Here is a 144,179-nt window from a genome sequence, read left to right as displayed (position 1 = left end):
TACAATATCATAGTTTATGCTTAAATACCCACCTAAGAATCCCTTTTTCAACTTTTCTCTAGTTTTCAACCAGTCATATTCTGTATGTAAAACATAGAGAAAGAACTAAGTCTCCCATTTTGGAGAAATGGGTCTGAACTGTTGAATGGGTTCATAATCTTCAAAACTTGAAATTAGAATGATCAGTTATATCTATTATCTAAAGATATTTGCATTTTTCTTTTCTCTTTAAGAAGCTGAATTAGGGGGCGGCTAGGTGGCGCAGTGGATAAAGCACCAGCTCTAGAGTCAGGAGTACCTGGGTTCAAATCTGGTCGCAGACATTTAATAATTACCTAGCTGTGTGGCCTTGGGCAAGCCACTTGACCCCATTTGCCTTGCAAAAACCTAAAAAAAAGAAGCTGAAGTATCAGTTCACATCTATTTGAGGATATTCCTCCAACTGCAATTCTAACATTAATAGCATTGAATAACTTTTGGGAGAGAAATGAATGGTAAAATAGTTATGCACAAAACCAGCACTTGCCTCTGTATGTTTCACACTGAATAAACACAAAACACACTTTTTGACCTACTGCTGGAATATGAATGGAATGGAATTGGTTCCCTTTTCCTTCTCCATTTGTATGGAGTATAATGGGAGTTTACAGAATTTAGAGTAAAGTTCAATAAGTGGTCACACTTATTTTCTGACCATGATATTTCAAGATGTAAATGGGTCTTAAAGAGGATATTGGGGAAATATATATAATCAAAACCTAAAAGTGGCAAAATTTTCATGATAAGAAAAATACTCATGCTAATTTTAGTGATATTAAACACACTTTGCTCTTTAAAAATTACATTTGAAAATTCATCTATGGATTTTTTTCTGTGCACATAGCCTAAAATTCTGTGATTAGTTATTTTCAAGAAAAAAATATTTAATTGCCATCCTCCCCAACAAGCAAGTATCCTATTTCAACTAGAGTATGAGGGAAACTGTTGTTCAGTTTCTACCACTCCTGCTAACACCCTGAGTTAGTGTAAGAAATATTGACACTCGGGTTTATTGTTTTCTTACAAAAATAATTCAACAAACCCTAACCCTAACCCCAACCCCAACCCTAACCCTAACCCTGACTAGAAAAGGCAGAGGAAGAAATTTCAAGTCCACTATTATGGAAACATAATTTCTCTACCTTGGTCAAAACAAATAACTATGAAGGCAAAATCATAATTACTTTAACTGCCTTGACAAATGGTATTGATTTCTGTGACAATATTGATCATGTATGGATCTCTATCAACCAATATAATCATTGAGTAAGCTAAAGTTACATACTTCAATGAACATAAACTTTATTTTAAAAAAGCAAACATAAGTCAGAAATGGCAAGTACAATACTTTTAGGATCTTACTTTAAAATACTTGACTGATAAAATGCATTTTTAGGGTTAATCAGTGTTATATGCAATCACTTTTATCAACATGCTTTCATGCTTTCAATGTGAACTGCCTCTGTATAGGATTGGAACCAATTGTTCTTTAAATGTTTGGTAGAATTCACTTGTGAATCCATCAGGCCCTGGAGATTTTTTTTAGGGAGTTCAATAATGGCTTGCTAAAATTATTTTGCTGAGATAGGGTTGTTTAGGTATTTAATCTAATCTTCATTTAACCTAGGCAACTTATATTTTTGAAAATATTCATCCATTTCACTTAGATTACCAAATTTATTGGCATAGAGTTGTGCAAAATAACTTAGAATTATTACTTTAATTTCCTCCTCATTGGTGGTGAGTTCACCTTTTTCATTTATGATACTAGCAATTTAGTTTTCTTCTTTCTTTTTTTTAATCAAATTAAACAGGGGTTTATCAATTTTATTGGTTTTTTCATAATACCAAATTTTGGTTTTATTTATTAATTCAATAGTTTTTTTGCTTTCTATTTTATTAATTTCTCCTTTAATTTTTAGAATTTCTAATTGGTATTTAATTGGGGATTTTTGACTTGTTCTTTCTCTAATTTTTTTAGTTGCCTATTTAGTTCATTGATTTCCTCTTTCTCCAATTTATTCATGTAAGCATTTAGAGCTATTATATATCCCCCGAGAGTTGCTTTGAATGAATCCCATAGGTTTTGGTATGTTGTTTCATTATTATCATTATCTAGGATAAAATGGTTAATACTTTCTATAATTTGATTTTTGGACCACTCATTTTTTAAAATGAGGTTATTCAGTTTCCAATTTGTTCTGGGTCTATATCTCCTTGGCCCAGTATTACATATGACTTTTATTCCATTGTGATCTGAGAAAGATGTATTCACTATTTCTGCCTTTCTGCAGTTGATCATTAGGTTTTTATGTCCTAGTACATGGTCAATTTTTGTATAAGTTCCATGTACTGCAGAGAAAAAGGTATATTACTTTCTATCCCTATTAAGTTTCCTCCATAAGTCTATCACATCTAATTTTTCTAACAATATATTTACCTCCTTAACTTCTTTCTTGTTTATTTTATGATTTGATTTATCTAGATCTGATAGCGGGAGGTTGAGGTCTCCCACTAGTAGAGTTTTGCTGTTTATGTCTTCCTGTAATTCTTTCAGCTTCTCCTCTAAGAATCTGGGTGCTGTCCCACTAGGTGCATGTATATTCAATATTGAAATGACTTTATTGACTATAGTACCTTTTAGGAGGATAAAGTTTCCTTCCTTATCTCTTTTAATGCCATCTATTTTTGCTGGTGCTTTGTCTGAGATAAGGATTGCTACCCCTGCTTTTTTTACTTCAGGTGAAGCAAAATATATTTTGCTCCAACCTTTTACCTTTACTGCATATGTATCTCTCTGCTTCAAATGAGTTTCTTGTAAGCAGCATATTGTAGGATTCTGGTTTTTAATCCACTCTGCTGTTTGCTTACATTTTAAGGGAGAGTTCATCCCATTCACATTCAAGGTTATGATTACTAATTCTTTATTGCCTTCCATGCTATCTTCCCCTCTGTTTGTATTTTCCCCCTTTATCCATATTCCCAAGTATTTTGTTTCTTAATACCACCCCCTTCAGTGTTTGCCCTCCTATATCACACCCTCCCCTTTCTTTTCCCTTTCCCTTTTCCCTTCCCTTCCTTTTGTTATTTCCCCTTTTTCCTCCACTCCCCTTCCCTTTCTCTGGACCCCTTACCCTTTTCCCCTTTTAATTCTTGAAAAGTTAGATGTTTTATAAGTTAACTGAGTATGTGCAGATTGACCTTGATCCAAGTTTGATGAGAAGAAGATTCAGGTGTTTCTCCTCTGCTCACTTCTTCCCCTCTATTACCATAGGTTTTTTTGTACCTCTTAATGTAATGAGATTTACCCCATTCAATGTCCTCCCTCCTCCAGTTTCATTCCTGTCCCCCTTTTTAAGGAGGTAATGTTTTTTTAGATCATTCTAAGTCATAGAAACTTCTGAGTGTCTTTCCCTTCTAGTTCAGTATATTCTATCAAATAGAGTCAAAATTCCTGAGAGTTATTACAGTCTTTCTCCCAAGTGGGGTTAAAGCCAGGTGAACTGCCTCTGTGATGAAGGCAAAGGCAATAAAAGCTTAGAGAAATCATCTTCCAGTTATATACATATATATGCATATATATGCATATATATTAGTATATTTATTTAAATAGAAATGCTATAACACAGTCAATTCAGAAAGGCGTACTCTAAACTCCCAAGATTGAAGACCTGAGGAAAGACAGTGCACTTTCTAATTCTCTATCAAAGGAACATGCTAAATTGGAGCTTATATGAAGAGGTATCAAGCAACTAATTTATTATATACATATTATAGACAGGCATTAAGGAAGTTACACATTAAATCATGCAATTCCCTGCCCTCCTAAGAGCTAACAATCCAGTAGGGGAAGTATGAAGCATATTTCTAAAAAAAACTATTCTATTATGTACAATATAGCTATTTTATTCAGAAAATATTTATTAAGCATATACCAAAGCAAAAAAGAAAATCTGAGATAACAGAGTGCTTACCTCTTAAGAGGCTAAAGAAAACTTGTGTCCAAATCCTTCCTCTAACATTTAGTAGCTATGAGACTCCAGTCAAGTCTCTGAATTTCTAAAAGTTCCTCAGTCAACTCCCTAGGATTTATTTACTAAGTTATTGATGGAGAATAATCTTTTTTTGCAGAAGATGATTTCATTCCAGGAGTTCCTTCTGATGATGAAAATAGATTTTTGGTTTATTCAAACATAGGCAATTCTAAGCACTAGGATGCAAGTAAGCAGTTCTTACCTTCAAGAAGTTTACAATCTGGTAAATAAATAAATATGATGCAAATTAACAGATTATAAATCTATAGAAGTGATCCATCCAGAATGGTATAAGGATTTAAGGAAATATCCTTCTACTTAATAATATTTGGGATTGTTTCTTAAAAGTTTTTACATATTCCCACAGATGAAGTTTCCTTATAAAGAAGGAAGTGGCATGAATAAAAACATGCATAGAACATTAAAACCATGATTGAAAGATATAAAGTTAGAAAGAAACCAAAGATCCTCATATTCTATCCCCTTGTTTTCTATTTGAGAAAATCAAAATCTAAAGAGATGAAGATCCATGCTCAAGGTGACATAGTTAGTGAAGAAAAATCCTTATGCCTACTTGATCTGAAATGCAGAAATCTTTTTCACTGTGAAAAAAATACTCTTGGTATTCTTAAAGATGATGGAGTAATAAAGGTGGTCTGGAATATCAAGTATTGTGAAGGGAAATACAGTGAGATTTAGCATAAATTAACAAAAATAAAGTAACTCCTAAAAATTTATTGTAGAGAAAAGGAGAAAGATTATCTGAAAAATTGAATGGGAAAGGGAAATGGTGATATTAATTGCTTAAAGCCCCAATTTAGTGCCATGGAAAGAGCACTAGTTTTGGAATCAGAGGATCTGGTTTCAAGTCCTACATCTTACTACTTTCATAAACTTGGGCAAGTCATAACTTTTTTGAACCTCAGTTTCCTTTTTAAAAAAACAAATAATAATTCATTTTACCTATAAAGCTGAATTTCATTCACCAATCTGTTTTTTTCTCTTCAGAATGTTCTCTAGCTCTCTGTTCTATGGTGCCTGGAGTGAATAATCCAGAAAATATCTGAGGAATGCAGAGTACAAAGACATTATTTTCTTTCTGTTTCTGGAAGTTACATTAAAAAAATGCAAGAATACATTGATTCTTTTTGGTTTTCAAATCATAATAGTGATTGCTATGGAACTTGCGGTCCATTAAAACATTGACAAACACAAAACAAATCTTTATCTGAAAAAAAAAAAGCTTTCTAGCCTTGTCTCCCACATGTTGTACTTGTGAAGTTGATTTTGCTTTGTAAGACAATAAGTTTGGAGGACAATATTTATGCTGATTAAATTTTATCTTATTAGATTGTGCTCAGTATTGTAGCCTGTCAAGACTTTTTGGAGCAAGTTTTAATTATCCAGTATTGGTCATCTACAAATTTGTTGGTTTCTATGTTTTTAAATAAATCATAACAAAAATGTTAAATAGCATGTGGTTGGACAGAAATTCCTGAGATAATCTGATAGGAAGCTCCTGTCACATTGACTTTGACAATGTTTGCCCTTGTTTCTTTTTTTTTAGGTTTTTGCAAGGCAAATGGGGTTAAGTTGCTTGCCCAAGGACACACATCTAGGTAATTATTAAATGCCTGAGACCAGATTTGAACCCAGGTACTACTGACTCCAGTGTTTGTGCTTTATCCACTAGGCCACCTAGCCACCCCTTGCCCTTGTTTCTTGAAGAAGACCATGACATCAAATGGGTGATGCTATGACAAGTATGGATTTAAGTGAGGGGGTGCTGTGCTAAGTCACCAGTGACCAGATATTAATCAGGATGACTGGAGATGCTCCTAAATGTGATACAGTCAGGGTTACATGACTTGCATAAGGACATATAGTTAATTAGTGTCAGAGAGCGGATTGGATCTCCCATTCTCTTGACTCCAAGATCAGTGCTCTATCATTAGACTTTAAATCATTAATGACTATTCTTTTGAATGTGACATTCCAAGCAGATCCTAATTCTTCTAATACTGATAAAGTCTAGGTCACAAGTCTCCATAAGAAAACTATACAATATTTTAGGGAAAAATCTTTAGCAAAATCTAGGTAAACTTTATTCATAAGATTTCTTTAATTCTTAAAAAATTTACTAATCATATCAGAAAAGATAGTTTGCCAAATCTGTTTATCATAAGGTCATACTGCCTTCTTATAATTATTGCTTTCCTTTTTAGATACTGACAAATCATATCTGCATAGATTTATTATAGAATTTTTCAGGAATAAAAGTAGCTTTCACTGGGCTAAAAAACCTTGCAGATTCTATTCTCTTCTTCAAAAAAGGATATCTGATTTTCTGAAATACTGGAGGTAGCACTTTATGATGTTTCCAATATTAATGATGATGACTCAGCAATAACTTCTGCCAGTTATTTCCATTCTCTTTTTTAGGTTTGTGCAAGGCAAATGGGGTTAAGTGGCTTGCCCAAGGCCACACAGCTAGGTAATTATTAAGTGTCTGAGGTCAGATATGAACTCAGGTACTCCTGACTCCAGAGCTGGTCCTCTATCCACTTCACAACCTAACTTCCCCTATTTCTATTCTTGAGGAGAGTTCATCTAAGCAGAGTTTTTCTGTCTTATTTTGTCTCTCTTCTCAACCAAAGAGAATGACTTTTGTAATGAAAATGACAGAATCAAAGTGACTAACAAGGAATTAATAAGTTTCCGAGATAATTGAGGAATTAATCAAAAGAAATAAACATCATGAAAGTGAAGAGTAATTAAGGCTTATTTCATTTTTCATTTCATACCATATCTTCCCCACCTAAGACAAAACATGCTTTCATGCTTTCTTGTCCTCCTTGTTTTAAAATCAAACTTAGATACCATTTATTTTTTCTTTAAAAAAAGGGACTGGAAAGGCAAAAAAATATGGCTGGTCACTCAGAGTCTTTGAGATGATTGGTACTCAGGACTGGACCTGATCAGGTTTGAAGGGTCTTTCTCTGGGTGGGTCCAGATAACTGGGACTTTTTTTCCATCAGCTTTGTTAGTTTCACATTCAGTTAGCTAGTTTCATCCAGTTTCTGGGAGAGGAAGTGTACTCCCAGAGGGTACTTACCTGTGTGGGGGAGGTCCACAGCTCAATCTGGGACAGCCCCTGGTTGTTGAAGGAATTGCTCATGACAAAGCTGGGATGAACCATAACACAGACCAGGCTGACATGATGGCCCTCTGACAGCATGATTATCTGTTACCCATTCTTCAGTTTGTGCAGTCTACCTCACCTTCACATTCACCTTCTCCACAGAAATTTGATCCAGCCACTTTACATGTCTTTCCACAAAGTGGCCAATATTACATACTATGGCATTGTCCTTCAGTTGCTCAAAATGCCTGCCCTAGTGACAAAGATGTTGCTCTTTTTACAGGTCTCATTCATGATGGTCACCTTAAATCCCTCCAAAGAGGCTTGCATTGCATTGATGGGGGTCTATCTCTGTGATGATGACACAGACATCAAAGCCCCAAAGGGTGTGAGAATAGTCCTTGTTCACATCACCATAGCCACCTTGCCTGCAATCACCACATCTGTGGTTCATTTGATTACATTGATGAGAGTCTCAGGGCAGCCATATAGGTTGTCAAATTGGCTCTTGTTAACAGGATCATTTACACTGATGGTTGGCACTTTTAGAACCTCATTGACCTGCATATTGAAGAGATTGGGGGCATCTCTGGTGGTTTCCTTTGAGTTGCCTCTAATACCTTTCAGAAGATGAGGGTATTTGGTGTGAACGATATTGGTGGTCCCCACCATCATCCAGGATCATGCTGAGGAACGGTTTGATACATCAGAGATTTTCTTCATTGGTCTCTTCCTCCCAAGCATACATGAGAATGCCAGTTTTGGCAATAATAGCTACTGCTTGGTCCTGGGTAGACAAAAATGTAAGTGGACCACCAAACTTCAGCTCCCAGGGGCACCAGTGTCTTAATAAGTATAGCTGTCTCCATACAGCAACCTGGGCATCCTTCAATGGCTTGGTGGCCAGCCATCTTGAAGGTCAGATATCTCATTCTCTGCTTATGTCCAGCTCCTGGCATTCCCAGGCAGTCAGGTTGATGTCAATGATCTCATAGGGCAGTTTGTCAGAAGTTGCAACTTCTTCCATAATTACTTAATGTAATAACTTTGCAAAGACCACCACAAAGAGATTTTGGGGGATGGGGTGATAAGGCCACAGGAAGGTCAAGGCAGGTGGAAGGAAACAATGCTGAGACAGGACACCTTTTCTTTCCTCCTCGTTCATTACACTATCCTACTCTTCTCTTGGAGAAGGATGGGAAAAAACAAAATGAATAATGCAGATAACTGGGGCAGAACGAGGAAATAGAAGAAGTTATGAAAAGGAACACCAGCCTGGTACAGAAATATAAGAATGAGAGGCCTTTCTTTTATAAAGGCACTGATGATAACTCTATCAGCCAATAATTTCTATACTTGACTTGGTTAGAAAAATTGAAATCTTAGTGAGGTCTCCCTCCAAGGGTTTGTAATAGAAGAAATAAAATATGAATCTGATGTGCATATAAATTTATGAAAGATTTCAAAAGTTTAGAGAAAAAATTAATGGGACAGGACTTTTTTGATCTTAACTCTTTATTTGGAGGGATTTTGAGAGAGAAAAAGGAAGTGTTCTGGATCATGAAATGACCAACAGGATGCAAGATGGTTTCTCTGCTCCCCATTAATTCTGAAAAATTATGTGCTACAGGTAGAGGTGTCATGATTGAATGCTTGTGAATAAAACTCAACTATGTAAAGAACTTATCAATAAAGATTGAAGAATGCTATTTCATAATGCACTCACTCAGCCCCCTGATCTTACCAGCCCTCCTGCTCTTCTTGTCTAAGAATTCAGTTATTCCTGTGAAAAATCTCATAATTGGACCTGGGAGTACAGGTGTAAAAAGAAAACAGAAATGTATTAAGAAGCCATTACAACAGAGAGAGAGAGAGAGAGAGAGAGAGAGAGAGAGAGAGAGATACTTAGAAGGTCTTTAGAGGCCATATGGTCATTGGATACACCAGTTTAACCAGGCAAGCCAGCTGAGACGCCAGCAGGCATCAAATTCTTCTTAAATGCCCCTCAGGGTCCACGGGAGGGGCCATGATTTGAGAGTAGTCCAGGTACTGTATTGGAAGGTTTGCTTTTTGAGAGTGGTCAGGGGTCTTATATTGGAGAGATTACTTCTGGAGGTATGGCTATAAGATGAACCCCCCCACCTGGTTTAATGTCAAATGTCTAATTTAGCATCTAGCTTGACCCACTGGTGAAAGCATGACCAGAGTCAAAGTTAAAGGTTAAGAGGAAACATTTTAACTGTACAGAAAAAATTACAGGCATCAGTTTCCTCTGTGTGTATTCATAGATATATTATGTATATACATACATACACACATATACATACATATACACACACAAATAAAAAATAATAGAATTTAAACATTTTAACAGTATGGCAAAAAACACTACATAATTTGTTTCCAATTACAGTATTTATCTGTGCCCATAATTCCCTGTGTCACTCTGACAAGTAATACAAACTAATCCAACAAATTGTGCTTTGGGATTCAGACAGCTACCTACTGCAATCTTTGCCAGCCAACCTCACCTCTTTTTTCCCCATTATTCAGTTTCACCAAGTAGCAGCCATTGCTATCTCCTAGCCACATAAAATAGAGAGGAGAGAGAAAAGTATAGGAGAGAGAGAGAGAGAGAATAAGATTCCTTCTTTTCTGACATGACTCTTAAAGCAGGGAACCCTAAGCCTGCAAAGACTCCTGAGTATATGACAACAACATGGCAAACAACACTACCAAAAGGTAGGGAGCTCAATGAACTAAAACTGGAGAGAAGGGGACAGAGGTCTAATTTGCATGACTGAAGAAAAGGAGACTGGACTCTAGCTTAGTCTCTTCCTTTTTTTCCTGAATCTACTTAGAACAATGATGTGGAAAAGTGAAAAATATACACTACAAGGTGAGAGGTGACTGAGAATATTTTGCAGTTCAGTCCTAGAAATAGACCAACAGCAGGTTCCAGATCAATTCAAAAGAAAAATGAAAATCTGAGAGAAAAACATTAAAAATAAACAAATAGTAGAATTTATGAATTATACAGCAGAAATACTTAGCAGAATAGAAAAATTTCAGTCTATAGTGATGAGTCTCTCTAAAGCAGCAAAAAAGAGAACAAACAATTCATTGGTAACAAAAATATTGAAGTGAAAAATAATTTGGAAGAGAAATAAAAGAAGTAATATTAAAAGAACACATAATCTTCATATATGAAAAAGTTATTGATCTTAAAAAACAGAGAAAATTGAAGGATCATTTGTTTCCCAGAAAAACCTGAAAAATTGGAAAGCATAAACAAAATAGTGCAGGAAATAATGCAAGAATACTCCCATCATTCTCTGCAAAAACCTATAGCAAAATTGACCATGTACTAGGGCAGAAAGGAAGAAATAATACATGCATATTTTTCAGACTATGATGCAATAAAAATTACATGTAATAAAATATCATGTAAAATGTAAAGAGAATTGTATCATATTTATAAATAATTCCCCCATTTATAAATGATCAAAGGATATGAATAGACAGTTTTCAAATGAAGAAATTAAAACTATATACACTCCTATGAAAAAATGTTCCAAACCATTATTGATTAGAAAAATGAAAATTAAAACAACAGTGAGGTATTGCCTCGTACCTCTCATGTTGGCCAAAATGAGAAAAGGAAAATGATCAATGTTGAAGACGTTGTGGGAGGATTGGAACACTGATGCATTGTCAGTGGAGTTGTGAACAGATCCAAACATACTGGAGAGCAATATGGAACCATGCCCAAAGAGCAATAAAATTGTTCATACCCTTTGACCCAGCAATTCCAATTCTAGTTCTATATCTAGAAGAAATTAGATAAAAATGGAAAAGTCCTACATGTTCCAAAATATTCATAACAGCTCTTTTTATAGTGGAAAAGAATTGGAAATTGAGGGGATGCCCATCAATTGAGCAATGGCTAAATAGGTTACGGTACATGAATACTATGGAATATTATTGTTTTATAAGAAACAATAAGTGGTCAGACTCTAGAGAAACATGGAATTACTTACAGGACAAGATGCTGAGCAAATAGAGCAGAACTAAGAGAACAATGTACACATTAACAACAACATTGTGAGATGATCAACCTTGATGGAAGCAGCAACTCTCAGCAATTCAGAGAGCTAGGACAACTGTATTAGACTGGCTATGGACAATGTTATCCCCATCCAGAGGAAAAAAAAGAAAGAAAAACCAACCCTTCAGAATCTGATGAACACTTTATAAAAATTATTTCTTATGTATTTATTTCCCTTAATACTAATTTCTCATACCAAAAATGACTAATGTGTGTACATGTTTGTCCAAAAGATATATGTACAATGCTAACCTGTTTGCTGCTAACAGAGGGAGGTGAGAATGGAGTGTGGAAGGAAATTTTGTACCTCAAAAATATATAGTTGCGTATTGATGAAATAAATAAATATTTTTAAATGCCCTATCTCTAATACTTAATGTTTGACAAACCTGAAAACGGAAATATCTTTTTAGTTTTTTTAGTTTTTTAGTTTTTTTTTTTTTACAAGGCAAATGGGGTTAAGTGGCTTGCCCAAGGCCACACAGCTAGGTAATTATTAAGTGTCTGGTACGGGATTTGAACCCAGGTACTCCTGACTCCAAGGCTGGTGCTTTATCTACTGCGCCACATAGCCGCCCCAAGAAATATCTTTTTAAAAAGACCTCCTTGTTTAATAAAAACAACTGGCAAAACTGGCAACAGTCAAATAGAAATTAGGTAAGATAAATACCTTTTACCATATTCCACAAATAAACTTCAATTTAAATGTAATCTTAATATTCATATAATAATTAAAAACTATAAGAGAATCAATTCATATATCACTAACCAATAGGAAGATTATGAATTCTTAAAAGAAAAAAACAAGTATATAAATCATAAAACAAATATCTTTTGAGTGGAATATTCCTCTTAAGAATTAACATTCTTAGTGAAGTCCTCTCAGGGTTAAAAATCTTTAAAACAAAGACAGAAAATTTACTCTTAGACTATTAGTAGAAGAGAGAGTAAGGCCTTGCTTTCTCAATCAGACATCCTCCTGATTCTGCTGGGGAGTGAAACAGTAGACTATTTCCAAAAAGACCTTGCATTGATTCTGTTAGGGAGGGAAATAGTGGAATACTTCCAGAGAAGTGACCTTGCAGTCTTCGTTAGCCACCAATCTGATAATAGATTGTAAGAACAGTAACCTGCCTATTCTTGTTTGATCAGTACTAAACCAAGAAGATAGTAGAGTTCCTTAGAAAACCTTGCATTCTCAGTCATTAATTCATTTAACAGAAGGTCATTAGAAATCTTCTTCTAATACCCTCACCATCTGGATGGTGAAGTAATATTTTATAAAAACTTTTTATTCTTCTCTCTTTTTGGGTAGATTTTTCACATAAAGATTGTAACTGAAAACCTTAACCAATCAGGTTAGAAGAGAGAGGACTAGGGACAGGAAATGTGCTAGGCCCTATAATCTTGCTTGACTGTCACCTTGAGGCAGCTCCTTGATCTTAACTACCTCTGTGAGACTTGGAGTATACCCGTTTCTTGAGAAAAGCTAAAATAACATTCTTTTTTGCTCAGAGCAGTTTCTATATTTTTAAGTGAATTTTTATCCCACATGCTTTAGTTACATTAAATTAAAAAAATGCACAAAGAAAATCAACGACTCTACTGTAATAAAGAAAACAATCAAATAGAACAGAAAAGAAATCTCTTAAAAGAGTCTGCTGTATAAAATATATCAACAAGTAATATATAAGATCAAAAGCTACTCTGCAGTAGATGAGAGATTAAAGGATATGAACAAATACCTCTCAAAAAATTACAACTTCTGCATTTCTTCAATTGAAGCCAAGCTGAAGTCAAGTATATTATCACTATCACTGATGGAATAAGATGATGCTGAACATTGAAGGTTGAGAAAACTTTAAGAAGGGTAGGGGCTGCTTTTGCTCAACTGATGAAGTTCAATGTTTTTTCTTGGAATGAAAGTTGGACATCAGGCATCCATTCATCTATACCCAAGAAAGTAGACCAAGTGGAAGATGAAGTCAAATTGGCACTTAAAAAAAGTTAGAGAAATTATGAGACGCAGATAGGTTAAAGTATTCAGGTCTAACAGTGTGGAAAAGGATTAGGTATTGAGGCACACTGATTAAATTAATCCTAACACTGACAATAATGTCTTTGTGGGCCTTAGATGATTTCTCTTTGGCTAGAGCAAGGAGGAAAATATTCAGTTTTTTTTTCAGCATTGAAATTTTGCCACATGTGATAGCAATGTCAGGAGAGTTTCAAGGGAGGAACACAGAGGAATCCTTCATGAATTTTGCTTCATATAGTAAATTGCTAAAAAGGTTCTAAATAAGCACAAGAAAGAATAGGGCACAAGTACAATGACATCCTCAAGAGGAGCCAGGCAAAAGTTCATACTCATTTTGATCTTTCCTAAAAACTAAAAGCTATTAGAGTTCCAGTCACAATGGGAGAGAGAATTCAAGCACTGTTTTAAGTTCTCCTGGCTTTCCCTCAGAACCAACATGAATCAAGGATCCTAAAAGATTTTGGATCCACAGAACCCACAAAAGAACATCTCCCAACAAGGTCTTTAACAGTGGAGTAGAAAACAGAGACCTAGGGCACTGGCAGCACAGTGAGTTGGGGAACTAATCTGAAAACCTCAGTGATGGGAGAAGCCACTGGGGAGTGTGCAGAGGGCAGATTGGGAGAGCTCCAGTGCAGCTGCTCAGGTAAACCATTGGACCAACATGGTGGACATAACACAAAGAACAAACATATGATAGTTTTTCATCCTATTGTTGTTTGGTACTATTTCTCTTTATGTTATATGTTTGAAGTAACAAAAATGAAGGGATTAAAATGTAGTATTTCATCAAAGGTGTAATGAATTTTGAATGAATAAATTAATATTGTAAGGATAGTTTTTTTTTCACTTATGGACAGGATGAACATTACTATGTCCTTGGAAAATGCTGTAGTGCAGATCAACATTAACCAAGAGAAAGTTAAAAAATAAATTTGTTATTTCCACATTGAGTGGCTTTCTAGGTGTCCATCTTAGAGAGACCCCTGATTATAAATACCATTTTAACAACTGGTTTTCTAAACTAGACATAAAATTAGGTATTAGCTCTGCTGAACTGGGTATAAACTGGCTGAAGTTGTTCTCACCTTTCCCAAAGGCCCAGGTATGGACATGGGACTTCTCTAGTGCAGACTATCCAGAGAGAACCTCCGGCATTTCCAGTCCTGTTGGCCTAACCCAGTGATTAGGTTGTGCAGGGAAAGCCCAGATCCAGCCTCAGACACAGGGAGGCGTATTCTCCAACACAGACAATCTAGAGAAAGCTTCTGGCATTTCTAATTAGTTGATCCACTGAGTAACCCACTTGGAGTTCCTAAATCCAGGAAGCAAGGCCCCTAGGATTCTCAAGACTGGAGGTCTCTACACAAAACCGTAGGGAAAGGTAACAAATCCTAAAATGAAGAAAGAACAGGAAAAGCAGTGTCTATAGAATGCTACCTTGAAGATAGGATACTACCTAAGAGAAGGAGGGCAGAAGGGCAGTTTAAGCGTCAGGAGGGAATATGAATTGCTCTCTAGTACAGAAAGACTGCTTATAAGAGATCAGAAAGGAGGGTAAAAATCAAATGGAGAAATTGGGAAAAGAAAAGCAAGAGAAGGGGGCAGAGCCAAGATGGAGACATGAAGGGATCCAGTCTTAGGAGCTCTCTAATAAAAACTCATAAACTAAGGACTCTAACTAAACTTTCAAGAGACAGAACCCACAAAAGGACCCAGTGAGGGAGTTCTCCTACTCAAGGTAACCTAGAAAAGAGCAGGAAAGGCTCTGCTCCCCGGGGACGGAGGGGTGGCCAACTGGAGGGTTGGCCCGCCAGAGCAAAAGAACTCCAGCCTCCCAGAGGCAGTCCCAGGGCACTGGGAGCTGCGGCTCACAGCAGCAGGGGAGTCTCCTGAGCTGCACCCCAGGGAGCACCAGGTACAAAGTGGGGGAACAGCAGGGGACCTCTGCCAGAACGAGCATGTGGAGCCCAGCCTCCAGAGCACACAGCGAACAGCTTGTTCTTTCAGCAGCCTAGACCCAGAAACAGAAGCAGGTGGAGCCCATAAGCAGGAGCCCCCAGGGCATGAGCCCATTGAGCTGAGGGAGGGGAGTGAAGAGAGAGAGACTGCCCAGCTTTGTCCTCTGCCCCTGGAACAGGACTCTGGGGCTCTGACCACATTCAGATCCTGATCCCAATCTAGGCCCCCCATAGAACAACAGGGCCCCCCACCTTGGCCCCATGGCAGAGGGGGTCACTTATGGTCATTCACAGACCAGAAGGGAGGACAGAACCTCACACACTGAGACCCTTGTGGGAGTGTCCCAAAAGCTCAGGAAGCACCCGAAAAAACAGGCTTAGGCTGGGAAAATTAACAAGCAAAGAAACAAGAGGAAGACGATTGAGAAATATTTTGAAAATGAGCCCAAGGAGGATCAAAACACTCAGTCTGAAGATGAGGAAGCACAAGCTCCTGCATCTAAAGACTCCAAGAAAAATAGAAATTGGGCTCAGGCTATGATAGAGCTCAAAAAAGACTTTGAAAATTAAATGAGGGAGTTAGAAGAAAAACTGGGAAAAGAAAGGAGAGAGATGCAGGAAAAACATGAAAATGAAGTCAGCAGCTCAGTCAATGAAATCCAAAAAAATGCTGAAGAAAATAGCATGCGAAAAAACAGCTTAGGTCAAATGGATAAAACAGTTCAAAAAGTTATTGAGGAGAAGAATGCTTTAAAAAGCAAAATTGGCCAGATGGAAAAAGAGATAAGAAAACTCTCTGAGGAGAACAAATTCTTCACACAAAGAATAGAATTCAGGGAGATTGATGAATTTACCAGAAATCAGGAATCAATACTTCAAAACCAAAAAAAAGGAAAAATTTGAAGAAAATGTGAAATATCTCATTGAAAAAACAACTGATATGGAAAACAGACTTAGGAAAGATAATTTGAAAATTATTGGAATACCTGAAAGTCATGATCAGGAAAAGAGCCTTAACATCATTTTCAAAGAATTACTACAGGAAAATTGCCCTGATATTCTAGAAGCAGAGGGCAAAATAGAAATGGAGAGAATCCACCGATCCCCCAGAGAAAGAGATCCCAAAAAACCAACCCCCCAGGAATATTATAGCCAAGTTCCAGAACTCCCAAGTCAAAGAGAAAATATTACAAGCAGCCAGAAGGACACAGTTCAAATATCATGGAGCGGCAGTCAAGATCACACAGGACTTAGCAGCAACTACAGTGGAAGCACGTAGGGCTTGGAATACAATACACCGGAAGGCAAAACAGCTTAGAATGCAGCCAAGAATGAACTACCCAGCAAGGCTGAATGTCCTCTTCCAGGGAAAAAGATGGACTTTCAATGAACCAGGGGAATTTCAAAGGTTCCTTTTGGAATGGCCAGAGCTGAACAGAAGGTTTGATCTTCAGATACAGGACTCAGGTGAAGTATGGAGATTGGAGGAGAGGGGAGAAATATGAGGGACTTAATGAGGATGAACTGCATGTATAGAAAAATGATACTGATATTATTCATATGAACCATCTCAGTTAATAGAGCAGGTAGAGGGATCTTTTATAGTTGAAGCACAGGAGAAAGCTGAATTTGAAGATAAAATATGGTGTAAAAAATGGAGGCAATAGGAAAAAAGGGAAATGTAATGGGAGAAAGAAAAAGGAGAGGGGGAATAGTCCAAGATATTTCACATAATAAGATTTTTTTTATTACAATGAGCTATTGCAATGATATGGAAGGGGGGAGGCAAGGGGGGAATGAGGGAACCTTTGCTCTCATCAGAGATGGCTAGGAGAGGAAACAGCATATATACTCAATGGGGTATAGACATCTGGAGTAAGAAGGAGGGGAGAGCAGGGGGGAAGGGGTGGGGATGTGAATAAAGGAGGAGAGGATGGACCATGGGGGGAGAGTGGTCAGATATAACACATTTTCTTTTTTACTTCTTGCAAGGGGCTGGGATTTGATGGCCTGCACAGGACCATAGGGCCAGGTGGATTCTGGGCCTCAAGGGCGGTATGGGGCTCAGGGCTTCTTGGCCCCAGGACCAGGGATCTGTCTGCTGCACCACTCAGCGTCCCTACAGCAGAGTCAGAGTGAAAGGAGAGAGAAAATATAGTACATGGTAGTGGAGAAATAAGAAAGGAGGGAGTTGCAATCAGCAATGGCAATGGTGGAAAAATATGGAAGTAACTTTTGTGATGGACTTATCATAAAGAATGTGATCCACCCACAACAGAGTTGATGGTGTTGGAACAAAGACTGAAACACATTTTTTTGTTATTATTTGGGGAGGGTGCAGGGCAAGTGGGGCTGGGTGGCCTGCCTGTGCCCACATAGCAGGGTGATCTTTGGGTGTCTGTGGCCGGATTTGGACCCAGTTGCTCCAGGCTCAAGGGCCAATGCTCTGTCTGCCACCAAGCCACCCCTACTATTATTATTACTATTTTATTTTATTTTGGGTCTTTTTTTTCCTTCTTGGTTTTTGTAGGGCAGTAGGGATCGGGTGTCTTGCATGTCACATGGCTGGGTGATTATTGGGTTTATGAGGCTGTATATGGACTTGGGTGCTCATAGCTCCAGGGCTGGTGCTTCTTCCATTGTGCCACCTGGCAATACCTACAATTATTACTATTTTTTTTATTTTTATTTTTTTTCTCTCCCCTTTATTTTTTCACCCAAGCAAGTCTATCTATATTCATGGGGGGATGGGTATTTTTTTTTACTTGTAAACAAGTATATTTTATTAATGTAAAAAAAATTTGTACAAAATGAGAATAAAAAAATAAATTAAAAAAAGCAAGAGAAGCTTAACACCATGCAAGAAAAAAAATGACAGAAGAAAACAAATCCTTTAAAAACTAGAAACGTAAAAAGAAAATAATTCCCTAAAAAGGACAATTGAGCAAATGGAAGAAAAGATTTCAAACCTTTAAAAATTGAACTCACCAAATAGAAAAGGAGATGCAAAAGCTAAAACAGATTGGTTAAGTTAATAGTTTTTTGAGAAACCAAGAATCTGTTAAATAAAATTTTTGAACAAAGAATGAAAAGTAGAAGAAAATGTAAAATATGTTATTGGTGAAAAATATGACTGTTAAGAAAGATCCAGAAGAGACAACTTAAGAATCATAGGACTACTTGAAATACTGGGTCAAAAGAAGAGCATGAACAGAATTCTTCAGGAAATATTTCAGGAGAACTATCCTGATATTCTGGAAAAAGAGGGTAAAAATAGCCATGGAAAGAATTCAACAATCCCTCATTAAAGGGATCCCAAAATGAAAACACCGAGAAATATTGTGGTCAAGCTGTAGACTTTTTAGATCAAGGAGATAATTCTGCAGGTAGTCTGAAAGAAGCAATTCAATTACCAAGGACCCAAGTCAGGATTATATTGGACCTGGCTATATTCACATTAAATGATCAAAAGGCCTGAAATATGACATTGAGCAGAGCAAGGGAGCTTGGATTACAACCAAGAATCAATTTTCAAGCTTAACTGAGCTGTCTCTGTAAAGGAGAAAACAGACATTTAATTAAATAGGTGATTTTTCAAACTGTCCTGATAAAAAGACCACAACTGAGCAGAAAATTTGATTTTCAAACAGGAGATTCAAGAGATACATTAAAAGATAAACAGGAGAAAAGAAAAAAGATTGCTATCCAAAAAGATTAAACTGGTTATATCACTATCTGGGAGGAAGATTCTCATAACTCTTGGGAACTGTAACTTTATTAGAGGTTGAATAATTGGGCTGAAGGTATGGACATTCACGTTATGGCCGTGATTTTGATGGAATGATTTTTAAAAATTAAGACACTAAAAGGGGGAGGGGCTGTAAAGAGACAGGCAAAAGGGGGAGGTAGTTTTGTAATAGAGGGAAACAAGGAAGGAAGTGAGAGCAAATAGCAAAGCAGATTAAATACCAGAATCCTGTAATATTCTGCTTGCAAGAAGCACACAGAGATACACACTGAGTAAAGGTAAAAAGCTAGAGCAGAATATATTATGCTTCAGTTGAAGGGAAGGGTGTGGGCATGAACATGGGCGGGGGGGTGGGGGTGGGGACAATCCTTATTTCAGACAAAGCATTTGCAGAAATATATCTCATTAAAATGGATAAGGAAGGAAACTAATTCTTCCTAAAAGTACCATAAACAATGAAGTAATTTTAGTACTAAATATGTTTGAACCAAGCAATGCAACATCTAAATTCTTAGAGGAGAAGCTGAATGAGTTACAAGAAAACATAGAAAAACTCTACCTTAACCTCCCTCTCTCAGAATTAGATAACTGCAAACATAAAATAAACAGAAATGAAGGTAAGAAGGTAAATAGAATGGTAGAAAAACTTATATATGATAGAGCCCTGAAGAAAATTGAATGGAGATGGAAAGGACTCTATATTTTATTTCGATGATACATGGCACCTACACAAAAACTGGCTGTGTATTAAAACATTAAAAACCTCATAATCAAGTGCAGAAACACAGAAATATTGCATATACTCTTTTCAGATCATGATGCAATAAAAGACTTTGGAGAGCTAGGCCTAAAATTAATTAGAAACTAAATAACCTAAGTTTAAATAATGAGGGGATCACACAATAAATCATAGAAATAATTGATAATTTCTTCCAAGACAATGACAATAATGAGCCAACATATCACAACTTATAGCTTATAGCATATAGCCAAAAATATTAGGGGAAATATTAAATCTGTAAATGCTTACATGAATAAAATAGAGAAAGAAGAAATCAATAAACTGAGCATGCAACTAAAAAGGTTAGAGAAAGAACAAATTAAAAGTCCTCAATACAAATTAGAAATTCTAAAAATTACAGGGGAAATTAATAAAATCAAAAGTAAGAACTACTGAACTAATAAATAAAAGCAAGACTTGATTTTATGAAAAAAATCAATTTTTTTTTATTTGGATTTGATTAAAACAATTAACCAATTAACCAGTATCAGAAATTAGAAAGATTAATTTACTACCAATAAGGAGGAAATTAAAAATTAATAATTCTGAGCTCTTTTGCCCAACTATGTGCCAATAAATTTGATCTAAGTGAAATGAATATTTATAAAATATAAATTGCTCATGTTAAAGAAGATGAAATTAAATACTTAAATGACCACATCAAAAATTAAATAAGCTATCAATTAGTTCCCTAAGAAAAAAATCTCCAAAACCAGATGAATTCACAAGTGAATTCTACCAAACATTCAAAGAACAATTAGTTCCAATTCTATATAAAATATTTGGAAAAATAAGTTGAACAGTTGTGGGAAATTCCTTTTATTCCTTTTTATGTTGATATCTAAAGCAGGAGGAGTCCAAAACAGAGAAAGAAAATTATAGATCAATTACCCTAATGAATATTGATGCAAAAATTTTAAACAAAAGGATAATATCCTATGATCAAGTAGGATTTATATGAGAAATGCAGGGTTGATTCAATATTAGGAAAATTATCAGCATAATTCACCATATCAATACCAAACCTATCAGAAATCATATGATTATCTCAATAGTTGTAGAAAAAGCTTTCAACAAAATACAACACCCACTCATATTAAAACATCAGAGAGCTTATGAATAAATGGAGTGCTCCTTAAAATGATATTTCTGAAAGTCTCAACAAGCATTATATGTAATGGGGGATAAGCTAGAAGCATTACCAATAGGATCAGCAGTGAAACAAGGATGCCCGTTGTCACCTCTATTTATCAATATTTAATTAGAAATGTTAGTTTTAACAATAGAAGAAAAGGAATTGAAAGAACTAGAATCTGTAATGAAAAAGCAAAACTCTCATTCTTTCCAGATAATATGATGGTATAATTAGAGAAAATCATCTTAAAAACTATTTGAAACCAGTCTTAATTTTACCAAGCTTATAGGATATAATATAAACCCACATGTATCGTCACTCACCATTCCTATATATTACTAACAACAAATGGAAGCAAGAAATAGAAAGAAAAATTCCATTTAAACTAACTGCTAACAGTACAAAATACTTGGGAGTCTACCTGCTAAGACAAATTCAGAAACTATATGAAAACTATAAAATAATTTTTATATGGATAAGATCATATATAAATGGGAAAATGTCAATTGCTCATGGGTAGGACGAGTTAATATAATAAAAAGACAATTCTGCCTAAATTAAATAACTTATTCTATGTCATATGAATCAAGCTTTAAAAATAAATTACTGAACTAGAAAAAAGTTGTAACTAAATTCATATGGAGGAACGAAAGGTCAAGAATATCAAGGGAATTAATGAAAAACAGTGGAAAGGAAGGGGTCTAGACATCCCAGATATAAAATTATATTACAATCATCAGTCATTAAAACTATTTGATTCTGTCTAAGAAATAGAGTAGTAGATCAGTGGAGTAATTAGGTTCAAAATAAATAGTGGAAAATGACCATAATAATCTGCTGTTTGGTAAACCCAAAGATTCCAGTTTCTGGGATACAAAATCACTTTGCATTAAACTACTGGGAAAATAAGAAGATTGCATGTCTGAAACCTGGAACGGATGAGCATCTCACACCCTTCATTATACCATTGGTATAAAATATTAATGTATATTATACATTATACCAAGATAAGATAAAAATGATTTCAAGATTTAGACATAAAAGATGATACTATAAACTAACTGGAAAAACAAGGAATAGTTTATTTTTTAGATAGATGAAAAGAGGAGCAGTTCATGAAGAAAGAAGAGATAGAGAACATTATAATAAACAAACTGGATAATTTGAATACACTAAATTAAATATTCATTTAATTTTAATTTAGTTTTAAAAAAGCTTAAATGAAATGATGTGGCAAATAATAGTGTTTCTGACAAAGGACTTATTTATAGAATTTATAGAGAACTGAATCAAATTTATATTTAAAAATCATTCCCCAATTGATAAATGGTCGAAGGATATGGAGAGGCAATTCTCAGATGAAGAAATCAAAGCAATCTATAGTCCCATTAAAAATTGCTCTAGATCATTATTGATTAGACAAATGCAAATTAAAACATTTCTGAGCTACCATCTCACAACAATCAGATTAATCAATATGACTAGAAAGGTAAATTATCAATTTTGGAAGGGATACCAGAAAACTGGGACATTAATGCATTGTTGGTGGATTTGTGAACTGATCCACTTTTCTGGAGAGCAATTTGGAATTATGTCCAAAAAACAATACAAGTGCATACCCTTTGATCCCAGCAACACCACTAATGGATCTATATCCTGAAGAGATCATGAATAAAGGAAAAAATTCCACATGTACAAAAATATTCATAGTAGCTTTTTTTGTAGTGGCAAAGAATTGAAAATTGAGGGAATGTTCATCAATTGGGGAATCTTTAAATGAATTATGGCATATGTGTGTGATAGAATACTATTGTTCCTTAAGAAATCATGAGGGATGGGATTTCAGAAAAACCTGAAAAAAAACTTTCTTGAAGTGAAATGAACCAGAAGAACTTTAGACACATTAACAGCTACATTGAGTGATGATCAACCATGATGAATTTGTTCATTGCAGCAGTACAATAATCAAAGACACTTTTCAAAGACTTGTGATGGAAAATAGCAGAGAAGGAACTATGGAGTTTAAATGAAGACAAATTCTTATTATTTTCAATTTTTAAAAAGTTGTTTTATGTCGCCTTTTTCTAATGTTTTCTTTCTTCTGTCTGTATTTGATTCTTCTCTCACAACACGATCAATTTGAATCTTTATTTAACATGGTTATAAATCTAGAGTCTTTATTAGATTGCTTTCTGTGGGGGAGAGGGGGAAGGGAAAGGAAGGAGGGAAAAATATAAAACTCAGAATTTTGCACTAAAATGATAGGTAAAAATTACCATTGCATGCCATTGGAAAAACAAATGTTTGGTAGAAAAAAATAAAATAACTGAATCCTTTTGCATTAAAGAACAAAACAAACTAATAGTTATCTATGCCATACCCAGATCCTTATGAAAGATCTGGGGCTGGCAAAAGTTATAATAGCATTACAAGGAGAACTGGGTTTGAAAGAATGAGACAAGGTGCTGACAGTAGAGCATTTGGAGGCTATGATGACTATAGGGCTATAATGATGAATAATGGTTTTTTGGTCATATACATTTCGAAAAGACATGACCTTATAGATCCACTGAAAATGATATTACAGTTTTTTTCTCACCACTCACCCCGTTCTGATACACACTGAAATTGGACCTGATCACAGTGAGTAGAGAAGCAGATGTTGAATTTGCTATTCATAAATATGCTGCGGTAGCTTTTGTCAAAAGACAAAGCAAATATGTAGCACATATTTGTTGAACTGTTTTTGAAATCTACAGCTGGCGCAAAGAGTGGTGTTTGTGGTAGTCAAATGATGAGAAGCATGGGTTGTCAAACTAGTTCAGTTACAGAGGTCCAAAAGCTAGGAGGTGAGTGCGAGTGATGAAAGAGGTTATATTGATCAAAGCAGAATGAGAAAATATAATCAAGTTTTATAGGAAAAATAGTGATTTTCAATCAAACATTGCATAGGAAGCCTAGGAGTGATGAAGAGCATCTAATATAGTAATTTAACTATTGCTTCTATAACAGTGAATGGAATGAGATGGTTATCTGACATGTCCAGTATGAGTGGTAGATGAGAAATGAAATCCTGATCACTGATTCTTGGTCAACTTAAATGGCTTACACAAGGTCACATAGCTGGGTAATTACTAAGTGTCTGAGATCACATTTGAACTCAGGTCCTCCTGACTCTAGGGCTAGTGTTCTATCCACTGTACCAACGAGCTGCACCTCAACTTTGTTTTTTAAAGGAAAAAAATCAAAAATGAAGTTTGACTGTTTTTCAATACAAGTTTGGGATTTATATTTACTTTTTTTTTTAGTTTTTTACAAGGCAAATGGGGTTAAGTGGCTTGCCCAAGGCCACACAACTAGGTAATTATTAAGTGTCTGAGGTCAGATTTGAACTCAGGTACTCCTGACTCCAGGGCTGGTGCTCTATCCACTGCACCACCTAGCTGCTCCAATTTATGTTTACTTTTAAATGAAGTCAGGATGGTTTCTAAATTTTCAGGTTTAGTATTTTTGAACACAGAAAAACATTCATCTAGGATGTAATCTGGAATGAGTAAATACTAACCATTTCAGTTTTTCTCAAAATAATTTTATTAGCATTCACTCAAGGAGCAAGCATATTTAGGTTAAAGAAGTTTCAATTATGTTAAATGTTGCTCTTGTACTACATTACATGGAATGCATGAAATATATGTTAGGAGTTATTTTTTTTTAAATAAAAACTGTCTGTGATTTACAAGTAACATAGTTATATTTATTCTAGTTTGTTTCATTTACCATCCAGTAATGCAAAATTAGAATTAAGCTTTTTTTGTTTATTTTCAAAGTTAATGGCAACAATTTTGAGAAGCAACACAGAAACTTTAGGATTTGGTCTTGATGATTGTATTAAATTCCAAGGCCTTGGTTTAAATCTTTCTTTATATTATTTCCTTTTAGTGTATTGTGCTAAATGAACTTGTTAAATAGATCTTCCTTTCAAAAATTGGAAATGAATCACAACTTATTAACAGTCATATGATCGTAATACTCTAAATCGCTAATAATAATAAATGTAAATCAAAATACTCCTGATGCTTTACCTCACATAAAGCAAATCAGTAAAGTTAACAAAAGGGGGGAGATAAAACAGTAGGTCCACTAATGCATTGATGGAGTTGGAAATTGCTACAATTATTTTGGAAAGCAAATTTAAATTGGGGAAATAACTAAATTATCCATAACCCTCGATCTAAAGCAGGGTTGTCCAATCATACTTTTTAAAGCTGTTATTGAAACAATAGACAATACATTTGGACTTCTCATTTTAGTGAGAGCTCTGTGGTAGCTTGGCTTCATTCTTTAAAGTAGTAAACCATCAGACAATCCCATCTTAGGCAGTCCTCATCTAAAGCTTCCAAAGAAGTCACTAGCAAAAAAAGTTGTCCTGGACACAAGAGCCTTGAGAATAGCAATATCCTGTTTCTAGACTTTGCATCCATACTGAGAGATGGAATCATTGTGGAGAAATGTCTTTTCTTTCTCATTTACAATTGCCACCAGTTGAACAATTTTGGTAATGATGATGACCATCGACCACTAACAAATAGATCTGGGAGTACTAGCATCTCCCAGAAATGTTTCCAACCCAGCTATCAGTCATCTTTTCCTGGAAGCAATTTTTTTGGTAAGTTAATGGGGTTATGTGATTTGCCCAAGGTTGCACAGCTAGATATTAAGTGTATGAGGCCGGATTTGAACTCAGGTTTTCCTGACTCCGGGGCCTATGCTCTATTCACTGTGCGACCAAGCTGCCCCAGAAGCAGTTCTTGTGGAAAAGGAGTCAGCTATTCCTACCAACTACCAACTACTATCCACAGGCAAGCAATGAAATCTAGCTGAAGCAGCAAGGCTCTCTGTGGACAGACAGCTGACAACATGTATAAGTCACATCAAACTATCACTACCACCACTTTAACCATCCTTCCATGCCTCAAGATCCTGGAGTCTCTGCAATTGCAATGTTTCCAGTCCTGTGTTCACTTGCACCATCTTGGGATACAAGCTGGTTGATTTTTCCCATAATTGAAGACAATGTGTCTCCACCCCACTGCCTTCCTTGAACAAGTGGGGCAATTCAGGTGGGGATTTCTGTATATATTTTCAGGTTACATGGCTTTGTTGGTTATGTTTGCTGAAATATTTCCCCCCTTTTGTTTTTTTATTAAGCATGATGTGCTGGATAGAGACAGTACAAGGAACTAAAATGTAAAATGTTTTGAGGAATATTGGGGAATATTGGGGAGACAGTAAGCTACTGTAGAAACAGCCCTGGCTCTGAAGTTAGAAAACCTGGGTTTGGACCAAAGCTCTTCCAGCTAGGAATTTTACTGAAGTCACTTGCAGATTTCCCATCTGCAAAATGAGGCACTTGCACTATCACTCTTAAGAATCTTTAGACTTATAATGCTAGATCAGTAAACCAGACCAATGTAGCAAATATTAGGGGGATGCAGCTGGAGCAGTCCTCAAGGGGAGCGAGTGAAATTTGAATATATATCTATATATCTATATCTATATCTATATATATTGTTAATACAGAAAAAATAAAAGATCAATGCAATTTTAAAGATGGAAAAAATAACCACAGTTGAAACTTGACAATTATTACCTTCTTACTCCTATGCTTTTCAGTGTAGCCAAAGATGGCAGCAATATCATATTTCTGATTCATGTTGAGCTGAAAATCTCATTTTTCCCCTTAACTGCTATTATTACTTCTTCTATCCTAAACTTGTGAAGATTATATTTTAAAATGAAATGCGATCTTATATTTCTCAAATTATGTTTAAAAAAGTTTAAAAATAGGTTCAAATATCATAATAACAAAAGAAAAACAAAATAACTGCAGAACAATCTTTTATCAAGGTGGCAAAATATGAGAAAAATTAAATGTTGGTAAGGATGTGGGGACACTTGAATAGTGCCTGGATTTGCAAAGTGGAGAAGAGGAATTAATAAAAACTAGATTCAAATAGTTTTTACCCTAGGTCACTGAGATGATGTTGTAATTAACAAAGATCCCATAGCAACACAGTGGACCATGATGTGAAATGTCAAAAAAATATATACATTTCCAAAGATTCTTAATACTTGCTCTAAAAATATTCTCAATATACACTCTAAAATAATTTTAGAAAAAATATTCATTTTAGGCAAGCAATCACTTTGTTTCATTGTTTTCTTAAAGCAAAAGCATAGTTTGATACATTTTTAATCACTTCCTATAAGGTGGTTAAAAAACCTATAATGAATATACTCTCTGAAATTACTGGAAACCATTGCACTACTTCTCTATGAAACATTTCCTAATCTCAGATGTTAGCATCTCCCACTCATAATATCCAAAAAAAAAGAAAAAAAAACTGGGTTAAATAAATTTTTATGTATTTCTCTATGCACTTGTCTCTGGTAGAATCAACATTCCTTGAAGGCAGGAACCATTTCATTTCTTTGTTCATGCTTCTAGTTTTTTTTAAAAGAAATTAACAAATAATTTGACTCTATCAGAATTTTCAGTTGTAGATATCCAACATTATTAGCACCTATTTCCAAATCACTTAATTCTTCTTTGGGAAAATTTACTAGAACATCAAAACCCACCTCATTATTATTCTGCCTCTTTCCTCTTCTAAATAGTCAGTATACATAAAGGAAAAATCTCATCCATTAAATATTAGGTTTCTGGTTGGCATACATATTATATCTTAATTATATACTAGTCCAAGAACATAATAGGCATTCAATGTGCACAAAATTAGTTTATCAATAATAATAATTTCAAGAGAATTTTCTTCTTCTTCTTCTTCTTCTTCTTCTTCTTCTTCTTCTTCTTCTTCTTCTTAAAGGGTAAACTGTTTTATTCCAGAATGCATCATATTAATGAGAAAAGTTTTCTTTTTGTATGCAGTGCCAAGTCTCTGCTTCCACTCCACCACAACTTTTTTTTAAATCAAACACAATAGACAAATTTATTATTACAGATTATTTTGGCCATTTTTTAAAAAAATTTAAAATTATATCTCAATATTTTATTTGCAGATATATATTTATCTATATACATATACTTCACATATATATGTCAAAGAAATGAGGACAAGTCAAACTCATCTTTTCCACTGTTATTTAGGAACTATGATGTTCTTTGCTAGCAAAGTGAGAAAAAAAACCCCTACCAAGGTCTATATTTCTACAAACTCAGGGAAAACCCCCAAAAGCATACCAAAGAATAAGACTCCAGTCATTGGCTGTAGCAAGAAAAACAGTGAAGGAATAGAGCTTCTCTAGTCTATGAAGGAGGATTACAGCTTCCAGTATATAGGATTTCCCAATTTTAGGCACTCTGGTAAATAGATTTTTGACTATCTTGATTGAGGACTATTATTAAATCTGATGTCAAGGCCTCAAGTTTGCTCAAAAATGTTAGCTATGACATCCTCTTCAATGGATCCAAATTGAGGTAAAAAGACTGCATCTAAATGGCAGTTTAGTAGCTAATTCAATATTTCAGCCAAGTTTAGCAGGGCATAACAGCTCTCAGTTACTGTATATTTTAACTTTAGGACATCTTCTAAAGAAGTAGTCAGGATGAAAAAAGAAACTTCAGTGTTGACAGTTTCCACTCCAGAACTTGGTAAAACTACTAATTTCTTTGTCATTGGTACAGGTATCAGATAACAATGAGTCTTTTGAGTTCTGATCAACTACAATGACCTATGATGCTGCCTTGGGGTCTATTTCCCAGATAACTCCTCATTGAGAATGTGGTCTTAAACTACTATCTCATAATGATAGTTGATTTCTTCATATATAAGATTTCTTCAACTTTAAAACAGAAACTCATGAAGTTCCTTCAAAATAGTTGTTAGAAAATTAATGATCTGTCCCAGCAGATAATGGATACACAGCGCTATAGAGTTCATAGAATTGTAAATCACTAAATATTTAATGAGAAACATAAATATGTCAATTTACCTGTTCCACACATTTCAACATTACTTTCTGGAGAGGAATGGTAAATCAGTATTACTCAGAATTACAGGTGGGAATATGCCTTGATAGCTCTACCTCCATCAAAGGATTATCTACACTGAAGGTGGTCACACCAGTGTTTTTAACACTGGAATTCTGATTAATTGCCAAGCTAGGCACAGCAACTAAATAATGTCTGTCTATATCTATTTTGTGAGTTCTGAAAAGGTGTTGAAAGTAATTTTTTTTTTCCTGGACATGGAAGTTCCATTTTATAACTCATTTCCTTTATCTGCAATGTATTTTTTGTTTCTTTTACTGTATTTTTTGTTTTTCAGGGCAGGAAAATGGCTCTGCCAGATTCTAACAGAAAGCTCCAAGTTCAGTGTTACAACTTTATTGTTAGTCAATTGGCTTCTTCTATTATTTAATCTTGGATTGCACGTTCATTTATGTTGGTAAAAGTCATTTGTTTAACTCAAATCCCGATATTCTGAACACAGCCCATTTTCACCTAGAAACATCTGTGCACTATACATCTGGAAAGCTTCAACAAATAAGCTTTCTGTTCTTCAGTGAGATAAAGTTTAATGTTATGGGTGTTTTCCATAGCAGGATTTCCTGCCACTTTCTTTTTAGCAATGAATTACACAAAATGATAGCTCAAAACTTGGACAGTTTGCTGTCTGGTCTGACAGAGCCCTCTGGCAGAAGTGTGAGCACAAAGGATCTGTGAAGGGAGGTGGTATTTTCTTCTGTTCCCTTGTTATTTGGAATTTAATATGAAGCTCTAAACTTTATCATATTTAATAATAATAACATTTATAATCTAAAATTCATAATATTAGTTGCAATAATCTCTTGAAGGCTGACTTGTATGAGCAGGCTAAGCTGGGACAAAGAAACAGTGATAAACATTTGTCGTTTTACTGATTTCAGAACAGTACTCAAGAAGGGGCTCAATTGCCAGAACCACCTCAAGTTAGTAAAAACATCGCTTGTGAGGTTATTTCTTTATCATTCTTCCCTGCCCTATACAACATAAATATACTATGGGCATCATGGCTTCTAACATTCTGAATCTTCTAAAGCTTTTTGAAGAGCTTCTCCTCATAACACAGGTCATCTTGCCCTGGCTCATATACCAATCGTGCACATTCTGGAAGTTCCCTCTCTGGAAGAAAGGTTGTATGTGTGCCTGTCGTTCCAATTACTAACACGTTTTTCTTAAGGTCAATGTTACACTGATGTCGCTTGAGCATATCCAGACCTAGAAGCATATCCATGGGTTGCTCCTCTATTATAGAAAAAGAACATGCCAGAAAATCTCCTTCAATCTGAACCTGAGCTAGATGCACCCTACCAATAATCTTCTGGGTCCCCACACCCTTAGCGATCCCTGCCCACCGCTGGTCGACAAGTCTCAGTATATTACACCGTACCGCACAAGCTTGGCTCATAATGGTCATCTGGGCACCTGTATCCACAAAGGCTTTCACAGGATGGCCGTTCACTTTGCAGTTTATGTAAAGCATCACTACTTGGCCAAAGCTCTCGGGGGCCTCTTCCATAGCTATGGACATGTTCTCCTCAATGTTCTGTTGCCTGATGGCTTCTTCTATCTTGGCCTGGGCTTCCAGATCAAAGGGGTCGGCTACGAAGAGCCGGAACCTCTCCTCATCCCGCAGGGCTTGGTCTTCTTGTTGCTCTATCAAAACCCTAGTAAATTCCTCCAGATCCCCGGAAAGCAGGGCCTCGGCCAGGGCGGGGTTGCGCTCCTTGAGCAGAGACAATTCGTGGGGGTTGGAAAGGAGCAAGTCTCGGAGGACGGCCGGGCTGTCCGTGAGCTGCGGGGTCGCCGCCATTGCGGACAAGCTCCCCGCGGAGGGGGACAGCGAGGCAAGCAGGAGCTGCGAGTCCGACGTGCCGGCCACGGCGATGCTGCCGGGCACCGCGATGCTGCTGAAGTCGATCCCGGTGAACTCCCCGGGGGAGCCGGCCGCCTCCCGCCGCGTCTGCCGTAAAACCACCACGTCGCCGTCCTTCAGGCCATAGGACGCCAAGGATCTGTGGTTGTCTTCCAGAGTGTTCTCCGCGAAGACGATCTGCGCCTCCTCGGCGGGGATGCCGGACTCCAGCTCGCAGAGCACCCGGAAGTTGTACAGCTCAAAGTCCCGGTCGACCTGGATGGAGAAGGTCACCTCGCTGGAGTCCCTGCGCACACAGTACACGGTGAGCTGCATAGCGGGGCCTCCCCGGCCCGGCCTCAGGGGGAGGCTGCACCCGCAGGGCCGCGCCTGCGCGCGGGGCCCCTCTTCCCTGGCCGTTGAGCATTCAAAGAGCAACTGTCATTGGCTCCTGGGGGGGGGCGCCACCCCCACCCCCGCCCAACCGGAAGGCCTAGTCGCCCTGCCTGGACCGGTGTCGCAAAGCTGGCCGTAAAGCAAAGCACGCGGTGGTAAACAAAAGATCAGGGATTTGAGAAGTAGTCTGAGTCTCAAGGCGCCTTTTATTAGAACAGGTGGGAAGCGTGGAAAGCCTCGGGGAAGAGGGTCCAGTTGTCACCTTTGAATTCCTTCCCTTCTCATACCTTGAGCTTGATTTCCACCGAGTAGGATAGTAACCTCCAGAGAGACAGCGCACATTAAGGCTCACTTTCCGCCCCTGCCCTGTGAGACAGAGGAAGGCCAAAACCAAGGCCTGGAGAAGTCATCCCAGCTTGAGGCAGTTCACATCCCATCTCAAGAGCACTGCCCCCAGAATCTGGCATCTCCTCCTTGAAATGGAAGGCCCTTGATGGCAGATGCTACTTTGTGTTTTTTTTTGTTTTTTTCCCTTTGGATTCCTGGCATTTTTCTCCCTTGCAACATAACTAATAACTTAATCTTTAAATGATTGACTTTGATTTTGCTCACAGTCCTACAGTAAAAAGGACCAGAGACTGGTTTTGAAATAGGCACATAGATCTGAAACTGATTATTTTTTTTAGTTTGTTTTTTTTTGCAAGGCAATGGGGTTAAGTGGCTTGCCCAAGGCCACACAGCTTGGTAATTATTAGGTGTCTGAGGCCGGTTTTGAACTCAGGTACTCCTGACTCCAGGGTCAGTGCTCTATCCACTGCGCAACCTAGCTGTTCCAACCCTCAATGTTTAATGATTAGAAAACAGGGCAATGGATTTTCCAAATAAAAATCTCAGTGGTTGAATTTGAACCCTTCTCTTCAAAATCTTCCAGATTCCACAGGTTCACCTCTATCTACTACCACAGACTTCGTCTTTGTATGTCTTTTCTTTTTTCTCTTTCTTTTTTTCCTCTTTGTATATCTAATCTAATTCTGACATTTTAACGCTTAAGTTGAATTCTCAGTCTTTATACTTGCAATTTTTTTTTTTTAGTTTTTGCAGGGCAATGGGGTTAAGTGACTTGCCCAAGGTCATACAGCTAGGTAATAAGTGTCTGAGGCCAGGTTTGAACTCAGGTACTTCTGACTCCAGGGCCGGTGCTCTATCCACTACACTACCTAGCCGCCCCTACACTTGCAATTTTTAAAGAACACAAATGATAACCTTTTTATTTTTGGATTAGCTTCTATGATGAATTTGTCTAGGGCATCTGGGAAGGATGTCTGAATTGCAGTATTCCTGAGATTATTTATATTGACTAAGTGGCAGTATTAAATACTATCATAGCTTGAAAACGATTGCCAAAGGGAGGCCTCTGCCAAGCATTTATTTGGTCAGTTTCATTACTCTGGTCCCTAAATTTAAGGTCCCTTTCTTACACTTATTCGGTATAATTTCGTTCAAAAATAGTCAGTGTATGCCAAAATCGGGTTTTCACCAGCATCTGGAAATCTATGCAAGATCAAAGATTTAGCTCCAACAGAAGGATTACAAATCAATATTATAGTAAAAAGGGGTCAAATGTACTAGCACCTTTGTACCCATAATGTTAGCCTGGAAGCTTCATTGTCTCTTTGGCCTTTATCACATTGTTTAGTAATGTCTCCTCACTCCCACTCTGTACTTGCTGACCATTATCAAGCATTTCTGGTAAAAACAGTATGTGTGTGCCTGCCTGCCTGCACATGCATGCTTTAGAAGATTAATTGCTTCTAAGAAAACAGACTTTTGCAAAATAAAATGTGTCGAATAAAGTTTTTCAAAAATATTTTTATCATTGTGGAAGTAATTTTTATTGTTAGCTGAGTATTAATGTGGAGGGGGGAGGTCCATTTAAAAATTAAATGAATTTTAAATTTTTTAGTGATGGTCATTTCTTAAGACTACCATCCTGGTGAGTAATTGTGCACAAACACACACACACTGAACTTACGTTTTTTAGTAAAGAGAAACCATCAAAGATACCTGATCAATGAAGCAGTCAAGTCTGATAAAGTCTAGAAAATCTATACCTGTAGCACCCTACTGTATTACCTAGAACCAAGATCTGTTTAAAGAAGGGATTATACTAAATGACTTCTAAGATTTCAATGATGAGAATTATATTGTCATACAGGTTCAAATATAGGCCTCAAAAATCTAAATATAGCAATGAAAGTGATAAAGATAAGAAGAGGGTGATTAAAAGACAAAACAGCTTAGTTAAAATTGAATGACAACTTTACAGTGAATATATTTTAATGAGGCAAATTTTCTATGATTACTTTTCAATTTCTATTATTTTCCTTGCAAAGATATCTCATTCTAGGAGTGCAAACAATATTTATACAGTCTTTGTTGAAACCAAAATAATAACTAGAATGCTGAAAGAATGATATTTACTGACTAATTGAATTTTATGGTGAATTCAGAGTTGATCAGATGCCTTTCTGTTTTGACCTTTTGAAATAAAAATCATTTTCAAATTTATTAACCAACTTTCCTGCCTTAGTAAATGGAATTTAGCAAGCATATTTCAATATTTCTTCAATTAATGGGTATTTGTACTGCATCAGGTAATCATTTTAAGTGTCAACTATTTTCTTATCTTTCTCCCTTTTTCAATTCATTATTTTTATTCTTTAAAGGATGAAACATTGATGTTATGATCCCCCTTCTTGAAAATCTGCATAAGAGTCTGGATAGCTGCTTATCAAGAATATCAATGTGGAATTTGGGAGTGGAAGTCCTTTCCAACTCTCAAAACTTCTCCTTTAAAAGATTTTTACTATGAATTGTTCACTTCAGATTTGTTATTACAATATCATCAAATCTATGCAAATTTCATTGGCAAGTTTTTTGATATTAGAGATTGAAGGGAAAAAAGCTTTAAAGAACTTGAAAAATCCCTTATGCAATGTCTTGTAGACTCACATTCACCTGTGTTTTATATCTCCTGTGCTATATGTCTCCAGTGTCTATTAAAGTTTCTGTCTTTTTCAATCTTTGTCTTTTGTAGTTTCTTAATATTTTTATTGTGGATATTAAGGAAGATTTTCTATTAAGAAAATTCTTCACATCAATTTATTTTCTCTCCACTTACAATCTGAAAGTCAAGTACTAAGAAAAATGTCCATTTGGTTTAGTTTCTTTCCTGCTAGGTTCTAGCTGAAATTGAGTGCAACTGAATTTTGTCTGCCTAATAAAAATTTTAAAATGAACTAATGGAGCTACTATGATTGCCATAACAGAGTTTCAAACAAAGCAAAGAATGACCCATATTGAAAATTGTTTTCAAGTGTATTTTCCCCCTATTTCACCTCTGCCATTACAAACTAAGAAGATGAAGTATTTAAAAGACCTTGAAAGAATGTAGAGCTGCTTTTAGTGATGTCCTATTGAAAATAAACTTACAGAATTTTAGAGCTAGAAGAATAATCTATATCCTCCAGATCATTGTGTTAAAAAAATAAACTCAGACCCAGTGAAATTATGTGAATTAATTTAGGTCCATGCAGAAGATAAGAGACATCATCAAAGTTGAAGCTTTGTTTTTGGAAAAAAAAAAAAACACATGCAAAAAAATATCTTTTTTGTTGACACTTTGTTTTTACATCAATTCTGCTTCTGAAAACGTCCCTTCCTTCATTTTGGTCCAGTGAGGCATTGTTTCTTACATATTAAGATAAGAAATAAGGATACAAGCAGTTACAAAAAAACCAAGAAAAAAAAATCATCTCTGCAAGTCTACAACCATAATTAAATCATTTTGTTATGGAGGGAAAGAAAATCTATTTCCTCAATTTTGGTTCAGGGATAACTTAGTTCAGAACTGACCAAACTTCCTTTATAAAATTTTTTATTGAAAAATAGACAATATATTTTGCTTTGCCATTTTAGTGAGAGCTCTGAAGTAGCTTGGCTTCATTTTAGTAAACCCACAAGTGGGCTGCATTTTGGTCAGCCCTGATTTTGTTCAACATAATTATGCAATTCTTAGTTTCCCAATGTTCTGTTTATTAAAACAAAATATTAGAGTTGGAAAAGACTTAAGTAGCCTTCTATTCAAACCAGTAGCTTTATGAAAATATTGCCTTCAACATTCTCAATTGTCCAGTCAGCCTTATATTTGAAAGACCAAGAGTGGTGGGGTAGAAGAAACTTTTACTCAAAAGTGAAAGAACATGTGTTTAAATCCTGCCTCTGCTTCTTATTCTTTGCATAATATGGGATATTCAAGTTGACCTCCTTGAACCTCAATTTTCCAGTTGTTAAAAGATGGAGTAGAAGTATTTAGTAGAGTCCCCTCTATCTCTACATCTGTGATCCCAAGATATTCAGTGAAAGTGAGTATTGTATCTAAAGCAGTATATTCCATTTTATATAGCTATTTTTAGTATTTTTCCTTTACAATATGCATAATAAACCAATCTTCTTTGTAACTTTCATCCATTGCTTCTAATAATCTAGGGACAAACAAAATCTAATACTTTTGACATATGATAAACTTTCATATAAATAGAGTTATCTCAAACCCTTCTTCCTCTTCCCAATCTTCTCCAATTTAATTATTCCCAGTTTCTTCAAATAATGCTGATGATCTCATTTCACAATCCTTCACTAACATAGTAGTCTGTCTCTGAATGCTGTCTCTCTAATTGTCTCTCCTAATGTATGACATTCAGAACTATATCAAATGTTATTGGGAAATGTTAATATCATTTTCTCTTAGTATTCTTGCTTTTTTCACCCTCCATATAGACAGAATGCAAGTGACTTTTTTTTTTACTTTTGTCTTTTTTAACTGTAATGTCTAATTCAGTGTCTAGCATAGATTAGATCATTGTTTTATTAATTATCTAATTTCTGTAGAATATTTAATCTGTAGCTTTGTGGGATTTGAATAAAATATTTTCATGACAAGCATTTGAAATGATGCATTGGTCTAGCATCTGGGAAGTTAGTTTTGAATTGGAACAGAAAAAATTCCCTTGAAAAGAGAAAACTCATAAGTCTTTTTTTCAATTATAGAAAGATTGATTTTTTTCCAATTATATAAAAAGTAGGTTTTATCTACCATTTTTGGTAAGGTTTTGAATATTGCATATTTTTCCCCCACCCTCCCTTCTCTCCCTTCTGCTTCACCCACAGAAGGCAGTCTGGTAATGCTTACATTACATCATGCTATACATTGATCAAAATTGAATGTGTTGAGAGAAAAATCATATCCTTGAGAATAAAGTAACATATTAGAGCAAAATTATGTAGTGTATAAGAAAACATTTTTTTTTTTTAAATCGAAGGTAATAGTCTTTGGACTTTGTATAAACTCCACAGTTTTTTCTCTCTGTATACAAATAGTATTCTCTGTCAGAGTTACCCTAAAATCGTCCCTGATTATTGCACTGATGGAATGAGCAAGTTCATCAAGGTTGATCAGCACCCCTGAGTTGCTGTTACAGTGTACAAAATTCCTCTGGTTTGGCTCAGTATCAGTTCATACAAGTCTTTCCGGGTTTCGCTGAAATCCCATCCCTCCGGATTTCTAATAGAACAATAGTGTTCCATAACATATATACATATACCATAATTAGTTCAATCATTCCTCAACTGATGGACATCCCCTCAATTTCCAATTCTTTGTAAACACAAACAGAGCTGCTAGGAAAATTTTTGTACAAGTGATATCTTTATACTTTTTCATGATCTCTTCAGGGTATAGGCGCAGTAGTGCTATTGCTGGATCAGTGGATATACACAGTTTTATTGTCATTTGGGCATATTTCTAAATTCTTCTTCAGAAAGATTGCATCAGTTCACAGCTCCACCAACAATGCATTAGTGTCCCAAATTTCCCACATCCCTTCCAACATTGATCATTGCCCTTTCTGATCATATTGGCCAATCTGAGAGGTATGAGGTGGTACTTCAGAGATGCTTCAATTTGTTTTTCCTCTAATCAGTAATGATTTAGAGCAATTTTTATATGACTGTGGATAGCTTTGATTTCCTCATGTGAAAATTGCCTTTGCATTTCCTCTGACCATTTGTCAATTTTTTTTATAAATTTGACTCAGTTTTCTATATATTTTAGAAATGAGTCCTTTGTTAGAAATAATAGTTGTAAAAATTTATAAATCCTTCTTGTGAGACCAATCTCTAAATAATCAGAGTTGGAAGATCGAAAATATCTTGAACAGCTTGTCCCTAGTACATGAATCCCTTCTTTTCTTCATCTTTTCTCAAATGCAGCTCTAATCATTGCAGAAAAGCATTAGGAGCAGAAAGGAGCTATCAGTAGGTGTAACACAAAGTTTATAGGGAAAGCTAGTTAAGACACAAGGCCACAAGCTCAGGAAAATGAGTGAATTTGTTTTGGACGTACTCTTGTCCTCTGCCCTTTGCCTTCCTGATATATTTTATTTTTCTTTTGCATCTCTGTCATCAAGTTCATGTTGTACCCTCTTTACCTCACCTTCTCTTCCGCATCTTACTAGGGTTTTAGTTTGAATTAAGTTTCTGACTACATTTCTTCCTAGCCCCATCAATGAAACAGTAAATCTACAATATCAATTACATTTCAATCTTCTTGAATCCTTCTAATACGTGTGAACTTAGCTGATCTTGAAAGTGTTGTTCATTTTTATACAAGATAGTATAATAAAAATATTTCTAATATGGAACAGAATTTCCTCTTGCCATTTGAACAACTTAAGTTGAAAAAAGAAACTATTTTGCATATTTATTTAAAAAGCAAGAAATACACTCTGGTCTATAGTTGAAGCATTACAATATTTAAAAAAAAGTTTTGGGGACCCCTGTAAAGAACAGACTGTATAAGAAAAATTGGACTTACTGATGATAATCTTGAAAACCTGAAAAATTAAGATACTGTTTTAACTGTAGAGTTTAATTGTAGCAGCAACATTAGTGATTATCCAAAGTCCTAATTGATCTGAGAAAATACTGCTAGAAAATAAAGGAGAACCAAGAGCAGAGATCAGGAAACAAACTTGCAACAGCTCAAGATTTTCATCTTCATTGGAATGATAGAATTATAGTAATAGTTCCTACCTTCTTTTTAAGTTTTTATTGAGTTTATAGACTGAGTTTATTCAAAAGAATTCAAAAAACAGCAAATCAATCCAGATAAAAGTGAAATTTCCTTTACAGCTTGGTTAGACCTTATAGAGTTTTTATCCATTAGTATGGCCTTTGAGAACCTAAGGTCGTCTATACTACACTACAATGAAACATACATCAGTATCTATGTTTCTTAAGTCATTTTAGTCATGGCTGACTCTGTGATCCCTTTTTTTGGCAAATATATTGAAACAGTTTGCCATTTCTTTCTCCAATTCATTTTATAGATGAGGAAATGAAGAAAATAGGGTTAAATGACTTGATCAGGGTCATACAGCTTGTTTCTAAAGCTAGATTTTGAACTTAAGTGGCACCTTTCTGACTCTACGCCCGTCACTATCCACTGTGCCCACCTATAGACATATTTATAATTTAATATATGTTTGTGTTTTTGTCTTATTCTCTCAATATGACCACCTTCAGGGAAAGAATAGTATCGACTTTCATCTTGCTGTTCAGATAGCTTTATTAGAGTATTTAAATTATAGTTAGCTGAATCACAAATGAGAAAGGAGGAGAGAGGGGGAAAATTTTGCTAATATTCCTTTAAAAGGGATATTGTGAAGGTATGATGTTTCTGTTTTTCCATCTGCCTTCTCTGACTATTCAGAAACAAGGACTGCTATAGATTTGAGGGTAATGAGGTGGACCTTAAGGAGCAGGTTGCTTATAGAGATAACTCCACATCTGATCTCACAATGTACCAAGGCTCTACTTTTTAAGTCTTTTTGAAGATTTAAAAATAGGTTAAAACTCGTGAATCTAAATTACGAACAATAATTTGTATGTTCTTTGCTGGTTTTAAACCTTCATTAACTTCAGATGTATACAGGTGTTATCTGGGGGAAATCTGGGAAGGACTATTTGTCATAACTATATATATATATATATATATATATATATATATATGTGTGTGTGTGTGTGTGTGTATATATACACATATATATATATATATATATATATATATATCAATAATAAAAAAGTGATATTGGAAGCTGTTGGTTTTCTGAGGATACTGGTTTTCTTAGATAGGGAATAATTATCCTGAGACATTTCTTCTACCTCCACTAATAGTGGTACAGTTCTTAAAAGTTACAAGGTATCATCTTCTTGTTTAGGGATACAAATAGTTGTTAATCTTATTAAATCCCTAATGTTTTCTGTTTCCTTTTTACCTCTTTATTCTTCTCTTGCATCTTATCATTGAAAATTATGGTCTTTCTACTGGAAAAACATGAAAGTCTTCTATTTAATTGAATAAATATTTTTTTCTCTGAATTATGCTCAATTTCACTGGATTTAGGATAGTTTTGTTGTAGTCTTAGCTTTTTGTCCTTCTGGTATATCACGTTGTATTTCCCTCAGATCCTTTAATGTAGAAACTAGGATAAATCCTGTGGTTTCCTCACTGAAGCTCCACAGTATTTGAAATGTTTCTTTCTAGCTGTTTGCAATATTTTCTCTGTGACCAGGGAGTTCTGGAATTTAGCTATGAGAAAGAAAAAAGGAAAGAAGCTTCAGTTTATAAGCAAACAGCATTAGTTCTTTCTCTGCAAGCAGATAGTTTTATCATTTTTTTGTAATTTTCTTGGATCATTGTATTGCTGAGAATATGTCATTCATAGTTCTTCATTATACAATATTACTGTGACTATTGGCACCATTCTCCTAGTTCTGTTAATTTTACTTTTCCTCAGTTCATGTAAGACTTTCCAATATCATCTTCCTTGTCAGTTTTTATATCACAATAGTATTCCATCATAATTATTTGCCACAGCTTGTTCAACTATTCTCTAGTTGATAAACATTCTCTCAATTTCTAATTCTTGGTCACTAAGAAAAAAGACCTGCCTTAAATTTTCTTATACAAATAGGCCTGTTTCTTTTTTTTTTAATTTTTTTGTAATACAAACATAGTAGTGGAATTGGGGGATGAAAGGATTGTAGTTTCAATATATGCCCTTTGAGCGTAATTCCAGAATGGTTGGATCTCTTCACAATCCTACTAAAATACATTAGTGTTCTAGTTTTCCTATATCCCTTACAACATTTATCATTTTCCTGTTTTTTTTTTCATTTTAACCAATCTGATAAGTGATGATTTGGTATCTCAGAGTTGTTTTATTTTGCATTTCTCTAATTAAATTAATTTGAAGAATTTTTTATGACTAGATAATTTTGATTTTTTCTGAAAACTGCCCTTCATTTTTTTGATTATTTTTCATTTGAGGGTGTCTTGTATTTCTTATGAATTCAATTCAGTTCTTGAAATATTATGAAGAGTTTAAAAATATATTTGTTGAAAAATCCAATTCTATGATTTCTTTTTTATGCTTTGTTTTTCTTTGTGCAAATTTTTAAAAAAATTTATGTAACCAAATTATTTATTTTATATTTCCAAATATTCTCTATTACTTATTTGATCCTGGTCTTAAATTCTTTCCTTATGCACAGTTGGTGTCTAATGAGATATTCTATATTTTTTTCTATTTTGTTCATTCTTTTGAATTTGTTGGATTAATTGATTCTTGATGTCATAGGGAGTCATTAGCTTCCGCTTGTCTAAATCTAATTTTTAAGAACTTTTTTTCCTTAACATTTTTCTTTTGACCAAATCTACTTTTAAGATTTTTCATGACCAAATTTTTATACATTTTTTCTATTTTTGTGCTTCCTTTTTTTCTACCTATTCTTTTTCACCATTGTTCCGCATCATTTTCATTTCTTTTCCTATTTTTTTCATCTTGAATTTTTAAAATCTTGTTTGAGCTCTTCCAGAAGTCCCTTACAATTGGCCTAAGTATAATTCTTACTTTTTTGAAACTTTTCATGTAGATATTTTGGCATTTTGGGCCTCTTTTGAATTTTGTTTGATTTTCCCTGTCGCCAAACTAACTTTCTATGATCAGGTTATTTTTTGTTGTTGCTGTTGTTTGTTTTTTGCTTCTCTTTTCCAGCATAGTTCATTACTTTTAAAATTGAGCTCTGTTCCTGGGGTAGAAAGAGCACTGCTTTCTATCTCCATGTTTTTATTCAATTTCGGAGGTCCATAGGAAGGTGGGAATGGGGGGGTGCTGCACCAGGGTTGCAAGGTGAGGGCAGCTTTTCACTTGCTTGTCGATTCTCTGGGGCCCAGGGTTGACCTGATGCTATGCCGAGTCCATGGAGTGAGTGGGGGTGGGAGCCTGGTGGCTTGTCTGTCTCTGTGCTGGGAGTGGGCAAGCTCTGCTGTGCTGTGACAGGTGAGACTGGGAACATGCCAGGGCATTGCCATCTTGGCATTCCCTGAAATTAGTTTTCCCTGAAATACTAGTTAAACCATTCTGAAGAACAATTTGGAACTATGCACAGAAGACTAAGAAGCCCATACTCTGCCAAAAAATAGCAACTTTTTGTGTTAGCAAAGAATTGAAAGCTGAAGGGATGTCCATCAGTTGATGAATGGCTGAACAAGTTATAATATGGAAATATGATGGAATTTTATTGTGCTGTAAAAAATTAAAACCTGAGATGTAAACTGATGAATAATAAAGTGAACAGAACCAGGAAAATAATCTATGCTAAAACAATCTTGTTTGTTTGATTTTTTATTTTTTTTGAAGAAAGATTTTACTTATTTTGAGTTTTACAAGTTTTCCCCTATTCTTGCTTCCCTCCCCAACGCCCCCTCCCAGAAGGCAGTCTGTTAGTTTTTACATTGTTTCCATGATATATATTGATCTAAGTTGAATGTAAAGAGAGAGAAATCATATCCTTAAGAAAAATAAAGTATAAGAGATGGCTAAATTACATAATAAGTTAACAGGTTTTTTTTTCCTAAATTGAAGGTAATAGTCTTTGGTCTTTGTTCAAACTCCACAGTTCTTTCTCTGGATACAGATGGTATTCTCCATCACAGATTGACCAAAATTGTCCCTGATGGTTGCACTGAAGGAATGAGCAAGTCCATCAAAATTGATCATCACCCCATGTTGCTGTTAGGGTATACAATGTCTTCTGGTTCTGCTCATCTTGTTCAGCATCAGTTCATTCAAATCCTTCCAGACGTCTCAGAATTCCCATCCCTCCTGGTTTCTAACACAACAATAGTGTTTCATGACATTCATATGCCACATTTTGTTAACTCATTCCCCAATTAAAGTACATTTACTTGATTTCCAGTTCTTTGCCACCACAAACAGGGCTGCTATGAATATTTTTGTACAAGTGATGTTTTTACCCTTTTTCATAAATTCTTCGGGGGTAAAGACCCAGTAGTGGTATTGCTAACAGCTGTCTTGTAAAACTACCAGTAATTACTCTGATCAATACTATGAACCAATATAACTCCAAAGAACAAATGTTATAAAATGCTATCCACTTCCAGAGAGACAATAGATGAACACTGAGTAGAGATTGAAGAATATTTTTGTTTTGATTTTGGATGCAGCTAATGCGGAAATATATTTTACATGAATTTAGATGTATAATATGTATCATTTTTCTTACCTTCTCAATATGGAATTTAAAAATAAAATTAAAAATACTTTTCAGGACTCTAGAAATGTTAGTAAAATTAATTCTGTCAGTATAACTGACTGATTGAGCTCCCTGCTTAGTGTGAAACACCTGCTTCTCAAAAATTAAAAAAAAATAAAAAATATATCATAGCATATATTTACATCTTAGTTCTGATTAAAAATATAATTTGGTAAGTTTGGTGTAACCAATGATGATATTTCTTTATATTCTGGTACTACAAGAAGAAATGATAAAATACTTGCTAGAATGATTAAGTGTATATGGTAATGATCACTAAGGAGGACAAATCGGGAATGCTCAGGACTGAAGATGTGCAAAACCTTCATTATGTAATAATACCATATTATGATGAAACTTGACAGTCAGGTTGCTCAGTGGATAGACCACTAGACCTGTAGTCAGGAAATCCTGAGTTTAAATCTGTTTAATGAGTTAAAATTTATTTAACTGCATGATCCTGGGTAAGTCATTTAATTTATTTTTGCCTTAATTCACTGGAGCAGAAAATGGAAAACCCCTCTAGTATATTTGCCAAGAAGATCCCATGGGCAGTGTTATCTACTGGGGTCACAATGAGTCAGACAGGACTGAATAACTGAACAACAGCAATAGCAATGAAGCTTGAAATATCTGAACAGTTGTAGGCAATAGTTTTTAAGTTTTGTTTTGTTTTAATCATTCAGTATATTGCTGATCAATATGACAATAATAAAAAAAAGAAAATTGCATCTCTAGGCCTATGTTTCAAGAAATAAGATGGAGTCAATAACCCACTAAAAGAAGAGGGCAGTTAAAGAACCTGAAATATTTGTGGGGGGGGAATCAGAAGTTATCCCTAATAGCAAAAATAGCATGAAAGATATTTAAAAGGAGATGAACATACTTAGACAGGAATTTTGAAAAAATAAAACACTTTTTTGAGTTTTATGACAAACTAGCTAAATAAATTATAACTAAAACAAGTAATTCAAAAAAGAAAAAAATAGTATTATAATCATATTGAAAGAAGGCATTTTCAACATAGTATTTACCAAAAGATATTTCAACCTATGTACTCATCAGCAGTTGTAATGATTGTTAAAGTAAAAAAAATGTTTAAGTTATCAAAGTATATCCCTAGGGATAGATGATAAATACCATGATGCAGAAGCAATTTGAGAGAGATATTGAAAATTTCAGAAAGCCATTGGAAAATTTTATGTGTAAAGGCATTGGAAAATTGCATATCTATCTCGCTGTTATACATAGTGGAAAATTTGAATGCCCTAAAGCCCTATTTAAAGGTTATAGCAAAGGAAAAATTCAGAAAGAAAGCCAGAAAACAAAAGTATCTGAAATTCTAGTGTGCCTTATTTAAACAAAGAAAATAACAATATTAAGGCAATATAGAATCCAAGTAGTACAAAGAAGAAAATAAACTACTCAGTATTTTTTAAAAAAATAAAGATTTCAGAAGTAAACAGGAAATGAGAGGAAAATAAAGATTTATGACTTAGAAAAGCTGATTGTATATAAGGGAAAAAGTTCAACTTAAATATTCAGGTAAAAGGCAGATTGAATCAATGGCCTCTCCCCCACCAACCAAAAAACCTTGCATATTTTTAAATCAAAGGAGTTGAATGAAAACGTCTTATCTTTTTAAAACTGAAAAACCAAAAAGGCCAGATAAAGGTCTAGAATCTAGATTCTGGATGATTTGCTCTACTCTTTTTAAAAATACTTTTGCTACTGTGAATGGGAGGGAAATCCATGCCCTGCCTTTCTTCCTCCCAAGACAGTTATCCTGTTTCAAAAATTAAAGCTTTTTTTTTTTTATATCCAGTTCTTTTTTTTTAACTTACACAATCATAATTTTGACAAACTCTTTAGTGTGAGTAACTTATAAAAGGCCACAGGAATATTAACTCCATCAAGTTTGGCTCAAGAATAAATCAAACAGGGCAGCTAGATGGTGTAGTGGATAAAGCACTGGCCCTAGAGTCAGGAGTACCTGGGTTCAAATCTGGTCTCAGACACTTAATAATTACCTGGCTGTGTGGCCTTAGGCAAGCCACTTAACCCCATTTGCCTTGCAAAAACCTAAAAAAAAAAAGAATCAATAAGTCAATCTTCACACTTCATTAAGAAGTAATAAAGTGTAAATACTCTTTAATATTTGCTTTATTGACTTAACACCTTACCCCCATATGTCTTCAACAGTTTATAATTTCATCATTAATCTAGGGGAAACTCCAATTGATTTGAGTTAACCTGATCAACTCTCTTTCATTACACTTTAGCTTTAGTTAAATATTTTATGTCCTTAAAATATTAATCTGAAGGATGGTGTTATATTTTTGTATATCATGTATTTTGAGTATCACAATAGTGAATGGGGGTGGGAGGTGGAGGAAGAGTCTTAAAGTTGTTCTTCAGAGTGCTTCCCAAGGGTCTTTTTAATTTAGAGTGTCTGAGTGAAAGCCATGTGGTACATTCCTTGAGTAATCTTCAAATTAATCCAATGACAATAATGAGGGAACTGGCTTAATCTTGTTATATTTGCACCCGTGTATGTTTTGGAGATTGTATAGACATTTTATGAACATTTTTAATCCACTAATTTCATGGTGAAGAACTTAGTCTTCATTCAAAAGGACACCAGTTGTCTATGAAAATATATCCCTTTCTTTCTTTCCTAGTGACAAAGATGAGCTGCTATGGCTTCTGGATCAAGGAGATACCCAGATCCAATCTCGCTTATAGCCAACATGAAGCTACGAGGGCATGACCATCTGTTTCTGTTCCTGTTGTCTGTTATTTATTGTTCAAAAGCAAAGGAATTTTTGGTGGTGGGCAGGGAGTGACTGGCAACCAAGCCTGTTGAGGAGCAAAGTGATCAACCCCTATGTAGTAAGCAATGAAAGGTGGCCAAAGAAAGACTTGTATATCAGAAATGCCACATTTAGAAATGAACTTAGTAGGATGAATGCTTTATAGCAACTATTTTAAGTTTGATCTCATCTACCAGGTCATATAAGGCAGAAGTATGCCTGTAGGATGGGGGAGTAATTTATTGGTACTTAATTATATCTCCTGAATTCCATCAGGATGTTTAAGGGATTCTGAAGTGTCCAAAAATATCTTTAGAGTTAATTAATCCCTTTAATGAATAGGACACATTTTAAATGACAATTCAAACACCACTAATTAGAAGTGGAAGAACTTATAAAACAAGCAGATAAGCCCTGAAGTTATAAGCATGCAAATATTCCTGAAGTGAATTTTGGCCTCCCCAAAATATATCAAGCAGTTTGATGGATAAATTAGAGTTCTTTAAACCATTTGGAAAATTTTATCTCATGGAGCTGTTGTTCATAAAGATCTCAGATAAACTGTCCAAATTCACACCACAGTTAAAAATAAGAACATGGATGACTCCCCACAATATTTGGCGGTTTTCTTTGCAATGATATGGGAAAGGTTTACCATTTCCTTCAACAACTAGTTTTACAAATGAGGAATGGAGGTAAATAGGGTTAAATGATTACCTAGGGTCACACAGCTCATAAGTATCTGAGTTCAGATTTGAATTCAGGAAGAAACATCCTTTCTCTAAGCCTGGTACTCTTTCCACCTCACTGCTCTCCTGAACAATAAAAATAGAAGTAGAAATGCAATAGTCAGGATCCTTATTCATGTGTTACATGGAAACTCAACAGATAATTTAAAAATTCAACCTTATGCAAGTTATTTCAAAGAAACTGATCTGACTTGTAAAGGAACCTCATAGGAGAATTAACTCCCTATTTCCAGTCTTAGAATAAAGCAACAAAATAAAATGTTAATGTTTCCCAAATGTATCCTATAATTTCAGGGTATCAATCATGAAAGAGAATCTCAGAAAAGCTCCAACAATAGAGCATCTTTTCTTGGGCTATCCCTTCAAATCAGTCAATCAGCCAATAAACGCTTTGTAAAATGCCTACTATGTACTGTGTAAAGTAGTGGAGATATAAATGTAAATAAAGATAATCCCTGCATTCTAGGAGCTTACAATCTAATGAAGAAAAGAGATGAAGAAATTTCAGAGGAATCCAAATTAGTGGAGCCAGGTAAGAAGCATTTAAAGGTTGTTCCCAGGCAAGAATGACTACTCCAATACTTTGACAAAATCCATAATCTTGTATTCTTAAAATTACTCCAATATAACTTTTAGTAGTCAACCAGAGGACAACAAATAAAACCTTTTCCAAATTGACACAACATAAAATTATACAAAAACTTAGTATAAGTAATTTAAATAATTTCCCCTGAAAAACAGAATATAGTCTCTCTTAAATATATAAGCATCACAAAAATTCCACATCATAGTAAAGTGGGAAAATATACAAAGAGAATAGAATAGAAGGGCTATACATACAACAAAGATGACCAAGACTACATAGTGTAGTCCAAACTATAGACATGTAATAATAGAGTGTGTATTGTGTATGTGTGTGTATGTGTGTGTGTGTGAACAATACTTTGCCCACCTGACTGAAGGTCAGGTATATAACAGTTCACTTCGTCCTCACATTCTCTGGTACCCTTAAAAAAAGTACCAGTTATTTATCTCTGCCTTTCCATCAAATCCCCAATATATCATTTCTCCCATTTAGGAAATTGGAGTATTCCAGTTTCCTGTAAGCACTTAACAATCAGATTAGCTAACATACATACATACATACATACATACATACATACATACATATATTGTCCCCACTTGGCTCAATTCTTTGTAATTTATCTTTGTCTCCCTATAATTGTGAGTTCTCATCTATCAATCAGTCAACATTTTTGAAGTACCTGCTATATACCAGGCACTGTTAAGTGCTGGGGATTCACAATTTTGCGTATTTCTTTTAGGAAGTTTTTATATTTATATTTTGGTTTATGTGAACACACCCAATCAGCCACTAGCCAAGGCATAGATAGACTTCTAATATCTTCCCTAGTTCTCAGCATGACAAGTACTGAGATACTGTTTGGTGAATGAGTTAATGAATGAATTAGGTAGACTGAATTGATATAATCAGTAATCCTAATTGGACTACTGTGTTTTTTCTCAAATTCTTAAAAAAAGGAAAAGCATTAAATAATTTAGATATTACCATGTGAGAGAAGCATCTTCTAAATCACCTTTTACATTCCTCTGGGATAGTAAGAACAACCTGGAAAGGTTTGAGGGAAGAAACTTTTTCTTGCAATAGCCATTGATGGTCCTGTTTCCTATAATTATTAATTATCAAAAATGCATTGGGGCATCAGTGCTCAGAATACTCTTGCAACCTGATATTGTCTTAGGTCAGGTAGGGATACCAGCTTGAAAGGGGGGGAGAAATGAAAGATTTCAGCTTATTTGTATTCTATATTCCCAGAAAGATAGAGTGGTCGTTTCTTCAGAACTACAGTATTATGCATTCTAGAAAAACTGCCCTGCTACTTTAAAAATTAGTTGGGCAATCCTTGTTCTCTTAAAAGATTTTTAATTATATAATTTATTTCAGTAATGCTTCATTTTATAGTGCTCTTATTTCCTTTAAATGCACTTTGTGTATGTGGCAAATGTTGTTCCTTTAATTATATGGTTAAGTATCATATAATTATAGGATAAATACATTGTTATTTTTGTCCAGTGTGACCAGTGTTTAGGTTACACAGTTTTCTTAACAAAAGAACCAAATGGTGCTTGTGAGTCCTTCCTGTGATGCCCCTAAACAGGTTCAGGCACACACCTAAACCTTCATCTGATTTTTCCTCTTTCAAATCAAAACAGTAGTGCCAGGCTAAAGTGCACCTTGATGTGGAAAGCTGTGTAACTTTGAAAGTGAAAGCTCTCATACCACTGAGTTTTTGATGCTGTTTTAACATCTTAGTAATACAAATATCAAGCAAAAACATTCCAAGTTCAGTTCTCATCTTTCTCAAAGAATCACAGATGCTCAAAGTTAGAAGAGACCTTAGGGGTCACCAGGTCCAACCCACCCCTGCAGCACAAATACCTTTTCCATCACTGCATATTCTTAGAAATTCTCTTCCAATCCAATATACTTATCTGAAATGTAGCACAATGATTTTAATCTAAGAGCTGTTCTTGATATTTTTAAGGGAAATGGAGGGAGAGTTAAAGTGACAGAGAAACTTTTCAATAACTAGAAGTTTATACTGCTTGCTCTTTTATTCACTGGAGTATTAGATTTTAGAATATTATAAACTTTATCATTGCTATTTTAAATTCTTATTTTTTCTTCATCTCTTTAATAGTTGCTATTTTTATCATGAAAGTTACTTATCAGTTTATATTGCCAGATTAAAGTTTTATGAAAAAAAACATTATGTTATCCTTGTAAAGTATTGAAAGGATGTGTGAAAGGATGCTTTATTTTTTAAAAATTTATTGCTGAGTTTTATAGATGACAGTCATTGTGTTAACTATCACTTGAAATTCCATTTTCCTAAAAATCCGTTCTTTGGACAGATATATCAACTTTTATTTCATCTTTCTGGGCCTTTTTTTTCCAAAATCAAAGCCATGATTTTTCTTTGTTGTTGATGATCAGATATAATGCATAATGGAAAACCAAACTCAGTCTCCTGGGGAAATAAGATGAATTAAGCTTTATTCACACATTTTTGGTTTTTTTAAAAAATGAATTCTTCATATTATTAACTCTGAGAAAAGTAGCTACTGGACCTAATAAATTAATTAGGTAAAAATTTACCAGTAGACAGTCAACTCTTACATTCTGGAAGAATGAAAACATAAAACAGTCCCTATCCTCATGGAATTTATAATCTATAAGAGGAACCAATATGAGCATAAATAAATACAGAAAAATAAAGAGGATGAACAGGAAATCAAGACTCCGGGTAAAAGGTGACACTCTGAACTTTGGAGAAAATTAGAGATCCAACAAAGAGATCTAGAGGAATTACACACACACACACACACACACACACACACACACACAAACACACACAAACACGGCAATTAGTGCAAATACATGGAGATGGAAAATTGAAGCTTGTGAGTGAAAAAGTCTAGAATCTTACCAGTGAGCATTTAGTAAATGCCTACTATGTTCATGCCAATGTGCTGAATGCTAAGGATATATTTTAAAAGTAAAATGATCCTTGCCCTAAAGAAACTTACAAGAGATAGCTATGTGAACAGTTTTGAAACAAAGTGATCAAAACAATCTATCACCATAAGAAAAAATACTCTAGCTCACTACTCATTAGATAAATGCACATTAAAACAATTCTGAATGCTACCTAATATGCATTAGGTTTGCTAATAGGAAAGAAAAAAACATGACAAATAATGGAGAGCATTTGGAAAAATGAGAAATTAATGCACTGTTGAAGTTGTGAACTGAATCAACCATTCTATATAGAAATTTGGAACTATACATAAGGACTGTCAAACCATACATACCATTTGACTTAGCAACACTGCTACTAGGTCTAAATCACAATAAAATAAAAAATGGAAAAGACCTATATGTACAAAAAATATTGATAACATCTTTGCTGGTGGCAAAAAAATAAAAAATTAAGGGGATGACCATCAATTGGGTATAAGTGAACAAATTATAGTATGTGATTTTGATGGCATGCTATTTACTATAAGAAATTATGAACAGGATGCTCTCAGAAAAATCTGGAAGGTCTTACCTGAGTTAGATGTAAAGTGATATGTAATGTATACAAAGTAATAATATTGGAAGATGATCAGCTGTGAAAGACTTAGTTGTTCCAGGTGAATGACTCAAGACAATAAAACAAGAAAGCTCAAGGACTTATGAATAATGCTATCCATCCCCAGAGGGAAAAAACTGATGGTGTCTGAATACAGGCTAAAGCATATATTTTTTTCTTTTTCTTTGTTCTTTGGACTATATTTACTTTCACAAATTGACATTGTGGAAATGTTCTACATGACTGTCTATGAATAACCTATAGTGTATTCCTTGCCTTCTCAATGAGGGAAGGAAAGAAGGAAGAGAATTTGTAACTCAAAAGTTTTAAAAATGAATGCTAACTGAACCCCATTTGCTTTACAAAAAAAAACTAAAAAAATATAAAAATTAATGCTAAAATTATTTTTACAAGCAACTGTGGAAAATTATTACACTAAATACATTTAAAAAATAAAATTGTAATTGAGAAATGTTTAACAAAATAAAAATAGAAAACTGCGTAAAAAAAAGAGACAGAGAAGGAGGAGGGGAACTTATAATCAAGCATAGAGATCCTGAAGGAGACTGATGTCTATCTCTTACTATACAGATGACCTTGGACATAGTATTTAATGTCTCAGAACCTAGAATTTTTTGTTGGCCAAAAAGAGAGTTAGACTAAATAATTTCTGAGGCCCATTTGGTGATTCCATCTGCAAATCAATTATTCTAACATCCATAATTATTTCCATCATTAATTATAATTTTCTCCTTTCTCTCTTGTATTATTCACAATAGTCATTTATGAGAACAATTGACAACCTTATATTGAGAATGCTAAGGTCACTCTACACATCTGAAATACACTATCCTCTGTATACTTTTCCAAACTTGTGCACTGTGTTTGCAAGTGGTATTTGATTTTGACACAGTGAAATGTGGAGATTAGACTTTTCTTTGGGCAACTGTCAACATTTCGTTTTTCATATATTTAATTCTGTTGCCAAAATTAGCCTTTTCATAATAATATTGATGTGGAGAGATTCCCAAAAGATGTACATATGTAATCATATTTTCATTTTTATGTTATGTTGTTAATACACCATATCAATTTATCTCATTCTCAGCATATGCATGCATTCCCAAAAAAGCAGAATTTAATGTACACAGACTAATTTTATCAAAGTTTAGATAATACACCCCTCCTACTTAGTGTAAATCATATCATGGGTTCTTTTGAAAAGACAAATCTGATTTTATTTGGGATGTGAAATTCTTTGGATAGCTTATCATTAAAAATTATCTATTTTTATGTTCTTATAAAATGAATATCACATTACTCTGAGAGTTCTATATTCACCATATTTTCAGGGTGTTTCAAATCACATAATAATGCACAAATCAAATAAGAATGGTAAATCAAAAAAGTGAAGCATTAAATTGGGACTGAATAACCAAGTACATGACACAGAACTATTTTATCTTCCTTCACATGTCCTATGCATGCAGAACTAATCTTCCACAGCCTCCTATGGTGATGATGGGAACAATTCAGACTCTAAGTTGATTTTTTTCATACCTAAAATACTACCCTTATATTTTTAATTCTTGGCATTATCCCAGAGATTTCCCCTGACTACACGCATTGTCAGCTGAAACTCAACCATTACTCTATGATCTCTCCTTCAAAATTGCCATTTGCAGCTTTGAAAAGTGTTTTTGCTATTATTTACTAGAGTTGCCATGTGTGGTTGAGATTATTGTTTTCCTACATTTCTTTGCTGAGAGGAAATATTACTGCTCTTTTGTGAAACTGTTCCTTGCTAACATAGATAATAAATCTTTTTATTATATTTAGTTTGGAATAATTATTTAAAATGGATTTTTAAAAATCACTTCTTTCTGTATTTTAATAGTATTATATACAAACATTTTATTTTATGTTATTCAATTTTAATAAACTTCTTAGTTGCTTTGAATATTATGTCATTCTTTAGAGTTAAGTACAGTCATATCATTTTAAAAATGATAGTTTTTTTTTTCCTCATTGCATATTCCTTTTTTCCCCATAGATTAAAAATCTCAAAAGAAACAAAGAAAAACGTATGCCTCAATTTGTATTCAGACACCATCAGTTCTTTCTCTGGGCATGGAGAGCATTATTTTACAATGCCATTTAGAGGTGTCTTCAATCACTGTATTGCTGAGAATAATAGTCTTTCATAGGTGATCATCTTGTAATATTACTATTACTTTGAACACAGTATATTTCATCAAATATCAACTCATGTCTTTCCATGCTTTTCTGAGAGCATCCTGTTCATCAGGAAATAAATTTTCCATCATATATGACAATTTGTTCAACCATTCTCCAACTAATGAGCATCCCCTTAATTTCCAATTCTTTGCCACCAGAAAAGAGTGTTTTCTTTGTTTTTTTATCTCTTTTAGGATACCAACACATTGCTAGGTCAAAGGGTAAATGTATGATTGAATAGTCCTTTGGGCACAGTTTCTAAATTGTTCTACAGAATGCTTGCAACAGTTCACAATTCCTCCAACAATACATTAAAGATTCAGTCTTCCTACATACTCTTCAACATTTGTTATTTTCCTTTTCCATTCTAATGGGTAGGAAGTAGTACTTCAGAATTGTTTTAATTTGCATTTTCCAACCAAAAATGAGAGCAATTTTTCATTTGGTCGTATATAGCCTTGATAACTTCATTCAAAAACTATATATATAACTATTATCATCATCATCATCATCAATTGGGGAATGGTTCCTGCTCTCATAAAATTGATTCAGTTTCTCTATAAGTTTGAGAAATGACACCTTTATCATAGAAATCTCTTCTGAATATTTTTTTACCAAATACTATTGCTAATTATATTTCTCTCCATCCCAATTCTTCCCTGTTTATTCTTTTCTCTCATTTCACCCTGTTCCTTCTCAAAAGTGTTTTGATTCTCATTATCCTACCTCTGCTTGTTCTCTGATCCCCCTACCCATATACTTTCCTGTACGGTAAGATAGATTACTATGTCTAATTGAGTGTGTATGTTATTCCCTTTTTGATCCAATTTGAAGAGAATAAGTTTCACTCACTCCCCCTAATTTTCCATTTTCCCCTCCACTGTAAAAACTTGTATTATCTTTAATGTGTTAAAATTTATCTCATCGTATCTCTCCCTTTGCCTTTTTTCCCAGTACATAACTCTTTATCCTTTTTTTATATTTTTAAATATCATCCCTTCATATTCAACTCATACCTGTATCTTATGTCTCAATTTACTATTTCTAATTGCCCTAATAATGAAAATATTATTTTATTCCCTTTTTATTTATTTTTTTCATCCATATGTACATGTATATTTTTAAGTTAAAAAAAAAATTTCCTTCCACCCTCCCTTCCCACCCCTCTCCCCTCAGCAGCCAACAGTAAGGTTAGCATTGTAGTTACATATTTTTGATAAGTATGTTTACAAATTAGTCATTTTTGGTATGAGGAATTTGGATTAAGGGAAAGAGATACACAAGAGATAATTTTTATAAAGTGTTTTATAAAGTGTTTTATAAAACGTTTTATAAAGTGTTTTATAAAGTGTTCATTAGAGTTTTTTTTTTTTGCTTTGTTTTGTTTTTCTTCTTTTGGATGGGGATAACATTGTCCATAGTGTGTTTAATATGGTTGTCCTAAATCTCTGAACTGCTGAGAGGAGCTGCTTCTATCAAGGTTGATAATCTCACAATGTTGTTGTTAGTGTGTATAATGTTCTTGGGGTTCAGCTTCCTTCACTCAGCATCAGATTCTATAACTCATTCCCTGTTTCTCTAGAGAGTGACCATTTATGGTTTCTAATAGAACAATAATATTCTATATTATTCATGTGCTATAACTTGTTTAGCCATGCCCCAATTTTTGGGCAGATAATGTTCTTATAAATTATAATTTTCATTTATGCATTTTAGTAATGTGAACAGCTTAAACATATTAAGTGCCTTTTGATTTCCTTTTCTTGTTAACATTTTTATGCTTTTCTTGATTCTTGTACTTGAAAGTCAAATTTTTTGTTCAACTCTGGTCTTTTCATTAGTAATTTTTGAACATCCCCTATATTCAATAAATGTCCACCTTTTCTTCTAAAAGAGTATGTTCAATTTGGTTGTAATTCCAAATCTTTTACTTTCTGGAATATATTTCAAGCCCTATAATCCTTCAGTGTAAAAGCTGCTAAATCCTGACTCCACGATACTTGAATTGCTTCTTTCTGGTTGCTTGCAATATTTTCTACTGAGAATTCTCGAATTTGGCTATAACATTCCTATGAGTTTTAGCTTTGAGATCTCATCTAGGAGATGATTGAAGGACTAGTTTATATTTTATCCTCTTGTTCTAGAATATAGTGTATATAAAACTATATCTTCATCTGAAAACTGCCTGTTCATCTCCTTTACCTGCTTATCATTGATAAATGACTTTTATTCTTGTAAATTTGATTTAGTTCTCTATGTATTTTATAAATGAGTTCTTTATCAGAAATGCTGACTATAATAATCATTTCCCAACTTTTTGTATTCCATCTAATCTTGGTTACATTGGTTTTATTTGTGCAAAATATTTTAATTTAATGTTATCAAAATTATCCATTGTGTATTCTATAATGTTCTTTCTTTTGTTTGGTCATAAACTCCATCCCTTTCCATAGATCTGACATATATACGCTATTGACTCATTTTTCATATTTTTCTTGCTTCACCCTCAGTTCTCTTTCCAAATTTTCTTCACCCTCCCTTAATTGATTTTCACAATCCTTTATTAAGTTCCTCAATGACCTGACACCAATTCAGATTTTTCTTGGAGGAGTTTTGACTTTGTTATCTCCTCAATATGTATTTTGATCTTCCTTATCATTGTCATAATTTCCTATGATCAGAATTTTTTTCTCTTTGCTCATTTTCTCAGCCTATTTCTTTACTTTTTAATTCTCTGTGTCCAGGGTGAAGGGTTGTCTCAAGCTTCTGGGATTTTCTGCAGGTATATTCAGAGATACCATATTTCCCCATGTATAAGATGCACCCCTTTCCTAAAAATTTGGGGTCTAAAAACTGGGAGCATCATATATAGTGGTTGTAGTTTTTTGTAACTTTGCATTTCCCACTTTTTTTTTGCACTTGTTGACTTTACACTCATTCTTCCACATTTTTACTGGTATATTAGGTAATGTTTTACCATGTTCTGCCCAGAAATGACTCAGAAAAGATTTTTGTACAATACTGAATTCAAGTTCAAAGTGATACATTTTTCAAAAGTTAATGGAAATTGCACTGCTGAGCATAAGTGTGGTTGTCCTCAAACTGAGGTAACAATTCGAGGCTGGCTAGGGAAAGACGGAATCCTAATGAAAACACACTGACAGAAGAAGGCTACACGTGGCAAGTCAGTCAAATGGCCTTATCTAGAGAGGGAATTGAGATGGATTGAAGAGGAAAGGGCAAGTAGAACTCTTGTTTCCACAGCAGGAGGCAAGAAGAATTGCGGATGAAAAAAAGAAGTGACTGATTTCAAAGGAGGACACAATTGGTGCTTCAGGTTCATGAAACAGAATGGACTATGTGTCCAGATTTGTCCAGGGAGTGCTTGTGATCAACCCCAGACCAGAGCACAGGCAGGAGAGCAGTCAGAGCCTCTGCTGAGACAGTCATTTGTCATCAAGCACAGATGAGGACAAGTTAATGGATGGGAGTTTTGACAGTGATGAGGAGCTGAATGAATTTTATGATGAATAAAACTTGAGTTTAATAACTTTATGTAATTTAGGTTTTATTTCAAATTTCAGACCTCCAAATTAAGGTGTGTCTTATACATGGGAGAATCTTATACAAGGGGGAAATACAGTTCTTCTAGGAACCTGTACATTTTGAATTCTTATAAGGTGATATGATTTAAGTAGAGGTTTTTACTATTCTCCTGGCTTGTACTCTGGTCTGAGTGACCACAAGCATTCTTTTACTCCTGTGACCCCAAAATCGGGTGAGTTAGTGCTTCTCCCTACCTTGAATTTGCCATCAGACTATGGTCCCTATCTGAGTAGGAGCAAATCCGGAGTCCTCTTTTAGTGTGAACAGAGAGAACCCTCTAAGATTGAGGGAGAGAAGGATGGAAGGAAGGAGGGAGCAAGGGAGCACCCATTGTTCCAGCTGATTCAGTGGCTCCCCAGCTCTGCTCCTGGGTTGCTGGGAGCAGCTCCACTTTCACCCTGGTGCAAAACTCTTTTCTTAACCTTCTAAGTTATTTTTGGAGACTTTTGCTGGGAGATCATCCCCAAGGCCATCTTCTGGTTCTGTGAGGGCCTGGTCTGCAGTCAGTGCTGGACTCTCTCCTCTCTAACCTAGTGCAAAAGACCTTTCTTATTGAACTTCTATATTCTCTTTGGCTGGAAAATTGTTTTGTCCTGTCTTGCCCTACAATTTGTTTAGAGTCATTATTTAAAGAGAGACGGGGGGAGAGCTCAGGAGAATCCCTACCTTTACTTTGCCATCTTGACTATGCCTCTCCTCATTGTCTATTCTTAATCCTTCAATTTCTTTTTCTAAAATAATTTTTAATTTTCCAATTATATGTAAAGATAAATGTATCATTCAATTTAAAAAAATTATCATTCATTTTTTAAAAATAATTTCCCTCACCTCTTCCAACCCTGATAGTAAGTAATTTCAAATAGGTCATATATATATTTATATATATATATATATATATATATATATATATATATATATAACCTATTTGCTTATATTTTCAAATTGTATATATATATAATTTATATATATATACGTTTGTACATATGTGCATGTATATATACATATATAAATGCATATATAGGTGCATATATACCTATATATGCATGTAAAACATTTTCATATTAGTTATATTGCAAAAGTGGAGACACACCCCAAAATGAAAGTGATAATAATATCCTTTGATCTCTGCATTCAGACTTTATCATTTCTCTATTTCTAAGAAGTTCTAAATCATTCACTGTTAATTTTCACATGGTATTACTATTATCATTTGCAAAGTTCTCTATGCTTTACTCACTTCACTTTGCATTACATCATGTAATCCTTTCCAGGTTTTTCAGAAGCCCACATGCTCATCTTTCTTTATAATGCAGTAGTATTCCATCCATTCATAAACCAGAACTTGATGAACATCCATCAAATACCAATTTGTTGTCACCCTAAAAAGATCTATTATAAATATTTTTTATGAGCAGGTCCTTTTCCTTTAGTTTATCTCTTTGGAACATAGACCTTAGTAGCAGGGTATGGACAGTTTGATTGCCCTTTGTACATAGTTATTAGATTGCTCTCCAGAAGAATTGGATAAGTTCAAAACTTCACCAGGAATGCAACAGTGTCCAAATTTTCCCACATCCTTCCAACACAATTCATTTTCTTTTTCTGTCATATTATACAGTCTGATAGGTGTAAGGTGGTACCTCTGAGTTTTTATAATTTACATTTCTCTAATCAAAGAGAATTTTTTTGCATTGTTAGTTTGCTTTAATTTCTTCCTCTGAAAACTGCCTATTCATATTCTTTTACCATTTATCACAGGTGGAATGATTTGTAATCTTATGCATTTGATTAATTTTCTACATATTGGTCAGAAATATTTGCCGTAACTGTTTCCTAGTTTTCTATTTTCCTTCTTATATTTGTTGAATTTGGTTTGTGCATATCTTTCAAATTATCATATATACAAAATTATCCATTTTGCATTTTGTATTGCTCTTTCTTTTTTGATGTTAAATTTTTCCCTTTACCATAGATTTGAGAGGTAAATTATAACTTGCTCTCCTAATTTACTTATGGTGTTGACCTTGATGTCTTAATCATGTATACATTTTGACTTTAACTTGAAAGATGGTATGAGATGCTGATCTATACCTAACTTCTGCCATAGAAAATTCCAGTTTTCCCAATAGATTTTTACGAATGCTGAGTTCTTGTCCCTGGGGTTGGGGTCTTTACTGTGGCTATTCACTACAGTGTCTTGAGTATCTAATGTATTCCACTGATGCACCACTCTGTTTCTTAGCCACTAGCTACTGACTTCTTTTGAATCATTTTTTTCCTTTTATGCCTCATTTATAATTATTATTTTATCTCCCCTTTCAGTTTTGTTTTTAAGAATCATTCCATCATACTCAACTGAGTTCAAAACATTCAAACTACCAAAATATTGATGATAATTATGATTATTGTTCATATGTTCATATATATGAAGGTCATTTTGACCTTGTTTGAGTCACCTATTATTAGTCTTTAATTTTTCCTTATGTTTCTCCTGGATGTTATATGTTGAGTTTTCCCCTGAAGTTCTTAGGGTTTTTGTCACAAAAACAAAAAAGAGTCTTTCAGTTCATTAAAGGTCATTTTCTTTATTCAAGATTATACTTAACTTTGCTGGGTAATTTACACTAGTTCTTAACCCTGGATCTTTTGCTTTATGAACTCTAGTTGGTCAAGCTCTTCAATTCAGTAAATGTCATCTTGTGCAGTGATAGGATTCAAATAAATTTACAGCTGGTTCTCTGCCCTAATGACTGTTTTAAGTATAGAAAAAAGTACACCGGTAGATAGTTTAATATTTTATACATTTAATACTCAAATGAGAACAATAAATGAGATTCACAATACTAGATTTTTTTTTTTACTTCTAATAAGTAAATATATCCTTATGGAGCCAAAGTAGTCACATGACTACAGCAGCCAATGTTGGAACTTATGCAAAACCAAAACTCATTCTACCTATTCTCTTTGTTTCTTCTAATTCCATGACTTCTGAAATGGGTAATAAGATAGCCCTTGAAATCTATATTTCTATTGGTTCATTGTGTCCCAGCTTCCTATTGGTTTCAGTATTCAGGGAATACCAGTGCACTCATAATAACTTGGGGGAATTTGGGGAGTAAAGCACAGAAGAAACAAATGACAACTTGTCACTCCCTGTTTGTTTGAAGCTTTTTCTCTTTACATTAAATGCTTGTTTATTGAAATAACAAAAATGAGGGATTTAAAATGTAATATTTCATCAAAGGTATAAGATCTTTAAGAAATGAGTGAATATTACAAACAGTTTTATCATTTTTTTCACCTATGGATGATTGAACATTACCATGTATACTTAGAAAACACTGTTGCATAGATGAATTTTTTAAAAAAGAGTAAGAAATGCAAATTTGTGCCATTTTAACAAATGGCTCACCAAATTCAACATAAAATTATGTATTGGGTTCTGCCAACCAGTGCAAACTGACTGAATCCCACCACTGTAGTTGTGTAATATTTATTATAATAGCTCCATCCTTAAACTAGGAACTTTGAAACTTAGCTAATATATTCCTGTAAGTTTTCCTCCTGTGATCTCTTTCAGGTGGTGATTGTTGTATTTTTCTCTATTTCTGCTTTCCCTTTATATTCTAGAAGTTCAGGACAAATTTTCTTTATGCTTGTAATATTATATCAACTTTTTTAATTGTAATTTTAGATGGCTTGACTATACTTATATTATTTCTTCTTGATCTGTTCTCCAGATGTTTTACTTCCTCTTCTATTTTTTAATCATTTGATTTTGTTTTATAATTTCTTGATGTCTTAGAATGTCAATAAAATCCCCTTGCTCAATTCTGGTTTTCAAGGAATTATTTTCTTCCTTAAGTTTTTGATTCTCTATTTCAAGTTAATTGACTTTCATTTCATAATTTCTTTGATTTTCTTAGATTACTTTTTTAAAAAATCTTTTTTTCTTCAATTTCTCTTATTCAATTTTTAAAATCCTTTTAAAGTTCTTCTAAGAATTTTTTTCTTGTGTATGCTTGGATCATTTGATGTTTCTCTTTGAAAAAGAAGTGACTTTTATTTTTAGCTCCATTGCCTTCCCCTGAATATGAACTTTCTTTGTAAATCATCTTACTCCCTACAGTCTCCAGTTAATACAAAATATAGCTGTCTTCTTTTCCCTGGAAGAGAACAAACCAAGGATTCTGCTCTTCTGCAAGTCTCAGTAGCCAACGCAGTCCTCACCAGGTATGTGCTAATTCTTTCTCCCCTCATCTTCAGCCAGTTGGATCATGGTCAGCACAGTTGGGCTTGGCATCCTTGGACAGTGGAAAGACCTGGCATCAAATCTCCCCACTTCTATAAAATGAAAGGTTCTAAGCTTGAGACTGCTTCTCTACCCAATTGCCCCTCATGCTCCCTTGTCTTTTGTTGACTCTACAGAGTCAGCTAGATGTGTTTTCATACTTGACTCACATTGAACCCCTGCATTCTCAAATTGTCTTGTGAAGACAACAGCTTCACTGAAAGTTACTTTCTGTTACTCTGAAGCCATGTTCTATCTTTATTTTTGTGGAGGAAATTTGGAGAAATATATATTTTCTGACCTACTCTGCCATCTTCCCAGGCACAGAACAGATTGGTAACCAAAGCCTGGCCATCCAGGCCCAACAGGCAAGTGGCAAAGCAGCCTCACCTCCAGACCCAATGAGACAAGCAAACTGACAGCCCCAGAATTCAGACACAAGATTTGTGACTAGGCTGGGCCACTCTAGCATGGTGGACAAGCTGCCAGCCTGAGGCTCTGATGCAGAAAATCAATGACCAAAGTCCTGGTATCCAATGAAAGAAGCTGATGTCAGGGCCCTGTACCCCAGAAATGGAGCTCAACTCCCCCAAATTGAGCAAAATGCAGAAAGGAGTCCTTCATAGGATGCTACTATGGCATTAGGTAAGATCAAAGTATAAACCTAGAAAAAGACAATGATGTCAAAATGTCTATAGAGAGCCTCAAAGGGTATATGAATTGATCTTAAGTCCAAAAAAGTCATCTTGGAAGATCTCAGAAAGGATTTTTAAAAAATAGAAAGAAGGACAGATAAACTGGGTTGTTCTAAAAACAATTTGTAGGATGTATTATATAGTGTCTTTGGTGTTTGTGTATGTGTGTGTGTGTGTATGTGTGTGTGTGTGTGTGTTTGTGTGTGTGAATTGAGAATTTATTGTTTTATATAGAATCCTCTTTTACATTCTGCTTTATAATGTTTTTTCCTTTTCTTATTTTGTTTTTAAGTTTAAAATGAATAAAAATTTTTAAAAATAATATTTTTGTCACTTGGCAGGGCCCCTCTCCATTTTTTTTCAAAGGATTTATTTAGCTTTGGAACTGACTAATCTTTAAATATATAGTAGAATTAAAGTCATACCATCACCTTTTTTCCCTATAAGAAACACATTTATGACTTGTTCAAATTATTTTTCCAAGATAGACTATTTACATATTACATGAATATTACATATTCATCTTCTATTAATCTGGGAAATTTATAATTTTGAGAATATCCATTCAATTCATTTTGTTTTTCAGTTTTATTGATATTCAGTTCTATTTTCAGTTTCAGTTGTAATCAATTTGCCCCTAATCATTGCTTTAATTTCCTATTTATTGCTTATTTATTCAACATTTTCAGTTTTGTAACTAGTAATTTGATTTTCTTTTTTTAAACATTAATGAATGGTTTTTGTTAAACTACAATTTTTTTATTCTAGCTTTTTTTGTTGTTTCAATCACTTTTTGGTTGATTTCATTTCTCCTATATTGATATGTGCAGAGACAATTTTCCCCTGTTATATTTTGACTATATACCAGCAGTTTTTAATATATATTGTCTCTGTTGTCATTATAATAAAATTATTAGTTTATGACTAATTCTTTGACCCAACTCTAATTCTTAATTATTAGATTATTTCATTTGTATATAAAAACCTTTTTTACTGAATATAATTTTATTTCATCACAATCTTTAAAGGGTTTGTTTAATGTTCTATTTTATTCACTTTGTGAAATTTCTCTGCCTTAATAGATGATCAATTTTGTGAGCATGCCATGTACTTCTGAGAAAAAAAGATATATTCATTTCTATTTCCATTTAATATTCTCCATTGCTCTGTCATATCAAACTTTTCTAAAATTCCTCTCAACTTCTATCTTATTATTTTATAGTTAGGTTTATCTAGATCTATGAATATTAAGTTGCCCCATTACGATAGCTTTACTGTTTTTTTCCTCCTGTAATTCATTTAATGTTTTCTTCAATAATTTAGATACTAACATGGAACCAATGTAAAGAATAACAGGGGAAGTGGGGGAGGGAAGCAAGAATGGGGGGAAAATTGTAAAACTTAAAATGAATAAAATCTTTAAAAAATTAATTTGGATACTATGCCATTTGTGGTATATACATTCAGTATTGATATTATCGTACATTTAGCAAAATGGAGTTTCCTTATTTATCTCTTTCAATTAGATGTCTCATTCTTTTGTTTTGTTTTTTGCTTTTTCTTTGTATGAGATCATGATTACTACCCTTTTTACTTTACTTTAGCTCAAGCATAACGGATTCTTCTCCCCTCTGTTTTGTGAATTTCATAAAAAATACAAGCAAAAATCTCACGTTTTTGGTTCTATTTTCTACTTTACTGAAATATACATTTCTGTTTGTGAATAGGTTCATCATACTCATAGTCCTTTTTTTTTTCTATTTTGACTCTATTCCTTCCTCAAAAGTCTGCTTTGTTTTTGCCCTCTCCCTCTCTTAATATTCCCTCCCTCTTATCTTCCTCCCCATTCTCTTTTGAGAAATAATACATTCTGAACCAAATTGTGTGTGTGTGTATGCACCGAAATTGTTCAGATGACAGTGAGTTTCAAGTTTCCCACACCCCCAATTTTCTTCTGTACTGTAAAATCTCTTACTTGTGTCCTGAAACTGATAAATGGAAATGGAGCTGCCAAATGAAAGCTGATTCAATATCCAGTGCTGAGCTGTCTCCTGTTATGTCCTACTGTCCATTGGGCATCAGTCCTCTTGCATCTCTGGATAGTGAGTGTTTGTAGAACTGGGCTACTGCTTCAGCTGCTGCAACCAACGCCTCCAGCAAAGCCCACATTGTCCCTTCTGCCAGACTGCTAGTTATTTTCCTTCCTGTGCTGTTCAGGGCTGGACAAAATGACTTACTGTGACTTTTTCTTGGTTTTACTGCTTAGAATTTGATTTGATGTGCTTTTTAAAGTTGATTAGAGGAAAATGTTGTTTGACCTCAGCAAAAAATGCTCACTTTTCCATCTTGCCTCTATTCCTGATTTATCACCACTTCTTAAATTTTCTAGTTAAAGGACACTATAAAAGTTGTACTACAAAAACTTTGGTGAACAGAAGATTTTTCTTTGCATTTTAAAATGAAATTCTTCTCCTATTACCTTGAGCTTAACAAAAGCTTATTGACTGGGCTTTCATAGATGAACCTTTGCTATTTGTTGCCTGAAATGGTCATCATGATACTTTTCTTGGACCTTAACAAACTATATTGACTTGCCATACCTTACCTCCCAACTTCCTAATTTTCTTTTATTTATCTGACATCATTAGAATATAATTTCCTTGAATACAGGTTTATTTGTATGTATACCCAGGACTTAATTCAGTAGCTGATTCTTAAAAAGAACATGATTCTTTTTTCATTTATTTTTTTCACCTCCTAGGAGTAATTAAAACATTTTAGTCACTTGATACATACAGTTCCAAATTGCTTTTAGGAATAGTCAGAACTACCAACTCTTTCTGAGCAGTGTATTAATGTGCCTAACATTATAAAGTTATTCTATTTCTTCTTGTCTTCTGTCATTTTTGTTAATATTTTGGATATTAGGTGAACTCTCAAATTTTTTTATTTGCCTTTATCTTCTTATCAGTTATTTGGAGGAATATGTCATTTTCCACTTAATAATTTTCAATTCTTCCTTTGAAAACTATTCATATCCTGTTAAACATATGGCCATTTGAAAATGGCTTTTATGTGTTTATATAAGTTCCTTAAATATTTTGAATGTCATAAATTTGACTCATAGATATTTTTCCTAAGTTGAAAGGTTTACTTCTCATCCTAGGTAATTTCATTCTTGGAAATTTTTTTTAACTTTATGTAATCAAAAAATATATATTTTATCATATGAATCTTTTCATTCCTGTTTGTTTTGTTAAAGAAATCTGTCTCATTCATATCTATAGAAAGTTTCTAATGTATTTGGCTTGGGGTTTTGTTTATTTTTGTATGCAGGAACTTGCTGCATTATAAGATGTATCTATTTTATACTAAACTCCAGTTTTTCTAGAAAGTCTTGTGAAAAATGGAGTTTTTAACCTAAGTAAATTATGTACATGTGCTTATTAAATTCATCCATTTATTTATCTAAATTTATTTTTATTATACTTTGTCTTTTAATCTAGTCTAATGAACTGCTTCAAAAAAGATTTAACCAGTATTATGTAGTTTTGAGCATTACTGGTTGTAAATTTGGGACCTGAAAATGTTATTTCCTATTTATTATTACATTTTCAAAATTTTGATCTTCTATCCTTTTTCATCTTCCCAATGAATTTACTATTTTTTCTATCTATAAAATATCCTCTTTATGGTTTGATGGCACTACAATTATACATTAATATTGTGAATATTGTCATTTTTAAATTGGTTTCGGACGTAAAATGATATTAACCTTGCATATTATTCCAATTGTTGAAGTCATTCACTATTTCCTTAAAGAATGTATTATAATAGTATAAGTCTTAAATGACCCTTGTAGGGGGAAGGGAAAATTTTTTTTTAACTATTATGTTTTAGTCACTGTGTTAAATGATTTATATACATTATCTCATTTGATCTTTACAACTATAGAACATGATTGCTATTCTCACCTCAGTTGAGGAAACTGAAGCAGAGAGAAATTACAGCTGAGGAAACTGAAGCAGAAAGAGATTAGGTGACTTCCCCAGCACTACATAATTAAGTATCTGAGGCTAGATTTGAACTCAGATTTTTCTGACTTCAAGTCGTTCAGTATGCCACGTGTTTGTTTAATATTCCACTTACCTACCTTAATAAAACAGCTTTTAGATACTTTATGTAGTTTGTAATGATTTTGAATGTTACTTTTCTTCCTCCTGTTTTTTCTTGAATTTTTCTATGACCATATGGAATATTCTATGACTTAGAAATTTTTTTAACTTTTCCAGACTTTTTACACTTTCTTCTCACTCCTGTTCTTTTTCAATTCAGTTTTACTAGTCTTGTGCTTCCCATAATCAATTCTATGACTTTTCCTCTTCTTATTTGCCTATTGACATCTCTGGCTTCCTTTAATCGCCAGAGAAAATCTCTTTTTCTACAGGAAGCATTTCCCAATTACTCTTCATTCTAGATTGCTTCCTCTATTAATTATTTCCCCTTTATACTGCAAATATCTTTTTATAATTGATTTGTTTGTTGCCTTCCCTATGAAATTGTGAACTCCTCACTTTCCTCTTTTTTCTATTCTAAGTATTTTGCATAGTACCAAGCATATAATAGGGGCTGAGTAAAATGAATAATTGTTTGAGTATGTAGAAATACTATTTAAATCATATAAATTACATAATTTTTGAGATATTAAAATTTTATGAAATTGAAAATCCTTAAGTGGTTGGTGGAAATGGAATTGCTTTACATAATCTAGAAGCTATAGTTTCTTTTCTTTTATCCTTGAAAACCTTTAGAAACACATCTAATAGTGAGATTGCTAAACCAAAAGGGTTATGGTTTTATAACTCTTTGGGCATGATTCTAGATTGCACTCCAAAATGGTTGGAGTTCACTGTTCACAATTCTGCCAACAGTGTATTGAGGTTCCAATTTTTCCACATCTTCTTTTTCTGGTTCTTTCATTTTAATTAATATAAGTATGAGATGGTATCTCAAAGTTGTTTTAACTTGCATTTCTCTAATCAAGAATTATTTAGAGAATTTTTTCATCAAACTATAGTTAGTTTTGATTTCTTCATCTGACAAGTGCCTGTCCACATCCTTTGACCATTTAACCAATTGTGGGATGATGACTATAGTCTTATTAATTTGGCTCAGATTTCACTATATTTGAGATATAAGGTCTTTACTTGAGAAACCATCTAAAATCCCCCCACAATTTTCTGATTTCCTTTTAGTCTTGGCTAAATTGGTTTTAGTATTTTAAAATGTTTTTAATTTTATCTAAGAAAAATTATCAGTTTTATATCCTCAATACATTTTCTCTCTTATATTTATTCATAAACTCTTCTATCCATAAATCTGATAGGTAATGTGTTCATTGTTCTTCTAATTTATTTGTAATATTTCTCTTTATGTATAGCCCAATAGGTATCCTTTTTGACTTTATCTTGGTAAATGGTGTAAGATATTTTTCTATACCTAGTTTCTGCCAGACTGCTTGCTAGTTTTTCCCTGATAATGTTACCAAAAAGTGCATTCTTTTCCCTGAAACACAGATTTTTTTGTTTATCGAACACAAAGTTATTAATAAGCTTTTAATACTATATATTGTGTGCCTACTCTATTCCACTAATCCACCATTCTGTTTCTTAGATAGTACATTTTATGATCTGGTATTGCTAGATGTCCTACCTTTTACAATTTTTATTGATTCATTTGACATTCTTCCAAATTAATTTTATTAGATTTCTAGCTGAATAAAATAGATTTTGGTTATTTAATTAGGATAGAACTAAATAAGTAGATTAATTCAATTGGAATTATCATTCTTATTATATTGACTTGGCCCAACCATGAACAATGAATATGTCCCTAATTATTTAAATTTGATTTTATTTGTATAAAAAGAATTTTATAGCTGCCTTAACATGTATAAATTCACTTTCAAAAAAATCATCACAGTACTGTCTTGTACTTCATTATGGTCTTGACAAAATTCCTATTACTTTTCCTTAGCCTCCTTAGTGGAGACAATGCAAGCATATGAGAGGTATTATCAAACTAAAGCCTTGTGATAACTAGGTGAGTAGAGGTGCAGTGAATAGAGCATCACCTCTGGAGTTTGGAGGTTCTGAATTCAAATCTGCCCTCAGACATTTGATACTAAACTTGTGTGACTTTGGGCAAGTCACTTACTCCCATAGTCTCACAAAAACAAAGAGACAAAAAAATAAGAACTAAATTCTTAGGCAACATTCCTAGAAGCAGTCTATGCCTCCTCTCTGAGTACCATCCTATACCTTCTGTCTAGAAACCAGCCTAGCTGGATATGGAAAGAGATCATTTCCAGCTTTTTGGCTTCTACATAATTAATCCTTTGTCTATAATGTTATGCAACAAATGAAAACACATACACACACACGCACACAAAGATGCACCTGCACACACACGCACACACACACACACACACACACACACAAACACACACACAAATACCACCCATGCCAAAACTTTTCAAGCTTCTATATTTGCCTTCTTCCAATATGATTGTGGTAAGCTAGTGCTTTCTTCTAAGATTGTTCCTCATTTGTCTTATCTGTTTTTATATATTTCTTTCTTATTGCCTTCTGATTAGATTGTGAGCTCCTTGAAAGCAGGAACTTTATTAGCTTGCTTTTTTCCCTTTCTTTGTATATATAAAATGCCTTAGCATTACGTCTGGAAAAATAATAGGAAATAAATGCTTCTTGATTTATAGTATAATGGTGGAAAAGAGACAGTATGCCAAACAATTTGTAGTTTACAAATTCACTTTAACTGTTGTTAGTCTAAGGGTGAGATTTTGTTCTAGGGTATGATACATGATTGTAGGGATTAAAACACATATATGTTGACATCCATCCATTCATCCACCATATATGTGTATGTATATATATATATATATATATATATATGTGTGTGTGTGTGTGTGTGTGTGTGTGTGTGTGTGTATGCAAACACATATATGTGTATTTGTATGTATGATTTCAAATGAGATATAGAAATATGGGAAAATAGATCACTGATACTCCATGAAAAAGAATTGACAAAATTCTTTTAGAAGTTTCATTTTTAACACTGTATTAAATTTTTAGTAACAAAAATCTTACTTGACTTAAATTCTATTGTGATCCAGAAAATGAAATATCCTCTTGAGAGCCAACTGCTTGCCCAAGTGCTATAAATTATCTCAGTCAGCTAAAGTAAATAGCAGAATTCCCTGGAGAAGTACCACAACTGGATCAATAGCTTCTGTATAGTGGGTATTGTTCTTACTCTAGTGAATCCCTGAAGAACTATGTACTTTTCATTTAGAGCACTTGATTACTCTCAGAGACTCCATGACTGCCCCATATCTACTCCTCCAGATCTATCTTTTATTTGTTTCCATTTACCTATGGGACATCTTCAGGTAACTATCCTATTGTGTCATCATAGTAAATTACTGCAAAGTAAAATGTCACAACCAAGTTTCTAACTTTCTTACCTATGCCTTTCTTGCTTTACCATCACCAGCTGACTGGTGGGAACTTGGGAAAATCAAATTCCTTTTTTTAGGTTCACAATTCAATTGCAGCAAGAGAGGCTGAACTAGATGACCTCTCATTTTACTTCCAGCTTTAAACGTATATGATCATTTTTATGGATGCAGAAGATATGAACTCAGGTTCTTCAAGCCCTGTGGTTAACTTTATTGTTCTAGGTTCTTGGCACTAGACAGCATCTATCCTTGTGTGAGTAATTTTTGCTCAATTTTATTTTGGTCTACTAGAACTAGCAAAACTCAATCTAAATACAGTAATTTTTTAAAATTATCTTTTTTTTTTTTTGTGGAGAGAAGGGGAATGAATTAGATCTTTTGGAAGACCTCAAAAGCAGAGATATCTTTTGGAGAAAGAATCAAAAGTATAAGACTCTACACTCAAATGGGAGCCATTGTTATTTATATACATTTCAAGATTTTGGATGCATGTTACATATATTTCATTTGTCCCTTTCCTTACTCGATGAGGAATATATTGCAAGTCCTATTATTCCATGTTTGTAGATAAAGAAACTGAGGAACAGAGAGGTAAAATTATAAATGGTATAATGACTGAAAAAAAGGCTAGATTCAGAATCCAGAGGACTTGGTTTTGAACCACATAATTCATTCCAAGATTTATTAAGAAACTGCTATGTGCTAGGCCCTGTGCTAAATTTTCTTGATACAATGATGCCAAAAGTCACTCCCTGCTCTCAAGGAACTTATAGGCTGATGGGTAAAACAACATGTAAACAACTGTGTACAGACAAGCCAGGTAGAGAATAAATTAGAAATAATCACCAGAGAGAAGCCACTAGTTCTAAGGAGATCAAGAAAGGCTTCCTGCAGAAGGTGAGATTTTAATTGGGATTTGAAGAAAGCCAGGGAAGTCAGTAGGCAGAGAAAAGGCAAGAGAATGAGGGAGCACTAGGCAAAATGCCCAGAGGTTGGAGATGGAGGGTCATTTTGTTTTTACTCATTTTTCTTCTTTTATAAAAATTTTAGCTTACTTTATTTTCATCCATATGAAACATGTATATTTTTAAGTTACAAAATTTCCTTCCACCCTACCTTCCCACCCTCCTCCCCTCAACATCAATAGTCAGGTTAGCATTATGCATCTTTTGGATAAGCATGTTTACATATTTGTCATTTTCTGTAAAGGAATTAAAATTAAAGGAAAAAGTTACATAAGAGATAATTTTTATAAAGTGTTCATGTGATTCATAAGGGTTGAGTGTTTTTTTGTTTCATTTTGTATTTCTTCCTCTAGATGAGGATAACATTGTCCATAACCAGCCTAATAAGGTTATCCTAGCTCTCTGAACTGCTTCCATTGAGGTGGTACATCTCACAATGTTGCTGTTAATGTGTACATTGTTCTCTTGGTTCCTTGAGGATCTTGAGAAACAGTAATGAAGTCAATTATTACTGAAGGGAAGAGTATATGGAATGAGTAGAATATGAAATGACTGGAAATGTGGCAGAGGTGGAGGTAGTAGACTAATAACAAAGGATTTTTAATGTTAAATAGAGGATTTTCTATTTGATAGGAATGAATGGAATAGGAAGGAATGTGTTAGGAAGTTACTGGAATTTACTGAGGAAGTGGGGGAGGGGTTACATGAATAGGAAAATCACCTTTTAGCTGAGTGGAGGATTAACTGAACTGGGGACAAAATCTGCTCTTTTTTCCTTTGGAAAAACCAACAAACCTTCCTTAGGCTCAGTTTCTTGATCTCTGAAATGAGCAAGACATATTAGGTGACTTCTAAGATTTAAAATCTATGACTCATTTAGAATATCATAAATAGTGCCACAGTTGGGATTCAAATTCATTTCTCTATTCTATACCCATACTACCTCAATGTTTAGAAAAAAAAGTTCCTTTCTTCTCAGAACTTTTAGAATATATGTATATTTTTCTACTTAGAATCATGTAACTAAAAAGATCAACTTGTAGTTTTAAGAACCTACCTGCACTTAAAAGACGTTAAATGACCTATCCATTGCCACACAGCTGGTAGTAAGTGCCAGAGATGAGAATTCAACCCAAATCTTCCAGTCTAGAACTCTAGCTTTCTAATCTTTACATCCCTGCCTCTTTTAGAGGTCATTCTCTTAATGACTTTTTGTACATTACAGTTGATGATTGAGAAGATAAAGGAAGAAGATGCCAATCTTTCAACTTCCCTTTTCCATGTTCCCTTAGTCCTGTGATACAGTCATTTGATCAACAGCAGTGATTTTGCTCCATTCAATTTACCACCTCCCACATCTATGCTCTTCCCCTTAATGACACAATCACTACTCTGGTTCAAATCGTAGCCTAGTAGTTTAGCTTTGCCTACAATACTTTTGTCTTCACAGATTCTCTTCTCTTCATTCTCTAATCAATTCTTCACACAACTGCCAAAATATTCTTCTTTATGACTTTAATTTATCCATGTTCATCTTTTGCTCATGATTCTTGAGTGTGACATCCTGCCTACAGAATATGACAAAAGCATCTTAATTTGATAATTAAAGTCATCTAAAATCTGCATTCAACCTGCAAAATGGTCTCCCAGCTCTTCTCTGAAACCTATCTTACACTTAGAATTCTTTCACATATCCATAATGCATTATACATCTTTCTATTCTTACAATCCTTGTCTATTGTCTTTCCTGGATCCATTTCAGAATTACCTCCTTCACCATGAAATCTTCTCAAGTCCTTTGTCAAAAGCTTTTTCTGCATTTATTGATGTAATTTTATACTTTTGTTCTATTTTTAACTTGATATGGTCAATTATGGTTAATAGGTTTTTTTTTACTTCTGATATAACCTTGCATTCCTAATCTAAACTCAGCCTGGTTATGTTTAAATTTTGTGATATATTGACGTAATCCTCCTCTCCCATATTTTTTTTTCATTTTTGAATCAATATTTATTAGGGAAACTGATCCATAGTTTGTAAGTTTTTCCCTTCTGTTTTTGCTTTCCCTAGTTTAAGCAATAAAACTATGTTTGTGACATAGAAGAAATCTAGTATCTATATGAAAGGAGAAAAGGCTAGAAAGGTAAGTTGGAGTCAAATTATAAAAGATCTTTAATATTTCCATATCAAAACTTTGCATAATAGAACATAAGGGACCACTGAAAGATATCGGTGACTAGATTAGAGACAAGATCAGCCTTTGAAAGATATTAACCAGATAAGTGAAAAAAATCTGACCTATGTATCAAACAGCAAGATAGCAAAGATTAAGCTTCTATTATGGGCATATGCTGGGTGTAAAAGGAGAAACTGTCTGTATATTATTTCAGATGGAAAGCAATCATATGAATGTGAGAGCATTTGACTCAACCTATTGCCTCAGTCTCTACAATATTTTCTTTTAGAGACCTAGAAGGGGTCTCAAGATAACTGGCACTTGGGAAGTGATTATGGTAGACAAGTCTGTCATACTCTTGGCATCTTCTTCAATTTAGGATATGGCTCCAGAGAATATGACTCTAAGAATACCCCAAAATTCATCAGCTTTCTTTATGCGTAATGGTTCTTAACTCTCACTAGACCATTGAGGACCCTTACTCTCAGATGTTTAAAATGGTCTTATTCTGTTTCCTGTTACCCAGTGGTATTCTACCACTGAAATCCTTGTTTTAAGTATTCAGTTATTAATCACTAATACTGCTTGAAGAGGCAGCTTAAGTTTTGTGTCCTGAATGCCTTCAATCTCTGCTAGTTGCTAAAAATAGGAAGGGTTGCTTGAGGAAGGGGAGAAATGGCAGAGTAGAAGCCAGAGGAGCTGTTAAGAGAGTAATATATATTTCGTTTTTTCCCCACCACAAATTGATAGCCATTATTGTACATGTTGTAGGTGTTCATTAAATAATTTTTGAATGAAATAATGTCTTATTTATCATAGTTCTATATAGGCTTGGGTCCTTAAACATTAACAGGAAGAAGTGGAAGAGTTTCCATTGCAGTGTTGAAGTAGTATTGCCAGGTTAGTTAAATATTTAGAACCATGAAGAAGTTTGAACCTATAGGCTACAATTGTTAAAGTGCAAATTAAGTTCAGCTTTTGAGGTAAAACAGTAAATATTGACAAAGTCTCAAAGATTAAAGTTCTAAAGAAATGAAACCGATTATCCTCAAGGAGAAGTGATTCTTCTGAGTAGAGTCCATTCTCCCTTGAGGCTCAGCAAGTCAAGCAGTCGAGGCACTGAAACAGGGCAACAGAACAGCAAAATACCCAAAGAAGAGAAAAGAAGGAAATGACAAGTTTTAGATTTAACTTTTGCTTTTGTAGAACTTTTTTTTTCTCAGTGTGTTCCACTTCGAAGTGGTACAATTGACTTTTCCAGTAAATATTTTGTAGAGTTCTCCAGGGAAAGGGAAAGGTATAGCTTGTGAGTTGCTTACAGGGAAAGAACTCCGTGTGTATACATAGGTAGTGGCTCAAGGTGTCTCTAAGGAATTCAGCAGTGCTTCAGGTGTACTATGTATGTTTGCCTTGGTAAGATTGACCACCTTATCATTTTTTTTAATTTTATTTTTTATTTTAGAACATTACCTGAAGCCTAATCCAGTTATATTCCAATTCTTTCTGTGCTGAAAGGTATACTGTTGTATTCCACAGTGATGATCTGTGGGCTGTGCCCCACAGTCAAAATGATACTAAAATAAAAAGCTGGTAAGACTTATCTTTCCTCCCCCCAAATTATTGAATTTTTCTCTCTGGCCTACAGAATTTACTTTGAAATCCTTCTGACACCTCTGGTCTTTCACTGAAGGAAAGAGAAATAGTCTGTCCTCTCAGTGGAGGTTTAGCAGAAGGCTAAGATTTGTCCCTATCTGTTAGTGAGCCATTATTTTCAAGAGAGAGAAATTAAAGGGTCACTAGGTTGTGTTATTGAAAAAAAAAGTTGAATGATTTTGTGGCTTGCTGAAATTGACACTGGAAAGTTGGTGTTTGCCCGTTAAGTGGATCAAAGACCAGTGGGATACTTCGTCTTTATTCAACAAACATCAAAGCCCTGCTCTTTGGACATTATATTACCATCACTTTACCACAAATGGTGAACTGCAAACAAATAGATTTATGTCCTTCCTTCATAGGGTTTGGCAGGATGCTGCCTGTGGTCTTTATGGTGTTCATGTGTGCTTAATTGAAATATTTATGAGCGGTTGTATCACATAGCACAGTACAGGAGATGGAAAGAGGTGCTCCAGTGCCACAAACTAGTCTGGTAAAAGTACATCACAGAAAATGTAACTGCCTTTGGAAGATAAAAGAACTTAGAATCATAGACCTGTCACCCATTTTCCAGAAATTGAGCAGAAGAATATAGATTTACCAACTCAAATTATTCCTTTCTCTAACTATTGCCTGAATTTCTGTTATTATAGATTCAGTGTGTTATGATAGAAAGAACTCTCTCTAGAGTTCTAAGATCTAGGTTCCTTCTAATGCTTGCTGTCTGTATGACCAATCTTACTAGCCCTCAGTTTTTTAAATGACAGAAGGAAAATACCCCTTTGAAAAAGGAACATAGAATCTTTTATTAATAACTTCCCCCTTACTGTCAATGAAGGAATTAAGAGATGAGTTTTCTAAGACTCAACAAAATTTTCTAAGACTCTGAAAGAGATTATAGTTTGAGACAAGTACTTGGTGTCTATGATGAGATAATTGTGGTTGGGTGCAATGTAGGGGACAGAAAAGAGCTACTGTTTAGTGAGTTAAAGAATAAGGCCCATTATTGGAGGTGAGGATACCAAGTTTTTTTTTCTGTCTTTTGCCTCTTTTTGTCTCCCCATCTTTTGGCACATTGCCTGGGCCATAGTAGAGCCCTTTAATACATGTTTATTGAATTGAATCGAGGCAGTCAGGTGTGAAGTGGCTTAACCAGGGTCACATGGCTGTTAACTTTATGAAGCTAGATTTGAACTCAGGTCTTCCTGACTCCTGGCTTGATGCTCTGTCCACTATGATATTTGGCTGCTACTAGAGCCTTAGGGTTTAGGCTTAGAGCTTAAAGAATTCTTAGAGATAGAGTTCTAAATAAATTTACAAATGAATAACATTATTAAATACAAATATGAGTATGCTACTCCCTTGTTCAATGAATTGCAGTGGCTACCATCACTTTGGTCACAAAACACCCCCCCCATTTAAAAACCTTCACAATATTGTTCCATCCTGCCTTTCCATCTTCTTTATTTACTTTATTCTTCTTAATTTTCTTTTTTCTTTTTTTTAGGGTTTTTTTTTTTTTGCAAGGCAAACGGGATTAAGTGGCTTGCCCCAGGCCACACAGCTAGGTAATTATTAAGTGTCTGAGACCGGATTTGAACCCAGATACTCCTGACTCCAAGGCCAGTGCTTTATCCACTATGCCACCTAGCCGCCCTTCTTCTTCATTTTCAATGCATGCTATAGTTGCATGAAACTGTTATTATTACTGTTCCTCATGTGGCACTCCATCTTCTACCTCCATGTGTTTGCTCAGATTTTTCCCCATGCCTAGAAGTCATTCCATACTCACTCTGACCTCATGGAATACTTGATTCCTTGAAAACAATTCACATTCCACATTTTAGAGCAAACTTTTCCTGATCATAACTCCTGCCCCCTGCCCTTTTTTAAGCGATAGGAATAAATATATGTCATTTGTTTTTGAAAAAACATTTTGATCTGGAACTCATAGTTTGAAAGTTTCCAGGGGTCACTGAGTGGTTAAGTGACTTGTTTCATTCAGACTCTATGTTGTAGAGATAGAGGTGTCATTTTTCTGGCTTTAATATCAACTTTCTATCCAGTTTGCCATACTTTTACTCCCTGACCACTCAAATATCTTATTTATTTTGTATGTATTTTTATATATGTATACTTTGTCTTGCCTTACAGAAACTCCTTGAAGTTCTATTACTAAATTTTTGGTTTTTGTTTTGCTTTTGTCTTTGTATCCCTTGTTCCTAATCTAGATAATAAACATTTAGGAAATGCCTATTAATTGATGAGAAAAATGAGTGTCAGTGAGGCTAAATGAATTGCCTAAAATTAAAAAAGTAGTAAATCAAAAAATTATGATTTTTCTACAAATCTTTTGATTTAGAATTCAGTATATATTCCATTCTACCAAGATTTCACTCGAGCAAGATAATACTTTAGATGATAGCGGTCAGGGACAAAGGAGTCTTGTCAAGTTTCTGATTGACCTGGATGTCTTTTGAGACTCCTACCTACTGTGGAAATTTTGATTCACATATAGAATTAGTCAATAGTGATAATTTGTTTTCTAATATGTTTGATGACCTTTGTAAACCTTTTCTTATTCAGAATCAGAAAGGAAAGGGTTAGTAGAAGAGGTAATCTGGGAAGAGGAAGAGCTAACCCAGTATATAATAAAATGGAATCAATGAATGTTGATAGATAATAAGATAATCAGCAAGGTTAGACTTCAGAGCAATAATAGTGGTCACACACTATCTGTGCATTTGTATATGTGTGGTGGGGGTGGAGAAGAGAGATATTACTAATCATTTTCTTTTTTGACTGAATCTGTGATTTCACCAACTTGGGCAGTTCCTGGTAAAGAACTTCCTACACTCAGGCAGATCCTCAGAGATAGCTCTACTACTTCTGATCTTAGAGAACTGCTTGTGGGTGCTGAAAATATGAAGTGGCTTAACCAGGATCACTAAATCAATATAGAGATAAAGCAGGATTTGAACACAGGACTTCATGATTTTGTGACTAAATCATTGTTTGTCTAGTTGGTTCCCTGACTCTTTTTTTTAAGGTTTTTTCTAGGCAATGGGGTTAAGTGGCTTGCCCAAGGTTACACAGCTAGGTAATTATTAAGTGTCTGAGGCCGGATTTGAACTCAGGTACTCCTGACTCCAGGGCCAGTGCTCTATCCACTGAGACACCTAGCCGCCCCAGTTCCCTGACTCTTAAGGGATTTGGTTAACTGGATGTTAAAAGATTGGAAACACTCTTCCCAGAAAGGACCATTCTGCAAACTTCAGAAAAATTAAAAAATTATGGAGTCTGAATGAAGATCAAAGCATCTTATTTTTATTCTATTAAAATTTGTTTTTTTCTTCTTTCTCATGTTTTTTCCCTTTTATTCTGATTCTTCTTTTCAATGTTTGATTAATATGGAAATATTTATAACTTGATTGTGCCTGTATTATCTGTATCAGATTACTTGCTATCATAGGATGGGAAGAGGGAAAGGTGAGAGGGAGACAATTTTACAAAAATGAATGTTGAAAATTATCTTTACATATAATTGAAAAATCAAAAAATAATTAACTCAAAAATAGTTGCTATTGAGTTAAAAAAGAAATGAATGAACTTTATCAGATATAATTTATCTTCAGATAGTTTTTTCATCCCATAAATTTTGACTTAAAAATTTTTAAGCTAAAGAAAGAGCATAAATAAAAAATTCTAGGTTAACAGAAATGTTTTTAAAATTTTTCATTTTCTTTTCATTTGTCAAATATGTAGTTCCTGTTAAGTGTGCTTTTGTGGTTAGTAGATACTACATTGGAAAAAGCCTAATCAGCCCACTGCTGAGATTACAAGAATAAGATTTTTTTCCTCCCTTCTCATTTTTTTCTATGATAGTTTTCTGAAGTGATGTTATACAATATAGAGTTATAGTGAACATTTATTATCTTTGAGCAAGAGAGGGTGCTATATATAGTTCTAGGCTTTTATCTATATATTTTCTTGGTTTAAATTCTCCTTCAATCTATGCTCTCTTTTGTTATTAAAAAATGGAAGAAAAAAGAAAACAAGCTTCCTTTCATTAGACACATAACCTCTTCAAATGTCAGAGGTGAATCCATCCTAACACAGTCCTGTAATTTGTGCCAAGAGAAAGCTTTGGCTTGTCTTCCATGCTCCACTTCATGTCTGTTGCTATCTATGTGCATGCAGAAAAAGCACACACACAGACCATACATGTACACACAAATATTTTTGTCAGTAGAGAGTTTTGTTTGTGAATTGATGATGACCTCCATCGTGTACAGTATATCTATCTTAGCAGAGCTTTTCATTCTTTATATGACAGACTGCTGTATAACATCTTTAATGAACATGACATACTGTATAATAAGAACTACTGACAGTTCAGAATAAATATTCATCATGGTGAAGAGGCAATAGCTTCCTCTGCTCCCTTCATTATAAAAGAAACCTGAATACTTAATTCATTGTTCTCCCCTAAAGTGCACCCTTTTATATCAAGAAGCATGTCTTTTTATCCTTTTTTCCTGCATCCCTGTTTTGGTAAATATTACTATTATCCATAGCTGGGTCAAACTGATGTCAAATATGAACTAATAAAAATCTAGTCACTCCTACAGATATTTCTAAATGCCTGGATGTTTCATGTGGAAGAGATCAAACATCTAGCTGATTGATTGAATCTTTCACTTTTATCCATGCTGTTTTGTCTTATAGATACAGACAACCTGAAATGCTCAGAATATTTTCATTCAAATGAAATCTCATGGTAGACAATGAAGATATTCTGCAAAGATATAACAGGTATGGTATAATATTTTTCAGCAGACCTAAACTATTTCCTACTTCCTCATGTTTAGAAATTAGTGAAAAATTAAATTGTTAGTCATGACAACTTTTAAAATAATAAATAAATGTAATTGATTTTAAGACTGGTTGTTACAAGCTAAAACCAAGAAAAACAAAGTAGAACTAGAGATAGTTCTTAACACCAACAAATAAAATCATTTCCCAATTTTTGCTTACCACCAATAAGATGATTTAAAAGTTTCCTATTCTTTTGAGTACTTTGACTCATCCATTTTTTTCACTGTTCATTATTTCATATTTTTTTCAACTTCTGAGTTTTGTTCCTAAGTCATCCATTAAGGATTTTGGGGGTATGTAGGTATTCATGGAGGAAATACTTTTGATGACAGGGTTGTCCAATGGCCAGATACCTCTCACCTGTGGCTCCAAGAAGCTGTGGTATACACAGTGACTATACTCCAATAAAACTTCCTCAACAGATAGGGTAACCAGCTTGCAGGAACTGAGGTGTCAAAACTGTCACTCAGTTGATGCCTATTCTACATTCATGAAGAAGATCATAACATCAGGGAGGTGATGCCATGACAATTAGATTTCAGTAAAGGAGTGCTGTGCTAATTCACCAGACTCACTTTCTCCTCCAGAATGGCCAGAGATGAATCAGGATGACTGAAGATATAATAGAGGTAATCAAGTTTAAGTAACTTGCCCAAAGTCACACAAGTAGTAAGTATCAAATGTCTGAGGTTGGATTGGAATTTCCATTCTCCTGACTCTAAGGCCAGTGCTCTATTTCCTATGACACCTGACTATCGCTCAGTCAAGAGTGTACCTACCTCAAGCATGTGAAGACTTCTGCAGTAGAGCAAGTGGATGTAAAGATCTTATTTCAATGAACTAAGAGAATGACTGTGGTACTGTGGTCAGCTCAGAGCTTAGTCAGACACTGTGGCATACTTAGAGTTTGGTCAGACACTGAAGACTCCCAGATCATCCACTTCATCCAGAACCATCACTAGTCATATTGACTTTTGTCTTGCCACTGGGCTCTGATGCATCAGTTCTATCTTCCTTTTAACTAAGTGCAACAAAAGTTCATTTATGTACCTTCATTGTAAACATTGGAAATTTAATAGATTGTCATTATAAGGAGAAGAAACAGTCAGGATGTGAGAATGATAAACACAATGTCTGATGCAGAGTGCAGATATACTTATCCTTCCAGACTTAATATTCACATTCAATAAAAGCAGCAGTCTCAAGGAATAATGACTTTCAGAAAACTTAACATCAACAGATTAGAGTGCTTCTCCACATGTGAACAGTTTGTATTGCATTATAGAGAAGCTGAGCCAACACATTGTTGGTAACAGTAGAGCAGAAAAGGAGTAGGCAGCTTTAAGAGATTGGTATACAGAACCACATTTAATCATCTGGCCTAGAATAGTCACAAACATCATGATGCATTGTTGAAAATGATGGAAAATTCAGAAACTACTAAATGGAAAAATAAGAACTCTACAGGATCCATCAGCAGGATAGTTTGTCATCTCTAAAAAGTTAGCGTTTAATTACAAAAAAAGTAAGAACAAGTAAAGCTTAGAGAGCTTCAGGATTCTTGACTCAGTAAGAAGGAAGATAGATAGTAACAAACCAGAGCATTTTAATATGACCTGAAAGCTTTTTAATTTTTAAAGACCAGTTTTAGGTCCTTTGCTACAAAAGAGGAGCCTAATAACGTTCAAAATCTCTTTATCAGTTGGAAGTTTGGCAAGAATGGATTGACTTGGGGCGGCTAGGTGGCATAGTGGATAAAGCATCGGCCCTGGAGTCAGGAGTACCTGGGTTCAAATCTGGTCTCAGTCACTTAATAATTACCTAGCTCTGTGGCCTTGTGCAAGCCACTTAACCCCATTGCCTAGCCAAAAAAAAAAAAAAAAAAAAAAAAAAAGATGGTTTCAGCATTGGTTAATGAAGATCTGCTGAGTAAACTAAGGAAGTGTTAAACTAATCTCTCCAGTCTATCTTTATCTCTAATTAGTATTGCTCAATCAGTGCTGAATCAGTGAGATGTATCAAAGGTCTGAACACTGAGGTCCTTGCTCAAGCTTAACTGCCAAGCATTCAGACTCTACTACAGTGAGTACAATTCTGATGGACTGGCCCTGAAAGTCAAATATGCATTTGTCTAAAAGACAATTTTTTGGATAACTCACATAAGGCTATTGCCTACTTGGAAGTCAGAAGAAACAATAAAAGGACATTCTCAATGACTTTCTGAAGAACTGGGATGGATGCATGATATGGGAGACACTGGTACAGGAAATGAAATAATTATCTCCACTATCACATAAGTAAGAACTGTGGGTCCCAAAATTTCCAATTCCAAGGGAAAAAACCCTCTAAGGCAGAGATCTAAGCCAGTGTCCCCTTTATAACAAAAAGAATCTCAGCTCTTCCACATGATCTGAGATGCTTTCTTTCTCCAGATCCTTGATTTATAGTGATTAATAGCCAAAAAAAACAGATAAAAGAAACTAAAAATACAGTATCATATTTCCCTTTACCTTCCAGAAGATTCTACACAAAATATTAAATCCCATTGATCTGGAAATAGGCTGATGAAGAGACCTTGGCAAACCTATCTAGGTCTTTCTGGAGGTCCTTCCTACTAAGCCAATAAGCAGGCTTCTGGGCTAGGTTTATAAAACAGATATCAAAAAAATCTAAATATTTTGCCCAATAAGAATGGTAGGCCAACCAGGGTTACTCATTAGCTGAATACTTATAGCCATCTCCCCATGTTGGGCAATAAGGAGGTGAAGAAGAGTGGATGGGAAATGAAATGTCTGGGTAACTTTCTATATCATTGAGTCAATTCTGTCATGCTAGGCTTGGTCTTCTGCTAAATAAGAACAAAGGATAATGGTCCTCTAGTTGATTTTCTGTGACTAATCAAGTAAACTTCTGAATATGCAATTGTACAGTTTAGGATCTCTTATAAGAGGGTTTATATCTTTTATAAGAGTTTGAGATTGTTTATAAGAAAGAACCTATCCTATTTATTTTTGAATGTTGATGCAATGTTCATGCATTAGTTAATTTATTAAACCTATATTGATAAAATATATATATATATATATATGTCATATTAACATCAATTATGTTGCTCTTTCCTGATTATTATTTCATTGGCTCCTAGGTGGTATAGTGATGGGCAATGAATTAGGATGACCTGATTCAAATCCAACTTCAGATATTTAGTTGATAAATTACCTTTGAAAATCACTTAACCCAATTTATCTCAGCTTTCTCATCTATAAAATGAACTGGAAGAGGAAATGGTAAACTACTACAGGATCTTTTCCAAGAAAATCCCCCAGATGGAATCATGGATAGTATGACATGAATGAAAAAAATTATTTTATTAGCATCAAAAAATTAAATTCAATAATCCCCCAACAAATGCTTATCTTAGCTTAATAACACATGTTTTTCTACTTTTCTCAGCAATTTTAATCTCCAGGTCACTATCTCTGCTTTCATTGATTTAGTCAGTGTAGGCATGTTTTGTTATTTTTTGTTGTTGTTATTGCTTGCTTTTTAGATATGGACATACAAAGACTACCCAAAAGATACATTGAGTCTCACCTTTATAAAATGGATCTCAATATCTTTTACATTTCCTTGTTACAATGTTTCTAAATTATTTTCAAATCTTGACTATTTTAGATGTTCTATCAAGGAGAAAAAAACAACCACTAACTTTATCTATGTCTTCATTAATCTACAATTTAATTTTCAATAAGTGAACATAAAACCACTCTATCAATTATCTGCCAAGATAATTGGCAAGCCACTTAACCCCATTGCATTAAATGGAAATGAAATTTAAAAAGAAAAGTTGAATTAAAAACTTTTCAAAAACCGTACACAGACAGACACACTTCTATAATTTTAGCATTGAAACTTCAAAGGCACATTTCTATAATCCTAGCATTGCAAATTCAAACTATCAGATCACTCTACCACAGTTAAAGGGACATAATAAATACAAATTCTTATGTAAGCAGAAACTAGAAATGGAAATCAGGAGACAGTGAAATAGAAGCTTGTAATCAGAGTGAGAAAGGAGATTAAATATAAAACCCATCTTATTTCTTTCATTTAAAATAAAGAGGGAATAAAAATGATTTGGGGGTTGTTTTTTGAATTCTTTTTTAAAGAAAGATTTTATTTATTTTGAGTTTTACAATTTTTCACCCATTCTTGCTTCCCTCCCCGCCCCCCACAGAAGGCATTCTATTAATGTTTAGATTGGTTCCATGTTATACATTGATCTTAGTTGAATGTGATGACAAAGAAATCATATCCTTAAGGAAGAAAATTAAAGTATGAGATAGTAAAATTACATAATAAGATAACTTTTTTTTTCTAATCGGATGGTAATAGTCTTTTGTCATTGTTCAAAGTTCATAATTCTTTCTCTGGATACAGATGGTATTTTCCGTTGCAGGTAGCTCAACATTGTCCCTGGTTGTTGCAGTGAAGGGATGAGCAAGTCCATCAGGGTTGATCATCACCTCCATGTTGCTATTAGGGTTTACAATGTTTTTCTGGTTCTGCTCATCTTGCTCAGCATCAATTCATGCAAATCCTGCCAGGCTTCCCTGAAGTCTCATCGTCCATGGCTTCTAATAGAAAAATAGTGTTCCATAACATATATATATATATGTATATATATATATATATATATATATATATATATATATATATATATCACACTTTATTAAGCCATTCCCCAATTAAAGGACATAAACTTAATTACCAGTTTTTTGCCACCACAAACAGGGCTGCTATCAATATTTTTGTGCAAGTGATGTTTTTACCCTTTTCAATCATCTCTGCAGGGTATAGACCAAGAAGTGGTATTGCTGGGTCAAACGGTGTGCACATTTTTCTTATCCTTTGGGCATAGTCCCAAATTTCTCTCCAGAAAGGTTGGATGAGTTCACAGTTCCACCAATAATGTATTAGTGTTCCAGATTTCCCACATCCCTTTCAATACCAATGGTTGTCCTTTCTGGTCATATTGGATGGTGTGAGGGGGTACATCACAGATGCTTTAATTTGAATTTCTCTAACAAGTAATGATTTAGAGCAAATTTGCATATGACTATGGATTTCTTTGATTTCCTCAGCTGTAAATTGCCTTTGCAAAACAATTGTCCGTTTGTTAAATGGGGAATGGCTTTTTTTTTTATAAAAATTTTACTCAATTCTCTGTATATTATAGAAATGAGTCCTTTGTCAGAAATACTAGTTGCAAAAATGATTTCCCAATTTACTACATTTCTTTTGATCTTGGTTATAGTGGTTCTATCTGGGCAAAAGTTTTTTATTTTAATGTAGTCAAAATTATTGAGTTTGTTTTGAATGATGTTCTCTATCTATTTCTTGGTCATAAACTGTTTCCCTTTCCATAGATCTGACAGGTAAAGTACTCCATGGTCTTCTCCTTTGCTTATAATATTGTTTTTTATGTCTAACTCCTGTATCCATTTGGATAGTATCTTGGAATAGGGTGGAAGGTGTTGGTTGAATCTGTTTCTTCCATACTAACTTGCAATTTTCCCAACAGTTTTTATCGGAGTGTGTTTTTATCCCAAAAGCTGGACTCTTTGGGTTTATCAAACAGTAGATTACTATAATCATTTCCTGCTATTGAACCTAGTCTATCCCACTGATCCATGACTCTATTTCTTAGGCCAATACCAGGCAGTTTTGAGGACTGATGCTTTATAATATAATTTTAGATCTGGTAAGGCTAAGCCACCACTTTTGCACTTTTTTCATTGAATCCTTGGAAATTCTTGACTTTTTCTTTCTCTATATAAATTTACTTGCAACTTTTTCTAAATCAGTAAAGTAATTTTTATGGAATTTTGATTGTTAGGGTGGTAAAGAAGTAGTTTAGTTTGGGTAGAATTGTCCTTTTTATTATATTAGCTTGACCATCCATGAACAGTTGATGTTTGCCCAGGTATTTAAATCTGATTTTATTCAGGTGAGAAGTGTTTTGTAATTGTTTTCAAAAAGGTTTTGAATCTCTCTTGGTAGGTAGGTAGACTCCCCGATATTTTATATTGTCTGAGATTACTTTAAATGGGATTTCTCTTTCTAGATCTTTCTGCTGTCTTTCTAGTCATACATAGAAATGTTAAGGATTTATGAGGATTTATTTTATAGCTTGAAACTTTGTTAAAGTTGCTAATTATTTCGAGTAGTTTCTTAGATGACTTTTTGGGATTCTCTAGCTATACCATCATGTCATCTGCAAAGAGTGAGAGTTTTGTCACCTCTTTCCCTATTCTAATTCTTTCAATTTCTTTTTCTTCTCATTGCTGAGGCTAACATTTCTAATACAATATGGAATAGTAGTGGTGATAATGGGCATCCTTGTTTCATCCCTGATTTTATTGGCAATGCCTCAATCTTATTTGCATTGCATATAATGCTTCTTGATTATTTCAGATACATACTACTTATTATTCTAAGGAACAAATCATTCATTGCTACCCTCTAGAGTGTTTTTATTAGGAATGGGTGCTGTATTTTATCAAAAACTTTTTCAGCATCTACTGAGATGATCACATGATTTTTGAGGAAGATGTTATGGATATAATTAATTATAATAACAGTTTTCCTAATATTGAACCAACCCTGAATTCTTGGGATAAATCCTACTTGATTGTAATGCATTATCCTAGTGATAACATGTTCTAATCATTTTGCTATGGTTTTATTTAAGATATTTCCATCTATTTTCATCAGGCCTATAATTTTCTTTCTCTGTTTTAACACTTTCTTGTTTAGGTATCAGCACCATATTGATGTCATAGAAAGAGTTAGGCAAAGTTCCATCTTTCCTTATTTTCCAAAAAAGTTTATATATAATTGGAACCAATTGTTCCTTAAATGTTTGGTAGAATTTACTTGTGAATTCATCTAGGCCTGGAGATTTTTTCCTTAGGGAGTTCAATAATGCTTGTTGAAATTCTTTTCTGAGATAGGGTTATTAAAGTTTTTAATTTCCTCTTCATTTAATCTGGGCACTTTATATTTTTGTAAATATTTTTTCATTTCACTAAGATTGTCAATTTTATTGTCATAGAGTAGGAAAAATAATTCCAAATTATTACTTTAATTTCTTCTTCATTGATGGTGAGTTCACCTTTTTCATTTATGATACTAGCAATTTGCTTTTCTTCTTTTTTAAAAATAAAATTGACCAGAAGTCTATCAATTTTATTTTTTTAATAATATCAGCTCTTGGTTTTATCTATTAGTTCAGTAATTTTTTTCTTTTAACTTTATTAATTTCTCCTTCACTTTTTAAAATTTCTAATTTGGTATTTAATTGGGGATTTTTAATTTGTTCTTTCTTTAATTATTTTAGTTGTATATTTAGTTCATTGATTTCTTCTTACTCTGATTTATTCATGTAAGCATTTAAAGATATAATATATGCCCTGACAGCCACCTTGAGTATATCCCATAAGTTTCAGTATGTTGTATCATTATTTTCATTCTCTAGGATGAAATAATTAATTCTTTCTATAATGTGTTACTTGATCCACTCATTCTTTAAAATGAGGTTATTTATGGTCCAATTAGTTCTGGGTCTGTATCTCCCTGGCCCACTATTGCATATGATTAATATTGCATTATGATCTGAGAAAGATGTACTCACTATTTCTGCCTTTCTTCAATTGATCATTAGGTGTTTATGGTCATTTTTTGTGTAAGTGTCATGTATTTAAGGAAAAATAAAGTATATTCCTTTCTATCCCCTTTGAATTTCCTCCATAGGTCTATCATATCTAGGTTTTATAACAATCTATTTACTTCCTTAACTTCCCTCTTCTTTATTATTTTCTTTATTATTTCTTTATTATTATTCGATTTATCTAAATCTGGGAGTGGCAGGTTGAGATATCCCACTAGTAGAGTTTTGCTGTCTTTTTCCTTCTATAGCTCTTTCAACTTCTCCTCCAAAAATTTGGATGCTGTCCCATTGTTTGCATACATATTTAGTTTTGAACTTATTTTATTGTCTTTGGTAACTTTTAGGAGAATATAGTTTCCTTCCTTATCTCTTTTAATGCTACCCATTTTTGCAGCTGCTTTGTCTGAGATAAGGATTGCTACCCCTGCTTTTCTCACTTCAGCTGAAGCAAAATATATTTTGCTCCAACCTTTTACCTTTGCTCTATTTGTATCTCTCAGCTGCAAATGAGTTTCTTGTAAGCAGCATATTGTAGGATTCTGGTTTTTAATCCTCTCTGCTATTTGCTTATGTATTAAGGGAGAGTTCATCCCATTTACATTCAAAGTTATAATTACTAACTCTTTATTGCCCTCCATGCTATCCTCCTTCTGTTTGCATTTTCCCCCTTTTTCCATATTCCCCAGTATTTTGTTTCTTAATACCACCACCTTCAGTTTGTTTGACTTCTTAAATCACCCCCCCCTTTTCCCCCTTTCCCTTTTCCCCTTCTTCCCCTTTATTCTGTTAGTTCCCATTTTTCTCCCCCTGAAGGAACCCCCCCCACCTTTTTCACCCTTTAAGGCTTGAAAGGTAAAGATAAATTTCTTAATTTGATTAAGTGTGTCTAAATTAACTTTAAGCCAAGTCTGATGAGATGAAGATTCAGGTGGTTCTCAACTCCTCCTTTCTTCCCCTTAATTACAACAGGTCTTTTGTACCTCTTGATGTAATGAGATTTACTCCATTCAGTCTCCCTCCAACCTTGCTTCTCCTTACGGCCCTCCTTTTTAAGGAGATATTGTTTTTAAATCATTCTATCTGAGTCACAGAAAAGTTATGATTGTGCATCACTTCTGGTTATGTATTTTCTCTCTAATAGAGTTACAAAGGGGCTGCTAGGTGGAGGCATAGTGGATAAAGCACTGGCCTTGGAGTCAGGAGTACCTGGGTTCAAATCCCGTCTCAGACACTTAATAATTACCTAGGTGTGTGGCCTTGGGCAAGCCACTTAACCGCATTTGCCTTGCAAAAAACCTAAAAAAAGAGTTACAATCCTCAAGAGTTTTGAGACTCTTTCTCCCAAGTGGGTGTATATAGCCAGTTTGATCTTATTGTATGGCTGTTTATTTTTTTGTTTGTTTGTTTGTTTTTTACCTTTTCTTGTATCTCTTGAGCCTCCTGTTTGATGTCCAAATTTTATATATAGCTTTGGTCTTTTCATCATGAAATCTTGGAAGCCTCCCATTTCATTAAATGTCCTTCTTTTTCTCTGGAAGAGAGGGCTAAACTTTGCCAGGTAGTGGATTTTTGACTGCATTCCAAGCTCTCTTGGTCTTTGGAATATCTCATTCCAGACCCTTCGATCCCTTAATGTTGCTATGGCCAGGTCCTGCATAATCCTTACTGTGACTCCTTGGCATTTAATTTTTTGTCTTTCAGGCTGCTTGCAGGATTTTTTCTTTTATCTGATAGTCCTGGAATTTGGCCACAACATTCCTTGGTGTTTTCATTTTAGGATCTCTTTCTGGAGGGGATCCATGTATTCTTTCAATAACTATTTTGTCCTCAGGTTCCATATCAGGGCAATTTTCCATCACTAAATCCTGTAATATTAACTCCAGGAAGGTCAACAATTCTCAGATTCTCCAATCTTGATTGGTTTTCAACGTCAGTGGTTTTTCTGATGAGGTATTTTACATTTTTTTTTCTATTTTTTCGATCTTTTGATTATGTTTAACACAATCTTGTTGTCTCATGAAGTCGTTTTTTTCCTTCCGATTCCATTCTTTTTTTTTTTTTTTTAGAGGAGGAGAAGAAAATGATTCTCTCTTTTCCTCAATTGGGCAAATGCAAAAAGAAAATGATTCTCTAAAAACCATTTAGGCAAATAGAAGAGTCCTTCAAAAATAGAATGGACCAACTGGAAAAGGAGTTGCAAAAAATAAAGGAAGAGAAAAGCTGCTGTCCCCGGCACTGATTCTCTGCCTTTGTCTCCTGGTTCACCCAGTGATCCCTGAGACAGACCTTCTTGGTAGGTCTTCTCCTAGCTTCTCTTTCTGGGTTTTGTTGATTAAATTTCTATAAAGAGGTTTCTTTCATGTTATTTCTGAGGGGAAAGTGAGAGCACTAACACAGTGTCTGTTTTCTCTCCGCCATCTTGGCTGGAAGTCTAAAAATGATTTTTACTAGAAGAAGAGGTCCCACTAAATGCCAGAAAGAAAATCTGCTTATAAATGGGTATGGTGAGAAAAACAATTATAAAGCTAGCATGGAATCAAAGTTAGAAAGACTAATAATAACACTTTAGAAAAATCTCCTCTGCCTAATATACCCAGTGAAAGGGAGAATCAAAAACAAAAAGCTCATGAATCCAGTAAGAGGTAAGATTGCCAAAAAAATTTCAGTAGGTATAATGGGTTTATGTGTAAAAAGTTCCATCTGTAGATTTTTCATTCCAAACAGAATAACTAACAACTGAAATTTAATATGGAATAAGTCACTTGATCCTAAAAAAATCTTAATATTACAATCATCATTAGCAAAGACAAAGAATTAGATTTTAGAGCTAGAACAAACCTCCAAAGTTCATCTATTTTCCCCAAAAACTTTTCCCTGCAAGACCTCATTATCTTAACTATGCAGATGAACAGTAGATTTTCAGATCAATTACATGATCTTCCCCAGTCACACAATTAATAAACAATTGAATCCTAGAACTCATTTGATTTCTGAAGAGAAGAGTGAATGTATTAGTTGAAGTTGGCACCAAGATGGTATTTGACTTAGATATCTCTAATGATGGTACAATGGAGTGGGTATTTGACCTGTAAACAGGAAGACTTGTATTCAAAATCCTCATCTAATACTTAGTAAATCCATGAATGAACCATAAAATATTTCTGAGTCACAGTTTCCTCATCTGTAAAAATGCAGATAATACAGAGAATACCTGTCTCACTAGGTCATTGTGAGGATGTATATTGATGTTGAATATAGCACAGGGAGCCTAGAACTAGAATGAGTTAAGAGACTAAGTTCTAGTTCATCCTAACTTGCTCTTGAATTTAAGAAGTTTCTTTAACTTCTCTTGAATTTAGATATGTCTTCTATAACATTAGGAAACATTTGTAAAGCATTTTGTGAAAACAAAAAGCACTGAGATTATTTTTTTTTAATTTGTGTTGTTAAAAGGAGGAAACTGTCCTAGAAGATATATGTCATTTCAATTCAGTAAACTTCTCTATGACTGACTTACTAAAATATAGATGATTAAAAGATAATTAATTTCCCTTCTAATTCAAACTTCTGTGACTCACTAGGCTTCAGTTCTTCCCTCACTTAAAGGTCTTTCAAGATGCTTCTGAGATCAACTGAAAGATATATGACACTCAACCTTCCTCCAAATTTATGGATATATAAAACATATGTGATAAAATGATATTTTTCTAATACACATTTCAACAGTCATATGACTTTATTTAACATATATTTATTCAGAACAAAATAAGTTATAGAATTATCAAGTCTAGACGTTAATGTTAAAGGTGTTATTGATAGAAATCATGCTTTCTGATTCAAGAATCTTGAAATTTTTTTCAAGGAATTAATATTCTAAAATTCCCTAATTACATTTAAAAATTTTAACATTGGTTTCTTAAGATATTCAACCTTAAACATAGCATGTGCTATCATATTTGCATATTTGTCAAGCTGTAAAGAAACAGGAAAAAATAAGAAAACTAAAGAAAGTTTAAAAAGTGTGTTTTTTAAGCTGCATTTAGACTCCAGCAGTTCTTTCTCTTGTGGTAGAAGAGATTTTTCCTCATAAGTGTTTCAGAGTTCTCTTGAATCGTTATATTGCTGAGTACAGCTAAGTGATTCACACTGATCATTATATCATTATAACATATTGCTTGCTATTTTGTACACTGATGTGGATCTGTTCATTTCAGTTTGCATCAGTTCATGTAAATCTTTGAAAACATCTAACTTTTTATTTCTTATGGCATAATACCATTACATCCCAATCATATAAAATAATTTCCCCTATTGATGACCATTCTCTGAAATTTCAGTCCTTTTCTACAACTAAAAGAGACTTGGTATAAATAAGTCTTTTTTTTAAATTTTTGAATGTATTTAGTAATTTATTTTAATTAGTTATATGCAAAAGTTTTATATTTCACTTGTAAATCTTTGAGTTCTGAATTCTCTCCCTTCCTCCCTCTATACAAACATCGCTCATTATAAAGAAAAACAGTTCAATTTAGGTTACTGTAGTCATGTAAAACATTTCCATTATAGTAATGTTATGAAAGAAAAATAGACCAAAAACCCCTCAAAAATAAAGTTTGAAAAAATGTAAGCTTCAATCTGTATTCAGATAACATCAGTTCTATGGCAATGGATACCATTGTTCATGATAAATCCTTCATAGTTGTCTGGGATCGTTGCTGAGAATATCTGTCATTCACAGCTGATCATATTGTTGTTACTTTGCACGCATTACATTTCATTTTACATCAACTCATGTAAGTTTAGGTTTTTCTGAGAGAATCTTGCTCATCATGTCTTAACAATAGCATTTACATAGTAATCACATGTGACAATTTGTTCATCAATTCCCCAATTACCAATTCTTAGCCAGAAAAAGCTGCTATAAATATTTCTGTATAGAAAAGACATTTTCCTTTTCATTTTTATCTCTTTTGGAATATAGACCTAATAAGAGTAATGCTAGAAAACATACACATGGTTTGATTACTCTTTGGGTATAGTTCCAATTTATTCCATAAAATGATCTAATAAGTTTACAACTCCACCACCAGTATATTAATGTCTCATTTTCCCCACATCACTTTTAATATTTGTAATTTTACTTTTCTGTCCTATTAATAAATCTAATAGATGTGAGATAGTACTGAGAATTGTTCTAATTTTTCCAATCAATAGAGAGAGCATTTTTTCTTATGGTTATAATAGTTTTGATTGCATCATCTAAAACCTGTTGCCTTTTGATCTTTTTTTCAGTTGGGAAATGACTATTATTTTTATAAAAATGTAAAAAAATGGGGCTAGCAGGTGGTACAGTGGATTGAACACTGTGTAGTGGGGTCAAGAGGACCCGATTTCAAATCTAGTCTCTTGACACTTGGCACTCATCAGCTTTGTAAATCTGGACAAGTCACTTAGCCTCAGTGTTTGAAGAATGAGACCTTTATAAGAGAAACTTCAATTTTATTTTTTCAAAGAGATCTCCAGGCCAAGATGGTAGAGAAAACCAGATGCTGTTTTAAACTCTCCTGGCTTTCCCTCAGAATTGACATGAATCAAGCCCCTTAACAGATTTGAATCAACTGTCCCACAGAGCAGAAACATCTTCCAGAAAGGTTTATGGGGGAGAGGGGAGAGGGGGGAATAGTGCAGAGATCTAGCACAGAGGCAGCATGCTGAGGCCGGGGTCTAACCAAGAACCAGGGTGGTGGGAGCTGCTTTTGCCTTGTGTACAGTGGGTGAACTGGGAGAGCTCGTATGCACAGATTAGGAGGGCCCCAGTGCAGCTGCTGAGACACCCATTGTACCAGCTCAGCTAGTCTGGAAGGGCTGGGTTACAAACTCCCAGGATTTCCAGCAGAACTCCCATTCCTCTGAGAGGGTCCTGGCTTTCTTCAGTACAAACACAGAAACAGCTCCAAATGTTTTCATCTTGCCTGGGTGTGGGCTGCAAAACTTCTCCAGTGCTTAATATCCAGAGAGACCCTCAGACTTTTCTAGCCCTCATAACCTAGCCCAGTGACTGAGTTGTGTAAAGACAACCCAGAACCAGTTCCAAGCCTGGGGGTAAGCTACTGACACCCCCCCCCCCAGACAGACAATTCAAAGAAAGCTTCTGATATTCCTTACTGGTTGGTCCATTGAGTAAATCCCTGCAGTTCTTAACACCAGTGTGCAAGGCCTCTAGGGTTCTCAACTCTGAAGGACTTCAAATGCGTCCCTTCCCCAACACAAAAACTTAGGGAAAGCTATTTAGGCTAGGTCAACACAAAATCTGTTTAACATAACCTTGCAGATACTAACTCAGAAAAGAAAGACAGAAGGGAAGCTATATGTTAAGCTTGAAATGAGAATATAAAATGTCTCCAACCCAGAAAGACTTTCTTAGACAAAATAAGAAAGGAGTTTAAAAATCAAATGGAAAAATTGAGAAAGGACATGCAAGAGAAAATTTAACATCTTACAACATAAATGACAGAACAAAATAAATCTTTCAAATGCATAAAGAAAACAATTCCCTCAAAAACAATTGGAGAAATGGAAAATGATAACAACTCCTTCAAAAATAGAATTCTCAAATGGAAAAGGAGATGCAAAAGCTAATTGCAGAAAATTCTTCTCTGAAAAATAGATTGGAATTTGTGGAAACTAATGATTTCTTGAGACACCAAGAGTCTGCTAAACAAAATTAAAAAATAGAAGAAAATGTAAACTATCTCATTGAAAATAGATCCAGGTGGGCTGCTGTGGGGCAACTAGGTTGATGCAGTGGATAGAGCTTGGACCTGGAGCCAGGAGTACCTGATTTCAAATGCAGTGTTCTGCCACTTAATAATTACCTAGCCATATGGCCTTGGGCAAGTCACTTAACCTCATTGGCCTGTCAAAAAAAAACCTAAAACAAAATAGATCCAGAAGGGACAATTTAATAGGACTACTTGAAAACCTTCATCAAAAGAAAAGCCTGGACTACATACTTCAGGATATAGTTAGGGAGAGATATCTTTTCTTATTTTTATAAATTAGATTCAATTTTCTGTAAGAGATTGTTGCAACATTGTATGGCAGTACTAGTCTGAGGGAGTAAACACCTGCTTGATTATAAGAGACTGTTGATTAGCACCATTGTATGGGAATACTTGCCTGAAAGAGTAAACATCTGCTTGATTGGCTAATTAAAGAGTGGGGGGGGGGGGAACCAGGGATAAGGAGGGGGTATTTAATCACTTGTTTTCCATGAAATAAAGAGAGAGCTTGCCACCTTTGTCTCTCTATTCTTCAGTTGTTGCCTGAATAAAATGATAGGTAAGTCATAAAATATAATTTAACCAGCAGGCACCTAACATATGGCATTCAAGCATGGGGCATGAAAGCATGAAATAAGCATGTTTGGGGCCATCTGATCAGAGTCCAGGAGAAGAACCAAGCAGAACCATGCATCAAAGGACTGACACTTTGGTCAAGGAAAAAGCTTCAAAGGACTGAGACTTTGAGCTGTCATACAAGTGAGTAAAAAGTTTCTAGGCAACATTCCAGAGCCTAAGACTTTGGAGAAGCTAACAGTAATTGTTATCATGGGGCAAATATTGAGGATATTTAAAAGGGAGTGGGAGCAAGAAAGTATGGAGGAAACAGAAAGTATGGAAGAAAGGTAAATAAATAGATGTTATCAAGAAAGGTCTAGGATTAGTCCTACAGCACCATCTAGTAAAGAAAATTCAGCGTTACAAAAAGCCATTGAAAGGGCCAGAAATGAGGGTGAGAGTTTGGGAGACTTAGGAGCAGAATTTCAGTCATATCCTGTTATTGAGGAGTAAGATCCTTTTAATCCAGGAAACCTTAGGCAAAGATATGAGCCAGTAGATATAAAGGCAGTCAGAGATTTAAAGAAGCCAGTGGGGGAATATGGGGCAAGATCACCCTTTGTCCAGTTACAATTGGATACTCTTGCATCCATATTAACATGTAATGATTGGAAGCAGTTAGTTAGGGCATGTTTATCACCTGCACTATCTGTCTTTTGTATGATGAAGTTTGCAGAACAGTATAGACAGATGACTTTGAGGCATGCGCAAGATCCCAATGCCACCACATATTATGAACAATTAAGTGGCACAGGTCAATTTCACAAAAATGCAGACCAAATAGATTATGGGTTAGAAACATATGAAAGAACTTCTACCTGCGTAAAGAATTCTTTTGGACATATTCCAATACAAAATGTAAAGAAAGAACCATTTGCACTTATCTAATAAAGAAATGATGAGACTTTTGTAGATTTCCTTGCATGATTGCAGGAGGCAGTGGGAAGAACTTTAGGAGATGTAGCAGGAATAAGCATATTAATAAAACAATTAGCATGGAGTAATGCAAATGATGATTGTCTAAAAGCCTTGATTGTCTTAAAAAGGGATGCCATCATTGAGGAAATGATTCAAAGATGTGACAGAGTAGGGTCTCAGGTGTATCATTCAGAATTGATGACAGAAGCATATACTAATATGCACATAGGAAACAAAGATAAAAGGACTTGCTTTCTTTGTGGAAAACCTGGACATTTAAAGAAAGACTGTTGGAGTTCCCAAAGAGCTAAACCCAGAAAGGTCAGGGCACATCATCCTAAAATTCCATGCCCCGAGTGCAAAAAGGCAGGACACTGGGCATCAGAATGTAGACAAGGAAATTTAAATGGGGAAAGGGACCCTCTCCAAGGGGCACCTCAAAAACAATCCTGGGATATGACAGTTCAGGAGCAGCAGGGGAAGGAATGGAAAAACTAGTATGCAACTATGGCAGCAAATTGACCCATACAAAAATATTGATGGTTAAAATTGCTGGGAAATTTAGGGTACCTCCACATGCTTCTACTAAAGTGCCTACTAATCCTTTATAATTGATGGATAAGGAATGTGCAATCATTTTGACTCCAGCAAATCTGGAATATACTCACATCATACCTGTATTAAGGCACGTGAGCTAATGATGATGATAGTTACGTAAATGAGAACCAATGTATAGCTCATTTACTTGTTTTTTCAGGATCTTGGATAAATAGTAAGAAGAAGGAGCTGATAAAGGGGCCAAAACTGAGAACGAATAATGAAACCATGTTTACTACTAAAATTTCTTCAGAAAAACCTCTTTGTATTATCCAAGTAGAGTGAATTACTTTTCTAGGTTTGATTGAGACTGGGGAAGATCGTACTGTGCTCCCCATAAAGAACTGGCCACAGGCTTGGCCTAAACAAGTTGCCTCTACTAACCTAGTAGGCATTGGAGGTTGACAGGAAACAGAAATTTCTTGTCAACTCTTGAAATGGAGAAAAGAAGATAAAGCAGGGACTGTCAATCATTTCATAATGAAGGAATCCCTATAATTTTATGGGGAAGAGAGATATTGAGTCAATTAGGGGAAAAATTAGCATGGATATTATGATTGGGGCTGCTGTTGAGTTGGAAAGGATTAATATACCATTTGTTAAATTAGAATGGATGAATTTGCAACCTATATGGGTAGAAAAGTGACCCCTTACAGAAGAAACAATTTTAGCTTTAAAAGATATAGTTAAGGAACAATTATAACAAGGGCATGTGGAAAAGAGTCAGAGTCCTTGGAATTCCCCTGTGTTTGTTATAAAAAAAAAAGAAATTAGGGAAATGGAGGTTGTTAACAGATTTACAAAAAATCAATGAGGCTATGAAAGACATGGTTGCTTTAGAACCCGGGATTACCTTACATTCCATTATGGATGGAAATTATAGACGACAGTATTAAGCACTTGGAAGAATGGCAGATTTTGGTGAATATGCCAGTAACATCTAAATCACCATTAATGCTTAGCAAGTTTTACTCTTCATGGCCTTGGATTGTGGAGCGGATAATGAAAAAGGTGCCTGTAGGCAGTATTATCTTTACAGATGCAACAAAAAATAGCAGAGCTTCCCTTTATATTCCAGATAGAAATAAAATGGATATATTTATTATTCTATTTCAATCTACCCAGAAAAATGAACTTTATGCAGTAAAACAAGCTGTGACAATTAATGAACCCAACAGTATTATTGCAGATAGTAGGTATGTTTGGGATGTTCTACAGCATTTAGAAACTTCCTGAATCCAGGACACCAATAACCAATTATTTTGGGAATTACAACTTTTTTCTTAGAAGATGCACTTGTCCTCTATTCTGCATGTACATTAGATTTCATACTGATGCTCCAGCTCCTATAGCTAAAGGAAATGCTATCGGTGATGCTATATTAACCTTTCCTATTTTTGAAGCTATGATGAAGGCTCAGGGTAAATTACATATGTCAGCGCTATCATTACAAGGTTTGTATGGGATTACCCAAGAACAAACTAGAAAAATTGTGCTACATTGTACTCATTGTGTGCCATTTCTCCCCAAAACATCAAGGGATTCTGTGAATCCAAAGGGGATGGGTCAGAATTCATTTCCCTCCTGAGTCTTGTCTATATATGCTCCTTCTAATTGCCTCTTATTATAAATGAGAAGGTTACTATGAGTTATCAGTATCTTCTTCACATACAGGAATACAGGAATACATGTAGTTCAGCATCACTAAATTTGTCATAATTAGCCCTTCCCATCTACTCTCTCTATGCTTCACCTGAGTCCTGTACTTGAAGATCAAAATTTCTATTCAACTCTGGTCATTTCAACAGGAAAGTTTGGAAGTCCCCTGTTTTATTTTCCCTGAAAGAAGATCTTCAGTTTTGCTGGGTAGTTGATTTTCAGTTATAAGTTCTTTTGCCTTCTGGAATATCATATTCCAAACCATAAAATATTTTGTTGCTAAAACATGTGTAATCCTGACTGTTGTGTCACAGTGTAATAATTAAAGATTTTCTTCATCGAGTTTTTGTACATCTTTTTCCATTTGGCCAATTCTACTTTTTTTAATGTGTTCTCTTCATTGGATTTTTGTGCCTATTTTTGTCTTTTGTCTTATTATTTTTTTAAGGTTTCCTTAGTATTTTTGTGTGTCTCTTAGCAAGCTATTAACTTTTTCATGATATTCTTGCATTATACATCCCTTTCCGCAATTTTTCCCCTACTTCTCTTATTTTATTTTTAAAATCTTTCTTGAACTCTTCAAGGCTATGAGGTCAATTCATATTTTCTTTGAGGCAGTGGATGTAGCAATTTGACATTTAGATTAATATTAAATTTGAGCTCTGCTCCCAGAGTAAAGGACACTGTTCCAACACTAAAGTTTTTTTATTCATCTCTTTTCAGAGCTAGCTTTGGGGGTTCTTTCATTATGTATGATGGGAGTGGACAGGTCTATGTTCTGGCCTGTGAGTGAGCACACACTATTTTCACCATGGAACTGTGACCAGGACCCCTATTCCCTTGCAGGTTCAAGTTCTAGTGTTCTAACACTGTTCAGTTCTAAGACTGGGACCTAGGTTTGGGATCTGGATTTGAGTTATGAGTAATGCAATAGTATTCCTATGCAATGCCAGCGAAGGGAATTCTGTAATTTTCTGACAAGTTTTCCGATGTCCTCATCAGATATGGGATAATATATCTAGAAGCAGCTTCTGGCTGCTAAAGAGTTAGTCACCTCCAAAACTTGCAGCTTGATTTCTTGTGATGTAGTTTGCACTGGCCCTGGAATACATTGGTATATACTCCTTTCTCAACTAGATGGACCTGACCTTTTCTGATGAATTCTAAGCTATATTGTGTCAGCAAATTGTTTTGTTTCCTCCCAAACTTTTGTGGATTCTGCCTCTCCAGCATATGTTTAGAGAAATTATTTGGTGTTTATTTGAGAAGACCTTGGGAATGCAAGTTCCTACCATTTTTATCTGCCAACTTGGCTCTGCTCCCTCCCCACTCCCAAATTCAAGATTCTTATAAATTTTTAGAGTAGTTGAATTGTTTGTTTCTTGCTGTTTGTAGTATTTTCTCTTTGTCTTGGGAGTTCTGGGATTTGAATATAATATTTCTGGGAACTTTTGGGGGAAATCTTTTGTCAGGAGATGAATAGTGGATTTGTTCAATTTCTATTTTAACCTCTGTTTATAGGATTCCAAGGATAATTTTCCTTTATTATTTCTTGAAAAATGAAGACTATGCTCTTGTTCCTGGTCATGATTTTCATGTAGCTCAATAATCTTTTAATTATCTCTCCTGGATCAGTTTTCCAGGTCAGTTGTTTTTCCAATGAGATATTTCACATTTTCTTCTATTTTTTCATTATTTAGATTTTGTTCTATTGTTTGGCCAATCTGAGAGGTGTGAGGTGGTACCTCAGAGAAGCTTTAATTTGCATTTCTCTAATAATTAATGATTTAGAGCATTTTTTCATATGGCTATAGATTACTTTGATCCCCTCATCTGTTAGTTGCCTTTGCATATCCTTTGACCATTTGTTATTTGGGTAGTGGCTTTTTGTTTTAAAAATACGACTCAGTTCTCTGTATATTTTAGAAATGAGTTCTTTATTAGAATCATTAGTTGTAAAGATTGTTTCCCAATTTACTGCATTTCTTTTGATCTTGGTTACATTTGTTTTATCTGTGCAAAAACTTTGTAATATAATGTAATCGAAATCATCTAATTGGATTTTGGTGATGTTCTACAACTCTTCCTTAGTCATAAACTGCTCTCCTTTCCATAGATCTGACAGGTAGACTAGTCCTTGATCTTCTAATTTGCTTATAGTATTGTTTTTTTATGTCTATGTCCTGTAACCATTTGGATCTTATCTTGGTAAAGGGTGTGAGGTGTTGGTCTAATCAAAGTTTCTTCCATACTAACTTCCAATTTTCCCAGCAATTTTTATCAAAGAGGGAGTTTTTATCCCAATGGCCAGACTCTTTGGGTTTATCAAAAAGCAGCTTACTATAATCATCTCCTGCCTTTACACCTTCCACTTTACACTCTTCCACTGGTCCACCACTTTATTTCTTAGCCAATATGAAACAGTTTTGATGACTGATGCTTTATAATATAATTTTAGATTGGGTAGGGCTAAGCCACCTTCTTTTTCACTTTTTTTATTAAGCTCCTGTCAATTCTTGACTTTTTATTTCTCCATATGAATTTACTTACAATTTTTTCTAACTCATTAAAGTAATTTTTTGAAATTTTGATTGGTAGGGCACTAAACAGATAGTTTATTTTTGGTAGAATTGTCATTTTTATTATATTAGCTCTACCTATCCATGAGCAGTTGATATTTGCCCAGTTATTTAAATCTAATTTAATTTGTGTGAGTAGTGTTTTATAATTGTTTTCAAAAAGATTGTGAGTCTGTCTTGGCAAATAAGACTCCCAAATATTTTATTGAACCAATCCTGCTTTCCTGGAATAAATCCTACTTGATCATAATGTATTATCCTAGTGATGACTTGTTGTAATTGTTTTGCTAAGATTTTATTTAGGATTTTTGCATCTATATTCATAAGGGAGATAGGTCTATAATTTTCTTTCTCTGTTTTAACTCTTCCTAGTTTAGGTCACAGTTCCATATTGGTTTCGTAGAAAGAGTTAGGCAGAGTTCCATCTTTCCCTATTTTTCCAAAGAATTTATATAGGATTGGAACCAATTGTTCCTTAAATGTTTAGTAGAATTCACTAGTGAATCCATCAGGCCCTGGAGATTTTTTTTAGGGAGTTCAGTAATGGCTTGCTGAATTTCTTTTTCTGAGATAGGGTTGTTTAGGTATTTAACCTCTTTTTCATTTAACCTGGGCAACTTATATTTTTGTAAATATTCATCCATTTCACTTAGATTATCAAATTTATTGGCATAGAGTTGGGAAAATAGTTTTGAATTATTACTTTAATTTCCTCCTCATTGTTGGGGAGTTCACCTTTTTCATTTATGATACTAGCAAATTGGTTTTCTTCTTTCCTTTTTTAATCAAATTGACCAGAGGTTTATCAGTTTTATTGGTTTTTTCATAATACCAACATTTGGTTTTATTTATTAATTCAATAGTTTTTTTGCTTTCAAATTTATTAATTTCTCCTTTTATTTTTAGAATTTCTAATTTGGTACTTAATTGGTGATTTTTGATTTGTTCTTTCTCTAATTTTTTTTAGTTGCATGTTTAGTTCATTGATTTCCTCTTTCTCCAATTTATTCATATAATCATTTAGAGCTATAATATATCCCCTGAGAGTTGCTTTGAATGAATCTCATAGGTTTTGGTCTGTTGTTTCATCATTTTCATTATCTAGGATAAAATGGTTAATTCTTTCTATAATTTGTTTTTTGGTCCACTCATTTTTTAAAATGAGGTTATTCAATTCCCAGTTTGTGCTGGGTCTATATCTCCTTGGCTGCCCTGTATTGCATATAACTTTTATTGCATTGTGATCTGAGAAAGATGTATTCACTATTTCTGCCTTTCTGCAGTTGATCATTAGGTTTTTTTGTCCTATTACATGGTCAATTTTTGTATAAGTTCCATGTACTGCAGAGAAAAAGGTATATTCCTTTCTATCTCCATTCAATTTCCTTCATAAGTCTACCATATCTAATTTTTCTAACAAACTATTTACCTCCCTAATTTCTTGTTTGTTTTTATGATTCGATTTATCTAGATCTGATAGCAGGAGGTTGAGGTCTCAGTTTTGCTGTTTATGTCTTCCTGTAATTCTTTCAGCTTCTCCTCTAAGAATTTGGGTGCTGTCCCACTGGGTGCATATATATTCAATATTGAAATGACTTTATTGTCTATGGTACCTTTTAGGAGGATAAAGTTTCCTTCCTTATCTCTTTTAATGCTGTCTATGTTTGCTGCTGCTTTGTCTGAGATAAGGATTGCTACTCCTGCTTTTTTTACATCAGCTGAAGCAAAATATATTTTGCTCCAACCTTTTACCTTTACTCTATATGTATCTCTCTGCTTCAAATGAGTTTCTTGTAAGCAGAATATTGTAGGATTCTGGGTTTTAATCCACTCTGCTCTTTGCTTATATTTTAAGGGAGAGTTCATCCCATTCACATTGAAGGTTATGATTACTAATTCTTTATTGCCCTCTGTGCTATCTTCCCTCTGTTTGTATTTTCCCCCCTTTCCCCTCCTTTTATCCATATTCCCCAGTCTTTTGTTTCTGAAAATCACCCCCTTCAGTGTTTTTGCCGTCCTATATCACACCCTCCCCTTTCTTTCCCCTTTCCCCTTCCCTTCATTTTGTTATTTCCCCTTATTTCCCCCCACTCCCCTTCCCTTTCTCCGTCCCCCCTCCCCTTTTCCCCTTTTAATACTTGAAAAGTTAGATGTTTTATAAGTTAACTGAGTATGTGTAGGTTGATTTTTAAGCCAAATCTGATGAGAAGAAGATTCAGGTGTTTCTCCTCTGCTCCCTTCTTCCCCACTATTACCATCGGTTTTTTGCACCTTTTAGTGTAATGAGATTTACCCGATTCAATCCCCTCCCTCCTCCCATCTTTCCTGTCCCTCTTTTTAGGGCGGTAGTGTTTTTTTTTTAGATCCTTCTGTCTAAGTCATAGAAAATTCTGAGTGTCTGTCCCTTGTAGTTTGTATATTCTGTCGAACAGAGTCAAAATTCCTGAGAGTTATTAGAGTCTTTCTCCCAACTAGCATGAAAGGCAGTTACCTCCCATTGGATAGTAGTCTCATGGATAGGTCATGAATGTCCATCATTTCTGGCTAGGTGTATTCTCTCTATTAGAGTTACATTTCTCAATGTTTATAAGAATCTTTTTTTTTTACACCCATGCTGGGGTTTAGCCAATTTCAACTTACTGGATTGCATTTTTTTTCTTTTACGGCCCGCCCCACATTTTTTTACCTTTTCATGTGTCTCTTGAACCTCTTGTCTGATGTCCAAATTTTCTGATTAGCTCTGGTCTTTTCATCAGAAACTTTGGAATTCTTCCATTTCCTTAAATGTCCATCTTTTTCCCTGGAAGAGAAGGCTCAGCTTTGCAGGAAAGTAGATTCTTGGCTGCATTCCAAGCTCCCATGCTCTTCGAAATATCTCGTTCCAGGCCCTTCAATCCCTTAAAGTTGATACAGCCAGGTCCTGCGTGATCCTTACTGTGGCTCCTTGTTATTTAAATTGTTTCTTTCTGGATGCTTGCAGGGTTTTCTCTTTTATCTGATAGTTCTGCAGTTTGGCCACAACATTCCTTGGTGTTTTCATTTTAGGATCTTTTTCTGGTAGGGATCGATGTACTCTTTCAATAACTACTTTGCCCTCTGATTCCATGATATCAGGGCAGTTTTCCATCACTAGATCCTGCAATATTAAGTCCAGGCTTTTTTTCTCTTCAATGTTTTTAGGAAGTCCTATAATTTTCAGGTTGCCCCTCCTTGATCTATTCTCGAGGTCACTGGTTTTGTTTATGAGGTATTTTACATTTGCTTCTATTCTTTCTATTTTCTTTTTATTTTGTTTGACTCTTGCTATCTCATGGAGTCATTAGTTTCTGTAGACTTCATTATTTTTGGGGGGGGGAGGGAGTTTTCTTCATTAACGTTTTGCAACTCCTTTTCCAATTGGTCAATTCTACTTTTGAAAGAGCTTTCCATTTGACCAGTTGAGGTTTTGAGAGAATTAATTTCTTTTTGCATTTGCTTGTTTGAGGATCTGAGAGAATTATTCTCATTTTATAATTGTCCAGTTGATGATCTGAGAGATTTCTTCTCCTTTTGTGTTTGTCCAATTGTACTTTCGAAGGTATTGATTGTCTCCCCCAAATTTTTAAACTCCTTCCTTATTTCTTCAAGGAAGTCTTTCTCTGCTGGAGACCAGATTGTATTCTCCTCAGAGGTTCCAGGTCACTCTGAGTTAGGGGTCTTTCCCTGCCAGGAATTTTTCTATGGATCCGCATTTCCACTGACCCTTCTTCATTATGCTAAGACCTTGAGTTGGGGGGGGGGGGGCTGGTTCACCTGGGCTTGAGATCGCTGAAGGCTTTACTGAGAGCAGTTTCTCTGGCTGGCCAGTAGGAGGTTGTACTCTTTGGCATGTCTGTGACCTTGGTTGGGAGGCCTTCTCCCTTTGCCCAAAGGTGGGAATTGGAACTATCGAATTCTTTTGCCTTCAATCAATGGTGGACTTTACCCTGGCCTGAGGTCATTCCTCAGCTGGGCTTGTTCTTTTGCTCACACACCTGGGCCTGAGGCAGAAGTAATTTCCCTTTGTTTGAGGAGAAGCCTCTGTGCAATGGAGATGTGCCCTCAGAGTTTCTCAGACCTGAGAAGCCTAGGGATGGTATCTTCTGTTCTCCTGTACCAGAATACTTCTCCCAGCCTATTCCCGGAGCTCCAGGGGGGACAGCACCAACACCAGCGCCTCTGCTTCCCCATGGACCCAAGCCCTTTCGTCCAGTCCCACTGCTGATCCCTCAGGTCCACTCTCGGACCCTCAGACTCCCGGTTCCAATTCACCTGTTAATCTGGCTGATCTGGGGCAGATCCGCCCTTAGAGCCCAGACTCACCCGCTAGTCCAAGGCTGCTGCGGGAGACAAATCCTGAGGTAGCTATTCTTCTGGCTTTTCTTTCTGGGTTTTCTGGATCGGAATTCTTTTAAGAGGTTTGTTTCATGTGATAGATGGGGAAGAGATCAGGAGACTTTAGAACTGTGCCTATCTTCTCTCTGCCATCTTGGCTGGAAGTCCATCTGACTTATTTTTAAGGCATTCTTCTCATTGACCTTTTGGACTGCTTTTTTATTTGATATAAACTGGTTTTTAACATGTTATTGTTGTTGGTTTTTCCTATCTCATTCAGCAGGCTGCTAACTTGGTTTTCATGATTTTCCCACATTACTCTCATTTCTCTTCACAACTTTTCCTCCACTTCCCTTACTTGCTTTTCAAAGTCTTTCTTGAGCTCATTCATAGCCTGAGACTTAATTCCAATTTTTCCTTGGAAGCTTTGGATACAGAAACCATGTCATTGCCATCTTCTGAGTTCGTATTTTGATCATAGGAACTGAAGTAATTTTGTAGGGTCAGATTCATTTTTTCTGTTGTTTGCTCATTTCCTCAGCCTATGACCTGATTTACTGCACTTCCAAAGCTTTTGGCAGGTTTTCATTCGTCCCCAGGGACTTCAATTCCTCTATTATTTTCTGAGACACTTTGACTGCTCTCCTGGACTGTGCTGTGGTCTGTGGATGGCTGTAAGCATTCCCCTTTGCCCTGAAGCTGTGGGGTATATCTCTGCTCTGCTATGGTAATTTGGCGGGTCAAGATTGTGGCCTGGATATGAGTATGGGAAAAGCAGCAGGGCCCTGCCGTAGGGACAGTAGAAAGATCTCTGCAGTTTCTTCCTACCGCCTTACCATATGTGATCTGCCCAGGCTGTTCCTAGAAGGCTGGAATTGGTGTGCTCTGGCAAGGTACAGCTGTGACCCAGGCTGCACTATAACTTTGTATGACCCTGGTCCTAGTGGAACAGACTTTTCCCAAAGATCCATCAGGTCATCTTGAACTAGAAAATTGCTTCACTCAATCTCTCTGTGGGTTCTTCCCCTTTAAAATTTGATCAGGATTAGCATTTTATGGCATTTGGAGACTTTTAGGGAAGAGCTTCTGGAAGTTCCTGCCTTCACACTGCCTTCTTACCTCTATCCCTATTATTATTTTTGTTGCTGTTATTGATATTATTACTTCTACAGTAATGGAAAATAAGATCCCAAAGGGTTTTGTCTTATCAGAGTGTAATAATTTCTATTTTTTAGCAAACTCTTAGTATATTGCTTATTAAACATATAGTTTTAGTCAAATTTAGTCAAAATTTTATGTAAATTAATTTAGCAGTGGTAGATAAAGTGAACTTTCAGAGGACAAGGATTCAAATCCCACCTTTACTGCTCATTATTTATATGACCTTGGTAAAGCATCACTTGACATTTTGGTGCCTCATTTTCCTCTAAATATATAATCAAGGGAGCTGACTGGAGGGCTTTACAGCTTTAATTCTTTGAAATTCTATACCTAGTTGGCTGGGAGAATGGTAGTACCATAAGCAGAAACTCTGTAAGGAGTATTTACATCGAAGGGGGAGTAGTATTGATGTTTGATTATGCTTAAGGTGACAGGAATATATCAAGGTGGAGATGCAGAAGAAAGATTTCTTCAATTTTAAAACTAAAAGGAATCTCAGAGACCATCTGCTCAAGCTTTTCATTTTACAAGCAGGAAAATCAAAATCTAAAAAGATGAAGTGATTTTTTTCCAAGTCACTTATCTAGCAATTAGATATACTGGTAGCTTAGACAAAAGCAAAGTATTGGTTTGTGGATTCAAAAACCTGAATTTGAATTCTCAGTTTGCCAATGATCCATTTTATGACTTTGGGCCACATTGTAGGGTTTCCCATTTGTAAAATAAAATTTTTGAATTAATTTCCTTAGTGTCTTCCAAATCCAGGTACTTCACACTCTTATGTACCATCATTATTACTTTTTTTTAGACAACAAGAATCTGTTAAACAAAAGCAAAAAAAAAGAAAAGAAAATGTAAAATACTGCTGGCTAAAAGATTGATCAAGGGAATAGATCCAGGAGAGACAAATTACGAATCAGTGGGCTTCTGAGAACACTGAGGATAAAATAAAGTCTGCATCAATATTTCAGGATTTAGTGAAGGAAAATTACCCTGATAGCATGGTACCAGAGGGGAAAATAGTTATTAAAAGATGATACTGATACCTCTGGTGGAGCCTAGATGGCAATGTGAAGCTAACCTGCTCTCAGGGCTTTTCCCTACCAAAGATAAATGAATCCCCTACTTTGACATGCAAACTGCAGATCACACAAAGAAAAAGATAAAATTCAAAGAAGTTTTCAGCTATAGACATCACAGAGGATCTTCACTGAAGGTCTGTTTCCTTGGGGGAAAAGTGGAAGGGAAAGCCAAGAAGAGGACTTTTAGCCACAGTCCAATCCAGATCCTGACAGCTTAACAACAGAGCTCCCAGCAACTAGACAGTAAGCCAGCAGGAAGGACTCCAGGCCCAAACAAAGTCTGAATCCTGAGAATACTGGGGTAAAATACAAGCCATATTAAGTCAGAATTTGGAGACAAAGGAGGAACAAAAACCCTCTGCAATGGCAAGGCCTGGATTACATAGGTAACATCTTGGATCTTGGCCAACGGCAAGCCAGGGATCAGACCCCAGCTTCAGTTTAAAAAAGCTTCAATCTATACTCCTTGTAATCCAGGAGCAGAGCTAAAATACCAAAGATGAACAAAAAAAACCTAAAAGACCACTCACTATAGAAAACTACTTTTCAGACAAAGATGACAGCAATGTGATATCTGAAGAAGAAAGCAGTGAAAAATCAGTCATAAGGGAAATGGCAAAAGAGTCTATAAATTGGACTCAAATACAAAAGCTCATTAACGAGCTTAAAAAGTATTTAAAAACCAACAGAAGGGAGGAAGAAGAAAATAGAAAAAAAAGAAATGAAAGTCATGGAGGAAAATTTTGAAAAATTGACCAAAGAAATCATCTCCCTTAAAAGTAAATTAATCAACTGGAAAAGGAAATATAGAAGCTATTTGAAGAAAATAAAATCCTAAAAATTTAGAATTTAACAAATAGAAACAAATGAATCTACAAGACTATAAGATTCCATCAAACTAAATAAAAAGTTTGAAAAAAAATGAAGAAAATGTAAAGTACCTTTGAGAGAAAATGAATGATCTGAAAAAAAGAAACGGAAAAGACAATCTATGAATCAGACTACCAGAAAGCATGGATAAAGAAAAGAACCTGGAAAACATCATGCAGGAAATTATAATGGAAAACTGTCCAATTCTACTACAACAAGGCAACAATGAAGTGATTGAAAGAATCCACAGAGTACCTCCAGAAAGAGACCCCCAGGATAAAAACCCCAAGGCTATAATAGCAAAATTTGATAACTCTCAAATAAAGGAGAGAATATTGCAAACAGTAAAAAGAAAACAATTCAAATATAAAGGAAACAGAATAAGACTCACATGGTTACCTACCAGCCTCAACACTGAAGGACGGGAAGACTTAGAATAGAGTATTTTGAAGAGGAAAAGACCTGGGATTCTAACCCAGAATGTTCTACCCTGCAAAATTCAGCAAATAATGTCAAGGAAAAAATGAATCTTCAAAGAAATAGAGGACTTCCAGAATTTTCTGACCAAAAGATCAGAACTGAACAGAGAATTCAGTCACCAAATAGTCACCTCAAGAGTTGCATGTAAATGAAAAGGGGAAGGAAAAATTAAAACAAAAGAAAATAAATGTTGGTCAAATCTATCAAATTGTATAAACTCTAAAAGGGACAATATACTACTTCTAATTATTTAGAACTTTACTTGTCTTAGGATAATTAGAGGGTAGAATACAATTGAAGAGAATGAACCTAAAGGATATGGGTATAATTGGGTTTCATCTCTTAATTGAAGAGGTTCAAGATGATATCATGTGTGAAACAAAAAACTCTGAAGAAAAGCAGGGGTGTTAACTTTAAACTTAAGTGTCTCATTACACTTTGACTCAACTTAAAACACATGGGTCTTAGCACTTTGTCTAGTGAGGGCATCATAAACTCTGTGGTGCTGAGTCAGTGTCTCTTTAACTTACAATCATTTGTAAAGTTTGCAGGTGAGACTTCTAGAACCTCCCAGTATTTAGAGCCCTTTAAGCATCATAAACTGTGATGATCTGAGTCATTGTCTCTGTAAGTTATAATCATTTGTAAGGTTCTCAGGTGAGATCTCCAGTGCCTCCCAGTACTTAGAGAACTTTAAGATTCTTATAGTTAATTAAGCGAGTTGTACTTATGTTTTACTTTACAAGGGGTTAATTACCCTGGGTGGGGAGGGGAGGTAAAGTGGGAGAAAAATAGGCCTTGCTTCAATTAACAAGGTAAATACCCTGGGTGGGGAAGGGGGCAAAGTAAAGTATGAGAGAAAATGGGCCTGGGGAGAGGGCCAGAAATGATATGGCTTTGGATGATACTTTGGTTCATGAGGAGGTTTGTATACATAAAAGATATTTGAAAAGGGGGTAAGATAAAAAAATGATTATAATCTGATGCAATTCAAGTCAGTACTGCTTATCAAGCAATGATAATGATTATCAACCTTGATAACAAAAGGAGCATATCAAGCAATCAAATAATCAAACTGTGATTGATGATATCTGATTAACAGTATTAGAGTTATATATAATACCAAGTGAAGAAGTACAAAGATTTGTAATTTTAGAGGGAAAGAAGGGACAATATGAATGCTTAGTAAAGCCTATTCAATAGATTTAGCCCAGTGAGGGAATAAGATTCATTCCCATTTGAGTTTAAAAATCTAACTTAATCTACAGGGAAGGGGGGGGATTGGGAAAGGGAAAGAAAGGGAAGAAAGAACTGATAAAGGGAAAGGAAGGTATAAGTGAAAAGAAACTGAAAGTTAAATTTTTAAAAGAAAAGTTAAAGGAGAAAAGTAGTAAAATTTTGGTGAGGAGGAATAAGAGAAAAGGGAAGAGATAAATATAAATGGAGAAAGATAAGATGGAGGGGAAATACAGAATTAGTAACTTAATTGTTACTATGAATGGGATGAACTTTCCTATAAAACTGAAGTGGGTAGCAGAATGGAATAAAAAACAGAATCCTACAATATGTTGTTTACAAAAGACACATTTGAAGCAGGGAGATATACACACATGGTACAAGTTTGACGCAAAATATATTATTCCCCAGCAGAAGTTAAAAAAAAAATCTGGCATGGTGATCCTAATTTCAGACAGAATAAAAGCAAAAATAAATCTCATTAAAAGGGATTAGGAAGAATATTACATCTTCTTAAGAGGTACCATTGGTAATAAAGTTTTATATCATTACAAAACATGTATGCACTCAGTGGTATAGCATCCAGAGTCCTAGAGGAAAAGCTGAGTGAATTGCAAGGAGAAATAGACAGCAAAACTTGAATAATGGCAGACCTCCATTTCCCTCTCTTGGAATTAGACAAATCAAACAACAAAATAATCAAGCAAGAAGTTAAGAAGTTGAATGAAAATTTAGAAACCATAGATATTATAGACCTCTGAAGAAAACTTAATGGGGGTAGAAAAGAGCAATACATGACAATTTAACCAAACTGACCATAACTAGGGAACAAAAACCTTATAATCAAATGCAGAAAGCCAGACATTGTAAATGCACAGTTCTGAGACTACGATGCAATAAAAATTATACGTAATAAAGGATCAGGGAATGATAAACGAATAACCAATTGGAAAGTAAGTAATTTTATCTTTAATAATGGGACTGCCAATGATAGAAATAATAATTATATCCAATAAAATGATAATAACGAGATATATGAAAATTTATGGAATTCAACCAAGGCAAATTTAAGGGGAAACTTTATATCTCTAAATGCCTATTTGAATAAAATAGAGAAAAATTAATGAATTGAATGTGCAACTAAAAAGGTAAAAATAGAACAAATTAAGCATCCGTAATTAAATTCCAAATTAGAAATTCTGAAAATCTAGGGAGAGATTAATAAAATGGAAAGCAAGAAAACCATTGATCTCATAAATAAAACTAAGAGGGTTTTTTTTAATGAAAAAGCCAAAAAAATAGAAAAAGCCATTGGTTAATCTGATTTACAAAAAGAAAGAAGGTAAATAAATTACCAGTACCAAAAATGAAAAACACCAATGAGGAGGAAATTAAAGAGATAATTTGGAGCTGAACTGTATGCCAATAAATTCGATAATTTGAGTGAAATGAGTGAATATTTACAAAACCAAACTGTCCAGATAAACAGAAGAGGAAATAACATATTTAAATAACCCCATTTCAGGAAAAAAGAAATTAAAAAAACCACTAGTAAACACTTTAAGAAATAGTCTTCAGGTTTGAATAAATACGAAAGACTATTACTTTTATTTTCAAAAAAACCCAATATCTTATTATATAATTTTTCTATCTATTATACTTTATTTTTCTTCCTTAAGCATGTGATTTCTTTCTTATGACATTCAACTTCGATCAATGTATACCATGGAAACGATGTAAAGACTGACAGACTACCTTCTTGGAGGAGGGGGAGCAAAATTAGGGGGAAAATTGTAAAATTCAAAAAAATAAATCTTTCTTTTATTGAAAAACTAAAATAGTCTCCAGGTCTAGATGGATTTACAAGTGAATTTACCAAATTTTTAAGGAACAATTAATTTCTATTCTACATAAACTATTTCAAAAATAGGAGAGGAAGGAATTCTGTCACACTCCTTTTATGACAACAACCTGGTGCTAATACCTAAACCAGGAAGAACAAAAATAGACAAGGAAAATTATAAGCCCATCTTCCTAATGAATATTGATGCAAAAATCTTAAATAAAATTTTAACAATGAGACTACAGGAAGTTATTACCATGATAATACACTATGATCAGCTTGGATTTATTTCAGGTAAGCAGGGATGGTTCAACATTAGGAAAACACTCAACATAATTAAACATATCAATAGCAAAACCAATGGAAAACATGATTATCTTAATAGATACTGAAAAAGTCTTTGATAAAATACAGCACCCATTCCTATTAAAAACATTAGTAAGTTTAGGAATAAATAGAGTTTTCCTCAAAATAATTACGATCTATCTAAATCATCACTAAATATTATATTTATTGGGAATAAACTCTGAACATTTCCAGTAAAATCAGGTGTGAAACACAGATGCCTATTATCATCAAAACTATTCAATATAGTATTAGAAATGCTAGCGGTAACAATAAGAGAAGAAAAAGAAATTGAAGGAATCAGAATTGACAATGAGGATTTGTAGATGACATGATGGTATACTAAGAGAACCTGAGAAAATCATTTAAAAAAACTCCTTGAAACAATTAACAAATTCAGCAAAATAACAAGATATAAAATAAATTGACATAAATCAACAGTATTTCTGTATATGAACAATACAGACCAAGAGCAAGGGATAGAATGAAAAATTCCATTTGAACTAATGGCTGACAGCATTAAATACTTGGGAATCTACCTCCCAAGACAAACCCAGAAACTGTATGAGCACAATTATAAAGCATTCCTCAACCAAATAAAGTCAGATCTAAATAATTGGAAAAATGTCAAATGCTCATCTTGCTGCTATTATAAAAATGACAATTGTGCCCAAATTAAATTACTTCTTCAGTGTTGTACCAATAAAACTACCTAATAAATTTACCAAGATAGAAAAAAATAAAAATTGAACACCAATTTTGTCCTCAGATACTTAATAATTGCCTAGCTGTGTGGCCTTGGTCAAGCTACTTAATCCCATTTGCCTTCCAAAAATTCTAAAATAAAAAAATAAAATAATGGGTGCAGCTAGTTGGTACAGTGGATAGAACATCTGAGTTCTGGGGGAAGAGTTCAAATCTGGAATCAGACACTTAATAATTATCTAGATGTGTGACCATAGGCCAGACACTTGAACCCATTGCCTTGTAAAAACAAAAAAAAATTAGATTCAGAAGAAATAGAGTAATGGATCAGTGGTTTAGGATAGGTTTATAAGAACCTGTGCTAAATGGCTACAGCATACCCAAACACATCAGCTTCTAGGATAAGAACTCACTATTGGACAAAAATTGTTGGGAATCTGGAGAAAAGTATGGGGGAAAGCTAGGTATAAATCCACATTTCACACCCTATACCAAAATAAGACCAAGAAATAAAGAGCGATACCATTGATGAATTAAAAGCCCAAAAAATACTTTCTATCTGATCTTTGTCAAAAAAGGGATAAATTTAAGGCCTAACAAGGATGAGAGCTCATTATTAACTGCAAAAAGAATGATTTTGACTATATTGTATTAAAAGGTTTTTGCACTAATAAAATCAGTGCTGCCAAAACTAGAAGAAAAGCAGAAAACTGGGAAACAATCTTCACAATCAGGAGTTATGATAAAGATCCCATTTATAAAATATATAGAGAAATGCATCAAATTTACAAAACCACTAGTCATTCTCCAATTGATAAATGGTCAGAGGATATGAACGTTTTCAAATGAAAAAATTAAAGTGATATATATAATCATATGGAAATATGCTGCAAATCAGTATTGATTAGAGAAGTGCAAATTAAAACAACAATGAGTTATCATCTCACACCTATTAGATTAGCCCAGATGACAAAGAAAGGAATGTGGTCAATATTGGAGAGGGTGTGGAAGGATTGGGACATTGATGCTTTGCTGGTGAAGTTGTGAATGGATCCAACCTTTCTAGATAGTAATATGGAACTATGCCAAAGGAGCAATAATACTGTTCATACCTTTTGATCCAGAAATTCCAATTCAACTTGTATATACAGAAGAAATTATAAAAAATGGGAAAAGTCTTACATGTTCCAAAATATTTATAGCAGCTCTATTTGTAGTGGCAAAGAATTGGAAATTGAGGGGATACCCATCAATTGGGGAATGGCTAAGCAAGTTATGGTACATAAATACTATGCAATATTTTTGTTTGGTAAGAAACCATAAATGGACTCTAGAGAAGCATGAGATGACTGATGGGACGAGATGCAGAATGAAGGGAGCAGAATCAAGTAAATAATATACACATCAGCAACAACTTTACAAGATGAACAACATTGACTGGTTATGGACTATGTTATCCGCTACCAAAGGAAGGAAAACAAAATGCACAGGAAAAAAATCCTTCCTGAATCTGATGAATATTTTAAAAAATTATCTCTTATGTATTTCCCTTAATCCTAATTCCTCATTCAAAAATTACTAATGTGTAAACATATTTAACAAAATATGCATGTAAAATCCTCACCTGACTATTTCTTACTGAGGAGAGGAGGGTTGGAAGGGAGGGTGGAGGGAAATTTTATAACTTGGAAATATGCATGTGCATATGGATGAAAATAAACAAATAAAATTTTCAAAAAAAAATTTTAAGTAAGAAAGAATACATCAATCCCCTACTGAAAGGGATCCCAGAAAGAAAACACCAAGTAATATTGTGGCAAAATTCCAGATCTATCAGATGAAAGAGAAAATCCTGCAAGCAGCCAGAAAGAAACAATTTAGATATCAAGCAACCATAGTAAGGATTACATAGAACCTGGCAGCATCAACATTAAGGGATTGAAGGGCCTGGAATACCATATTCTGAAGAACAAGAAATCTTGGAATACAGCCAAAAATATCTGGTATAACTGAGTCATCATGTTCAGGGAAACGATGGACATTTAATGAAATAAAAGACTTCAAACTTTTCCTGATGAAAAGACCAGAGCTAAATAGAAAATTTGGACTTAAAACAGGAGACTCAAGAGATAAATGAAAAGGTTAACAAAAGGGAAAAGGAAAAAAAAAAACTTCTATCCAATAAGAGGAAACTGGCTGTATTCCCACCTGGGAGAAAGATTCTTATGTTTTGAGACTTGTAACTATTACAGAGAATGTACTTAGCCAGAAGTAATGGACACTCATGATTAGTCCCTGGCTCTAATGTAATGATTTAAAAACAGTATCTCCTTAAAAGGGGGCAATACTAAAGCGATTGGAGGATGGAGGAGATTGAATGTAGTAAATAACATTTCATGAAGAGGTGCAAAGGACCTATTGCAATAGAGGGGAAAAGGGAGAAAGTAAGAACCACCTAAATCTTACTCTTATCATATTTGATTCAAAAAAGGATTAACATATGCAGACTCAGTTAGGAAATGTAACTTTCAAGTATTAAAAGTAAAAAGGGGAACCGGGGAGAAAAAGAGGAACAGAAAGAAGGGAAAGGGGAAAGGAAAGGGGAAAAACTAGGGGAGGGGATAGGATATAAAGGGGCAAACACACTGAAGGACGTGGTATTTAAAAGCAAAATACTGAGGAAGATAAATAATTTGAAAAAGGGAAACAATACAACCAAATGGACGATAGCATGGAGGGCAATACAGAGTTAATAATTATAACTTTGAATGATAATGGGATGAACTCTCCCATAAAATGTAAACAAATAGAAGAGTGGGTTAAAAACCAGAATCCTACAGTATACTGCTTAGAAGAAACTCATTTGAAGCAGAGAGATACATATAGAATAAAGGTAAAATTTTGGAGCAGAATATAATTTGCTTCAGCTGAACTGAGAAAGATAAGGGTAGCAATCCTTATCTTAGACAAAGCAGCTCCAAAATAGATCTCATTAAAAGAGATAAGGAAACAATATCCTTCTAAAAGGTACCATAGACAATGAAGCAATTTCAATACTAAACATGTATGTACCAAGAGATATAGCATTCAGATTCTTAGAGGAAAAGCTGAAGGAGTTACAGGAAGAAATAGACAACAAAACACTAGAGGTGAGAGACCTCAACCTCCCTCTCTCAGATTTAGATAAATCTAACCATAAAATATACAGATAGTAAGTTAAGGATTTAAACAGAATATAAAAAAAAATAGACATGATAGACCTTTGGAAAAAATCGAATGGGGATAGAATAAAATATACTATTTTTTCTGCAGTAAATGGCACTTACACAACAACTGACCATATACTAGGACATAAAAATTTCAGAAAGTCAGAAATAGGGGATACTTCCTTCTTAGATCATAATGCTGGAAAAATCAAATGCAATAATGGGCCATGGAATGATAGACATAAAACTAATTGGAAACTAAATAATCTCATTTTAAGAAATGAGTGGATCAAATAACAAAATATAGATAGAATTATTGATTTCAACCTAGATAATGACAATAATGAGATAACATACCAAAACTTATGGGATATAGCCAAGGTATTACCAGGGTATATTATAACCTTAAATGCTTCTATGAATAAATTAAAGAGGAAATCAATGAACTAAGTGTGCAACTAAAACAATTTGAGAAAGAACAGATTACTAAACACCCCCAATTAAATAACCACAATAGAAATTCTAAAAATTAAAGGAGAAATTAATAGAAATCAAAAGCAAGAAAATTATTGAACTAATAAATAAAACCAAGAGTTGGTTTTAAGAAAAAAATAATAAAATTGATGAACCTTTGCTTAATTTGAGTAAAAAAAAAAGAAAATCAAATTACTAGTACCATAAATGAAAAAAGTGAACTCACCACCAATGAGGAGGAAATTAAAGTAATAATTTTGCCCAATTGAATCCCAATAAATTTGATAATTTAAATGAATTGGCTAAATATTTACAAAAACTTACATTTCCTATGTTAAATGAAGAGGAAATTAAATCCATAAATAACCTTATCTCAGAAAAAAGAAATTCAACGACCCATTCTAAGACACCAATATGGTGCTGATACCTAAATCAGGAAGAATCAAAATGGAGAAAGAAAATTATAGAACAATTTCCCTAATGAATATAGATGTAAAAATCTTAAATAAAATCTTAGCAAAGCCATTACAGCAAATTATCACCAGGATAATGGATAATATTCTTGTGACACTAAGCAGGATTTCATCCCATTAATTCACAATTGGTTCAATATTAGCAGAACTGTTACAGAAATCATAGTATTATTTCAATAGATGCTGAAAAAGCCTTTGCCAAATAAAGCATCCATTCTTACTAAAAACACTAAAGAGAACAGGAATATATTGTAAGGAATACATTCTTACATTGATAAGCAGTATCTATCTGAAACCACCAAAAAGCATTATATGCAAAGGGGCATTCCCAGTAAGATCAGGAATGAAACAAGGATGTCCATTATCACCACTATTATTCAATGTTGTATAAGAAATTTTAGCTTCAGCAATAAGAGAAGAAAAACTAACTGAAAGAATTAGAATTGGGAAAGAAGAAATACAATCCTCACTCTTTGAGAATGACATGATAATAATACATCTTGAGAATCCTAAAAAATCATCTAAAAAAAACTACTGGAAACTATTAAAAACTTGAGCAAAGCCACAGGATATAAAATAAACTTATATAAATGCTCAACATTTCTAAATATTACTAGCAAGATATAGCAGCAAGGGCTAGAAAGAGAAATCCCATTTAAAGGAACTTCAGGTAATATAAAATACTTGGGAGTCTACCATGAAAGCAAACTCAAAAACTCTGAAAACAGATGTAAAAACACTTTAAACACAAATAGAACCAGATTTAAATAACTATAACTAAGCAAATATCAACTGCTGAAATAATAGGCTGAACTAATATAACAAAAAAGTGACAATTCTACATAAATCAAAGTACTTATTTAGTGCCTTATCAATCAAACTTCAAACAATCACTTAAAAAACCTAGAAAAAATTCAAATAGAGAAAAAAAGTCAATATCAAGGGATTTAATGAAAAGAGTGCAAAAGAAGGTGACTTAACCTTACCAGATCTAAAAATTACAAAGCATCAATCATCAAAACTGTCTGGTACTGACTAAGAAAACAGAGTGCTGTATCAATGGAACAGATTAGGTGAAATAGAGACAGCAGGAAATAATTATTGTAATCTGCTGTTTGATGAACCCAAAGAGTCCAGCTTCTGTGAGTATGGGAGAAACTTGGATTAGACCAACATCTCACACCCTCTATCATGATAAGGTCAAAATATTTACAGGATTTAGACATAAGAGACTAATATTATTAACCAACCAGGAGATCAACTAATAGTTTAGCTGTTAGATCTATGGAAAGGGAAGCAGAACAAGGAAGAGATGTAGAGTATCATTAAAAACAAATTAGATAATTTCTATCACATAAAATTAAAAAGTTTTTCCAAAAACAAATCACTGAAACTAAAATCAAAAGAAATGTAGTAAATTGGGAAACAATATTTACAACTAGCATTTCTCACAAAGGGCTAATTTCTAAAATATAGAGAGAACTGAGTCAAATTAAAAAAAAAACAAGCCATTAACCAATTGACAAATGGTCAGAGGATATGTAAAGTCAATTTACAGATTAAGGACATCAAAGTAAAAAAAAGTCATATGAAAAATTGCTCTAAATCATTACTGATCAGAAAAATGTAAATTAAAGTATCTCTTAGGTACCACCTCACCCCCTCTGACCAATATGACTAGAAAGTACAATCATCAATGTTGGAAGGGATGTGGGGAATATGGGACACTAATATGTTGTTCATGGAGCTGTGAACTGATTCAACCTTTCCACAGAGCAATTTGGAATTTCACCCAAAGGGCAACGAAAATATGAATATCCTTTGATCCAGCAATACCTCTTCTGGATCTATACATGAAGAGATCATGGGAAAGGATAAAAATATCATTTGTACAAAAATATTCATAGCGGCTCTGTTTGTGGTGGCAAGGAACTGGAAATCAACTGAATGTCCATCATTTGGCTGAACAAATTGTGATTATGAAACACTCTTGTTCTATCATTAGAATCCAGGAGGGAAGGGATTTCATAGAAAGCTGGAAAGACTTGCATGAACCGATGCAGAGAGAGATGAGCAGGACTAGCAGATCATTTTACACTGTAACGGCAACATGGGGGAGATGATCAAACTTAATGGACTTGTTCATACCCACAGTGCAATAACCAGGACTGGTTTCGATATATCTGTGATGAAGAATACTATCTATATGCAGAGAAAGAACTGGAGTTTAAACAAACACCAATGACTATTACCTTCAATTTTTTTTTAAATCAGTTGTAATGTGTACTGCATGAATCTGCTACCTCTATTATTTTATTTTGCCCTGAAGGATATGACTTTTCTCTCAACATATTAAATTTGATCTATGTATAGCATGAAAACAAAAAAAAGAACTACAAAGATTATGATGAATTTTATTGCTTTTTGGTTATAATTCCAGCTTGCTCTCCAGAATGATTGGATCAGATAACAACTCCATCAACAACACATTGTTTCAATTTCCCCCACATACTCTCCAACATTGATCATTTTTTCATTTTTGTCATCTATGAATTTGATAGGTGTGAGGTGGTACCTCATAGTTGTCCAAATTTGCAATTTTTTGAGGAATAATCATTTGGAATATCTTATACCAGGTCCTCTCTTTCTTTAATGTCAAAACTAATAAGTCCTGTTTAACTCTGAGTATAGATCACTGTTCTTAAATTGCTTCTTTTCCCCAGTACTCTTGTACTGTTTTGTCCTTTAGCAGAGAATTCTGAAATTTGATTAAGATATTCCCAGTAGTTTTTATTTTTGAATTCCTTTATGGGGGTGATCATTGGATATTTTCTTCATGTTCTACAATATTAGGACAATTTTCCATGATAATTTCCTGAAAGATAAATTTTTCAAGGTGTTTTTTATGGATCAAGGCTTTCAAGGAAACCAATAATTCATAAATTATCTCACTTGGATCTATTTTCCAGGTCATTTGTTTTTTCCTAAAAGGTAATTTATACTTTCTTCTATTTTTTCAGTCTTTTTGGTTTTGTTTGATGAAATTTGGCGTCTCATAGAGTTTCATTTTCTGCAGTTAGCTTTTGTGTTTCCTTTCCCCGTTTATTAATTTTACTTTTAAATGGATTGTTTTCCTTTTCCAGTTAGTTGATTTTATTTTTTGATGAGTTAAATTCTTTTCTAGTTAGTTAGTTTTACTTTTAAAGGAGATGATTTCTTTAGTCAATTTTTTCATAATTTTCCTGCACTGTTCTGGTTTCTTTTTTTCCATTTTTCTTCTTCCTCTCCTCTTTTAAAATCCTTTTTGAGGGGGCACAGTCTATAGAGCACCAGTCCTGGAGTCAGGAGGACCTGAATTCAAATATGGCCTCAGATATTTAATACTTACTTAGCTCCATGACCTTTGGCAAGTCACTTAACCCCATTGCCTTGCAAAAATCCAAAAACAAAAAATATTTGAGCTCTTCCAAAACATTTTGTATTTGAGGCTAATTTATAAATTCCTTTGAGGTTTCACATGTAGGCAATTTATCACTGCTTTCTTCCTCTGAGATGACATTTTTATTATCCTTTTATGAATAGTAGCCTTCTATGGTTAGCTCTGTTTTTGTTTTTGTTTTTTACTCATCTTGATATTTGAGCTCTGCTCCTGGGCTACAGGGAGTATAATCCTAAACTTTTTGTGATGGGGCTGGGATCTGGTCCCTGGCTTATTGCTTGTTAAAGTGTTGCATATTCAGACATTCATCCTTTTCATTTTGATACTAATAATTTGTTATTTAATGTAAATATTTGTTTCATTCTTTATTCTTGGACTTTGCCTCTGCAGCAGTTTGTTCCCAACCCAGTCCTGTCAATATTCCCAGTGCTTGCATTTGTGTCTAGGATTGGGACCCTCTCACTGGCCTGCCATCAGACAGGCTTACTGAGATGGGGCATGGACTTCACTGTGACTCAGAGCCTTCCTCAGGTTTTCCCATTTTCCCATCTACACTGGACTATTTTCCCTTTATCTCAGAAGCAAAAGGTCTTAATGAAGATCCTCCACAATGTCTTGAGTTGAGAACTTGCTTCATTCTTTTTAAGGTTGATCTCTAACTTTGAAGTTTATGTAAAGACTTCATTTAAAGCTGTATCAAGAAAAACTCTGAAAATTTACTGGCTTTGTGTCACCATCTTGTCTCTGCCCTGGAAGTCAAAATGTTGTGTTTTGTTGGTAATAGATTGAAATGCTCATGATTTCTGTGTATTTATTTTATATTCTGTAACATGACTAGAGTTACTAAGTATATCAAGTAGTTTATAGTTGATTTTCCAGGATTCTCTAAGTGTAACATCATATCATTAATAAAGAGTGATAGTTTGGTTTCCTCATTGCCTATTCTTATTCCTTCAATTCTTTTCCTTTCTTATTGCTAAAACTAATATCTCAAATACAATATTGAATAATAGTGGTGATAATGGTCATCCTTACTACATCCTTGATCTTTTTGTGAATGCTGCTAACAACCCTATTTCATTTATATACATATACATATACATATACATATACATATACATATACATATACATATACATATACATATACATATACATATACATATACATATACATATACATATACATATACATATACATCAAATACTTGAGGATAGTTTTATGCTTATTTTTATTTTTTTAGGATTTTGCAAGGCAAATGGGGTTAAGTAACTTGCCCAATGCCACACAGCTAAGTAATTATTAAGTGTCCGAGACTGAATTTGAACCCAGGTACTCCTGACTACAGGGCCGGTGCTTTATCCACTGTGCCACCTAGCTGCCCCTAGAGGATAGTTTTTAGATTATTAATGATTATCATTTAAAAGAAAAAAAACCATTTATTTCTCTATTATTCTAGTGTTCATAATAGAAATGAATATTGTATTTTGTCAAAAAAATTTTCATTATTGAGATAATCATATGGTGTTTATTAGTTCTACTATTGTTACAGTCAATTATGCTGATTTTGAACCAATCCTGCATTCCTTGTATAAATCCTACTTGATCATAATATATTGTACAGATGATAAGTTACTATAATCTCTTTAAAATCTATTTAAAATTTTTGCATCAACATTTGTTAGGGAAATTGACTCTTCCTGGTTTAGGTATCAATACCATATTAGTTTTATAAAACAAATTTGATAGCACTTTCTTCACTTATTTTTTCAAAAAGCTTATATAGAATTTGAATTAATTGTTCCATTTGGTAAAATTTGGTAAAATTGACTTGCAAATCCATCTGGACCTGCAGATTTTTTTCTTAGGGAATTCATTGATGATGTGTTCAATTTAATTTTCTGAAATGATGTTATTTATTTTGTTTTCTCTTTTGTCAATGTGGGTAATGTATTTTTTTGTAAATATTAATCTATTTTACTTAGGCATACAATTGGGCAAAATTGCTTTAAATTATTATTTTAATTCCCTTTTCATTGATGGTGAATTCATACTTTTCTTTTTGATACTGATAATTTGGTTTTCATTTAGCTTCTTCTCTAATGATAAGATGCTATATCACTTGGGAACTATGTATTTAGTATTGATATTATCTCATTGTCTATGGTGTCATTTAGAAAGACAGTTTCCTTCCTTATCCCTTTTAATAAGATCTATTTTTTGCTTTTGTTTTGTCTGAGATCAAGATTACTACCCTACTTTTTTTTTCACTTGAGTTGAAGCATAATATATTCTGTACCAATCTTTTATCTTTAATATTTATTTCTCTGCTTCAAATTTTAAACAACATATTTCATAGTATTCCAGTTTGTATTTTTGGATTTGCTCTGCTGCTTCTGTTTTATGGGAGAGTTTATCCATTAACATTCACAAGTATGATTACTGACTGTATTACCCTCCATCTTATCTTTCTTCCATTTGTAATTTTTTCTCCTTTCATCCAATCCCTCCTTGCCACTGTTTTGTAACTCCCTTCTATCAGTCCCTATCCCTTTTCTTTCACCTTTCACATTCTATTTTTGCCTTCCCTTCTGTCTTCCCTTCTATCAACCCCCCTTCCCTCCTAATTCCCTCCTCTCCCTTTCCCTTTCTAATTCTCTGTAGGGTCAAATAAAATTTTAAATGCAACTGAATGTTTATGTCATTCCCTCTTTGAGAAAAATCTGGTGAAAGTAAGATTCATGTAGTTTTCATCCCCTCTACTGTAATGTGTCCTTTGTGCCTCTTCATGCAATGCAATTTATCCCATTCTGCCTCCCCTTCCTCCATTCACAATACTATTCACCTCCCTTTTTAATGTCTTAATGTTTCTATATTATCCATTAAAACCAATTTATCCCCATACCTACTGTCTAAGTATACTCCCCCTTACAGAAATAGTTTTCAAGAGTTATAACTATCATCTTCCCATGTAGGGATGTAACCAGTTTAATCATATTGAACAACATTCTTTTTCTTTTCCCTCATTTACCTTTATGTATCTCTTGAGTCTCTGGTCTGAAGATTGAATTTTCTGTTCAGCTTTTGGGAAAGTTTTTAATTGGAAAATTTTAAAGTCCCCTATTTCATTAACTGCATATCTTTTCCCCTGAAAACATATGATCAATTTTCCTGGAGATTTGATTCTTAGTCATAATCTAACTTACTGCCCTCCAGAATATCATATTCCAGACCCTCTGATACTCCAATGCTGAAGCTGCTAAATTCTGCAAAATCCTGATTGTGGCTTCTTAGTATTTTAATTTTCTTTCTGACTGTTTAACATCATAATTATGGAATTTTTCTATAATACTCCTTGGTACTTCCTTTAAAGAGATGATCAGTGGATTCGTTAGATGAATTTTATCCTCTGGTTCTAGAATATCAGGGCAGTTTTCCTTAAAGTTTTTTGAAAAATATTGCCAGGTTCTTTTTTTATCTTGGCTTTTTGGCTAGAGACCATTTCATATGCCCCTCTGGACTTCACATGTAATAATTTTTCTGCCATTTTCTTCTGATTCGATGTTGTTATCTTCTTTATTTCCATCATAGATTTCTGTCATCTTGTTTTTTCTCCTGGGTCACAGGACATTGTTCCAAACTTCTTGTGTTTGATGATGGGCTTATTCACAAACCTGGGTTGGTAATCTTAGGGGGCTTGCTCACTGGGCTGAGGCAATCTAGCTAAGTCATTCCTGCTCCACAGGGGATCTGGGACTCCCAATCAATTGCCTACACCTCCCCACTGACCTGCTGTCATTTACCCACCACGCCAGGACCTAGGGATCTTGATCACAGATCTGAGAGCTGCTGGCTGATCTCTGATCCCTGTGTCTGCCTCCACTTCCTGCTCTGGATCATGCAGCCCCTTTCACCTAGCAAGATAGACCTTTACTGAAATTCTTTCCAGACATCTTAAGCTGAAAAATGCTCCCCTCCATTATCGTGTGGTTTCTGTTGTTTCAGAATCCATTTAGAGGTTTATATTAACATGATTTCTGAAGGAAGTTCAGGGGAATTTAGGGAAATTTCTGGCTTCTCTTCACCATTTTGACTCAGCTACTATATATTTTCATTTTAGCTTTTTATTTTATCTCTAGATAAATGTATCTCTTCATCATTCCACCAACTCCTCTTTGCCTCTAATATAGACAGACTTTCATTAATATATTTTTCTTTTTTACAGGTAAATGTTTACTTTTGGGGAGTGAATGGGGATTTATGAATATGATTTAATAAAATCATAGTAATTGATACTACTAAATTAGCAACTCCTTTGCAATTTTGCAGTGATAAATGTTCTATGATTAAAAGTATATTGTCTGATCATTGTTGGAATGGGTGTGGGAAATCTGGAACACTATTGCATTGTTGGTGGAGCTGTGAACTCATCCAACCTTTCTGGAGAGAAATTTGGAAATACACCAAAGGGCAGCAAAAATGTGCATCCCTTTTGATCCAGAAATACCACTACTGGGTTGATACCCTGAAGAGATGATGAAAAAGGGCATCACTTTTACAAAAATATTCATAGCAGCCCTGTTTGTAGTGGCAAAGAATTGGAAATCAATTGAATGTCCTTCAATTGGGGAATGGCTTAGCAAACTGTTGTATATGTATGTCACAGAACACTATTGTTTTATTAGAAACCAAGAGGGATGGGAATTCAGGGAAGCCTGGAGGGATTTGCATGAACTGATGCTGAGTGAGATGAGTAGAACCAGAAAAACATTGTACACCCTAACAGCAACATGGGGGTGATGATCAAACTTGATGGACTTGCTCATTCCATCAGTGCAACTATCAGGGACAATTTTGGGCTGTCCTGCAATGGAGAATACCATCCAGAGAAAGAACTGTGGAGTTTGAACAAAGATCAAGGACTATTACCTTTAATTTAGGAAAAAAAACTGATATCTAATTGTTGGATTTTGCTATCTCTTATAATTTATGTTTCTTCCTTAAGGATATGATTTTTCTCTCTCATCACATTCAATTTCCATCAGTGCATACCATGGAAACAATGTCGATCCTGGCAAATTGCCTTCTGTGGGGACTGGGGGGAGGGAAGTAAGAATAGGGGAAAATTGTAAAACTCAAAAAAATAAAAATTAAAAAAATATATTGTCTGTGAGGTAAGACCATGAGGAGAGCCAAGATGAAGACAGTAGAGCCTCTTCTAGGTGTTCTCACCATAATATTTTAAAAATCTTAAAATTATGACTCTACCTAAATTTTCCAGAGACACAACCCATAAAAACACCCAGTGGGGCAATTCACCAGTTCAAAGTAAACCTGGAATATAGTGGAAAGGCTCTGCTAAATGGGCTTAGATGGGCAGCCCACCAGAGTGAAGAAACTTCTGCCCCTTAGAGGCAGTCTCAGGGCACCTGGGAGTCACAGTTCAGGGCAAGGGGGCAGTTTCCTGACTTATACCACAGGGAGCACCAGGCACAAATTGGAGGATAAGAGGTGGGGGAACTCTGCCAGAGTGAGCACACAAAGTCCAGGCCCTCAGGGTGGTTCAGCATCAGTGGTCATGGCAGCCTACATCCAGGAAACAGAGACAGAGTTGGCAAGCAGGAGCCCAAGAAAACTGAGCTTTGAGTGCTTAGCCCATTGAAGGTAGGGGATGGGAGAGAGAATTCTTAGGTCTGTCCTCTGTACCTGGACCTGGGGCTTTGACCACTTTCAGATCCTGATTACAGTCTAAGCACCCATAGAACATGGTCCCCCCCCACTTTAGCCCCATATCAAAGGGGTGCACTTGCGGTCATTCACAGGACAGGAGGGAAGTCAAGAGCTTCACACACACTGAGATCCTTGTGGGGGGGTGTCCCAATAATACTCAAAAGCTCAGAAAGTACCCTCAAATAAGGCACAGGTTGGAGAAATGTGTGAACAGAGAAAAAAGAGGAACACCATTGAGAAATACATTGTCTATGATACCAGGAAAGATCAAAATACTCAACCTGAAGATGAGGAAGTACAAGCTCCTGCATCTAAAGACTCCAAGAAAAACAGAAGATGGGCTCAGGCCATAACAGAACTCAAAAAAAGATTTTGAAAATCAAGTAAGGGAGATAGAAAAAAATATTAGAAAAGAAATGAGAGGGATACATGAAAAACATGTAAAAGAAGTCAGCAGCTTAGTCAAGTAAATCCAAAAAAAATGTTGAAGAAAATACCATGTTAAAAACCAGCATAGGTCAAATGGATAAAGCAGTTCAAAACGTTATTGAGGAGAAGAAAGCTTTAAAAAGCAGAATTAGCCATATGGAAAAAGATATAAGAAAGCTCTCTGAGGAAAACAAAGCCCTCAGATGTAGAATGAGGGTGATAAGGAAGGTGATAAGTTTATGAGAAGTCAAGACAATACCTTGACACCAAAAGAATGAAAAATTAGAAGAAAATGTGAAACATTGAAAAACAAATTCAGGAAAGATAATTTAAAAATTATTGGGATACCTGAAAATCATGATCAGGAAAAGAGCCTTGACCTCATTTTTAAGAACTCCTAAAGGAAAATTGCACTGATATCCTAGAAGCAGAGGGCAAAATAGAAATTGGGAGAATTCACCAATCCCCCCCAGAAGGAGCTCCCCCCCAAAAAAAAACAACCCCCTCCAGGCATATTATAGCTAAGTTCCAGAACTCCCAAGTCAAAGAGAAAATATTACAAGCAGCCAGAAGGACACAATTCAAATATCATGGAGCTGCAGTCAGGATCACACCGGACTTAGCAGCAACTACATTAAGGGCTCAGAGGGCTTGGAATATAATATTCCGTAAGGCAAAAGAACTTGGAATGCAACCAAGGATCAACTACCCAGCACAAATGAACATGATTTTCAAGGGGAAAAAAGACGGACTTTCAATGAACCAGGGGAGTTTCAATTACTCCTGTTGAAACAACCAGAGCTGAACAGAAAGTTTGGCTTTCAAATACAGGACTCAGGTAAAGCATGGAGAGTGGAGGAGAAGGGAAAAATATGAGGGATTAATGATGATGAAGTGCATGTATTCCTGCATAGAAGAATGATACTGATAATACTCATATAAAGCTTCTTGTTTATTAGAGCAGATAGAAGGAGCTTATATAGATGAAGCACAAGAGAGAGCTGAATTTGAGCATATAATATACTGTAAAAATGGAGTTAATGGCTGAAAAGGAAATGTACTGGGACTAAAAGAAGGGAAAGGTGGAATAGGCTAAGATATTTCATATAATAAGGTTTTTTATTGCAATGAGCTATTGCAATGATATGGAAGGAGGAAGGCAAGGGGAAATGAGGGAGCCTTGGCTCTTATCAGAGGTAGCTCAGAGACTAAACAGCATATACTGTCAATGTGGTACAGACATCTAAAGTAAAAAGGAGAGAAAGGGAACAGGAGTAAGGGGGATGTGGGTGATGAAGGAGAGGGTGGATCGTGGGGAGTGTCGTTAGATATACTACATTTTCTTTTTTACTTCTTGCAAGGGCCTGGGATTGGGTGGCCTGTCCAGGACCAAGAGTCCTGTTCATTGCTGGGCCTTAGGGTGGTATGTGGGCCTGGGGCCTTTTGGCCCCAGGGCCAGTGATCAGTCCACTGCGCTGCTCAGCTACCTTACAGCACATTTTAGAAGAGGGACAGATTAAAAGGAGAGAGAAAATATGTATATGGTAGTGAGGAGGTATGGTTGGAGGGAGTTGTGATCAGCAATGGCAATGGTGGAAAAATATGGAAGTAGCTTTTGTGATGGACTTTATAAAGAATGTGATCCACCTGAGACAGAGCTGGTGGTGTTGAAACACTGTCTGAAGCACATTTTTTCCCTTTCCTTTAATTTATTTCTCATGAGGGTCTATATTTTGTGGGGAGGGCATATTATGTTGACTCTTAAAAATATTTTAGTAATATATGAAAAAACATCATTTGTACAAAAATAAAAATAAATTTTAAAAAAAGTATATTTTCTTTGAAAGATGAACTACAGTACTCAGGCATAAGTGTGGTGGAATCAGCTCCCAATAGTTTTTTTCCACCACAGAAATCAGCAAATGTCTTGAACCAGATTTTATCATTATGTTGATTGTTTAGACTTAAGAAAATGATGGAAAAATACTAATAATGCAGATTAAATACCAGAGTGTGGTATTTAGCTAGCTGTTAAATTTTTGCCTCCATAGATCTTAATTTTTGAACACTTCATTTTGATCAGCAAAGAAAGACTAAGTCAGGAAACATATAAAGTCAGAAATGAAGTTTCACAAAAGTAACTATATGTATTTATTGGCAGAAGAGATGGTGGGTGGTAGAGGAAGCCCATCAGAGGAGGGGAAACAATTGGAAAACTTCTTTTCTGTTCATTACAGACTCCAAAACTTAATAGTATTGTCAGTGACTTCAATTTTCTCTACATAAGCATAACCAAAAAAAAGGAATAAATAAAAAAGAAAAAGAAACAAACCAAAAATGGCCTTTAGAATTTTTAGATTTAATATTTCATTTTGAAGACAAACAAAGCTTAAATTTCATAGTGGTTAAGACCTCACAAGGTGATATTTGAATCCAGGTTTTAAGATTCTAATCCATCGCTCCACTTCTACAAAGCACTGTCTTCCCAGTGCTTCAAAGGCAGGCTTAGTAAGCATCTTCTAATACAGTAGTGTCAAGCTAAAAATATAAAAAAAAAACATTTAAAGCCTCTAAACTCTACCTAAGGAATCTGCCAGTACATTTTTACTACAAAAATGCATATTATTTTTATCTATGTGCTTTTATGTTTTTATTTATTTTGTGAAATTATTTCCTTATATTTTTATCTGGTTGGGGGCATTGGAAGCATTGTCAGGCTGAATATTTGACTCCTCTGCTTCAATGATCTTGAATTTTCAAGGGAATGGGACGAAATAACATGTAAACTTAGACAAGTAATCAAGCTTTCCTAAATTAAGTAGAAAAATAAAAGGTGTTATGAAATTAAGTCTCCTTTTTTTAAATTAAAGATTTTATTTATTTTGAATTTTAAATTTTTTTTCCAAATCTTACTTCCCTCCCTCCACCCCCACACAGAAAGCAATGTCAGTCTTTACATTGTTTCCATGTTGAACGTTGATCCAAATTGAATGTGATGAAAGAGAAATCATATCCTTAAAGAAGATACATAAAGTATAAGGGATAACGAGATCAGACAATAAGATAGCAATTTTTTTTTCTAAATTAAAGGGAATAGTCCTTGAACTTTGTTCAAACTCCATGGTTCTTTATGTAGATATAGATGGTTTCTCCATTGCAGATAGCCCAAAAAAGTCCCTGATTGTTGCACTGATGAAATAAGCATGTCCATCAAGGTTAATCATCACCCCCATGTTGCTGTTAGGATATACAGTGTTTTTCTGGTTCTGCTCATCTCACTCATACAAATCCCTCCAGGCTTCCCTGAATTCCCATCTCTCCTGGTTTCTAATAGAGCAATAGTGTTCCATGACATACATATACCATAGTCTGCTAAGCCATTCCCCAATTGAAAGACATTTACTTGATTTCCAATTATTTGCCACCACAAACAGGGCTGCTATGAATATTTGTACAAATGATGTTTTTTACCCCTTTTCATCATCACTTCAGGGTATAGACACAGTAGTGGTATTTCTGGATCAAAGGGGATGTACATTTTTGCTGCCTTTTGGTGTAATTCCAAATTTCCAGAAAGCTTGGATGAGTTTACAGCTCCATCAACAATTTAATAGTGTCCCAGATTTCCCAACAACCCTTCCAACAATGACCATTATCCTTTCTGATCATATTGGCCATGCTGAGATATGTGAGGTGGTACCTCAGAGAAACTTTAATTTGCATTTCTCAAATAAGCAGTGATTTAGAGCAATTTTTCATATGACTGTGGATTGCTTTGATCTCATCTATAAATTGCCTTTGAATATACTTTGAATATTTGTCAACTGGGGAATATTTTTTTTCAATGTGACTCAGTTCTCTGTATATTTTAGAAATGAGTCCTTTGTCAGAAACATTTTTGTAAAAAAGGTTTCCCAGTTTATTACTTTTCTTTTCATCTTGGTTGCAATGGTTTTATCTCTGCAAAATCTTTTTAATTTGATGTAATTGAAATCATCTAGTTTGTTTTTAGTGATGTTCTCCATCTCTTCCTTATTCATAAACTGTTTCCCTTTCCATAGATCTGACACATAAACTAGTCCTTGATCTTTTCATTAGCTTATAATATTGTTTTTATGTCTAAGTCCTGTATCCATTTAAATCTAATCTTGGAATAGGGTAAGAGGTGTTGGTCTAATGTAATTTTCTTCCATATTAACTTTTAATTTTCCCAGCAGTTTTTATGAAAGAGAGAGGTTTTATCTCACTAGCAGGATTCTTTGGGTTTATCAAACAGCAGATAACTATAATCCTTTCCTGCTATTACACCTAGTCTATTCCACTGGTCCTCCACTCTATTTAATAGCCAATACCAGACAATTTTGATGACTGATGTTTTATATTATAATTTTAGTTCTGATAGGGCTAAGCCCCCTTCTTTTTCACTTTTCTTCATTAAATTCTAGGAAATTCTTGACTTTTTAATTTATCCATATGAATTTATTTACAACTTTTTCTAACTCATTAAAGTAATTTTTCGGAATTTTGATTGGTAGGGCACTAAATAAGTAGTTCAGTTTCGGTAGAATTGTCATTTTTATTATATTAGCTCTACTTATCCATGAGCAGTTGATGGGTGCCCAATTATTTAAATTTGATTTAATTTGTGTGAGAAGTCCTTTAAAATTATTTTCAAAAAGTTTCTTAGTCTGCCTTGACAAATAGACTCCCAGGTATCTTAAATTGTCTGGGATTTCTATTTTTATCTCTTCCTGTTGTATATTGCTAGTCATATATAGAAAAGTTGAGGATTTATGTGGGTTTATTTTATATCCTGCAACTTTGTGAAAATTGCTCATTGTTTCCAGTAATTTTTTGGATGATTTCTTGGGATTCTCTAGTTATACCATCATGTCATCTGCAAACAGTGTTTTGTCTCTTCCTTCCCCATTCTATTTCCTTCAATTTCTTTTTCTTCTCTAATTGCTGATGCTAACATTTCTAATACGATATTGAATAGTAGTGGTGATAATCGGCATCCTTCTTCCACCCCTGATTTTATTGGGAATGCTTCTAGCCTCTCTCCATTGAATATAGTGCTTGTTGATGGTTTCAGATAGATACTGCTAATTGTTCTAAGGAACAGTGTATTTATTCCAACCCTCTTTAGTGTTTTTAGAAGGAATGGGTGCTGTATTTTGTCAAAAGCTTTTTCAGCATCTATTGATATGATCATATAATTTCTGACAGGTTTGTTGTTTATATAATTGATTATGCTAACAGTTTTTCTAATATTGAAACAAACCTGCAATCCTGGGATAAATCCTACTTGATCATAATGTATTATCCCAGTGATAACTTGTTGTAATCATTTTGCTAAGATTTTATTTAAGATTTTTGCATCTATATTCATCAATGAGATAGGTCTATAATTTTCTTTCTCTGTTTTGAATCTTCCTGGTTTAGGTATCAGCACCATATTGGTGTCACTGAAAGTTAGGCAGACTTCCATCTTCCCCTATTTTTCCAAAGGGTTTTTATAAAATTGGAACCAATTTTTCCTTAAATGTTTGGTAGAATTCACTTGGGAATCCAACATGCTCTGGAGATTTTTTCCTTGGGGAGTTCAGTGATGGCTTGTTGAATTTCTTTTTCTGAGATAGGGTTTTTTAGTTATTTAATATCCTCTTGATTTAACCTGGACAACTTATATTTTTGTAAATATTCATCCATTTCACTTAAGATTATCAAATTTATTGGCATAGAGTTGTGCAAAATAATTTCAAATTATTACTTTAATTTCCTCCTCATTGATGGTGAGTTCACCTTTGTCATTTATAATACTAGCAATTTGGTTTTCTTCTTTCATTTTTTAATCAAATTAACCAAAGGCTTACCAGTTTTATTGGTTTTTCATAAAACCAAATTTTTGGTTTTATTTATTAATTCAATACTATTTTGCTTTCTATTTTATCAATTTCTCTTTCAAGTTTTAGAATTTCTAATTTGATATTTAATTGGGGATTTTTAATTTGTTCTTTCTCTAATATTTTTAGTTGTATATTTAGTTCATTGATTTCCACTTTCTCTAATTTATTCATGTAAGCATTTAAAGATATAATATATCCTCTGAGAGTTGCTTTGAATGAATCCCATAGGTTTTGGTATGTTGTTTCATTATTATCATTATCTAGGATAAAATGGTTAATACTTTCTATAATTTGTTTTTTGGTCCACTCATTTTTTAAAATGAGGTTATTCAGTTTCCAATTTGTTCTGGGTCTGTATCTCCTTGTCCCAATATTGCATATGCCTTTTATTTCATTGTGATCTGAGAAAGATGTATTCACTATTTGCCTTTTTGCAGTTGATGACTAGATTTTTATGTCCTGGTACATGGACAATTTTTGTAAAAGTGCCACGTACTGTAGAGAAAAATGTATATTACTTTCTATCCCCATTCAATTTCCTCCATAAGTCTACAATATCTAGTTTTTCTAATAATCTATTTACCTCCTTAACGTCTTTCTTTTTTATTTTATGATTTGATTTATCTAGATCTGAGAGCTGGAGGTTGAGGTCTCCCACTAGTAGAGTTTTGCTGTCTATGTGTTCTGTAGTTCTTCCACCTTCTCCTCTAAGAATATGGATGCTATGCCATTGGGTGCATATATATTCAGTATTGAAATCACTTTTTTGTTTTTTAGGAGAATGTAGTTTCCTTATCTCTTTTAATGCTATGTATTTTGCAGCTACTTTGTTTGAGATAAGGATTGCTACCCCTGCTTTTTGCACTTCAGCTGAAGTAAAATATACTTTGCTCCAACCTTTTACCTTTACTCTATATGTATCTCTCTGCTTCAAAGGTTCTTGTAAGCAACATTTTGTAGGATTCTTGTTTTGATCCACTCAACTATTTGCTTACATTTTAAGGGGGTATTCATCCCATTCACATTCAACGTTATAATTACTAATTCTTTATTACCCTCCATTCTAAATTCCCTCTATTTGTACTTTTCCCCTTCCCCCCTTTATCCATATTCCCCAGTATTTTGTTTCTGAATATCACCCCCTTCAGTGTGTTTGCCCTCCTATATCCACCCCTCCCATTTTCCCCTTTCCCTTTTTTCCCTTTTCCCCCCTCCCTTAATTTTGTTAGTTCCCCTTTTTTTCTTCCTCCTCCCTTTCTCCACCCCCCTCCCCTTTTCCCCTTTTAATACTTGAAAGGTTAGATGTTTTTTAAGTTAACTGAGTTGTGTGTAAATTGACTTTAAGCCAAGTCTGATGAGAAGTTTCAGGTGTTTCTCATCTCCTGCCTTCTTCCCCTCTATTACCATAGGTATTTTGGACCTTTTAGTGTAATTAGATTTACCCCATTCAATCCCCTCCCTCCTCCCGTCTCCTTCCTGTCCTGCTTTTTAAGGAGGTAGTGCTTTAAAAAGTCATTCTATCTGAGTCATAGAAAATTCTGAATATCTGTGCCTTCTAGCTAAGTACATTCTATCTAATAGAGTTACAAGTCTTGAGAGTTATTAGTGTCTTTCTCCCAAGTAGGGTTATAGCCAGTTTTATCCCATGGGATAGTAGTCTCAAGGATAAGTCATGAATGTCCATCATTTCTGGTAGAATTACAATTATCAAGAGTTATGAGAATCTTTTTCCCCATGCTGGGATATAGCCAATTTCAACTTATTGGATAGCAGTTTTTTTTTACCCCCCCTTTTTTTTTACCTTTTCATGTGTCTCTTGAACCTCCTGTTTGATGTCCAAATCTTCTATTTAACTTTGGTCTTTTCATCAGGAATTTTTGTAATTCTTCCATTTTGTTAAATGTCCATCTTTTCTCTGATAAAGGAAGGCTCAGTTTTGTGGGATAGTGGATTCTTGGCTGTATTCCAAGCCCCTTTGCTCTTTGGAATATCTTTTTCCCGGCCCTTCAATCCCCTAATATTGATGCAGCCAGGTCAAGTGTAATCCTTACTGTGGCTCCTTGATATTTAAATTGCTTCTTTGCAGCTGCTTGCAGGATTTTCTCATTTATCTGATAGTTCTGGAAATTGGTCATAGCATTCCTTGGTGTTTTCATTTTAGGATCTCTTTCCGGAGGGGATTGATTTATTCCTTCAATAACCACTTTACCCTCTGGTTCCATGATATCAGGGCAATTTTCCATCACTAGATACCACAATAATAAGTCCAGCCTTTTTCTTCTCTTCAGTGTTTTCAGGAAGTCCAATAATTCTCAGGATGCCCCTCCTTGACCTATTTTCAAGGTCAGTGGTTTGGTATTTTACATTTTCTTCTATTTTTTCTATTTTTTTAAATTTTGTTTACCAGGCTCATGCTGTCTCATGAAGTCATTAATTTCCTCAGACTCCTTTCTTTTTTTGGGGGGAGGAGTTTTCTTCATTTACCTTTTGCAACTCCTTTTCCAATTGGTCAATTCTACTTTTGAAAGAGTTTTCATTTGACCAATTGAAATTTTGAGAGAATTATTTTATTTTTACATTTGCCCAATTCATGATGTGAGAGATTTGTTCTCATTTTGTATTTGTCCAATTGATGATTTGAGAAATTTAGTCTCATTTTGTATTCGATCAATTATATTTTCCAATGCTTTGTTTTCTTATTGCAAGGTGTTAATTGCCTCTCCCAAATTTTCTGATTGATTTTTAAACTTTTTTTCCTTATTTCTTTAAGGAAGTTTTTCTGTGCTGGAGACCAGATCACATTCTCCTCAGAGGTTCTACATGTCTCTGAGTTAGGGTCTTTCCTTCCAAGAATTTTTTATGCCTCCACCTTTCCACTGACCTTTTTTTCATTTTGCTAAGACCTTGAGTTGGGGAGGGGGCTGTTTCACAGGGATTTGGTGTTGGAATCCCTAGAGTCTTTACTTACAGAGTGCAATTTCTCCGACTTGCCAGTAGGAGGTGGTGGTTGCTTTCTCAGGAGTGTCTGTGACCTTCATTGAGGTCTACTCACTTAGCCTGGAGGGAGTGCTTGAAGCTGCTGAATACTTTTGCATTAAATCAATGGCAGGCTGTACCCTGGGGTGAGGACATCCTTCTCCCTATTGTTGGCTGTGTTGGTTCTTCAGCTCACACACCTGTGTCTAGGGCAGAAGTAGTCTGTAATTGTGTTTGTTTTGGGAAGAGGCCTCAGCCATAATGTCAGACCCAAGGAGCCCAAGGGTGGTGTCCACAGCTCTGCTGAAGTGGAACTCTCCTTCCAGCCCTGTCGGCAAGTTCCAGAGGGTCAGCGCCAACAGCAATGCCTCTGCTCCCTAGTAGACCCAAGCCTCCGCAGTCTAGCCCAACCACTGATCAAGCAGGTCCATCACTTGGGCCCTCACACTCCTGGGGATCCAATCCAAACACTAATCAGGCTGATCTGTGGATGATCCTCCCTCTGTGCCCAGACTCAATCATGGCTGAGGAAGACAAATCCTGAGGTGATGTTCTTTCTCCTGTGTTCTTTCTGGGTTTTGTGGGTAGAATTTCTGGTAAGAGGTATGTTTCATATCATAGATGGGGAAAGATCAGGAGACTATCTTCTCTCCACCATCTTGGCTGGAAGTGTGAAGAGTCTTCTTAAAAAAAAAAAGTATTTACTCAAGTAGATTTAGTCAGCATTTTCTTTAAATGTTCTGTTCAAAATAAAACTTTCAGTTAATCTATTTTTATCAATGCTCCAACCTTTCTGTAGTACCTAATTTCTAAATTCTCAGAGCATTTCTTGGCCTTTGGGAAATATGATTGTTTTTGAAGTCAATGGGCACCACATATTTTCAAATTCCAAATAGTGATTTGAATATTTATTGCTACTAACTATTGAAAGACTTTCTAGCAATTGAAAATAATATTGATCAAAGGTTATATTTTTTAATCTTGCAGATGAAAACTATTTCATATTTATATCCATTCTGCTTTGTGTATAAATAAGAGTAATCAATCATAAAGCTTAAGATTTTTGCTTAAATTTTTAATAATTGCATTATATCCAAGTGGATTTAAGATAAAATATATATTTTAAAATGTTTTCTTTGTGACTTCTTCTAGTCATTATGTAAACAATTTGAACCATGTTCTCAATGTTTCTTAACTGTTCCTGTCCTTTGACCCAGTCGTATATTCTTACCCCCAAGAGATTGAAGAAGAAAAGGTTTTATATGTACAAAAGGATTATAATAGCTCTTTTCATGATAACTAAAAAGAGTGACTTCGTATTGGAGAATAGCTAAATAATCTGTGAAATATTAATGTAAAGGCATGTTATTGTTCAATAGTAAATGATAAAATTGACAATTTCAGAGGAAGCATGGGAGATTACCATAAAGTGATGCAGACAACCATAAACAGGACTAGCAAAATTTATATAATAACAATTAAAATCTCTTGAACTTTGATTAGCAATACAATATTAAATCATGAGTGCAAAACAATAAATCATAAAGATGCTGCCACTCGCCTTCTGACAGAGATAAAGAAGTTAAAATTTAGAGTGATAAATGTGTTTTAAACATAATTAATGTCAGAATTTTTTCTTATTATATACTTACGTATCATGACCTTTAATTTTTCAAGGTTTGTTTTCTTCTGCTCAATATGGAGGAGAGTAGATAGAATAGATAAATAAAAAGAAAAACTGAAAACAATTTACAATGAATTAAGCATAAACAATGAAACATTAATTAGAAACATACATTTCTAAATTCACTAACATTGAAATATACTTGATGAAATGTCTTGAATATCACATTTTTGTTGAATGCATGAAACGGGGGAAAACAGCTCAATATCTATATTTCAGTTACAATCTATTGTGTTCAGCATTTTTCTTTTTAATAAACATATTTTAAATTCTAACTTAAATATAAAATCAACATTCAAGTTTTAATTTTTTTTAATTCTTTAGAAATAGAAACACCTTAGACTTCTGGCCCAACTTAAATTTAGAATGCCACATAAAACTTTCCTCAAAAGTGATCAGTCTAGTTTTTAAATAGATGAGTGGACCCCAATTTTACTCCAATAAGTATTGGGGTATTTACCCCATAAGTATTAATCCACTAACAATTTCATAGCACCAGTGATTATTTATAATTAGAATATACATATATATATATATATAGCTTATAATTAGTATATATATATGTATATATATATATATATATATATATATCCATACTCAATATTTTCTAATTTTTCTATTTCCATATTTTCTGCCTTCAAAACAGGGGGTTATTAATAGGAACTGAATATCTTCAAAATGTCTTTTAGTCATTGAACATGAATAAAACGGTGGGAAATTTTTATTACTGAAACTGAATACTATAATTTAGTCAATTATTAAATTAATAATGCACATATTAGAAGCAAATAATATCTTTAAAAACAAGTTATCTTATGGACATGTATGTAATGAATACATGAATATAAGCATTTAACTAAAATAAAATATGATCTATACATATTTATATATTATTCTCTATTTTACTTAATAATTCTGTCTTAAAACTTTGCATTTGTGTTTCTAGTGGTCCATGATTTGGAAAAGATGAATGTTTACTTTACCACTTAAAATATTTTTCTTTGAAATTTAATTTCACAATTATTTTAATCAGTAAGCACTTATTTCCTATCTTTTATTCCTCATTCCATTGAACAGTAAGAAAAAATAAAAACAAATATGTATACCCAAGCAATGCATCTTCCTACCTTGATTCATCCAAAAATAGAAATATTATTCTTCATTTTACATCTATCTTTGGCAGAAAGTAGTTAGTGTATTTCATCTTAAGTTCTTTTTGATCAAAATTCTAAAACCTTTAAAAGATATTTTCTCTATGTTATTATTATAATATAGGAACTTTCCTAGTCCTATTCATTCTCTATAATGATTGTCCTAGTTTCTTCCCAAACTATTCACTTTGTCATTTCATATGACATAATTAAATTTCATTTAATTCATACAACATAATTTATTTAGCCATTTCTCAACTGGTTGCTATTCCCCTTAGTTAATTTTTTGTTACTACAAGAAGAACTTGTATAAATACTTTTTTCTATGTATTTTTTCCTTTTTCTTTAATATCTTTGAAGCATATGCCTAGAAATGGAATTGATAGGTCAAAGGGTATATGTATTTTAATGTTGTTTGAAGCATAGTTCTAAATTTCCAGAATTTCTGGGACAATTCACAGTTCCATCATCAGTGAAATTGTACACCTCTTTTCCTACACTTCCTGTAATATTTGTTACTTTTCTCATTTGTCAGCTTTGCCAATCTGATGGATATGAAGTGGAACTTCAGAATTACTTTTGTTTGGATCTTTTTAATTTGGAGCATTTTAAAATGTGATTATTGATAGCTTGCCTTCCTTTGAAAATTGCTTTTTAAATGTCCTTTGACATTTATTGAGGAATGGTTATTTGTTTTGTCAATTTGAATCGGTTCATTAAATAACTTCAATATGAAATTTTTATCATAGAAACATGCTGTAGTTTTCCTAATTGATCATTTTGTTTACTTGAAGTATATCCTTCAAATTGATGAAAATATTCTTTTTGGTCAATTAAAATAATGTCAAATGAAAATATGAATAGGGACTGTTGAAATGTCCATATAGATTCCTAAAGGCTACATATTGACTTAGAAAACCACATAAACATATAATAAAGCATAGATAATATGTTTACTTATTTTGTTAAATTTCTAGCAATTACATTTTAATCTGTGCCTGGCTGCTTTTGTGGGACACTTGTAGACTCTGTTGCTTCTAATTTAAAACTTTAGAGGAAAGTAAAAGTAGTTTCATTTCACTTTAAAAAATGAAATCATTTAGAAACTGACACAATTTGAAGAGCAGTAGCAGTCTCTGACTTAATAAAGCTAGATTGTTTAACCTGTCCCTCCATCTCCTACTTTTTATCTCCATCTCCTACTTTTTATCTTACTATTTCCCCTATACACACATTGTCTAGCCATTTCTCATCTTCATTTCTATGACATTCTTTAACTACCAAATTTCCCTTGTTCTTCCATGTTACCTTTATCTCTGATGAAACTGCCTGGATTTTTGCTCTTCAATTCCTATATGCCACTTGATAATATATGTTTTTCTTTTATCTAAACCCCCAACTTCACCACTACTTCCATGTTTCCTGAATTTCCAGATTTTTTCCTAATTTCAATCTAAATTATTTTGAGTACTTCTTGCTAAGAAATAATTCTGACTTTGTGTCAGAGAATTTTAATTTCTGTCCCAAACTTGTGATCTCCTGCCTAGAAAATCATGGGGAAGTCCTTTAGCCACTGTAGACCTCAGTTTCCTCATTTGTAAAGTAAGATGATCTTTTAAGGCCTCTTCTAGGTCTAAAATTCTATGTCCTATCCTTTAAATTCAGAACAATGGAGGAAGAAAAAGTGCTTGTTTCGTAAGTGACATGTAGCAAAAAATTAAAATTATTTCAAATATAATGCCTCATTAATTTTTGAGTTTCACAATTTCTGAGCTTTTTTAATACAAGCTGATGAACTTGGAATACCCATCTATTGAAAGTATACATTTTTTAATAGAAATGTGAGTTTTAGAAATTTGTGAAGTTTATTTTAATAGGGATCACTTTAAATTATAGACTTGAAGAATAGAATATATATTTATTTGTCATTTATTTTCATGACTCCCACTAAATATCCATTTGATTATAACACAGGTAAAATATTCAGTGTTATGTTATGGCCACTGCAAGCATTGATTAAACTCTCTAGCATTCATGAATGCTGACAGGGATTCAAAGGAGGAAATGTAAAACTTGAAGGTACAGCAGTATAGTGACATTTCACTCTATAAAGCTGCCAATACTTTAATCCTGCACGTAAATCATTTTCATCAGTTCAATTCCATATCTTAATTTGTATAGCAAAGAAAGCATTCAATTGCATTATCTTTAATAATTAACAATGCAATATCAATTTTCATCTACCTCAATAACCTTATAAGCAAGCAATAGACTTTACACTTCGGACTTCAGTCTGTTCATTTTCCAATGAGGATATTGTTAATGCATATTTCTCATTTTCATTGGCTGATCAACCCAAGTTTCACTGCTTGCTTTTACAGAACCTCTAGTTTCCCTGCTTAAGTGATGTCTTCGTCAATGATAATGTTGTATTCATTTAGAGTGATGATTGATATGGTAATAGATACAGCGTGATTGAAAGCAACCTTTGTCAATAAGAAGGCCAAATACTCAAACAGTATATTGGTCTGAATTTGCTCATTATTGGAGACCTTTCATAGTCATATTGACTTGCTGTCCAAATGTTGTTACTTACCTGATGCTTTCATTGTTTAAATGGTATAGACATTGGTATTGAACATTTCATTTCCCAATATTTGACTTAAAATGCACATGGCTCAATTATCCACTGAAAATGTTAAAGCATTTTAAAATATTTAAAAATAAAATATTTCTTCATTTAAAAAAATCATATGCTATATTACAATTTTAATTCTTTATACCTAGAATTATCAGCTCATGGGATATTTGTTCATCTTGTATTATAGTGCTTCTTAAGACATTTTGAAAAAACAAAAAAGATCTCCTTGAAGATAATTAAACCATATGTAGAAAAATCTGTACAGAGAATGGAGGGGGTAAAGAAATTCTACAAATAGATCAATAAGGCTTTCCCTCCTAATTCCCTTCAAATTAAATTAAATTAAGATATTCTTTTATATACTGAGAACAGAAGTGAATATAAGACAATAATAAAATAATAAAAATATTTTATAAGTCTTTGTAGACTATTATAGAAGTCATAAATCTATATTTCATTAATTCTTCTTCAAGTAGAGGATCAGGGGGTGCTGTTATTTATAAAATATATCCCAAGTATCTGTGATTTTATTGGTGTGGGAATTGTGAAATTGAGACAGGTGTCAACCATTATAACATATGGGCTTCAAGATACAGGATAGGTAAGTAATTTTTTGGGGTCACCAAGTAATATCACACAATAATAAGTTGAATGCACCTTAGTTGAAAGTGAATGACTATTGGTGTGAAGGACATTTCCAAATTATCTAATAGTGTATAGTTAGACCATTCACTTCTTAAAGTAAAGATAAAAAAGCAACACCAAAATTAAGAGAAAGAATAAAAATTAAGAGATAAACTTAGCAACTATTATAACTCCAAACTGATGTATTTAAACAACTACTACTATAGAAACCTTTGGAATTAGGTAAAGAAACATTTATCAGACAACAAATTATAGGAAAAGAGGCAGCTTGGTGAGGTATTGAGTATAGTGCAGGACCTAATGTGAGGAAAATCTGAGTTTAAATCATTCACTCACTAGGTGAATGATCTGGGCAGATCATTTAACCTCTATAAATCTTAGTGTCATTATCTATAAAATGGAAATAATAATATCTTCTGTCTCCCAGTAATAACATGAGAATAAACTGAAATACTTGTAAAACATCATATCTAATTTTATTATTATTATTATTGTTATTAATGATAGTAATATCAGTTTGAACTATTACCATTTTAGTAGAAATTTAAACAATGAAAAAAACCCCAAAACAATTAGGATAAAAATTTTTAAAACATACACACATTCTTCTTGCTAAAATAATATTCTTGGTAACCAAAGGCAAAGTTAGTTTTGCATATAAAATCATTTGAAAATATTAGGGGGGGGAAGAATGGTTGAAAATGAGTAGTGCTGTTTCATATCTTTGAGAAGTAATGTAAGAGGTAGGATCTCTACTCTTTTGAGATTCATTCAGGTCATCAGAATGATTTGATCTAATTATCTATGGAACCCCATGTCAGTCTCCCTTCTTTAACAGTAAGATCTGTAACTGGTTCATCTTTGTTTCCTCCATTCCAAAATCTCCTACCTTCATATATGGGATCTTTAATACACAATTAATTGGGGTAGCAAAGTTATGAAGTGACATGTTAGGCTTGCAGTCAGGAATACCTAAGTTCAAATCTGGCCTCCCATTTATTTATGAACCCAAGTATGTCACTTAACATCTGTGTCATGTCTTTATCTGTAAAATGGAGATAATAGTATTTCTATCTCCTAGAGTTGCTGTGAGAATCAAATGAGTTAATAATTGTAAAGTACTTGACACATAATATGCACCATATAAATGTTAGTTATCATTATGATTCGTTGATTCCTTGAACACTCAGCCACCTACTTCATCATTCTCATCAGACCCTTATACTTATTACTTATTCCTTTATCACTTATACCTTCACTCTATATCAATAACCCATGAAGATGGTCATAACTTTTATCTTCATATCATTCATCCCTGCCATACTCAGTGAAATTAATATAATTTAAACTTCCCTGGTATAATGTAAGCTCCTTCATGGAAGTTATTCTTGTCATTTTTGTCTTTCTAACTCGAGTACCAATATTATATGACATGTATTAGGCACTTAATAGACACTTAATAAACTAAACCCTTTTTCTTTTCATCTCATCTTATATCACTTCTTTTAAGCCTATTCTTTGTCTCAATGACTTCCATGATCCTCAAATTTCTGTTCTCCAGGCCTTTAACCCTCCTCTGTTCTCATTGACTTCCTCTACATCCTAAGCAATTCGAATATGTGCTTCTCTCAACTTGAATTCATTTATGCCTATTCATATCAGCACTTACATCTTGTGAAATCCCAGCCCTAGGTTAATTCCACAATTTGACTTCTTTCCTTTCCTCATGTCATTTAATAATGCAAAAGAAAACCATGTCACCTCTGAATGAGTCCATTAGGACTTTTCTAATCTAATTTCAATTGTGCTGTCATATGTGGCAGTCTTTTCATTAATAATAATTGATGTTCTGGGGCAGCTTGGTGGTGAAGTGGATAGAGCTCTGGCCCTGGAGTCAGGAGGACCTGAGTTCAAATTGGCCTCAGACACTTAATTACCTAACTGTGTGACCTTCGGTAAGTCACTTAACCCCATTTCTTTGCAAAAACTAATGATAATAATAATAATAATAATAATAATAATAACAACAACAATAATAATAGATGTTCTATCTTCCTTCCTTCATGTCACTCTTCCAAACCATGTTTCCTCTCTTCTCCACTTGAGTCCTACCAATTCTAACCGTGACTCTTGAAGCAGTGAACTTTACTTCCTACTTTTCTGACAAGGTCAAGGCCATTCTTTGTGAGTTCCCTTTTCACCACTATTCCATGCCTCATCATCCATATTAACCTAATTTCCTTCTCCATTTCTCCAATATGAAAATTGTGTAATACTTCTTTCACTGGCTAGAAAGGAATGAAGATATGGAAGGCCTGAGTATTTTATTGAAAGGAAGATTTTTGAGGAACTGGGTCAATCAGAGACAGGAGCCACAGATGTGTTCTAGTATGAGAAGGCCAAGGATGGAGTGAACTTCCAGAATCAGAACTCCCTTCTTATACATCTACAGTTTTTCATTTGACTTTTTACATTTTATCATTTTTCTTTTATTTTTAATCTGTCTTTATCCACTGGTTCCTCCCACAATTCTTACACACATCTAAGACTGTTGTGTATATAAATGGAAAAGAAACAAACCTTTACTTGACCCTGCATTACCTGCAGGTATCATTTATTTTCTGTTTACTGTACTACCTCTTAAATTATACACATACACATCACTTAATAATAAAAGTTAGGTACTTTGTTAACTTACTGAGACTACAAATATAAGAAGGAAAAAAGATAGTTATGATACTCGTGGATCTTATGTCTAATGGGGAAGACCACACATAGAAAGAAACTAGAAATTTGGATGGGAGAGGGTACCTGAATTGGCCCTTGATGGAGAAATCACAGAAATTCAGGAATTGAACCTGGAAAGGAATGAAAGAAATGATCAATCAGAGGAGGAAGTCACAGAGATGGAGAGACTAAGAACAGAGTAAGCTTCCAGGATGAGAGGACAAGAGGAAATTTCTAGTGTGAGAAAGTTGTTGTATCATGATGGACAAAGTCAAGAGAGATAACAGTGGAGCCCAGAGAAGAAAGAATCTGAGTCAAATTCCCAGACTTTCATTTTCTCACCTCCCATCCATATATTTCTTACTCCTCCCAAAACTGGATTATGAGCCCACATATTGAAATTGTCTGAAAATTTATCAATACTCGGTAGACTCTTAAATTCAGTAACTTCCCAATCCTTATTTCAGTTACCACAGTAGTTTTTAATGCTTTTTAAAACTGCTCTGCTCCAGAATATTCCCTCTTCCTTTGGCTTCACTGACACTAGTCTCTCTTGGGGTCATTCTTACCTGTCAGGCCATTTGGTGGTACATTCTCTTGCATAATTACTATCTGTTCATCAACCCCTAACTATAGGGGTTTCTCTTACTTTCTTTAAGATCATTAGATGGTCCTATCAGATCCCTTGTATTAAATGATCATCTTAGGGGAGATGACTTCTAATTCTGTCCCCCAAGTCATGATGTCTCTCCAGAACTACAGACCAGCATGGCCAAACACCTCCTGGAATCTAAACCTAGGTATTCCATCAGTTGCTTCAACCAGCTTTTCCTAAACCAAATGAATATTTATACCTGTTCCTCTTCAAAACTTCTCTATTTTGCAGTGGCTAGGTGGTACAGTGGATAGAGCACTATCCCTGGAATCAGGAGTA

The 144,179-nt window shown here is 34.3% G+C and overlaps 1 protein-coding gene, 1 long non-coding RNA gene and 1 pseudogene across 2 annotated transcripts; 1 reads left to right on the top strand and 2 right to left on the bottom strand.

The window, feature by feature from the left end:
• Positions 1 to 7,051: 7,051 nt before the first annotated feature.
• Positions 7,052 to 8,242, bottom strand: LOC141499185 (adenosylhomocysteinase pseudogene; annotated as a pseudogene).
• A 19,753-nt stretch (positions 8,243 to 27,995) lies between these two features.
• On the bottom strand, positions 27,996 to 31,353 carry LOC141501179 (protein DDI1 homolog 2-like). The gene has a single exon (XM_074204928.1). It carries the CDS (start codon positions 31,237 to 31,239, stop codon positions 30,082 to 30,084), a length of 1,158 nt encoding a protein of 385 aa, XP_074061029.1. The 5' UTR covers positions 31,240 to 31,353; the 3' UTR covers positions 27,996 to 30,081.
• A 12,096-nt stretch (positions 31,354 to 43,449) lies between these two features.
• Positions 43,450 to 107,783, top strand: LOC141501180 (uncharacterized). The gene is made up of 6 exons (XR_012472166.1): positions 43,450 to 43,502; positions 45,720 to 45,930; positions 47,067 to 47,132; positions 78,653 to 78,739; positions 93,903 to 94,075; positions 106,010 to 107,783. It is a non-coding gene; the product is annotated as an uncharacterized LOC141501180 (long non-coding RNA).
• Positions 107,784 to 144,179: the final 36,396 nt, after the last annotated feature.

This window comes from Macrotis lagotis, chromosome X, assembly GCF_037893015.1.
Source record: "Macrotis lagotis isolate mMagLag1 chromosome X, bilby.v1.9.chrom.fasta, whole genome shotgun sequence".
Lineage (NCBI taxonomy): Eukaryota > Metazoa > Chordata > Mammalia > Peramelemorphia > Peramelidae > Macrotis > Macrotis lagotis.
Note: the sequence above shows the minus strand (reverse complement) of the source record. Positions and strands in the feature narration are given on the sequence as shown.

Bases quoted from the DNA above. Each gene is read 5' to 3' on its own strand.
- LOC141501179 (XM_074204928.1), bottom strand. From the start codon at position 31,239: ATGCAGCTCACCGTGTACTGTGTGCGCAGGGACTCCAGCGAGGTGACC.